Raw genomic sequence first — 144179 nt, 5'->3', positions numbered from 1 at the left:
CCCTTGCAAGATAGGGACCAAACTGTCCTGACTCATTGGCCCTGGCAGTTGAGTTTGCCTGCTAAAACACTCCTAGCTGGTTGACGGCTCAACAGTGTGGTGAATCGCCCACTCGTGCATCTGCTTCACCAAGTGACATGGATTACAGAAGGAAAACTATAACGCCCTTTCTATTGACGTAAGCCACCATAGGTCATGTTATCACTCAGTATCATGAAGGGTCTCACCGCATGATCCAGGGATGCTTACTAAGCTAGCCACCTGTTATTTGAATTTCCAAGGTACTGACATGCAGATAAGGCTCATCCTCTGTCCACAAACCCTTAGTGAACAGACCATTCAGGTGTCCACCCTGCCCCCTCAATGCATCCGATAACAGAAGCATCTCTTAAGGTGGTGAGTTCAAGAGAACTCCCACAAAGAGGTTCCTGTCATCCAACCACCCAGCAAGTTCCTCCTTTACTTCCCTGTTGGAGGGCATGAGCTGGGAAGATCGCTTGAGGCTGACCAATACCAATTCATTTGCCACTGAAGCCAGTGCAGGTGGAGGTGCCTATGTGAAACAAGCTTCTCTGGAGACAACAGCGACTGAGAACTACATGCCAAAATGGAGCTGGTTGTTTCTGTCATAACAGAATTGCGCTGAAACGTTCGAGTTGGCTAATGCAACCCTGAGCTGGCTAATGCAATGGTCATACAGAATTTTGATGCTGCCAAATCTATCAGCAGGTCAAGGTACTTTGCCTGTTGCATGAGTAAGATCTGACTTCTACTAGTTCATCACAATCCCAAGGCTGTGACAAAATGAAAGGAAGCAGTCTCTGTTCAAGAGCGACTGAACTTCCGTGGATACCAGAACAACCAATCATCCAGGTAATGCCTGAGAGACTGTTGCCAATCTGAAACTCAGCTTTGAGTTGGAAGGTGGTCTTGTTGCAGATGAAGCATAGGTACTTCTTGGAGGACTGATGGATGGGCCTGCAATCTAGAATACCCCTATATAAATGGCAGTAGATTGTATTCCTAGAGGGACAAATCATTATTTATCAATGTTAGCCCTCCTACGGTTTAAGAAACATATATCAATCATCCCCTGGCATATTCTGAAAATAGCTTTCACATACACTGGTTCACTGTCAAGACAGTAACTGCTCAAACTGACTAACTGCATGTTTCCACCTCACGGATATTGATTGATAAGTAATCCACTAATATGGATTGCATATGAAATCACAAAATTACCCAGACTGATTAGTTTGGTTAGCAGCCTAAGCTACTTGAAGTGTTCTACAAATGCAGATGTTCCCTTTCTGCATTCCATGCAAATAAAAAATAAACTAGATTTTTGAGCTGATAATGCCAACATAATCTTATCTGTTACATTAAACATTGGTTCTTACTTATCCTATTATCAAAGGCTCCCTAAAACCTAAAGTTAGTAAACACAATGCAATTCCTTTCTCAATAAGTAATAAAGTAGGTCTTAAAAATTAAAGAAAAAAGTTCTCTTTGCCTATACTGTACCATTATCTTTGCAAATTATTACTAAGCAAGACACAGTATTACAAATTAATCAAAATACCATAAAAAGGTTAGTCTAAATGATGTTACCTCGGGTCAGGGGAAGCCTATTTTTGCCTTCTACTTTTAGCTCCACCACCTGCTGAAAGATGACATGGTGAATGGCAAATCATGGCAAGGCATTTCCCCTAATTTGAATTTCATCCAAATATAAGCTATTAGGAATGAAAGGATTTGTGGGATCCATATATAATTGACATCACCAGTTTTTTATAGTCAAAGTAGTCAACTACACAGGTTATGATGCCACTGGAGAATGGGAGGATACTTCTAATTTTGTCAAGAATGACAAGCACCATACTATTTCTAAAAACACACAGTGGCATTCTGCCAACAAAAAATGCCCGAGTGAGGTAATGTCAGTACTTATTTTTGTACAGATCAACATAATTGGTAGTCCACAATGATGGTTAAGATTTTTAGGTGAAAAATGGTATGCCTGTAGGTATCCAGTGAGTGATTACTATGGGACTTTCTACAATAAAACCCACATCAACTCTTGGAGAGTTTATACATTAAAAATGATTAAAAAAATAGGCAATACAGGACATGGAATGGAATGGGATCTAAAATTTAGGGCAAAGGCCAAATGCTAGGACCTATGGGGCCATCCAGCACTGAATGGGAAGTTGAGAGTAAAAAGATTTTTAAAGGTTTGGCAGGAAGTTAGGAGCGGTGGACAGTACGAAGGAAGAAAATGTATGGAGTTTTAGCAAACGGAATGAAAGGGGTTGCAGCCAGGGGCCACAGGGACACTGCAAAGAACCATAAATAATGCCTACAGTGTACTGTACGAGGTGCACTGATGGCACTAAACCCCTACAGGGAATATAGGACTTGGCATGAAAGCCACTGTGAGCTGGTGTGGCTATTACAAGGTGGTAACACTTTCTTTACTATCGGGGCGTGTGGGTCTTTGGGGAGAGGTGTCTCAAGGAAGTTTTTAAAATATTTAATGGTAGACCTACAGTGAGGTGCTGAGATTCTTATTCTCCTCAGTAAAATATGTAACTTCTCTCCATTACTTATTATTAGTGATGAATAAGGTCTACATATCCATTGTCATCAGTAATAACTGGGATATGCACATCTCACTCATTTAATTTGAAAAAGAAATCGTTCCCTTGTATCTAAACTTTTTTCTATAGCAGTATTTGTTTGTATTTTTTCCCACCCTCCAAATCCTTTTTACCACAGAAAATCCCAAACTAGTGGGATAAAAGTAACGAAACAGTTAATGTGAAATATGGCTTGAAAGCAGATCAAACATATTTCAACATGGACACATCCTAACCTAACCTAACCTAACCTACCCTTGTCGGGAGACTTTAGCCCCCTCGAACCACCCAACATGGCATCGTGCAGAGGCTAGCAAAATCAAGTGTGCAGTACAGACTACGAAAACACATTAACTTGCGTTTTGCAACCAAACTAAAGTGACAATCATTTTAAGCACCACTATGTGTAGAGAAAAAATGTTGATCTAAAAACATAGCTGCCATCTATTGTCAAATAAAGCTACCATAAATTTTGGTAATCCTACAGTTTAGGGGTCCGTATTCACTGCTTCCTTGTGTGTTTAACTTTCCTTTCCTATTTTCAATTTCTTCTTTCATCTGATCTGCAGACAGAAGTGTATTTGATGAAAATTGGGCAGTTTATCTGCTTACAGACGCAGAGATTATAAAAAAAATATGGAATAAAGCTCTGCACGTCATGCGAATAACGTAGTGCGCCCACAACTGTTTGTGGAGTGAGCGCTTAGGAACCATGAATCAAGTAAGAACCTGGCACGGGCTCTTGCTCTTCAGCAGCCACTTTTTGAGAAATCAGAAAAAATGAGCAGTTTATCTGCTTACAGAAGCAGACATATAAGATTTCCTCAAAATTCTATGGGTCTGTGACCCCTGTGACTTTTTTTTTTACGTTCCCAGTTCCAATGGATTTTTTTTACAATCTCTGCTTTTGTAAACAGTTAAACTGCTCATTTTTTTCAGTTTTCCACGAGTCAATAAATATTTGATAAACCTGTGTGCTGACCTTGACTTTAGCCTAGGTAATGCAGTGAATTTGGACCCCTAAACTGTATTTGGTCCCAAAAACTGTAAGATTACCCAAATTTAAAACTCACAGAAGATTAAATTTAGAGACCCCTTTGACATAGCTGTTAAGATCAGCCACACCAACGAGCCTAAATTTAACTCTGGCAACGACTAAAGTTTTAAAATAGACTCGACTTCAAGGGAAAGCGAATGCACACGATAACGTCGACCAATTCAACGACGCAACTCACAAATCTCCTCAGCAATAAAAACGTGCGAGCGATAAGTCGCACAGCAATCGCTCAAGGTTAAGGTAGAGCCCGAAGGGAGGACGTCGAGAGCGAAACTCACCCGTTATTTTGCTCGTATTCGGTTTAGGCATGACGGCATCGGTGGCAGTGAACGTCTGGTTACGAACGGCGGCTTGGTGGAGTTGCCTCGCACCACGGGCGGCGGAGCGAGCGACGGCTTGCACGGGGCGTAGCAGATTCGCCGACATTTTCTCGGCCTGGACGAGAACACCGTCACGTAGGCTTCGACCACAACAACAGCAGACAGTCCACTCAAAGGTGCTATTACGTGACCGAGTCTGCGTTCCAGAGTGAGACCCCAGGGAGTTTACTCTTTGGTATTGCTTCGTTCGCGTTGTGGCTCTGATCACTTCCTAACTAAACCTTCGGTTTTATTGTAATTCTAACTTAAAATATACCTCTTTTAAAATATGATCAATGGCATTTCCCCCTTAAAATTTTGTCATGAGCCATTACCTTCGTTGTTTCTTGTGTTCGGTTGTCAATTCTGGTGGGTAGAAATATTGAATTCGTTATCTATTTACGGTCTTTTTTTCTCAACTCGGTTCGATTATTCATCTGATATACATATTCTTTTTTGTTACATTTGCATATCGAAGGGATAGAAACCGGAGCTATCAAGTAAATTATTATATTCCTTTGCAAACCTTTGCTGACTGTCAATAGCCGTTCATTTGCTCATTATTAGTGACGACAATCTTGGTAAGCATTATATAAGAGCAACTTTTAGGCGTTCTTAATTTATATTTTTACTACTTGCGTCCTGCAAAATTAAGAGACGTTCGGAAACTTTCAACATCATCATTTTCGCCCTGTGGAGCCATGCTTGCTATGTTAACCTAAAAGGTGACATTATTATTCGATCAGCTGATCAATGTAAACAAATAAAAGTATGCAAGAAAATATCAAAGGCGTACTTAATAATAATTTTCTGCAATGATACTAAATTGCACGTCATTGTGTTCAGTTGTATCTTTAAAAAGAACCAGTGGTTTGTATTGTATATTCCCTTATTACGGAATTATTTCGGTAGAACTATCTCAACGGTGATGCTCTTGCGGAGGTATACAACAGAGTTTTACGGTCGCGTGACATAACATAAAAGGAGTGAGTCAATTTCTGTACAGCTATGATGATATAAACGTCATGTCAAGTAGTATAATGACACGTTTAAATGATCTTTTTAAGGAATTCATCCCTGTGATATAGAAAGTTTCTCATAACTTGACATAAATTATTTAAGCAAATATCTCTTAACAATGATCATAACTTCATTCTTGATAATTATGTTTCAGTACGCCTAATAACAATACACGGGATATAAATCTTCCTAAGAATTTTAGCCCCGTATATAATAATAATAATAATAATAATAATAATAATAATAATAATAATAATAATAATAGGGTAGCAGAAAATATGCCTGTTACCAAGAGAAAGTGTTGGAATTATTTATTTCTTGTATTCTGAATGGTATACCGAGAAATAGATTACTTTGTCGTTATGACCGACTTTAAAAAAATCTTGATAGAAAACTATTGAAACTAGGACAGAAAACTAATTCAGTTACCAATATATCTTTTTCCTCTGTACGGATGAATAGTCGTCATAGTTCTCGCTGGTCAGGTGGGGTATAAGCGTTCAGGCTGAATCTTAAATCAAGTGAAAGGTAAATTTTACGGTACAAACAGGAACTTGCTATAAGAACTGGTTATAAGCAAATGTGACAGGAACGCGTATGACGCTGATGTTAACAAGTCCCCATTTTCCTCATTTTTTATTAGCTATCAGATGAAACTAATGGTTTTTCCATTGCCTATTATGAATGTCCCTCTTAATTCCAGTGCATTCTTCCGAAGTCTCACACTTTTTTTTTTTTACAAAACTGTTTATGCCTGCCGCACCTTTCTTCTTAAGCTCATTCAGCTGATGACACTTGTGGAATTCCCTTCGGCACATTAATCAGTCAACCTTCGAACAAAACATCTCTCGGGGCATTAGTTGCTTTGCTTCTGGACCGTGAGGGCACCTTTAAGCCATCTCACGTGCAGTAATCACCTCCTAAAATTTTAATCAGTCAAAATGTGGTGGAGGCATATAAGGCATGCGTACAAGAGCTTCAGTCTTGAAGTTATCCCTCCCGATATCTTGGAAGCTTCTCCGTGCTTGTGCAGAAGCAAGGTTTGGAATTGAAACATAAAATTTAGGCCAAGTGAGGGGCCTATGAGGTCACTCAGCGCTGAGAATAATGTTGAGACAATTGTTAGAAGAGGGTGGAAGGTAAGATGGAAAAAAAAGGATATGGAGACATAGTAAAGAGTATTAAAGGGGTTGCAGCTAGGGCAAAAGGGATGCTGCATAGGATCTCAAGAAATGTTTACAGGCGCCGATGTGGTGACTTTACAGTTTCTTCTTTGTCCCAGAACACGCATGGCTTCTCTATATCTATGAAAAGGTAAAAATTGATAAATCAAAAGAAAAAATCAAGAGGGAGATGAGTAAGTTTGAACGTGGAGACGAGGAATGAAGTTTACTGCAGAAACCCATTAACACTGAATGCAGTTCTCGACTATCAAACATATGTACGAGTGTGTTTTATGGAAAAATGGTAGGTGGTGTCACATCACGTAATAAGAAAGGCCGTGGAGGGAGGGCCCTTTGAGCTTTATAACATGTTCCACTTAAAACACCGAATAAAGATAAAATATAAAGTTCATTCACTGTACTCTTCACGATATGTTTTCACTGCAAACTGATAGTGTTCTGGAGTACTTTCTATTTACGCTCTTCTCCATTTGTTGTTGGAAATTTACATTTCAGGTTTTTTTTATAGGACCTCGAATTCTTGAAAAACACAAGAGTGGGGGTTTAATGAAACAGTAAAAAAATTATTTAATACATAATAGTTTAACATTATCTTTACAAAGCTGTCATCAAGTATGATGTCACGGTTCCACATGCAGCCAGAGTAGAGTAGCGCAGCCCTGACAACCCTCCCACCATTTCTCAAGAAAACAAAGTGGAACTTGTAAAGCAGATTCCTTGCTCTTAATAACATAGAACTAGAGATATGACAAATTTTAAAATTTAATAATGCAGCAATCTCTAATTTCCTTTAAACAAATTAACACAGCAATCACCAACGTACTTTAAGCGAAAAATTAGGTTCCCTTAGAAGGATCATTCCTGAAATTTTATACTCTCCAAATATTAATGGGACTAGAGCAGGTTAGACAGCAGTAAAATTTTACTGAAATTCCTTTGAAAGGTCGACTCGTACGAGCACTTCACCACGTTCCTGCAACCCACCTTCTGTAAGGAAATAGTCTGTGCAGCCCACAGTCGATGACAGACAGTAAAATATTCAGTGGTATCCATTGTGGTGAATACCAATGAACCATCCAGGAATTTAGTTGTACAAAAATAGGAGCTAGCAGAGAATGAAATTATTCCATGATGTAGTGTACTCAATACAAATTATAATCTATTAAAATGAGTTCTGCTTGTTTGCATTGTTATTCAGGTGGTATTGCGTACTGATAGATCTGCCGTCTGTAGCAGGGATAGGGAAATGTCAGTTTTCTCGTTTCTTCTTCTGAGAGAAGAACTGTCAGAAGTATCTTTCATCTTGAAAAAATTTAGTTGCAGCGACAAGAGTCTAGTCAGTTCTTTATAAAATACTGAGGGAGACATTACAACCTGATTGGTAGTTACTAAAAAATGATACTAATAATGCATCCTAAAGGGCAGTGTTAAAGCATCAAAGGTAATGAAGCAAACTTTATGCCCCAAAAGTCTAACAGTTGCAACATCCTGTATGTTCAACAAGCTAGAGGTGTAGGATTCCTTCCTCAGCTCTTCCCAACCAGGAAGGGATTCCTGGGTGGGTGGAACCAACCAGTCGGTTCAGAGATTTTCCCAGACTCCCCCTGCCAATGGGTAAGTCTAAAAAGAACAAAGGTTTGTATTTGTGTAGGAACAATTAGACATTGTCGGACGTTAAACAGCCATTCCAGCTCACATCCACAAGCTAAATCCTGTGCAAAGAACTTCAGGTTTGTATGTAAGGAAAAATACAAATCACTTTAAAAATTTGCTATGTTTGGCTGTACTGTACTGTATTGTTAGGGAAATGCATTTAGTATAGACTGTAGAGACTGAACAGGTGCAGTAAGTACCCAAAGGGAGATTAATATAACAAGTAGCAGTATCGTTTATGAAAGATTTACATAAAGTGCCATTTATGCTAATGGACCTCAAAGTGAACCACAAAATATGTGTTTTAACAAGAACTGACTTAGTGATCTTACAAGAGTGTAGTAGGGGGTAATTTTCTCAAGAAAAGTTAAGTATCATATTGAGATCCAAACTTTACTGGTAACGGACAAGATTGCCTTATGGAGTGTACAGTGTTCCAGTGACTGTTAAAGAAAATTGAATGCAATGTTATATACATAGATTGATTACCTATAGGCTTGATTTGAACTACATGTTTAAAAGAAGGGCAGTGTTGATAACATTGCAGATTTACAGAATATTAATTAATTTGATTTTGATATGAATTGTTCATATTGTGACTTATTATTCATATTACTAAAGGAATTGCCAAAAGACTGTTGTAAGAATTATTTATAAAGAAATTATCTTTAGACTAGTTTAAGATGATGATCATCATGAATTAAATGAGAGGGAACTGGCTGATTGTATTCTTAGGTATGCTAGCTACCAGTTAGGATGTTTTGTTAACATTGTCAGCAGGAATTCAGTTAACCTGTGCTGACTGTAGATTTAAAAAAAAAAATCTAGCATTAAATAAATTGTAGGTTAAGTGGTAACTGTTTAATTTACTCCCCAAGGCTGTTGAAATGAACGGGAAAAAACCACAACATTACAAGATGGTAAACAGCTGAGAGAGAGGTGGCAAAGGACACAGACCTCTGCCCTGAGACACGCCTTGGTTCCCCAGCAGTGATGAAAGCCTACTGATGCAGGGCAGTCCAGAGGGCAGGCTACAGAAAAATGAAGGCTCTGACAACTCTTCCAGGGCGGAAACTGAAAAGATCAATTGCTATGGGGGTTACCATGGTATTTACCCCTATCCATACTGACAATAGAAGTAAACTCATATCTTCCTTCTCCTGTAACACATAGGGAGCATTAGAAGACAGAGCAGAAGCAATGAGAGAGGAATAATACTGAAGAAAAATAGAGTAGACTTATGACCAGACCTAAATGATTGTATATGTAAACTAAGTCTCTTGCATCTTCCAGTTTCTCACAAAATTATTCATTCTCATCAGACCACTCCTTACAATCTACACACAGAGAAGAAAAAATCACACTCATCACCTTTACCAGTAATAAGCGTGTGATCACCACGGCCAAGAGACTACACTCAGTTTACACAAAATTCATTCCTACAGAACCTAACTCTCCTTTCTCTGCTTGCTGTAGATGACATAATGAAAAACAGAAAACAAGCATAGTACTGTACAGAAGAAAAACAGCCCGAAATAGTCAAAATTATTACAGTTGATTCACACAATCTGCACAAAGTCGCGGCTGGAAAAATTCTGACAAAAATGTAAACATTCAAACGCCATCTGGTGGGAAACAGGTGATTACAGTGTAGACAGTCCACCTGGGCCAACCAAGCACTATTCTTTTGCTTACTTTGAGTGCTAATCACACTTCACAGACCAAGGGTGTAAGCTTACTTTAACTGTAGGCAAGATTCATCCAAAATAATGCAGTTTTACTAGATGTAAGCCACTTGCCTAGCTGTAACTCCATCCCTGAAGCGTTATCTAGCAGTTGCTAAGTAGCCATGTTAATTTAGATATATAACAATATCCATAACTAAATATCAAGGCTTGTAGAAGGGAAGGGTTTGTATTTATTTTGGAAACAAGCAGTATTTTCAAAGATGCCTAAAACCTTACAATTTCATAGCTTATCAAGGCAATACGAAATAAATATCTCATTAATCAGAATCACTTCATTTAATCTCATGTTAATACAAAACATTACAAAAATTTAATCATTTGCCATAATACATAACTACTTTTTGAAAAGTAGAATTGCCAATGGAATGAAGCATAAAATATAATCTGAGTTGCAGAAATGGAGAATGTTGCTAGTAAATTTCACCGCCTTAACTGGACTGCACCAAAATTAATTGTGACAAGACAGTGAACATAAATCATATATCCTGTTCCTGGATTTCTATTAATGCTAGACGCATTCCATTTATAATAAAAACACAGGGAATAATTGCTAATATCTCAAAGAAAAATGACAGACAGTAATTTCAAATACTGAAAAATTTTGCAAATAAGAAAAATTATAATGCAGAATGCAAGCAAGCAGCTTTCAGAACTTGTTTAGGTCAAACCAAAAAATAAACTTTGATTAAAGATAGGTATTACAAATAACTTGAGAGACTGCATAGTTCACTTTAGACAAAAAACATTTCTTATAACAAAACGGCTTTGTTTTATATTCTGAGGAAATGCATATTTCACTTTAGTCAAAATACATTTTTTCATAACAAGACTACTTGGTTTTGTATTCTGAAGAACATTTTATTTGTGTTAATAATAACATACAAACTAAACTTATAAACTGTTCCAAACAATGTCATCCATTCACTTAAATACGCCTCTTCTGTGTTGAAATATAGAGTACATTATTACCTCTAATAAAGGCGTCGCCATATTTGTTCTTCAGCTGACCATTAAGATATTCCTCACTCTGCTCTAAAGCAATGTTCATGTAACCATCTAAACATGCCAAAACACCTGGAAGCAAACAAAACTGTTTTCAGCTTTTTCATAACCAGTTAATTATAGCATATTCATTATTAATGTCTTACCTGATAATAACACTGAAAAAATTTAAAATTTTTAATAATAACTTGCATTTTTCCTAGGTATTCAAACCCGAGCCTTTTATATAGGAGTAACTTTGAAACTTAGTAACAAGGTATTAACAGGTGCAGATGGGGGTGAACAGGGATTATCCATCATTCACCATCCATCTCACTCACTTTTTCTTCACCTGCAAGGACTGAGGGGGTGGTTGAAGTGATGAGAAATATAAAAGGCTTTGATATTCATACCCAGGAAGAATTCAAATTGTTATTAGAAATTTATTTCTTCCTATGGGATAACAAACCATCACCTTTTATATGGGAGGCTTACTGCTTAGGAAGGAGGTCAGTCCCTTCAACTGACGAGTTGAGAGCCACCACAGTATAACCGTAACCTACCAGACAGGTGAAAAGGTAGCCATGGCCAAAGTAGTAGGGCCCTGGGCTAAGTGGCCCTTCTAAAGCAAGATTGGGTTACTCAAATAAGGAACATTTTGGAGAACCAAGACATCTCAAGAGACCTTGTCAGAAGGCAGTTTAGTTCTGGCTAATATAATTGAAGGATTCAGCACTAAACTATACCTTGTCCCAACTCCCCCTTGTCATAAGAGAAGGGATGAGGGCAACGGTTCCCTATAATAAACAGGAATGGAAGCCCAGAATGTACTCACCTGTATCCCTCCGGCTTCAGTGAGTGCTTTGGCCCAGATGCTGCTAAAGAGGAAGGAAATCCAGTCATTCCACACTCACTTTCAGACTTATTCCAGACCTGGGCACATTGAATGAGATCCTGACCCCTGTATAATTCAGAGTGGGTGACTACACAACCTGCTGGCAACCACCTCAGGTAGAATGAGGTATAAGTAGTCTGTATACATACACCAGATGCCTGCCCTCATTAACTGAAATACACTTCCAAATGCAGGCCTTAGTGCGCCCTGACAAAGGGAGGTCCAACTCTAAATCCAAAAAGAAAAGACATCCTTTTGCTGAAAGGCCATTTACACTCTAGCCAAGAGGAAAAATGGTCTTGATGAACCAGGCAATGGTCTCATCTGGTCTTTGAATGACGAGAAAGGGGCTTGGAATGAAAGAGCAGGAAAGATTCCCACCCTCAAAATTGCCTGACAAATATGGCAGGCCATGCAACTCTCCCACCCTTTTTGCTGAGGCCAAATCCAGGTCAAAACATCTAACTCCTTTGAAGACCGGTCGGACTTCCCAAGAGAAAAAAAGACTTGGACTTCCCAAAACAAGACTTTTCAAACTCTTTTTAGCTTAGAAAACTCACTGAAGAGGAGAGGTCTAGCCCATTCATTGATAGCCTTTTATGCTTGTCTGAGGAACACCTGGGGTATACTGACAACAACTTTGCAGCCCTATGAGATAGCATCACTGTCACAGGAGACGCTGGATAACCTCCAAGTTTGAAGCCACAGGGAGTTCACTGCCTGATGGTACTGGCAAATGTGTGGCTGATACACAGGGGTGGGTCAAAGGGCAGCTCTCTTGGCACCTCAACTAAGAGACACAGCAGATCAGGATACCACTCAGCTTAAGGCCAACTAGGTGGAAATGTGTAAACATCCTGGTTGTCCCAGGGGTGTTCAAAGGCATCCTCCACCACTGCCTACAGATCTGGAACTGATGAACAGAAAAATGGAAATTTTCTGTTCAACTTGGTCATGAATAAATCCAGCATGGGCAACTCCCATAACTCAAACATCTTCACTTGTCAGGGGTGTAGGGAACATTCCTTCCCACCAACTGATTCTGATGACTGAGTTGATCTGCAATTACATTCTGCCTCCCTGGAATATACCATGCAGATAACTTGACAGTTTGGGAAATATCCACCTGCTTGCTGACATATTCCACAAGTTGTCTTGTCTAATCAATAATACACACACACACACACTTTTCCTCAACATTTCACACATCTCATGAGGGTCAGCCGAACATAGGTCCTTATTCTATCATTACCATCCATATCCAAGAGAAAATTCAAGTACATCTACAAACCAAGTCATCAACAGAAAACCAAGCACAGATAACTCTCTAACAATCTTCTACCAAAACCATTGACATACATAGACTGACCTGCTATGTTTGTTTGTACCTATTGTTTCCCTGGTGGGGGGGGGAAGTGGATGGACAGAAACATATATCCACAGAAAACCAAGTGTTTTCATTTTTTGTTTCAATCTGTTGAACTACTACTGGCACGGAAGTAAAAGCTATATAATGGAGAGGTAAGGTTCATTTAAAAAATAAGAAAACTATAAAAAAAATGATAAAAATTTACATAACATCATGCAGCAGTCCCAGCGATGTGTAAAGCAGGCCTAGCATCAAACATGTACATGTATATATATCCAGCATAGTACAGGTATATGATCATACAATTAAACAATTTAAGAATATTTGGCCAGATTGGAAGGATTGACATTCGTCCATCAAGAACATTTACACCAAAGTTCTCTGACACGCACTAACATTTGATTGTACATCAGCTGCAGTCTGCAGCAGTTTACAATCATTCATGTTTGACAGTTTGTGGCCCGCCTAACAAGCACGAACACATCTGCTTTCACTTCTCTCTCTCTCTCTCTCTCTCTCTCTCTCTCTCTCAAGAACTATAGCTGTCACTTGTGCTTCATGTACTGTATAAAAAGTTTTTAATAAGCCGCTTTGTATGTTGACAAAAAGGACACTTTCATTGTCAACAATTCAGTCAACCAAAAAGGCGAGAATGGATATCAACCTGGAATCAAAAATCAATGTGATTAATCAGTATGAAGGAGGAAAAAGAACAAGGGCAACAGCATGTGACCTAGAACCACCACCTTCAACAGTTGACAATTCTTAAGGATCTACACTGCATACATGAAACAGTTAAAAAGGTTTTGCTTCAACGAACTCTACTGTAATTACGAAACAAAGACAACGCCAATCCATGAAATGGAGCAGTTATCAAAGGTGTGGATAGAAGACAAGATTAAAAACCAATGCTATTAAGCCTCATTACCACCCAGGCAAGGGCTAAAAACTGTTTCAGACCCTTAAGGAATGTGCAGGTGATGAATATCAACAAGAATACATCGCAAGTACTGATGGGTTAAAAAATTCAAAAGAAGATTCAGTTTGCTTAATGTTCAGGTAACAGGAGTGCAGATGAAGAGGCAGCAAGAAACAGCAAGAGAGTTCGTCGATAGTTTTGATGAATTAATAAAATAAAAACGATAAAAGATTACACTTACCATGCAAAAACTATGAGTTAATAACCATTCTCAGAATGAGCTTGAAAAAGCACTCGAGTAAATGTGAAGACATAAACATCACCAAAATGCAAGTGCTCCACATAATACGTAAACATCACAAAAGTGTTTTGCAACATCATGACGAAACGGAAATTGGTTTAGATCAAACTAAAGATCACTAATGGCAACTTTCTAATACTGTGCTGAATTAGTGATACTCATCAGAGTCAACTTAAATAAGGTTAAACTGATTTTACTTTGGGCACAGTTATGACTAGCTTACCGTTGAAGCATATGAAATGTGGATGTGCAGTCAATCCCCGCTATATCACAGTTCAGTATTCAAGGTTTCAGTTATTTGCAGATTTTTCTGAGGAAGGTATCTCAAAATATATCACGGAAAATTCACTAATTTGCAGATTTTTCATTTAGCAATATTCACTAATTACTGTATTTTAGTGTTATTTTTGTGACTAAATAAATTTTTTATGATAAAAAATTATTTACTAATTTTCAAATATTAATATTAATGTAAAGGCTGCTGCTGGGGTGGAGAGGCCATCTTGGGAGCAAAGGAAGTTGAATCCTTGGGAAGCTTGGAGGACTGTGCCAACAAATCCTGAGTTGACTTCTTTTGCAAACTGGATGCAATTTCCCTAATCGTGTCTTGAGGAAAGAGGTGGTATTGGTTCAGAGGCAAAAACAACAGGACTGACTTCCGTGTCTGTGTGACTCCTTTAGTGGTAAAGGAACACCAAAGCTCTCTCTTCTTCAAAACACCAAAAGAAAAAAAAGAGAGGCAAGCTCTAGAGACCCATCCCTAATAGCCTTATCCACGCACGACAGGACTCCCAACCAGTCCGAGGCGATGTCTGACGATAATTCGTGAAAATCTTCAATCTTCTTGGCCAGTGCCTTCACTGTCCAGTCAAGGAAACTAAAAACTCCGAAAACCTTGAACAAATCCTTGACAAGGTGGTCTCGCTCTGACGACGAGAATGCAGAGCATCAAGAAGAATCGATGAGGCCAGAGAAGTCCCCTTGGGGGGAGGCAGTGACTCCCAAAGAAGGAACTTCCCAGTGATGTAAGATAAACACCTCCTACAAACTAAGTGCGAGGGAGGAAAGGAGAAAGAAGCTTTTTCTTGCTCCCTTTTAGCTGAAAGCCAATCTCCAATATCCTTAAGAGCCTTTTTGGAGGACTAAGAAAGTACCATCTTGGGGAGCCTCGTCCTGTCGTCTGGTTGAGACCTCATCAAAAAAGTCAAGGCTGGTGCAGCTGGGATGAAAAAGGAGGGAAAATTCGCCAACAGACACTGTATTAGAGCTGCATAGGCTGACGGAGAGGCAGTTTCTTGATCAACCTCCTCCCCTGCTAAGGAGACCAGAGAAAGGGTAGCATCAAGAGAAGTATTGGAAGCAGAGGGAGCTTTCTTCAGCAAGCTCATAATCTCAGCCAACTGTTGCTTAGTGGAAGCGAATGAAGGTCTGACTTGAACTAAAGGTGAAGGCGACTGAGACCGTGGTCCCTGAGCAGACTGAAGAGCAGCAACACGTCTGGGAGCGGGCACTTGGCACTCAGAGGTGGGTGACAGAGTTGATGGCAGGCGTTCAAAAACTGGTGCCAGGCACTTCGGGACTGGCGCTGAGTGCTCGGGTGGCATTGAGCACTCGGAAAGTGGTGCCAAGCGCTTGAGAGGAGCCAGGCATTGGGATGCTGACGTGGATTGCCTGGGAGAGTTCGCTGGGCGCTTGGGGACCAGTTGAGGTTAATCAGCAGTTGGGCGCTCAGGAGAGAAGGCCTCTGGACTCTCCCATGTGGAAGGAAGAGGATACTGGACCGGGGCAGGAACAGAAGGATCCACAGTGTAACTACACGAAGGCTGTGGGCTGAATCTAGCCTTCTTAGACCGCTTACCAGGAAGCAGATCAGAACGGCGACCAACATAATCTGAATGGCGCTTAAGAGGATGTGATGAATCAAGGAATCGTTTGCAGCGCCTCCTGCCCGCACTGGAATCATTGGAACTTGAAGAAAATTAATGGACACCTTTCCAGTGGCTGTCTGCTGATACCTGGGATCATGCAACAGGCTCAACCAAGGAGGCGACTACCTGTGGGCAAGCCCCACTGGCCTCCCTTGGACTTCTGGTATATCTTCTTCCAGGTTCAAGGGAGCAGGACAGTGACCTTTATCTAGGAGAACCAGCAGGATGCATAGCCACCTTCTCCACTTGCACGACACTGTTACTCATCACTTTTGGCAAACACCTTGACCATCACTAATTTCAGTGATGCTCCCAATTCTGCCACTGTGTTCACTACAAGGCTAATCTTCTGATCAAACCTAGATTCTAAACTGGCAATGGCATTAGGATTGGAAGCAAGGGAGTCAGGCATGGGAGCAGATGGATGGATAGTAAGAGGGCCAGTATTAGGAGAAAAATCGGGAGTAGGCATAGAAGGAGTGGTTTCTAGGCTAAGTGATCATTTCTTGGCTCTAGAAGCTGCTTTCCTCTTCCTATCCCTTTCTAATTTATCCGAGTCAGATCTAAGCACTTTCCACTGTTTTTCATCCCAATCAGAACTTTACATACATGTTTTCTCCCTGCTACATTCTCGCCCTCTATATTTACTGCAAATTGCATGCAGATTGTAACAAGATCTTGTCAACCTAGTTTTACAACCTTCGCTGCAATAGCGAAGACTAGAAGAGCTAGAATCTGACGTGACTCTATAAAACAAGGAACCTGATCCAAAAAACTAATAAGCTGACAAACGCTCTAAAAGCCACCAAAATAAAGTAATAATACTTCACCGTAATCCAGCCAATACAACTGAAATCCATGAAAAAAGCTGCTGCTCGAAGCGCTGATGTGTACATCAGAGCCGGCAGAAACAAAGTGAGCTTATTGGCCAGATTGTTTCTTGTGTTCCCCGATAGTGGGCGGGGCTTGTCACCTACACAAAACAATAGAATCGCTACCGCGAATTTTTAAAAGGTTGCCGCACGAGTATAAACATTAGCTATGTAATTACTTGGTAAGTTGCTTATATGAAAATAAGGCTTATGTGCAAACCATGATTTTTGTTTATGGACAAAATACTCCCAAACAAAAAACACCACAAAATTAATATGAACAAAACAAACTGTTAAGCTTAGCAGCTGACTTCAACATGAAAAAATACAATATTCAATCTTAAACTTATCCAACAGTACAACTTATGCATACAATTAATACAGTACAGTTCTTTATGCAATTAAGTATACTGCATACTTTACAAACTACCAAAATAAATGAAATCTTGCATATAAAAATTGAAGTTTACTCCTCAATTCATATGATTATCACTGAGGATGTGATAGATATAACATACATTAGACAGTTCATGTAATATTAATTCATGCAGATTACACGTACCTCTGTAATCAACACCAGAATTCAGTTTCACGACAACAGGTCGACCAATAATTTGCTGTAGAAATTCATTTGGCGTCTGTCTTCTACTCATCTTGTTATCTTCACGTAAACCTGAAAAATTAGGAGATGACAATATTATTAAACAATTTTTCATAATAAGAATTATTATTTGGATAATTGCCTGTTGTTAAAGATAGCTCTATCTCTGCGCTGGCAGGCAAGTTGGAACTCTAATAAATGAAAGATAGCTTAGCTGACCTAGATGACTGTCTAGTTCACCTGTTCTTTACCAGATGTGTTTTGAATATTTTAGCTCTTGTTAGAATTCTTCTTGACAGCTCACAAAGTTGTGGGTAGGCGGGGTGAGGTCTACTTTAACATTAGGTAAATATCCAAATAATAAAATTTTACTATGAAAATTTACATCATTTGGGATGAATCTTACCTATTGTTAAGATGGGTGATTTCTACATCAAGAACAGGATGGTGGGTAGTGCACCTAGACAAAATTCACCCAGCCAAGCAAGCTAAAAGTGTCTTACATGAAACCCAAAACATTCCTACCAGATCTGGAATCCTTTCTGGATATTGCTGCCACAAGACGGTGGAATCCATTCAGAAAAATTAAGGTTCCCATATATGCTTAGCGAAGAGCAGCCTTGCGGAGAAAACCACTTCAGCCTCAGCCAGTACGAATAGAAGTGGCACGAGGGGACCCCTGTGCCTGCGTCCAAAAGCACCAAAACGACAGTCAACTAAAAAGGAGTACCTACTGATATAAGGGTGCGGTCCTATATAACATATGTACCTTCATGCTCCCAATAAAATCAAATACTGTATTGCAAATATTAAAGTAATTTGTATTTTTCCTAACATACAAAGCTGAAGGTCTTCACATAGGATTTTGCTTGCTAACGTGAGCTGGAACGGCCATTTAACTTTCAGACAAGGTTGTTAACTACCGACGGTAGGGGGTAACACCACCCACTTTGCCTTCTGGCCCCAGGTATCAGGATGAGGGATGGCTGAGGCGGGCCATAAATGTAAAGACCGTCAGATTTGTATGTTTGGAAAAATACAAATTACTTTAAAATTTGCTATTTGTTCCTACACAAATACAAACCTTTGGTCTTTACACAGGAGACTTACCCATTGGAGGGTGGAGTACTGTATATGCAAGCCCTTCTATTTTGCGGTTGAGCATGAAAGAACCGTTTGAGTTGATGGTGATAGATTGTTTGTCATTGCTGTGAGTAACAGAGGGAATGTGGGACTGGTTGTTGTGATCGATCATCTGAGCAAGTTTGCTTATGCAGTACCGATAAGGAATAAAAGAAGTAAGACTGATGCAAATGCTGTGAGTAATGTTTCCAATGTGTGTGTAAGCAAGCCCAGGAAATTGTTGAGCGATGATGGACCCGAGTTCACTGGAAGAGCATTTGAAAGTATGTTGAATGATTGGAAGTAGAGCACGTGTACTCGACGATGTATATGCCAAGTGCGAATGGGTTAGCTGGAAAAATAATAAGGACACTAAGTGAGTTGTTGCATATGATGACTGATAGGAAAACGAATGAGACCTGTGTCTGGCAAAAGCCTTGTAGACATACAGTATGTGAGTACCCATAGGAGTATAGGAATATCCCCAAGTATGTATATTACGAACTTCAAAAGATTCATTAAGCCTTCGATGCAGCTGGCTGAGAATGATACAGATGTTTGGGGAAGAAGAGGTCGTAACAATAGGGAGATTGAATGTAGATAAGCTTGAGAAGTATGAGGGACCTTGTGTTGTAACTAAAGTGTGGTTGAGTGGACTGAGTTTTTTGATGGAATTTGTGGATGAAGGTGGATGTGTATATGAAATTAGGGCACATCACAGTCAGTTGCACAAGTGGCATGAACCTCCGGAATATCTGAAAAGTCATCCGGTGAATGAATGGCTGCGAATAAGAGTGAAGGATGATATGAGTAAGAAGAGGAAAATTTCTTAGCAGAGAAACGTAGCAAATTTTCTGAGTAATTTGTATTTTTCCTAACACGCAAACTCAAGGTCTTTACATAGGGATTTTGCTTGTGGATGCAAGCCGTTTAACTTTCAGACAAGGTCGTTAACTGCTGATGATTGGGGGGGAAGCACCACCCATGCGTTGCTCTGCACTCCACTTTGCCTTTCAGCCCCGGTATCAGAATGAGGGGTGGCTGAGGAGGACCATAAATGCAAAGACCTTCAGGATTGTATGCTAGGAAAAATACAAATTACTCTAAAAATTTGCTATTTGTTCCTGCACAAATACAAACCTTCAGTCTCTACATAGGAGACTCCGAGGAGGTGGAAGGGACAGGTGAGAGATCCCTAGCATCTTTGCCCAGCCTGCCTGAGGCCAAAGTCCTGGCAGGTGAGCAAGGCTGTCAGCAGTCATCAACCCGCGGTGACGAAGTCCCCACAGGTAGTGAACAAGAACAGGGGTTATCCTGAGGAAGCTACAGTCTTCTTAGTAGCCGAAGCCGCTAAGGGAGAAGAACGGGCCAGTAGGCTAACATCACCATTCTGGGACCCTTGCACTGCTCTTTTCAGAGAACGGAAAGGGGGTGAGTGAGCACCTGCACGTTCTCCACTCACTTTCTCTCGCTGGAATATGCTGGCAGATGGGTCCAGGTCCATGGACCAGGAACCCTTATCAGTCTGGGAAGGTGAGTTCCTAGGACCAGTACCGGTGCGCCAGGGGTCTGTGGAACCCCAGGCAGTGGTTGCTCCCTCGCACTTGGCAACAGGGGGCGCAGTACTGGGAGTACTGCTTGTGAGAAACCAAGCAGCATGGGGGAAGACTGGCTGCTAGAAGTCCTACAGGACTTCTTGTGGATGGGTGAGGCAACTTTCTTCCTTTGCTTGCCAGCTTTGGAAGTCGAAGGGAAGGAGGTGACAGCACTCGATAAAGATGAAGACAAAGACGAAGACTTCCTATTCCTCCTCTTTGGCTTCTTCTTCCAGCCGAGGCCAGCCTTTGACAGCAAAGTTAAAGTGGAAGTCAACACCTGGGACTACATTACCAGAGGCAAGTGCATTGTTATTACAGTTACAGAAAGGGTTTCGGAAGCCTTCAAGTGACTGGTCAAACCAGAAACACTCGGCTCCCCCTGGAGGCCTAGGGAGAACTCTGTAAGCCCCTCGGGCTCCACAGCACCTGGAATAAAAGTCGGGTTATGAGAGGCAACCCCTTTTGACCTGAGGAGGAGTGCCCTCCCATGGACAACTCCCAATCCAAGTGGAAGAAGACCGCAGGAGAGCAGTCAAGCTGGTCTTCCTCCCCCTTCTGGTGACTACTGACGAAACAGTAGGTGTCTGCAAAGGGAAAACCGCTCCCTTAGGGGTGGTAACAGCAGGTGAAAGTTTGGCAGGGGTAAGGAGGTACCACAGAGAATCTTTGGTGTCACCAGGAGAGCATTGCACCCCGGTAACAGCAGAGAAACTTTCTTCTCTCATTTCTCTTTCCTAGCAAACTTCTCCCACTGTTCGCGAGGCCAGACTCGACACTTGATTGTAATCGATCAAGGACTTGATCGACTACAATCATGCTTGTGGCATGATACACACAGCACGTGTAAGTCAATTTCAAGTGAGGAGAGGAACCGATTACAACGCCTGTCCTTCCCTGGACAGCGCCTAAGATCTAAAAGTTCCTCTCTCCAGGCAGTTGCAAATTAGGGGTTTGCGTAATCATAAAATTAAAAAACAACAACAATCAACCATATATTTCACAGAACAGAAAAAGAAAAAAAAGCAAACGGCAGTCGGGGTAAGAGTGCACAAAAATGTCTGAGCACGACGGCGTCCTATCATCAAATTTACGTAAATCAATCGGATAAGTGGGTTGTCCGATGTATTTTAGCATGTAGAATTAGTTTTCTTCTGCGACGCTTTGCACGCAACTGGTATTTTCTGATCTATCTTAGCCACACCTGGACTGCCTTCAGAGTTTCTTCGTGGCTACTTTACGATTAATATGAATCTTGAAAGCTTCTTGTGCTACGACGGATACTAAGAGATACTATATTAGAAAATAAAGACATTTAATAAGGGTCTTACCAACGTTTTACGTCTATAAACCCAAATGCTGTTAGTTGAACGTTAATGAGTAGTATTAACATTTGATATACCTTTGCACCGGCTCCCTGTCGCGTCCTAATTTTCTTGTGCTGTGTTTGTGGTAATGCTTGCTGCACTTTAGTTTTTACACTCACAAAATTCTTTCACGATTTTATTATTTCGTGATTTTCTTTTTCTAAAGTTTAAAAAGCCCGTTGTATATAAAGAATGTAACCTATTTCGCAAGGCTATCGACTGGGTGGGGCAGCAGGAAGTTTAATAATTCTGTTTTTTTTTACATAGTATCTGTTTTGTGTCTTCCCGAGTATTTTTTCATATCATAATGTCTCTTCACTTAACAGTCATTCTATATCAACCCTGAGTATTTCTTTTTAATATTACTATGTATAAGTATATTTAATCTAACACTAGCAATTAACGCTAACTTTTTTTTAACATTCTCCCTTCATTTTCTATACATTTATAAGGCTGTATAAGTTTCACTATCATTCAATAATGCCACTATTTTATTTACATAGTCACTTTTATCCATTATTACCACTGCATTAGACTTGTCTGCCTTTGTTACTTGCAATGTTTCGTCTTTTTAAAGGTTTTTGTAGGCCTGGAGAAATCTTACGGGAACATTTGGCTAAACTTTCGTATCTGTTGTAGTTAGGCCCATGTTTTAGTTTGTGACTACTTGATCCCGGATTATCCTGGATTATCTTTTTGTTTATTATCCTTTGACAATTGACCATCTGGTATTCTTGTTCTTTTTGTTTACTTTGTAACCTTCCTTTCATCTGCGTCTCATTTGTGCCCAGACGATGCGCTAATAAACGTGATAGCGCTTGGTACTGAACTTCTGCCTGTCATTTTCCTGTGGGATTCGCTTATACACTGTCTGTCTCCCTCAACAGGCAGGTAATGAATGGAGTAAGAGTCACAGAGCAATGGTATTTGCATCAATGAAAGAATATTCCAGAAGTCTGCTGCTACATCACTCCTGTTGACAGCTTCTTAGAAGCTGTCTTCTTAGCTGCTGAATGGAGGAAGATCTGAATCCCAAGCTCCTTTTGAAAGGTTCTTTGCATTTCTTTGTTCAATCAGTGCTGATTCTATCACCTGGCTTTTGAACCGACAATTGCTGCTGTAAATTATATGTGACATATTCCAGTTTATTTTGTGATTATGATTGTTTATGTGGTTAAAAATAGCTGAAATCTGTTGTCCATATCTTACTGAACGTTTGTGTTGTCTTAGTCTCTTGGGGAGTGATTTACCTGTAAAACCGATGTAGGATTGGTCTCAGTCAAGGCAAGGGATTTAGTATACCCCGGTGTCTTTGGGGACTGGCTTTCTTTGGTCGTTAATCAGGGATTGGCTAAGGTATTTGGGTAGGTAAAGACAAAAGGGTTAGAGTTTTCAAGTGTCTTAATCCTTTCCAGGTGTGGGACGTCTTAATCCTTTGAGGGGGGTCAGGTAGAAAATTATGTTTGTCTTATGGATCGCTTTCTCAATTATGTGGTCAGGGTACTTTAAAGGTGACAGCTGCCTATGGATTAGTTCAAATTCCTTTTCCAGGAATTCTGAGGAGCAGATCCGTAAGGCTCCTAAGAACAAATTGCTTTCTATGCCTGTTTTGACAGAAATGTCATGATAACTAAAATGGTGAATATATGAAAGTGAAAATGTTGGTTTCCTGTATACAGTAAATTTGCATTCGGTCAACAACCTCGAACGCTTTAGGGAAAGGGAAGTGAGAACTTAAGTGCTGTATTTAATCTATTAGTGGATTTTTGTAGCGGTAGACATGACTGTGCTGAATCTGTTATTCACCAGGGGTTTATGTGAAAATCTTTCTTGGTCAGCCAAACTACAGTACTATCCATTTCAGGGACTGCGAGTCATCGTTTTTCTCAAATATCTTTCAAACTAATTATTTGATGGAAATGGTACTTTAACACAGTGTACAAGACACCTCCCGCTAATTTTTGGCAATATAGTGCATTGTCAAATGGTGTCAGTTAAGGCGTTTACTCTTGACTTACATGGTGTTGCCAAGCATTGCCAAACTCTGCATTCGAACGTCCTTTATCCCCATCCCGTCCCTCCCTCTCCCTTCCCCTCCTCATCCATCCATCAACCCACTCTCCTGGCTTCCCCACCTCTGCACCCCTCTCCTGTCTATGGGGGGTAGCAGACGTTCGATTGAGTAGATTAGTCCTGCTGATTCATGCGACTTTGCCTTTAAAAGTCAAGAGTAAATGCCTTAACTAACACCATTTGACAATGCAGTATATTACCAAAAATTAGCGGGAGGTGTCTTGTACACTGTGTCAGAGTACCATTTCAATCAAATAATTAGTTTGAAAGATATTTGAGAAAAACAATGACTCGAAGTCCCTGAAATGGATAGTAAAGGAAGACTAGTTTGAGTTCTTGAAGGAGGGTAAAGCCAAAACTTCAGCACCATATCTAATCTGTTAATGGCTTCTTTTCAGGGTATGACCTGGCCGTAATGAGTCTGTCAATCGCCAGGGTGTTTTTCTGAAGACCATGCTGGTTTACCAGCTGCTTCAAGAGGCCACCAGTTCAAGAAAATGGATACACAGGAGTTGGAGATAGACAGACTTCATGCTTTAAAACTAGCCTCTTTTGTCTCAATGTACAGACGGAAAATTAGTGTCAGGTGGTTGACTGGGCACGTAGATGGAAAATTGTTGGCAGGTAAGTCACATGACAGCTGGGGTCGCATCATGATTGGATGCCAAATCTGTCAGCTAAACATGAATTATTATTTGTAAGCTGACTTGATTGCTGTATAAATTAGGATGATAATCACCATTTTGCTAAAATATGATATTCGAGCGCTATCAGAGATCTTATAAAAGAGATTGTGCTCTTCCCCTGCCACCATTTTGGACTGTGGACAGTGGCACCTCATACTGGACGCCAGCTACCACATTTATGGAATGCCAATATATGCGGTGCATACTGCACAGTCTTTGGTTGCTCAAATAAAAGGACATAAGACAATAGCATTCATTTTTATGTTTCCTAAAAAACGCAGGTGAGCGTAGCCTATTGTTTTTGAAAAACTAAACCCATGTGAATGTGTTGGATGTCATTTTAGTTCCAGCGGAGAGTGGAAATGCATGTTGCCTTCTCACGATTTATGTCTAAAGATTTTCAGACTTGACAGTTATTAGTTGTAGTAATAGCAGCACCAGCCAGTACCAGCAGTGTTATAGGGACAAATTTCTTGAGCGATGCTCTCTCAAGTAAATAGTATTGATGATGGCATGCTAGACAATATAATAGGCTCTACTTTGAAAATTGTCATATTGGGCATCACAAAAATATTTCCCAACATTTCCTTTTTACTAACTGGCATTCAACTATATGATAAGCATTATAGACTAAACAGCTTAAAATGTGGAAGTATTTTGGTTTTTGCCCTGGTATATGAACTCGCCTTTCAGATGAAAGCAGTAAGTTTGATTTTATGAAAGTTATGCTGTTAGCACTTTCGGTCATTCAGCACGTAAGTATATCTTAGTTTTACCAGACCACTGAGCTGATTAACAGCTCTCCTAGGGCTGGCCCGAAGGATTAAACTTATTTTACCTGGCTAAGAACCAACTGGTTACTTAGCAACGGGACTTGTGGAATCCGAACCACAGTATAGCGAGAAATGAATTTCTATCACCAGAAATAAATTCCTCTAACTCTTCATCAGCCGGCCGCGGGAATTGAACTCCGGCCCATCGAATGACAGTCTGAAGCTCAACCGACCCAGTAAGAGACAGTGTGATGAGGGAGTGGAGAGCTTGACAGCAAAACAGATACCAGAAAATAAAGATGAAATACTAAAATCTAAAGGTGGCCCCTGGGGAAAACTCCATAATTTTTTATGGAAACGTGAATTTTTATTATATATCCAGTGTTTGTTGTCCAATGACAGGCACTGCTAGTTGCTAACATTTTAAAGGAAGTTTTCAGTTTGTTACTCTATAACCGTTGAAAGCAGCATGAGGTGGTGTCAATAATACAACATTTACAGCATGCAAAATTGGTACAAAACCTAACAACTTTATATAAATTTTATCATCATTCTGAAGATATATGTAACAGAATAGCTGAAGGCTTAATAGAACAAAAATTTCAACAGGAATGGGCACAGGTAGATATGAAGTTACCAGTACGTAGCGTTTTATTCAGCACTTGAATGATATTATTAGGATATTTAATTTAAGTATAAGTAATTTATATACCATGTCATTAACACTTTTAGAACATACGTGAATGCTAGCTCTAACCCACGTCCGCTATGAGGCGTCAATGGTAGCACCAGAGCCTATATAGTAACCTGTATATGCAATCAAAATTGCCGTTCTTGTTATACGGTCCCTGATATGATATCCAAAAAGAAGAAAAACACTGCACTCTACATCGAAAATTGTATTTTTTTATGAAAATGAATAAGGAATCGGGTACTCCAAGTGCCTATTGTTGAATTTAGTACTTAAGGAACCATTAAAAGGGGTCTAAATTTGTTTGATGTCTTCCTGATCAAGTTTTATAAATTCAGATTACATTACGTCACTCAAGATTGGACATTTTGAGCTCTGGCGGTGTAGGTTTTGTTGTGAGCCGTAGTCTCCATCTGTTGGCAAAGAAGAATAATAATTTCAGGCATAATTGTTCAGTTGTATTTGTCTTACAAGCCAGAAAATCATTGTGATATATATACATGTGTAATTTAGTAAAAGAAATTTCTTCAGCTTTGGTTTACTCATTTTTTTGATCGAAAATGTTAAACTACACGATGTTTTAGGTATCCCGACAAAACGTAAACATAAAAGTAAGAAACTATATTTCAGTTATTATTTCCTTCATTTATAAGATATCAGTAATTTTTCGAGCATCTTTTTGAAATAAAAGCGAAACATATTCATAAGAATGAATTTCCGCTAACTAATATTTTTGTGCTCGCAAAACCTGACAGCTTTGTAATGTAGTATGATGTCTCCTTAGAATCCAAGTCCCGTGACGACAAATGAATTCAATGTGCTCTGAATTTTCGTGACCTCATGCAAACAACTCCATATATGTAATCGATGAGATTCTTATATAACAACATTCTGTAGTATATATTCTTTCCCGCACGGGGGTAATGGGAAATGGAAGGCATTCTTTAAGTTTATTACGAGGCTCAATGTTTTTGGCGGAAGTTCACGGCTTGAACAGAGATGGCGGGAGTGGAATTCATTGTGCCAAATGTCAAATAGTATTTTTTCGGAAACGTTATTAAATTGTTAGGTCGCGCTAGATATCCAAATCTGCGTTGTGTGGAATACAACCAGTAAGCAAAATCGAGGATAAAAGTCGGGCAGGAAGTATTTAACCACATCGCAGTCGCTGTCTGGACATCTGGCAACAGCGTATCTACGCAGGCAGGCAGCAGGGCACTATGGGCTAGTAATGGTGGGCGCGTGAGTTTGAACACCTCAAAATGCCTCACAATAATCCAGGTATGTCACTTTTCACCCATGTTTCCTTCCTTCACACTTCTTTTCCACATTTAGCGGGCGCCTTTTGCTTCGTAGTCGCCGCAAAGGGCCACGTATATCTCGGAAAGGGGGCAATATTGTGCCAGGGAAAAGAGCCCCCCACCCTTGTAAACACGACCGAAAATAGCGATAATCAATGAAAACAAACGTCGAAAAAACCGTGTCACTTCCCTCGCGGGGACCTCGGAAGGTGTCAGGGTCGAGGGCAGGGCACGTCGGCGCCCTTCGAACGTGCCCGTCGGCGCCAGGGGCCCGAACGGCGACGGGGGCGCCGTTAAATGACCTCAACATCGGGCGAAGTTGGACTTCTCTCCTCGATCCCGAGGGTTTATGGCCTCATCCTGCACGGAATTAATGGATTAATTTGACGGAATTTGACCTTTTTTTTATATCCTGCCTTAACGATGAGATGCATTTTCATTTTATATAATATAAAGAAGGGAATAGGAGCTCTAGTATGTTTCTAGGCTAGGCTATCATGTGACGATCGCCAGCCAAGCCTCCCTAACTATCCAATACTCGGTTGTAACAACCTATAGCTTATAACCCGTGGGTAGACTGCTGAAGGAAGAGGAGTTGTAGTCTCTGGCTGGTTGTAGTTACCTCAATTCAATGAGATTGACATTGGTTGCGATTCTGGGTAATCCTATATTTTACGGGTTGCCATTCTGGGTAATCCTACATTTTACGGGTTGCCATTCTGGGTAATCCAGGTTGCCATTCTGGGTAATCCTACATTTTACGGGTTGCCATTCTGGGTAATCCTACATTTTACGGGTTGCCATTCTGGTTAACCCTACATTTTACGGGTTGCCATTCTGGGTAATCCTACATTTTACGGGTTGCCATTCTGGTTAATCCTACATTTTACGGGTTGCCATTCTGGGTAATCCTACATTTTACGGGTTGCCATTCTGGGTAATCCTACATTTTACGGGTTGCCATTCTGGGTAACCCTACATTTTATGGGTTGCCATTCTGGGTAATCCTACATTGTACGGGTCCAAATTCATTGCATTATCAACAAGATCAGCCACAGATTTATCAAATATGTATTGACTGATAAAAAACAAGGAAGACATGAGCAGTTTATCTGCTTACAGAAGCAGAGATTAAAAAAAAAAAAAGGGAATTGACTAAAAATGGGACGTAAATAAATAAAAACACATCCTAGGAGATACGGACCCATGGAATTTTGAGTAAATCTTATATCTCTGCTTCTGTAAGCAGATAAACTATTCATTTTTTCAGGTTGATCAAAAAGTGGCTGCTGGAGAGCAAGAGCCCGTGCCAGGTTCCTGCCTGGTTCCTGGTTCCTAATCGCTCGCTCCACAAACGCAGTTGCGGGACGCTACACTATTCGCGTGAGGCGCAGAACTTTATTCCCTTTAATTTTTTTAGAGTCTCTGTGTCTGTGAGCAGATAAACTGCTCTTTTTTTTTTTTTTTTAGTAAATAAACTTCTTTCTGCAGGCCTGTCAAAAAAAGAAATAAAAAATAGGAAAGAAAACTTAAAACACACAAGGGAGCAGCGACTTTGGACCCCTAAACAGTAGGATTACCAGATCCTGCACTGCTGATGAAAATATCTGTGTCAGGCTTGATAGTTCAGGCAGGCTGAGCGGAGGCTTAAAGTTAGCGGTGCTGAACTGCTGCAGCCTATTAGACGTGAGGGGTGAAATGTTGCTAGTGTGTAGGATGTTGGGACGGGATTTTGGGTTGTGAAAAATCTCTGGAAAGTAACAAAAATAGCATATACTTTTTTGCTTTAGTCAATAATAGAAGTGAATTTGAAATGGAAAGTTTAGAGAATGAAGGGAGGGGAGACAGTAGGGTGAGGGGTGGCAACTTGTGGGTATTTTGCAGAACAACGGGATGAGGCCTTTCCGATGTTCAGTGTCATTGACGTCTGGTTAGGACATAATGTGGCATTTTAGGAAAGGCCAGGTTTGTTTTCGCCTGCAAAACCTGTTCCCGTTGCTCTACACTCTCCCCCAACTTCGGGGGGTCCAGGCCCTGCCAGGTTAGGTCATGGTGTCTGAGGTCAGCTTAGGGTAAGGAAAACCCGGTTAGGTCATATTCCCTCAGAAATGCTTACTAGACCTGCAGCGGCCCTGACTCCTGACTGCATGCTTGGTTGAGGGGGCGTGGTCAGAGTTAGGGCACGATGTCCAAGGTTAGGTAAGGTAATTCAGGTTAAGGTCACATTCTCTCAGAAAGTCTACCTACTAAGGAAATGCCTGCTACAGTAGTCCTTACCCCATACTCTATATTTGCTCTGTCAGCTATACATACGTAGTCCCACTGGTCTTTTTTCTTCTGCTATGGTGAGGCCTGTAGAACAACAGGACAACATAATTAAAATAATGATATCTGTAAGGCCATTTGTACAGTTTCATAAATATCTTGACTAAATTAAGAACTTACTTTTTTTGGTTTTCGAGATGTTTTTCAGCTTAACTTGCCCTGTCAATCTGTAAAGGGTAGTTGTTCCTGCATAATTACAAACCTTCATTCTTTACAGTGAACCCCCCGTATTCGCGGGGGATGCATCCCACACACCCCAAATCCAATGCTTAAAACCCCTCTAAAAACACTTAGAACTGCCCATTTTGATAGCTTAAACACAGAAAAACCCTGTAAAAATGCTTATACCTGAATATTTTATTAGTTTTATCACAAAAAGTGCATTTATTCATGAAAATTATATGAAAATACAGTAATTAGTGAATATTTCTCAGTGGAAAATACCGCGAATTGGCGAATTTTCCGCGAATGATGGCTAGATATGTTCCAGAGAAACCCGCGAATGCGTGAGTCCGCGAACGTTGACAATGCGAATACAGGGGGTTCACTGTACATAGGGATTCAGCTTGCGAATACGAGCTGGAACAGCCATTTAAACTAATTGACAATGTAGTAAACTACTGACAGGTAGGGGGAAGCCCCGCCCACCTGTCAGTCTCTAGTCCACTTTGCTTCCGGCTGCTGTTGAGTTCAGACGTCTTTTACGACTATCTGCTTGGCTTTTGCCATTCAACCTTTTTTTGATTGTGCTTTAGTGTTCCTTTTGCTTTCTTGGTTGTGGACTATATGTTTGTTTTACAATTGTTTCTGCACAAATACAAACCTTCGGTCTTTATATAGGAAAGCCCTGCCCACTCATCTGTATGCACTCCACTTTGCTTTCGACCGCTGTCATGTGAAGACGTCTCTGTGCTTCTCTGCATGACTGCCGTTCGCTTTCCTTTTGTTGTTTTTTCTGTGTTTGTATGCGTGTGTCTTTGTTTGCTAATATTTCATTATGCAAACCCCTAACTACAACAGCTTGGGGAGAGGAAACCTTTAATTATTAGGCATTGTTCAGGTAAGAATAAACCTTGCAATCAGTTCCTCTCCTCTGGGGAAATAGATCCATACTCATCGTGTGTATCATGCAGGAGGCATGATTGCAATCAATCTAGCCCCTGTAGTGAGTGTGGAGTCTGGCTTTCCGAACAGTGGATGAATATGTGAGGAATGCCTGGATCTTTGGAGACTGTGGGGAACTCTGACTTTGGATCTCTTCGTGACTTCCGAAAATCGTCATCTACCTCTTTTTTGTTCGCCAGTCCCAGACCCCTTAGCATGGGCGACAGATGCCATGTTGCAGGACTGGTCAAACAAAGATTTGTATGCCTTCCCATCTTTCTGGATGATACGAGAAGTCCTGAAGAAGTTCCGGTCACACCAAAATGTGTCGATGACACTAATAGCCCCATTCTGGCCTCTAAGGGAATGGTTCCCGGATCTTCTGGAGATGTGGGTAGACTTTCCAAGGCTTTTATCACGAAAACACAGTCTGCTCAGACAACCCCACTTTGGACGGTTCCATCTAGGGTTGTCAAATCTAGTACTGACAGGTTGCAGACTGCCAAGAAATTACTCAGAGCTAAGGGATTTTCAAAGGCAGTTGCGGACTCTGTTGCGAGATGCAGATGCCAGTCATCTTTCAACATCTATCAACATAAGTGTTCCATATTCCGCTCTTGGTTTAGAACTAATGGCATCTCGTCTACTAAGATGCCTTTAACAGAAACACTAATTTCCTGTTGTATCTGAGGACCACCAGAGGTTTGTCCCTGTCTACAATTAAAGGTTACAGGTCCATGCTTAGCTCAGTGTTCCGACATATGGGACTGTACCTTTCTACCAGCAGGATATTTCCGATTTTATTAGATCATTTGATACGTGTAAGACAAGACAATATCTTGGAACCTAGATGTGGTTCTAAAATCACTCTCTAGCCCTGCCTTTGAGCCTCTTGATTTCACATCCATTAGGAATCTTACTGAGAAGACCCTCTTCCCGGTAGCCTTAGCCACTGCTAAGAGAGTCAATGAGATACAGGCGATTGACAAAAGAGTCCGATTCACTCAAGGGGATGCAGTTTGCTCCTATACGCTGGGGTTTCTTGCAAAGAACGAGACTCCGTCTGAACCTTGGCATCGTTCTTTTCATTTAAAGAATTTATTGGAAGTGTTTGGTTCAGAGGATGAAGAGAGAGTGCTTTGTCCAGTAAGGGCTTTGAAGTTTTATTTGCATGGGACTGAGAGAATAAGGGGTCCTGCCAGTAACCTATGGTGTTCGGTCAAAGACCCTTCGCGGCCCTTTACGAAGAATGCCCATTCATTCTTTCTAAGGGACCTCATTTGTGAAGCACATTCTCAGATTGAAGAACTGTATGCTTAATGTTAGAGTTCACGATATTAGAGCCATAGCTATGTCTTTAGCTTTAAGTGCAATCCCTCCCTCTCTTCCATTCTCCAAACGACTTAATGGAAGTGCAAGTCAGTGTTTGCTTCCCATTACTTAAAAGAAGTGGAAACCGTTTTTTAATAATTGCAGTACCCTAGGTCTGTTATCGGTGGCTGGCATGGTATGGGGCGGAGGAATGGTAGGAGGTCCCTTCCATCCTAATTCTCTTTGCCTTGACATAAGTCGTTGAGATTTTGGGGAGTCTGGGGATACTGTGTGCTGGGACACCCACCAGTTTTGTGTTTTTTAATGGATGGGTGATGGTGTTTTCAATCTTTGGTGTAGGTAATAAGTGTGGTTTATCTGGCTGTCTTATTTGATGGTACTGCACCCAGGGCAGGGGCAGATTTCATATGCTTTACTAGCGATCAGTATGGTCCCTCGCTTAAAGCTCCCACTTATGTAGCCGGCGACTCTTGGCTATACTGCCGCGCTGTGGATAAGGTGACAGTCAACCAGAGGCAGTACCTTCCTGCAGCAGCTCTCTTAACAGGTAAGGAAACAAGAAGTATTGTCTCAGTACTAGCAAATTTTCTATTCTCAAATTCATTGCATTTACTAATGTTTGTGGTAGAAGATGTCCATGCATCCCACCTCCTGTCAATGTGGGAATCAGTTGTGTAAGTTACTTGTATAAAAATGACATTTTTATGATAAACAAAGTTTTATATACTTCCCAAGTAATTATAGAATGGGAGCTCACACTTCTTCCCCTCGCATGGTCATTTAGGCACAAGCAAATTGAAGTGCTGTGCTGAGTTGTTCCTCTTTTTCCTGAAAGTGGGTGGGACGATCTACACACAGCAAAACAACAGAATCGCTACTATGAATTTTCAGATTTTAGTTGCCAAACTAGTTAGAAACTATAGCTATGTAATTACTGGGTAAGTGTATATAAAACTTAATTTCATTATAAAAATGTCATGTTTACAAGACTTTCCTCAAATCTTTCAAAGAAATACCACTACTTAACAAGGGAGGATATTGTTTAGCCTATATTACTGGGTCTTGGGTCCGTTTTACTCAGATTTTGTTATTTAAGGGGAAGCAAAACCCAGGAACTGTCGTTTGAGTTGTTTTATGTGCTTAAAAATTTATAAATTGCTTTATGATACAAATTTTTTTGTGCACACATACCTGCCCTGTGCTTTATTTTCCTATGTGGGTCATGAAAAATGGAAGGACGTAAAAAATGTTAAAAATAAATTCGCTTGCTTTAAAGAGTATTTTTATATTATACAAAAGTATTATGTGAAAATTTGGAAATATATATATAACACCATAAGCATTCCAGGGGTTGATGTTGATACTAAGCTTTGTGTTACTGAGGATAACATGTAGTATTTTGGGCCTTGCTCCTGTTAGCTCTAGTTACCCCTTGGCTTCCTCAGCTAATAGATTAGCCTACTTGTCGACTGTCTGTTGACCCATATGAAGTGTGATGGCTTGTAGCCACATGCTAAAGGATGGCACAAGTTGCTGATTTGTGTAACTCCAAGTCTATACAATCTATTAAATGGATTTATCTCTTCTCTTTTTTCATGGATGAGTGTAATTGTTGTCTTCAAACCTACTTTATTTTCCTGAAGCAGCAACAGGTGATACTTGCATTCTTTTCACTGACTATCATAAATGTTTTAAATATTGACTGACTTGAGGTGAAGGGATATTCTATAAGTGACTTAAGCTGGTTAGAGAATGAAATGGAGATAAGCGACAGTGCCCTGCCTTGTGAATACCCAGATAGATGCTCAATTTGCACAAATATGTATATAGTGGTTTTGTACAGTACACAAGGTTTAAGCAGGAATGTCAGGTAAGTTACAAATAGAGAACAGTTTGTATTAAATATGTTCTTCTCTTTCCAGTAAGTTTTAATGTTTTTTTTTATATTGCAGATAAGGAGTTGACTGATGGAAGCAATACTGTGTTTATTGATGCTACAGCTCTTGGTGAACTGTCTACCCAGTTAACTCAGCATGACTTGGAAACATTAGTTGGTTTCAACATTCAAGCTGCTGAATTTGAGGCACTACAAGAAGATATCCCAGAGGCTCATGTAAGAATAGTTTATATTTATCATGCCCCATTGACTGTGATGTGTTCCATGTGTATTATACATGATAACAGAAATTGGCCTACTGAATATTTTATTACCTTACGTTTCGCCATGGCACACAAAAACCCCCTCTGAGTATGCAGTTTGTTCCTGCACAGTATACAAACCATCGGTTTGTATACTGTACATAAGTCTGTACATAACGAAGATGCTTCAGCGTAGCTGGAGACGAGTTGTTCAACTTTAAACAAAGTGGTTGTATGTAGTTAACTACCTGTTACGGGTGGGAGTCCTGCCCACCTAGTCGGTAAGCATTCACTTTGCTTTAGCCGTGAACAGAGAGAGACATGGGCACTCTTCCCTCTGTGCCTGCCGTCCAACTGTATCATTTGTTTATGTTGTGATTTATATATATTAGCATTTTGTTGTTTTTGCTTATTTGGATATAATGTGCTTATATGATATTCGCAAATCCAATGCCTTATTTTACCCTTGTGTTTGCACTTTCAGTATTCTGATATAATTGTTCATACTGGTATAACGCAAACCTTGCGACTTTGATTAGCCGTGAATGTGTAAAACTGGTTTTAATGTTGCCGAGGCAGTGAGGTTAAACTGGTTTTTCTCCTCGCTTATGAATTTGTATTGCTCGACGATACTCATGGAGAAATTTATTCTTTCGTAATGCGAAGGAAGGTTTGTATGCTGAAAGTTACTTTGGCATTTGTAATGTTTTAGTTTTTTCAGATGTTTTAGGGCTCCAGGGACTTGGGAAGTCCGGGTTCTCTTGCTTGCAGTACCTGCAGTATTTCACTGTCCGTTGCTGATTGCTCATTCTGATCGTCTACAGGAATGAAGCAACTGCTACTTGGCTCCCACAGAACCCATGGCTCAACTCGGAGAGAGAGAGAAAGTCGAGAGTGTGTTTGCACTTATTCCCACCTTCCCATTCCCAGATGGGAATGGTGCAAAAAATGTACCTTAGTTTAACTAGACCACTGAGCTGATTAACAGCTCTCCTAGGGCTGGCCCGAAGGATTAGATTTATTTTATTTGGCTAAGAACCAGTTGGTTACCTAGCAATGGGACCTACAGCATATTGTGGAATCCGAACCACATACGAGAAATGAATTTCTATCACCAGAAATAAATTTCTCTAATTCTTCATTGGCTGGTCAGAGAATCGAACGTGGGCCTGGCAGAGTGCTAGCCGAGAACAATACCAACCCGTCCAATGAGGAACTTACACAATGTAAGGATGACTCTCGTGGCTCCCTACTGGCCACAGAAGGAGTGGTTCCCGGACCCGATCGATCTCCTTGTAGACTTTCCGAGGCTCCTTTCCGAGATTCCAAGTCTTCTCAGGAAGTTTCATCAAGGCCTATCCTCTCTGGCCCTAACAGGATTTCGACTGTCTACAGACTCATCAGAGCAAAAGGATTTTCTAAATTGGCATCAGAGACTATCGCCAAACGTAGATGCATCTCCTCCAATAATGTCTACCAAGCTAAGAGAGCACGCTTTAGGAGTTGGTATAGAAGAAACAAAGTCTCTTCCGTGAAAACATCTATTGCTCAGATAACTGACTTCCTTCTCTATTTGAAATCTTCTGAAGGGTTGTCTGTCTCGACAGTAAAGGGTTACAGACAAATGCTCACCTCCGTTTTTTGACATAAGGGTCTAGACATCTCGAACAACCAAGACTTGTCCAATCTAATTAAGTCTTTCAATATCCCCAAGTCCAAGAAAGAGGAGTCCTTCTCTTGGAATCATGATGTAGTTCTTAAGTGGCTTTCTGACCCTCGAAAAACTCCTTCTGGTTACCTTAGCAACAGCTGAGAGAGTAAGTGAACTTCAAGCAATAGACAAAAGGATCGGTTTTTCACAAGGGAACTCATTCTGCTCCTTTTTGCTAGGATTTCTAGTGAAAAATGAAAACCCGTCACACCCCTGGCCCTGTTCCTTTTTGATTTCAAGCTTATCGGATATTCTAGGCACGGGAGAGGAAGAAAGAGAGCTGTGCCCAGTACGTGCCCTCAGATATTTACATCAGACAGAGAAGATTAGAGTCCAGTTCAGTAATCTTTGGTGCTGTAGACCCCTATCAAAGAACGCCATTTCGTTTGTCTTGAGGGATCTCATCGTTGAGAACACTCTCAATTAGCGGAAACTGACCTATTGCTATTGAAAATTAAAGCGCATGAGGTAAGAGCAGTTGCTACTTCAGTAGCTTTCAAAGACAATCTTTCTCTATGCGGTCCTGGAGGAAACTCATTGGAAATGCAAGTCGGTGTTTGCAATGCACTATTTGCAAGATGTGGAGACAGTTTATGATGAATGCAGTACCCTGGGACCTGTGTCCGTAGCTGGCGTAGTGATGGGTGAGGAAGTGTAGGAAGTGTCCCTTCCTTTCCTTGTCTCTTCGCGTTGGAAATGGTGTTGAGTCCTTGGGGAGCCTGGGAGGGTATGACGTACCTGGAGTCCCCACCAGTTTAAAGTGTTGAGTAGTGGTCTTGTTTTTATTGTTTAATTATTGTTTAATTATGGTATAGGTGACTTTGTTGTTCTGGTATGTTATTTTTGTGGTACTGTGCCCAGGGCAAAGGCAATTATGTATGCTTTGTCGGCCTTCAATGTACACCTTTGTTGCAAAGCTTAATCTTATACTTCATCAGCCTTTGGAGTACTACCTGCAGCAGCTGTCTCACCAGGTAAGGAACAACAATTATCTCATCAATTATAATGTATATATATTATAATATATATATATTATATATATTTATATATATATATATATATATATATATATATATATATACATACATACATACATATATATACATACGTATATACATACATACATACATATATACATACATACATACATACATACATCACCTTTCATTTACTGGGTAAGTTACATATATAAAAATGACATTTTTATGATAAAATTAAGTTTTGATATATACAGGCAGTCCCCGGTTTACGACGTTCCGAGGTTACGACTCTCTTCAAATATATTCATCAGAAATTATTTCCCGGTTTACGATGCGTTGTGCGATTCGACGGAAGAAATATGGCTCCAAAACGGCAGAATAATTAAAATTTGGAGTTTTTTTGATGAAAAACTCAATAGAAATGCAGTTTACATCGTTTTCAATACAGTGAACCCCCGTAAAGCATCCCACACCCCTGCGAATGGGTGAAATCCATGAATGCTTAAAACCCCTCTAAAAACACTTAGAACTGCCCATTTTGATAGCTTAAACACAGAAAAACCCTGTAAAAATGCTTATACTGTACCTGAATATTTTGGGGGTTTGTACACCCAAAGCATTAAAAGTAAGGTTTTCTTAGGATTTTTGACAATTTTCGATGATTTTTTGTTTTACGACGATTTTCGGTTTACGACGCGGCGGAAAAACGGAACCCCCGTCGTAAACCGGGGACTGCCTGTACCTACCCAGTAATTACTGATGGAGCCTACCCTCCCCCCCACACATGGCCTTTTTTTTTTTTTTTTTTTTTTTTTTTTGCATAAGCAAATTGTCATGTTGGCGATGTTGTTCCTCTTTTGTACCCTGAAAGTGGGCAGGGCATAGTCACCTACACAAAACAAAAGTATCGCTACCGCGGAATTCAGAATTCTAACTGCCATTTGAGTAGAAATTCTTAGCTAAGTAATTACTGGGTAAGTATATATAAAACTTAATTTTATCAGAAAAATGTCATTTTCTTCATATGTAAACTCTCTTCACTGTGGGTGGAGCCTCATGACATAGTTAACATCACTGTATATGCAATTTTGATGGCTCTCTGGAATAGGAAACACACTTTTACTCTGATAAGTACCAGAACTATTGAACTTAGGTACTAAATAATACTTGAAAAAATTAGGTAGGGTTATCAAATATACACTTGCCCCTTTCACATTTATCTGATGCTTTGATAAGAAGGTTTTGCCGAAAAACCGTGTTTCGTCGGCTCTGAATTCCTTAGTAGTTGTCATTTGCTGTTGTCTCCTGGCCTATCATTCCTGGCCAAGATTGAGGACCTTTTAAAGGGAAAATCCCATTCTTTACTGCCAGACCAGAATGTGTATCAAGAATAAAGACAACGGTTGATAACCTGTGACTTTACCTTGAATCAAAAATTCCTGAAACACTATTGCTGTGAGAGTGGTGATCATGTTGAGGTACTGCTGGGAAGGCACAATAATCCAGCAGCCAGACCCAACACAATTAGGCAAGTCACCTTCGAACCACAGAGTAATACATATATTGGTTCGTGTGTTGTCTCGTGTTCTTTATTGCCAAACCGTATGGGTATCTAGAATAAAGAAAATGGTTAATAACCTGTGACTATTCCTTAGACCAAAAATTAATCCAGGTTGTAGGGGTTTATTTATTAGAAGCCATTTTGTCACCTGTCAATTTGTTTTGTAAGCTTTTTTGAGGATGAACGGCGGCTGTGTTATGAAAAAACAGGTTTTGACGTAGGAAAAACTTATTTTTGGTAGCTGTTGTGAGTTCTCAAACTCACCCACTTTACCTGACAAAAAGGCATGGGACTGGGGTGTTTATCTTGCAAGACCTGTGTGTAATGAAGAAGGCCAAAATATGCTGTTGTCACATCTGTGCGAGTGAGATGTAGAGAGCAGAGGTAGTAATTGTAGGATGAGAAATAGAGCCCTCCTCTCTTGAGTCCAGGATGATGACATTTCCAGTCCTCCTCTCTTGAAAAGTGAAGAGGAGGAGTATATGCAGTAAGGTAAAGTCTGAAAGAGAGTTTCCAGCTTGTGCTTGAAGCAACATCCTATGTAAAAACTTCAGCTCTGTCTTTTAGGAAAACGAGAAATTACTTTTAAAATTTTATGTATTCATTCATTCTCAAGCTGAGAGCTGTTTCAGCTGGCAATGTCTGATCTTTTTCAGGGTTACTTAGTTCCACAGTGGAACTGCATTCTAAAATTTCCAAAAACAAGAATCAAAACTAAAACGTAAAAAAATGTGAAAATTTAGTGCAAACTTCAAAGTTGATGAAAATTATTAACTGAATTGAATATTTGTTTTTTTGCAGGTTGTAGACTCGAGTGGTGTATTGATATCAGATGGCGTCACAGTTGGTAACATTGTGGAGGTTGCTGGTGCCGGTGGGGGCATTGTGGATGAAACACAGCATCTGGAGGCTCACACTCATGACCAGCCAATGGAGGTTGACTCCCTTGCAGATCAAGCACAAGTTATTGGTTAGTTTTTAACATTTTATGGATGCTTTTGTGTTTTAAGCTGATTTGGTCGGTATATTTTTATTTTTACAGTAATCCTTCAATTACCCGGAACTCGACGTTATCCAACACACCTGGACCAGGGAGCAAGATCCCAAAGATCTGGTGATTGGCAATACTTCAGAGACTCAGGAAAATGTTGGTAACACTGCTTACGCTCATAAACAGATTGAGAAAGTTTTTTGGGGATTTTGGGGAGGCCCGGAGAAGTTTCCAATGGAGGGGATGAGTTGGGTGGCTGGGAGCCATGGGAGAGGAGGAGTAGTAAGGCTGTGTAGATGAAGTAACTCAGAGAAGGGGTTTTTTTGGAAGATGGGTGGAGCAGTTTCCCTGGCTGGGAGGGGGAGGGGATGCAGTGTTGAATGGTTGAAGAGAGCTTAGGTAGATATCTGACTTGCTAGAGCTTGTGTTGTTTCCTGTTTTTATGTTTATAATAATTCATATTATAGGATATGTACAGTATTGTATTGCAATTTGTAATGAGACACATCACGCACAAAGACGGCATAGTGAGAGAGAGAACAAGAACAGCTAAGATATCACTTACATTGACACATTGACCCCTATAACACACACTCCTTCCTGTTTTATTTATATTTCACGCTATTCTCGTTTACATTTTTACTGTATTTTCACATTTTTTTATTTTTATAACCCAAAAGGTAAACGTAATTGTCTGCCTAAGGTATGTACATACATATTTATAAAATAATTCCACATTTTATTAAATGGTATGTATACTACTGTTCTGTATCTTAATGAAATACATCTAGCACAAAGAAAAATTAAGAGATGTGGTAGAGAGAGGGGGTACATGCATATGCACACACTTTTGCTGGCATTGGTGAACTTGCTAGAGTTTGTTTTGTTTTGTGATTTTATTCTTGATTTGTCCAGAATTTTGCTAAGGAACTAAACCTAACGAATGACAGTTATTATTCATAAGCTTTGTTCTACTTTTGATAACAGCACTCTATACAGTATGTGGAGTGAGTCTATCATCTGGGGTTTTCTGTGGATTAGCGGTGGCCTGGTCCCAAGGGTGCTGGTTTTAAAATGTCGTACAGTATTGACAAGGTTAGGTGAGGAAGGGTATGTAGCTGCCCTCAAACACCCCTAGATTCTTTATTCGCCCTTATTCGGATTTCACTATTATCCAGTGGGCCATTGGCTCTCTTAATCCAGATAATTGAATGATTACTGTATTATGTGTAGATTGTTCACACCTTTGTAAAATTATGGCTTAATTTTGGTATGGGTGTGTGTTTTGTTGCTTATTTTATTCATTATTATTTAAAGGGGACATAGACATGCTACATCCCGGGGGTAACTTGATCGCGATGGGAGGGGAGGAACTAACAACCACTGCAGACACAAGCACAGCAGCACTTCTGGCTTCAGCGTCAACAGGGTCCTCTGAAGGATCAGCGCAACAAATTGTAGCAGACTCACCACAGCTTATCAAGAGTAGCCTCGGGCAATTTGTGGTCCTTCAGCAGAATCAAGTAAGTGAAGGAATTACTGTGAAATAGTGCTGACAGTTATTGCTCAAAATTATATAGAATTCAGCTCGAGAATCGTTCCAGTGACTTTAGATTTTTGTATGAGACTGGGGATTGGGGGTGAACTGGTCATTCCATGTTACTTTTGGTCATGTTACCGTTTAATTGGCCTGTTGTATTTTTCATGATTTTGTGCTTTGTCATTATCCTTGGTTGTTAATAGTTAACAATTAAAGGGAAGTTGTAATATTTTTCAAAATGTGCATAGTATAGGATTTAGTAATAAATTGTTCTGTATTAGATTATTTAAATTCTCTTTATTTTCAGAACTCCATCTCCCTAGGGTCTCTAAGTAATCGTATCATGACCTCCAGCGGCCACATAACAACGATGGCAGGCTTAGGCAACAGTAACAGTGGTAAACAAGTAGTTGTTAACACTACTCAGTTGGGAGGATCATTGAGAGCACAGCCAACCATGGTTATGGCCCAGCCTGTTGTTCAGACACCGCAGGTTCGGACAGTACAACTAAAACAAGCTCAGCAGTCACAGTCACAAAACAGTGGAGTAAGCTGATGCTTTTATCTTGTGAGATAATGGAAAAAATGATTGATGGTTGCTAGATGATTTTCTCTAGTATTTGTTCTCGATCAGAATTTTTAAGAATGAATCGAAGTATGGTAATAAATATTTATAAGTAAATGCATTCTTTTTTAATTTATTTCTCTAATACTAATTTACACATTATATTTGTAGACTGTGACCAAGGTAATAATTACAAGTCAGGCTGGAGGTGTTAGTAGTCTTAGTGGGCAACAACTAAGGCTTGTGACTAGTCAGAATAGTGGAACGACACAAGTATCAGCTTCTCCAACCAAACTGACTCTTCAACAAGCTCAGCAGATGGGTATCATTGGACTTTCACCATCAAAACCTGTAGCTCAGTCACCCAGTAAGGTGAGGTTGAAAATATCTTATGTATTTTCATATGTAAGGAAATGGCAATTTTAAATTCTCAGTGAAGTCTTAGTGTACAGATTGCTCAGACTTCAACATTATATTAATTTTAACAAAAGAATGAAGGTCAGAACAAGAATAGACATAAATGGAACTTACATCCTACTGCAGTATAAATTTTGTGTATTGGCATCATGGATATTAATGTTAAATGGATGGTTTGGTTAACCCTCTCAGGTCTTGGGGCAGATGGGAATGGATATCCATCCCTGTCCCAAAACAACACATATCTTTGAAATTACTTGATTTAACTTTCCAGAAATTTCACCAACCCATATCCTATTTTCTCTGTTTGACCTCTATGAATTAAAGAAAACCTTTCTCCTCCCCCCCTTAACCCATAATTCACCCCTGACAATAATATTCTGAACTACGCCAAAAATCCAGCTTCTCTCTGGCGAGACTAGCTCTTTTCACCCACGTGTTTCCCAGTTGCCCAAATTGTATTCAGAGTTAATTAGTGCTATTTCTCAGATCCGATACCTCATTTTTCTGACTGAAGAACAAAATTTTCACTGCAATCCATATTTGTATATGAAAAAAAGTCAGGTGTGGTATGATAATTTATCTGCGTTAAATCACTTGGGGAAATTGAGAAAGTCTCCATGCCGAGCTGGAATTCACAATGATGCCTATTAGTAAACTGCTAATGAATTATTTCTAATTTTACAAAAATAAAACCTTTATGAAGGCTCATATATATATATATATATATATATATATATATATATATATATATATATATATATATATATACAGTAAACCCCATATTATATTCATATAGTAAACCCCCATATTGGCGGTCACGGTCCGTGGACTCTCGTATCCATGGATTTCTCTTTGGGACGTATCTACCCATTATTTGCGGAAAATTCGCCCATTCGTGGTATTTTTCACCGAGAAATATTCACTAAATACTGGATTTTCATCTCATTTTCATGACTAAATGCACTTTTTGTGATAAAACTATTAAAATACTTAGGTAATGCTCGAGTTACAATAATTCACTTAACAATAATTCGATTTTGGAGTGGGGTAAGCAATTAATACCAGTACGACAATATTATTTATAAAATATTTTTAAATTTCGTGCGGGTGCAGGCAGCAGCGTAATCAGGCGGTAAGAGAGACCAAATTACAAGTACCGTAGGTTAATAGCACAAATGATGTCAAGTAAAAAAGGACTGATATATTTTTACATTATACCCTTATTCGGTATGGATAAAAGATCATCAAGGAAATATACTGCTAAATTTAAGCTGCAAGTTGTAGCTGAAGCTGAGAAAACAATGTTCAAGCTGCTAATGACTATACTGTAAATTATTGTGCATCGGCAACATGGATGAAACTCGATTGTAATTAAAATGGGAGAGAAAGTATTTTAATCAAAACTACTGGGCATGAAAGAACATATTACTGTTATTTTTCGCCGTCAAACAATAAATACGTAAAGCTTGTATTATGATGAAATTAAGTGAAATTGCCTGGAGGAGGCAAAGTTAACCTTTTCCTTTGTGGTTTTAGAAAACCTGGATGCCTTTGTCAAAGGTTAAGCCTGGAAGAGCCAAGTTAACCTTTTGTTTTGTGGTTTTAGAAAACCTAGCTGTATTTGGGAATGGTTAAGCCTGGAGGAGGCAAAGTTAACTTTTGGTTTCGTAGTTTTAGAAACGTAGAATTTCGTTGTCAAAGGAGGTTAACCCTGGAAGAGGTAAAGTTGACCTTTTGTTTTGTGTTTTTAGAAACCTAGAACGTCTTTGTCAAAGAACATGAGGTCCTCTGTGATGCATTTGATTAGGCTAGTGCATGAAAACTAGCTCCATACCTTTTATCTTTATTGAAGGTGGACATTCATAATGTGAGAGCAGTTGCAACTTCAGTTAGTGTTATGACAATTTGTTGCTTGAGGGTGGGATTAATGCGGCGCAGTAGAAGTGCAATTTGGTTTTGCCTGCTCACTAAGTATGCAGAATCGTATTTGAAAACGGTAAAGCCCTTGGTCCTCTACTGGCAGCGGATAGTCTTTTCCTGAACCGAAGAAAGAGCAATCCTTAAGGCTCTTTATTTTAAATCTTAGGTTTTAATATTTTGGGGAGCATGAAGGTACTTATTTTGTATAGGAGCATACCTTCATGTCATAAAGGTATTTATTTTTAGTGACTTTGTTTTATAGGGCTTTTGGACCCAGGCACAGGGGTCTCCTCATGCTGCTTCTGTTTCATTCCTGCTGAATTGAATGGAATCCAGCTTCTGGAGTTAGTAAGATCCAGAAAGGATTCCATATCAGATAAGAATGTTATGTGTTTCATGCAAGAAACGTTCAGCTTGATTGGCTGAGAGGATTTTTGTCTAGCTGCACTACCCACCGTCCTCTTCTCATTGTGGGAATCAGCTAGCTTTAAAAGTAGGTAATATTCATCCCGAATAATATAAATTTTCATAAGATTTATGGTTTGGATACTTAATACTGTTAGAGTAGACCCCACCCAGCCTCCCCACAACTTAGTGGGCTGTCAAGGAGAATTCTGACAAAAGCTAAAACATTTGAAACACACCTGGTAGAGAACAGATGAATAAGACAGTCATCCAGGCAGCCATTCGAATGCTGACTTGCCTGTTGGCTCAGAGATATAAGCTAACTTTAACAGTAGGTAAGTATCCAAATAATAAATTTTATTATGAAAATTTATATTATTCATCAGTACTTGGGAGATGTGGTCTAATTCTTGGTGCATACCCTGCCAAGAACAGAGAATTGAAGCCCTTGTTACAAAGGCTTTGTTGGTGGTGTTCTTGTATCGTTAAGGACACTCACTATCTCCGTTAAAGCAGAGGCTGATTTCAGTCGCCATTGTCATTACTCTGTTACTGATATTGTGTATTCCTCCAAAATAAAACTACCCAAGTTTGAAATCTGCTTCCTTCTCCAATGATGACAAACATTGGCGCATTAATGGCAGAGTGCAGTAACCCAGAAAAATCAGTTATCAAAAAGAATAGAAAACACCATACAAATTGAATGCAGCTGATGCAGGTATCACCTTCAATAATAATAATAATGATAGCTTTAGATATTGGAATTTCAGAACTTTCTCTACCTTTGATTAACTGTTTCTGGTTTTGCAGTAGAAATGCAGTGCAGTTACACTTCTTTAACCACAGATCTTAGAATTTCAGAGCATGTGCTCATACAATAAAACAAAATCACTTTGATTACAGTAGAATTAATGGAAGGAAATGTTTTCATATTTTTTCTTTTTTTATGAACCTTACTGGATGTGCGTGATCACTTGATGCATAACAATAGCTCTAGAGTGCTGAACAGACTGCCTCTGGTGAGAATCAGTATTTTGTGCCTTACAGTTTGAACGAATTTTGTGGGAAAAATTAAATCACTTCCTCTGAAGCCAGAAATGACTTATGGCAACTCTTAGAGCAACACAGTACCTCAGTACAGGATAAAGGGAAGTCAGTGTGACTTGAGATTTCATGGGGGAATGTACTGCTCCTCCCCATGCCAGGATGCCTTTTTATTGCGGTTGGTTTTGGTTCTTATCTTTTATGATAGTATGTCAGCTACAATTGTAATTTTGCAAACTAAAGTACAAAGAAATATTAGAAAAAAACATGCATACCTCGCTAAAAGGTACTGCATCTCCCCATCTCAGTATCTCTCTTTAATGTTTTACCATAATATACTCAGAATTTGTTACTGATTTTAGCTTTTATCTGCTATGATATTTGTGAGCTGTAATTATAATATTACAAAAAAATCAAAAAAATTATTTAGAAAAGACATGTTTAACTTGTAAAATTAGCATATTTTTATGAGCATCTTGGAAAAAGAGGCCCGCATGATTGTAAATATTGTGTTGTTTTAACTTATTTTTCAAATAAAGAAAATATTGTAGAATTTTTTTCCATACCGTGCGGATAGGCATATCTTCCTCTTACCATTGAATTTTTTTTTTTTTTTTGCCAACATTAAAGTCTGCCTGGCCTAGGGGTGTGCTTAATATGTATTTTAGCCCGTCTTGTAAGGGTTAACATTGATTTGCAGTGTGCGATTGCCTATTTTGAAATGTAGGTATAATACATATATGCATGCATTCATGCATGCATATGCATTATAAAAATCTCAGAATGTTGAGCACATGATTGCCAGATTAATAAAAAAAGTTACCTTTTTAGGCACACTGTATTTTGTAACTATGCTGTTCACTGTAGCTAGAGCTTTTAAATGAGAAAAAATAACCATATTTGCAAAGCCACAACACAGAGTTGCTTTTTTTATACTCAGTGATGCTTCTGGTAAAAGGAACAAAATATGATAAGTTGAGGTGATGGCGTAGTGGTGCACTTTCTGTCCTTTCATACAGTAATTGTATCTCTTCTTAAAAATGTAATTTCCTCTTTGGGTCATATTGTTCATCTGTGTGTGTGCAGATTGTTGTCCAACGGGTTGGCATGGGGGGAGCGTCTCCTGTGAAAAGTCCCACGAAAGTTGTGATGCCTGTATCTATGGGCATGAAGTCTCCTACCAAAATTGCACCAGCCCCTCCTTCTGGGCAGTCTCAGGTAAGCCTCTAAGCCATCTTTTAGTAAAGGTAAATGTATATTTCCATTTATTCTTCCCTTTTTACATGTTGATTGTGAGTTACTGAATTTGTTGGTTTCTTCACAACCCCATCATTCACATATATGCCCACATTGAGGGTCTTGAATGATCCCTTGACTCAGGCACCCATCAATCCCCTTCCTCACGCACTGTGAGTCTAAGACCTACATTGTCTGTGTAGCATCTGTCATGGTCAGATGTGTTCAGCAGACCTCACATGTTATTTGTGCTAAGAGGTTGCCTGCAGTTAGCTGGTTTTTCCAGGAATATAATTTTTAAGTCAGGATGGTCCAAAAGTGTTGCTGCCATTATATCTACTCTATCCACCTCTAAGTTGTGCGTCAGTCTTCTGATGATATTCGAGGAGCTTAGTCCAGCTAAACTCTGTTCTTCACCCCTGCCTGCAACTCAGCCTGGCCAATTGACATCTGCCTTACATAATGACAGAGCTGCTTGTTTGACTCCTGCCCCAACTACTGTTCAGGTTGATATGCCCATAACCATTGAAGGCTCATACCTGCCGTGTCTGTCAGTTAAGGCAGATGATTGACATAACCAAGGCCAACTTGCTAATGCATGCTGTGACACTACTTTTATGTAAGACGGTTTTTGGCAGTGACCATATTGGAAGTGGCAACTGCACCTCACCTCAGGTTCCAGGAAGTCCTGCTCCCTCAACCCAGTTGTTGGTTAGCCTTTTGGGAACTCTGCACTAGTTTTATTCTGGGTAGAGGTCCCCAACAAAGTAGAAGTTACATCCTCTTAGTCTTTCCTAGAAGGTGGGACTTAGACTACCAGAAAAACTTCAGTTCTTAGTCTTCCAGCTGTCACTGATCCCATGGTCCAAACCACACCCATAATCATGTCAGTAACTGATAGTCAGTAGGCCAGTAATTGCAACAAGAACAGTGGTTATAACCATCTCCAAAGAAAAGTAATAGTAGTTCTTCTTGCTCTGAGAAGAGTACCAATAGTTTTTCCCACTCAGAGAAGAATATCAATAGTTCCTTCTGTTCTAAGGAGAGTAGCAGCACAAAGCTGACTGAACACAGAGGACTTTAGTGTCAGCATGGCTTTTAATGTCTTAGCCTTTTGAGATTCACCAAAGAGTACCTCTTAAGTAGCAAATGAGATTGTAGCACCTCAAGGGAGGATGATTTGATGCCAGCCAGGGAAAAGCAGATGACCCATTTAAGTAAGATTTAAGTAAGTTTTGAGAAACCGGAGATCTAGATGTGTGATGGATCACCTATATTTGTTACTCTGCAAATCACTTTCAGGATAGAGACAGAATTGATGCAGTGTGGACCTCAACTATGCATACTTGTACATGCCATTTAATTTGTTTTCAAGGGAATACCTTTGCTTTGGTTGGTTAATGTAAGTATTTTAACTGTCAAATTCCTGTGTTTCTGCCTGTCAACATTTCAAAAAGCTTTTACTTCGGTCTTTTGCCCCAATAGCAACATAGGCAGAAAATTTCATGACTTCAGAGGTACCTGGATGACTGGCTGGGGTTGGTGGTAACAACAATGAATACATTGACTGCTGTCCTTGCAATGACAGGTTTGTCAAGAATTGAGGTTGCATCAACTAGTGGATGTCAGAACTTATTTTGTGCTAGAAGAGTTACATTCGTGGGTATATACATCAGCAAATAAGCAATGTTAGTTTGCTTTAAAGGGAGCAGGATCAGGAGATTGCCCCCCCATCCAGCAGTTTGAAAAAGTCTAGGTCTTTTGGTCAAATTGTGGTAATACCTGGTTGGACAGGTATTACCACAACTGGTACAATTGTGGTTACTTCAGATGTAACTTACAGGTTGTGGTCATCAGTGTTTCTATCAGACAGTATCTTGAAGAATTTTCATTGGTATCATGACTTTATTCACTTGTAAGCAGGGAGTCCTGCTGGTTCCTCTTTTAAGAATATTTAATTCCATTACACATTAAATCATTGCTGATTAGATTATTATTATTAACCATTAATTATTAGTATTATTATTATCTTTATCAGGTTTTTCAAAAATGTTTTGCTCAACCTAGGCAGGAAGAGTTGGTGGTTTGGTCACTTAACAACTCAATGGTGCTGTGCCAAGTGATGGTAGACATCGTGTGGGCATGGGCAAATGTTTTCAGCATAGTCCTGAGTGTTATTCCAGGAAGGCACACCACATTACTGGACAATCGTTGCTTGATCTGGAGATTGGCAAGTGTCATTTGCATCTGTGTTGTGCACAGATTGTGGATATATTTGCAACAAGCTTGAGCTACAATATTCTGGTTTACTGTTCACCCCAGCTGAACCAAGCAGCCTGGACAATAGATGCAGTGATACAGCCATGGCATGATCTGGACATGTACCCCATGTATACTCATCAGGTAGGTCCTTATTATGTTCTGAGCATCCATGAATTTGAGCAAGTCTGATCATGCACCTTTGTCAACAGTAGGAGTGGTTTATGGATCTTAATTCCATATTCATTGACAAAGGTGAATTTTCCACAAATAATGTGTATATAAGTTCCACTGAGAAATCTGTGAATAGATAAAGCCGCAAATCCGGAACCGTGGATAGGTGATGGTCTGCTGTATTTGTCACCTTGTGACAGTTGTTCTAATTTGTAATAGCTCTCTTCTTCTGCCTCTTATTTGCCTAGAGTAAGCTAGCCTGGTGATAGAATGGACTGTCTCTCCTTGGCAGTCACCTCTTCAAGTGCAGAGCAGGTGGCTCTGGCTTTTGCCATAGTTCCGTGGCGATGTCATGTGATAACCCTTTTTATTCCCCGCCCAGCAGTCTGCTACTTACCATTGGCATTCAGTGATGTCATTACTGACATTCCCTGCTATGTCATTTTCTCTAGGCATTTTTCGCCTCCCTGTCATCGTCCGTAGATTTGCTGTATGCTTCCATCTCAGTTCTTCCTGTAAACTTGAAGAGTTTCAACCCTACTGTGATTGATTCTCTTTTAGTTTTCAAGCATAGTTCGCATTGTTGTTCTCCCCCCCTTTTTTTGTTCTGATTTTCTTTAACTTTGTCAGCACTTCTTTTTTTGTTGAATTGATTTGGATTGTCAGGAATTACCTACCATATATCACTATTACACATACAGTGATATATTTAGTATACTTCAGCTAAGCCACTGTGTCTAAAATAAAATGAATGCTAGACTTTCCAAGCCAGCTTGTTTTGGTGTACACTCAATGAGTTTGTTCAACTTTGTAAACAAAAGAATTAGTGGTTTTTTTTATCATGAGTAATACTGTGAAATGAAGCATATTACATCAGTCAGTTAATCAGCTTCCAAATGATTATGAGAACAAATTTAAAGTCTGTTCAAGAAATAAAAATTCTAAGTTTAACATAAGTTGTACCTGAGTTCCTCTATGAGTTATCTCAACTTAAGGTATTGTGTCTTTAAATTGAGGTGTTTGGAAAGTCCCAAGTTTCATGTGGTAAATCAGCATTTCTGTAAGGTTACTGTGCTAAATTGAGCTTTTACTGTACTTTGTGTGACCTTAGTTTTACTTGTTTTTAGCCATATTTTATTAGAAATACAGCAATTTATTTTTCTGTTATAGATAATTACTCATCAGATCAGCAGTAGTGGTGCAGTTCGAAACATTCTCTCTAGTCCTCAGAAGATAGTAATTAAGAGCAATGTCCCTCAGCCTGGACAGGTAAGCCATAGAAGTATATTTAGAATTAGAATATGATTATTGGAAACAGTTCTTCCCTATGTTTTTAGATTTTTGTGTGTAAGCAACCACTCCACTCTGACCACTGTATTAATATTATTATTTGGGATGAATCTTACCTACTGTTAAAGATAGCTTATATCTTTGTGCCGATAAGCGAGTCAGCATTCAAACAAAAGATTGGATGGCTGCCCGGATGACTGTCTAGTACACCTGTTCTCTACAGGGTGTTTCAGATGTTTTAGCGCTTGTCAGAATTCTCCTTGCCTTAAATGTGTGTATGCACTTGTTGGTATTTCATGGTTTTGGCTGTTTGCTACTTTCACGGTACTTTACATTTATTTTTCATAGGATGCCTTCCATTGGATTCAAGGATAAGAACGTCAGGTTCTCTAGGAATGATTACTGTATTAGTAGAATGTTGATTTTTGAAGAGATAGATAGTTTGTGCTGGTTACAATGGTATAAAATGTGATCTTGAGCCTAGATGTGAGAAAGTAGGGATTTTTGAAGGACTTTCGTCCTAAGTATGTTAGGATAGGAATTGAAGTTGAAGAGAAGCAGATAGATTGCAAAAGCAACTAGTTAGGTCTGGTCTCCAACCTATTATTCCTCCCCCCCCCCTTCTCCAGGTCCTTCATCTGTAGTTATTCTTACTCAGTCTAGGCCTTTCCTTTGCTAACTAGAAGATGCTCACTATCGCTCCTCTTTGAAGAAGTCTTCACAACTCCAGGATCCTTTGAAGCAGTCTTCAGCCTCTGAAGCATTCTTGGAGGAATGCCAATTGGATTATAACATTATCTTAAATTCTTAAAGACTCCAGGATCCTGTGAAGCTGCCTTCAGCTCTTAAACGGGTCCCTGTTGGATCTGCTTCCCATCGGGGAAGAAATCCAGAATCTTTTCGGAATCATTTCTTCCACCTCCTGGAGAAACTCTCATTGGATTATAATGCTTCAAATCTTACACACAGGACACACACACACACACACACACACACACACACACACACACACACACACACACACACACACGCACACACACACGGAAATTATTATAGCTCTGCATTCCTCTCCCCTTTTGGTTTAGGAAAAGCTCATTAAAAGTTAGAACAGGATGTAAACTCATTTTGGTTAGGGAACCGTTCCGGATCCTCCGATACTGTGTGATAATTTTTGCATTCCCATATAAGAATGGCAGGCAATACTGGAAGTGGATTTGAGGGCAGCCTATCCAGAAAAATTATATACACAACGGTAGAAAAGAGGACACGCAAAAACACTACATGGACAACGCACACCTGGAAGAAGCCACAGGAGAGAAAGGCCAAGGTCATGGGGGTGGGGCTACTCAGGAGGAGGATAATTAAAGGATTGAAGAAAGCCAACACACGAAATTGGAACATATAAATATGGCTGGACCACATGTCCGGACATTCCACAGGTACCAGACGATTAGGACTATTAGTCTTAGAAAGCTTGTAACTTTTCCTAAATAAATATCTCCGCTAGATTATCTAGATACCATCCAGTTAGAATGAGGTCCTGTTATTAAATATACAGGCAGTCCCTGGTTTTCGGCGTCCTTGGTTACTGGTGATCCGGTTTACGGCCCTTGTCTAGTGACGACGATAACTGGATTTTCAGCAACGATATGCGACGATCTCCAGTTATCGGCGCTGTTATCGCTGATTTTCAGTTATCGGCAATTTTCATAAAAAACCCTCCAAATTTTGACCTTTCGGCTAGAGACTGTTAAAATCTAACCTCATTTTTCTTAGTTATTGAAATACAAAAAGTAATTATAGCAAGGCAAAAATGAATGACAAGGTAAGTCACATTTATCTATAAAACTATACAAAACAAACAGAAACATACATGTTACATATGCATAAAAAATCTCTCTCTTATCTCAGTGAGAGAGACTTTTTGCCTCACTGCATATCTACCAGAAAAAGACAGTGCATTAGAAGCGGCAAAAAAAGACTGTATCAAAACGAACCTTACAACACAAAAAATTTGCTTGTACTGTCCAATAATAATATGAAAATATCCCCCATCTCCTTAAGACTTTTGGTGTTAATGTCACATTTAAGAACAATAAAATAATGAAACGTACTTATCAAGAACTCTCCCGATGAGACTAAAGGATGTGTATATAAAATTCCATGTAAGTCTCGTGACAACTTTTATGTTGGTCTAATGGGTAAAGGACTGGAAAAGATAATGAGAACAATCATGCTATCAACTGGGAGGGGGCAAAAAGGATTGTGTATTCTAATAACTCACTGGAAAGGAATATCATTTAATCTAACACTATAAAAGAAATTTACAGCCATAATGTGAATATCAGTCAAGGGATGTATAAACTTGATCTTTTAATATCAAAAGAAATTTGCAAATTGTTTAAATTTTAAGGTAGGCAGTAGAGATGTATGGAAATAAGATTATCATATTTGTAAACACAGTACAGGGCAGCAGTGCTAATGAGATTTACTAAAAACTGTTGAATTACTTTTACCTGTGGTATATCTTGTAAATATTCTAGTGCAGGTGTTTGTTACTTATCAGAAGGCCAGGCCCACAAAGCAGCTGATAAGTTGAGGTGTTACCAGTAACCAACAACAAAGAAGGTAATGGGGTTTTACTTCTTAAAAAATTCTGTTGATCAATAATTAGCAGCAGTTTTGTGATAGAAGTAAAATTTATTGTCAGTTAACAGAAAAAATGAGGCAGCCTTACAGGAAGAGAAGGGTTCCTTGAATGAATTTTTCTAAAAGATTAAAAAAAAGGCAAGATAAATAGCAAAGAATATTCCAGAAACTCTGATTGCTAGATTATGCGCTGGCTCTCAACTACACATAAAAGAATTTGTCTAGCAGTCATGCACAAAATAAGAAAAAAGCATATTAAAAAGAAGATTAATATAAAAAAAAGCATTAGAGAGAGATTGCCCAATGGTAAAATCACCCAATGAAAAGAGGAATAGTGCATCATCAGGGGGCCTGGGCATATATAGTTTAGGCTGTTTTAGTTTTGATCAGAACAGGTTGCTGCAATTAGAATTTTGTTGCATGGAAATATGGCAACATATGGGATATAATGAGAAGCATGTATATATTGACACAGTTTTTCCTCTAAAGTGGAGTTGTGATGTGTAGAGTGGATGTTTATGGTTGCTTTATTGCCAATAGTTTTTTTTTTCTTTCTGGCTTCAGTTTTTCTCTTACTTGCAGGAACAAGTCCAGTGGGTAACTCAGTATTGGTCTAGAAATGTGACTGGAAGGAAAAAGTTTATAGGGGACTATTACTGCTTGAAAATTTACTTTAAAATTTTTATGCTCTAAGTCGTGGAAGCTTTTATTATATGATATTGCTGTTAAAATGTGTTGGATTCATTTGAATATTGCAAACACCAATAGCAAAGTTTAGAAGAAAAATAATTACCGGAAAGGAAGTATGTAGCTGGTGGTTTTAGGTAATGTGTAACCCTGTTCCTCCAAGTTACCCATAGGTTAGGTGAATGGATATTTGCTATGTTTATGTTAATGCGTACATAAAAATAATCCCTTTTAGTTATCAGTTTTAGTTAGAAAATGTCACCTCAGTGGTCTGATTAAACTGTTGCATTTGTAGTTCTAGGGGTGGTGAGTGATTTATTTATGTTTGGGGGGGGGTGATTTTGAAGATTGTTCCTTTATTAAAGCATCTTGACTGTTTTTCAGGGCATGGTGAGTACTGTGCGGGCAGGACAGATTGTAACTTCTGGAGGTCAGCAAGTTATAAAAATACCTGCAAATCAAGTTCATCAAATTACAGGCCAAACTCAAAATGTGCAAGTCCTCTCAAACAAGGTAATTCATATATATTTTAAATAGTTTATTAATTTTCAGTTTATCTTTTTAGAAGTGTGGTGTTGGGAATGTGGATTAGTTTGCCTGTAAACTGACTAAAACAGAAAGCCATTACCATCAATTGTTAACTTTATTGTTTAAAGAAGAAACCCTTCAGACTAGCCCTATACTTCATGATGGTAGCCCTACATTTTGGACACTGTTGGTTTCATGCTTCTAACTTCTAGCTTTTCTGTGGATTCTGTGGGACTCGCATCCACGTCTTCAGAGCCAATGTAGGCTGAGTTGGAAAGGTACTTTGGAGATTATTGGTTAATTTGAGCAGACCCTGGGGTTCTCTTCAGAGATGATATCCTTGTTCCAGCTTCCCTGGTCCTTGCTTGCAAGAAGAAAGCTGGAGGAGGTAAATGATCTGATTTTCAGATCACAGACTTCATTAACCACCAGTTGCTCCTCAGATCTTGTCTCCTTGACTTTTTGTATTTTAGAGTAGTGGTTGCACTTCAAAGGATGCCTAGATTTTCTCTATTACAGGTGGACACCTCAGTCTACTGGCTGAAGCACAGCCTATCTCTAGAGGAACTTCACATTGAAGGTATTTTGTTCTCTGCTAGCAAAACAGGAGCCATGGAGTAGGTCACCATGGCCTTTTTTCAGGAGTCCTGTTGGCTTGACTTTGGTTAAATGTGATGTTGGTTTTTGCCTTTTCTGGGGTGTCTTCTGAAGATAGTGCAAGAGAAATACATATGCACATTGAAAATATTGTAATATTTGTATTATTTATGCACAAAAATAAATAAAATTTTTCATACCGATTTTTACACTTAAAAGCATGAAAACTTATAAATTATTTAAAAAATGAAACAAACACTTCTGCAAGGGTATCACATCTTCTAAAAGTATGTAACTTTGCGAATGGGTATCACATCTTGTACAAAAGTAAACTTTACTGTGAATTGCCTTTGTATCCTTTATGTACAAAAATAAAATAATACAAATTTTTCATACCAATTTTATACTTAAATGCATGAAAACTTATAAATTACTTCAAAATTTAAACATAAATACATCTGCAGGGGTAGGGGTATTATGTCTTTTAAAAGTAAGTAGCTTTGCAAATGGTTATCACATCTTGTACAAAAGTAAACTTTACTGTAAATTACCTTTGTATCATATTTATGTACAAAAATATAAATAATACAGATTTTTCGTACTGATTTTACACTTAAATGCATGAAAACTTATATTAAATGCATGAAAATTAATACAATAAATTACTGTACTTCAAAAATTAAACAAACTTTCTGCAGGGTATCACATCTTTGAAAAGTGCAGTAACTTTGTATCATTTATGCATGCACAAAAATAAAAATAATTAATTTTCTTACAGATTTTACACATGAAAGCATGAAAACTTATAAATTACTTCAAAAATTAAACAAACACTTCTGCAGGGTCTCTCAAGGACTTCACAAATGTCGTGTGTCTGTGAAAAAATCACATATGCCAATTAGGTTCCAATGAAAAGTTTGCATGTCTCTGAATTCACGCAACTCGAATCGAGTAAGTTCAAGGTATTACTATACCTGAAAAGAACAGCCCCCCCTCAGGCTTGGCTGTTAGAGACTGTGTCAATTTGAACAAGATGAAGAAAGATGTTTCAAAGAATACCATCTCCTTCTGGCTGAGAGAGGTCATCATAAGGGCCTACGACTTGGAGGCAGGTGGAGAAGAGACCCCAGGACGAGTGAAGGCACACGACATCAGGGGGATATGATCTTCAGTGGCATACGGGAATAATCATTCCTTCCTACAGGTACTGAAGGTGGGTGTGTGGAAGCAGCACTCCACTTTACCTCCGTCTCCCTAAGGGACCTGGCACACAGGTCCCTGGACACTTTCACTTTGGCCACACAGGAGCACCCCTGTAAGTGGTATAAGGGAGTTGAGCTCCCCTGAAGGAGAAGATCTACACAAGAAGGGACACGAGGATTGGATGTAGTGCTTCAAGTACATAGCAGTAGTCATAACTTTACACTTCATGGCTTAGACCTCTGGCTGTAGTGATCTGAGGGTGGAATTATGGGCAAGTTACCCTGACCATGTGGAGCATGCCCAGCAGGGGGTAGTGGGGACAAATCACCCTCCCTCCGAAGAGTCATTCTCCTGTTTTGGAAGTGTCGGCTTATATTCCTGGCAGATTAAATAAATTTTGAAGCAATTTGTATTTTTCCTAGGATAAAAACCTACACTTTCATAAGGGGATGCTACCCACCTCAACTGCCCTTTGTTTCACCGATCTTTCCCCACCATAGGGCAAAGTAGCAGGCATAACTGGACGATTCTCACAGTGGACAAGCTAGGCCACCTTAGTTTGTGTGTGCACATAGGCCTCCTCAATAGGATTTTGCTTTTGTTAGTCAGTGACAGCAGAAGCGTGCCTTGCATGAGAAGCTCTATATATGAAAGCACAAGTTTGTATCCTGGGAAATACAAACTACTTAAAAATTTGTTATTTTTGTTTAGAATTTAGAACATTGATTTTTGGTGTGTGTCAAAATCTGGAGGATTTCCATGTTACCAGTGTTGGTTTTATTCTGTGTTTTGCAGATGAATTATGTTAGGTTAGTCAACCCTGGCGTAGGGGGTGGAGGGGGTGGTGGCGGGGAGGCACCACCCTGATGAAGCAGTCACCCCAAGTCAACAAACCTATTGCTCCTGCATCAACACAGCCAATTAAGATTAAGGCAATGCCCATTGCACCTAATCAGCAAGTAAGTGTGAAAGAAAATAATCTTATTTAGACTTGAAGAGTAACAAAATTTCTCTAGTTGTAGCACTTCTTTATTAGCCTACCTTTCGCTGTTTGACTATCCCACACACCCATCATGATGACACTGATAATTCCGTAGCACTGTAATGTTATTTAGTTTTTTGTTCTGTAATGCAAATGTTCTTCCTAGGTTATTCTGCAGAAAATTCCAGTCCCCTGCAATAACTGCTTGTTTTCTATGAAAGGAGCCTGATTTCCTTTCATAAACAGTAGAAATTGAAATTTAATGAGTAACTTTATTATCCTGTCCTGATAAAAACCTGTGCAAATGTTTTAAAGGTAGGACAGCTTCAGCTGTCCCACAAAACCCAGTGGTTAAATAATGTACATGAAGCAGTATGTCTGCGTAGGTTATCATTGTAATCTCTGTATTCCTTGAGGCCACTGTCATGCTTTACTGTGAGACTTTATAAAGGCCATGATCTTGGGTTTACCGTCAGAATCCAAAAGGCAACAATAATGACTCTGTTCTAAATTGGTACATAACCACAGTATCCAAGAACCTTTGGTGGCCTGGCTACATCAGTAGATTTCTGCCTTACAGTTGAGTAATTCCACCTCACAAAATAGCAATCAATCACAACATTAGCTTCTGCTATTGTTTTGTAGGACATGGTGAAAAGCCTATATGTTGCTAGTTTTACCTTAGAAAATGGATGGGACATTTTGTGCCTTTTTTTTATTCAAAATTGTGAATATACATAGGTTTTTTTATATAATTCACGGATAGGTTTTTTTTATATAATTCACGGATGTTCTGTGCTTGGGCAGAATAAAAAAACAGATAGAGCACAACAATTACACAGACACTCTTCACTTAATGAGGAGTTCTGTCCCTTCAACTGAGTCAGTAAGCAAATTGATTGATGTGCAAGGAGTTCCCCAACTCCCCTCCATATCCACCTCCAGTGGGTAACTCAGGCAATTATCCAAAAGTGTCTGTATTCTAATAAAATTGAGTAACGTAAATTGTGTGGTACATAAAGGAGAATGTATAATATCTCTCTCTCTCTCTCTCTCTCTCTAATGCCAGATTCTTCATGGCAAAAGTTTTAACAGAAGAATTTTTTGACAGAGAAAGAGAAAGAAAGAAGCATGCAAACACAAAGGAAGTGCATAGTGTTCTGTGTGATGCGTTCATATATGTATACAGTCGACCCCCAGTATTCGCTGTCTCGCAGTTCGCGGGCTCACCTATGCCCGGATTTCTGTATATAACATATACAAATTATTCTTTGAAAATTTGCCTATTCGCAGTATTTTCATAGAGAAATATTCACAAAATAATGTATTTTCATATTTTTGTGACTAAATGCACTTTTGATGATAAAACTATTAAAATATTCAGGTATAAGCATTTTTAGAGTTTTTTTTTTGTTGTTTGAACTATCAAAATAGGCAGTTCTAAGCATTTGTAGAGGGGTTTTAAGTATTCTTGGATTTTAGCTATTCGCAGGGTGGTAGTGGTGTATATGTCCCCCACGAGTACCAGGATCGACTGTACAACACACAAACATACTGAAAAATATATGTGCAGGCAGTTCCCAGGTTGGGAGGGGGGGTTCCATTCCAGCGGCATGCCGGAGGTTGGAAAACGGTGTAACTTGGAACATCGTAAAAAAATTTATAAAAATGAGAGAGAGAGACAGACTTATGTAAGCTTGTGGGCAGAAACAGGTTTTCAAGCTTTGCCCTGCTAATAAACCAGTTTTCTTCCCTCCTTATAGGAGGAGCCATCTCATAGTGAACCCTAAACCAGTTGTCTCCCATCCTTATAGGAGGGATCTCATTGCATAGTGATCCGTAAACTGGTTTTCTCACCTTGTTGAAGCTCTTATGGTACCATAATCCGAGATTACAGCACCATAACTTTAGGGTTACAGTGCTGGAACTTTGGAACATCAGCCAGAACTCAGAACCAATTTTTTTTATTAAATATTTGAAAAAGCGCTGTAAGTTGGAGCCGCCGTAACCCGGGGACTACCTGTACAGTCAACCCCCAGGATTCATAGGGGATAGGGACCATAACCCCTCACGAATAGCTAAAATCCGCGAATACTTGACACCTCTATTTTGACAGTTCAAACACCAAAAACCCCTTCTAATAATGATTATGACCTGCCTTTTTTAATAGTTTTATTATGAAAAATGTATTTAGTCAAAAATATGAAAATACAGTAATTAGTAAATATTTATGAAAAATTCTGCCAATAGGCAAATTTTCTGTGAATAATGTGGCTACAGTAAACCCCCGTATTCGTGGGGGATGCGTACCGCACCCCCCTGTGAATAGCGAAAATCTACAAATACTTAAGCTCCTCTAAAAACACTTATGCCTGCCTATTTTGATAATTTAAACACAAAAAAAACCCTCTAAAAATGCTTATACCTGAGTATTTTAATAGTTTTATCACAAAAAATGCATTTAGTCATGAAAATATGAAAATACAGTAATTAGTTAATATTTCTGAGTGAAAAGTACCATGAATGGGCAAATTTTCTGCAAATAATGGGTAGATACGTTCCACATTGAAATCTGCGAATATTGAGACCGTGAATACAGGGGGTTTACTGTATATGGTCCACAGAAAAATCTGCGAATATTTGTGGGTCAACTGTACATATGGAACATTACTGTATTAATTGGAATACTGTACTGCATTAAATGTAGATAAAGCTGCTGTAAGAGAGAGAGAGAGAGAGAGAGAGAGAGAGAGAGAGAGAGAGAGAGAGAGAGAGAGAGAAAAGCAGGTACTGTAAGTGCATAGTGCACATGTATGCATTCACACGTAGGTTAGCAATAGGCTAAGCTTGTACAGTGATTTTACATAAAAACACAATTATTTACATAACTATGTAATTAAACTTACAGCAAATCTTATACAAATACACAGCCTTTTAAATAATTTCTTATATTTAACCAACAATTTTAGCTTTGCTTTCATTTTTTTGCAAATTTAAGCTCTCATAAATTCAGTCACCACCTGAATTATGCATTGGAGGCGGAGGAGATGGAGGTGACGGGGAGTAGACCCCTGATTAGTAGAGGTAGAAGATTGAGGAAATTTCATTGGCCAAGATGATACTGTCATTGTTAACCTACACACATAAATTGGAACAGTTGTCAAATTAACTGCTTGGCAATTAGAGTCTATATATGCACAGGGGAACATTGGTATTTTTGTACATGTTAGTGAGAACAATCTTGCTATCAACTGGGAAGGGGACAAAAAGGATTGTATATTCTGATAACGCACTAGAAAGGAATATCATTGAATCTAGCTTTATAAAAGCAAGCTACAGCCATAATATGAATATCACTCAAGGGATGTATAAACTTGATCCTTTTAATGTCAAAAGAAATTTGTAAATTGTTTAAATTTTAAGGTAGGCAGTAGAGATGTATGGAAATAGGATTATCATATTTGTAAACACAGAACAGAGGCAGCAGTGCTAATGAGATTTCTAACCCTGCCTCCCTGACACATGTCAGGTGTGGATCTGCAGTCTCCAATGGTCGGTACATTTATTACACAATACTGTAACCCCCCGTATTTGCGTTCTCACGATTCGCAGACTAATGTAGTCACGGATTTCTCTTTGGAACGTATCTACCCATTATTTAAGGAAAATTCGCCCATTCGCAGTATTTTTCACTGAGAAATATTCACTAAATGCTGTATTTTCATCTCATTTTCATGACTAAATGCGCTTTTTGTGATAAAGCTATTAAAATACTCAGGTAATGCTCGAGTTACAATAATTCACCTTACGATAATTCAATTTTGCAATGGGGTAAGCAGTTAATACTGATACGAAAATATTATTTATAAAATAGGCAGTGAGAGAGACCAAATTACAATAGACAACTTTTCCTCCATCTCTTTATCCCATCTTCTAGTTTAAAAAGTAAAAGAGAATGATAAAAGCATTGTTAGTAACATCATACTCGTGTAAATGTGTACAGCCATGAACAGCCGACCAGGAAACTGTTGTTTTGCTTATAACCGAATCGGATAACAAATGCTGTTTACCTGTATTTCAACCATCCTATGGTAATAAACAATTACCGTAGGTTATGGCACAAATGACGTTAAGTAGAATAGGACTGATATATTTTTACATTATACTGTACCCTTATTCGGTATGGGTAAAAGATCGTCAAGGAAATATACTGCTAAATCTAAGCTGCAAGTTGTAGCTGAAGCTGAGAAAACAATGTTCAAGCTGCTAATGACTATACTGTAAGTTATCATGCACCAGCAACATGGATGAAACTCAATCGTAATTAAAATGGGAGAGAAAGTATTTTAATCAAAACTACTTGGCATGAAAGAACACATTACTGTTATTTTTACGCCGATAAACGATAAATATGTAAAGCTTGTATTATGATGAAATCAAGTGGAAATAGCGAATGGAATCTTGAATTTTTTTTCGCAAAACAAACGCCCCCAAACGGCCATCGTCATCTAATAATGAAAATAATAGATACATTAATTTCACAACGAGACGTATTTTAATTATGTTTTGACTCAAAAACACTTTGTATAATGAAAAATAACCCTGCCCCTGATAAATAAAGTTTCTAGACTCTAGAGATTCATTTATGCTAACTAGAAGCAAGAAAAGCCCTCTGAACTGAGTTAAATGCGGCGAAATAAACACAACGTAAACATTTCCAAACCAAAACACTGATTGCTCTGAATGCAATTTTTAATACAAAAGCAGTATAAGAATATATACAATATTGGATACAGTGAATTAAGGTATAACATTTTAAAAGATCCATGGAAAAGATGCATATTCGTTATGTTGACGTTTGTATAGTACGACATGCGAATATAGAGTACAGTATAATGTAGGCTACTCTGCCATGTATGTATACGGTATACCATAGTGTAGGCTAAGCTAATTCTTGTTTGTTATTCATTTTCTCTTTGTACTGAATTATCATAAGTCACTTTGCATGAACCTCCAGAATTAGCTGATATTAATAATTACTATACCGTGTATGTAAGAGAATATTGTATAGTGTAGGGTAAGCTACCATATATGTATACATGGTACTGAATACCCTAGTATAGGCCAGGCTATGTTCGAGATACATTTTGGTATTTCTTACGTTTTTTCCAACAAACGATGGTTTTTTTTTGGAACCCAACCCCATCGTAAGTAGGATAACACCTGTATAAGCATTTTTAGTTAGTTTTGTGTGTGTTTGAACTATCAAAATAGGCAGTTCTAAGTGTTTTTAGGAGGGTTCTGAGTATTCGCTGGTTTCAGCTATTTGCGGGGGGTGTGTGGTACGCATCCCCTGCGAGTGGGGGCGATTTACTGTATACACAGTTGGATGTAGATCAGACCATGGAGTGGGATATGCTGCAGTCCCAAACAAACTATATCAGTTTTCTCTACCTAATAATGGTTCAATATTCACAGCAAAGTTGTGCACAATTGCATCAGCCATAAAAATAATTAAAGAAACCTCATGTAATAATTTTGTGATTTTTATTAAAGAAACCTCATGTAATAATTTTGTGATTTTTATTGACTCGAGAAGTGCCATAGAAGCAATTCAGAGTTAGAAATCAGAAAGTAATATTGTACAACAAATCACATTATATCTCCATAAGTTATATAATACTGTAGTGGGAAAAACTTAGAAATATGTTGGATCCTTGCCCATTTAGGGATCAAAGGAAATGAAGAGGCTGATAGAGCAGCCAAAGAAGCAACCCATATGACAAGATCAAATGTGAGTACAGTATCATAAATAAATGGCAATATACTGTTTATGGAGTGAAGAACCTGAAAATAACACATTAAAACAAATAAACCTAATATTAGAAAGTGGAGTTCATCATACCAGAGAGAGACACATGCACAAGTAATTCTGACACGTCTCCGTGTAGGCCATACTCGTCTGACACATAAACATTTAATGAGCAGCCCACATGGCCCGGCTCCCAAGCATCGAGTGCAAGGTGATAATAATGGTCAGACGTGTTGTGCGAGTGTCCTAAGTATGACCAGCAACGACTGTCAACTTTTGGAAATAAATCAATGAAGGAAATTTTTGTCAAAATCTGCATTTTCAGTTCCCATTTTTATGTTCATGAAGAGATGTAATTTAGTTGATAGAATGCAAATATAAGTAAATTATGGCAATGCAAAAATCCATAGGTCATTCAATGAATTTAAAATAACAAAATTTTTTTTATGTTCATTTACTTATTCCGATTTTATATTTTTTATGCATGTATGATACGCGAGAAAATGTATTTATTGTGTGCATGTGTTCCAGTGTTAGTGTGTGCTTCTGTGCAGTTTTTAGTTTAATTTTCACTCATTCGTCATCACACTGAATGAACTATTCGGTTCCAGAGCTTGGCCTCAGGCCTAGACTTGGTATTTTATTTTATTCTAATCCTTCAGGCCATCCCTATGAGAGCTGAAAGTCAGCTCAGTGGTCTGGTTAAACTACTTTAATGATATTGACCCCTGAGAGTATACTGTATTGTGATTTTTAGCCAAATGAGTTTGGAAGGCCACTCCTATCTTGACACCCACCTGTGGGTGGATCTGTAGTCTCAAATGGTTGTGTATGTTCATTAATACTGTCTCTGTAGTATATATATTTGTGACTTCTAATACTATGTATCAGTCCTTCGTCAATGGCTTGAAAATAAAGTCGAAATCGGTCAGGACCAGCATCTTGTCTCTTATTTTTCACGTGTGGTATATATATGTATATGTATATATGCAGGCGGTCCCTGGTTTACGACAGGTCCGGCTTACGATGTTCCAAGGTTATGATGCGTTTCAAATACATTCATCAAAAATTATTGCCCAGTTTACGACGCATGTTCCAGGCTTACGATGCGTCGTACGCTGATCCGACGGAAGATATGGCTCCAAAACGACAGAATAATAAAATTTGGAGTTTTTTTTATGAGAAACTTAATAAAAATACAGTTTGCATCATTTTCAATACACCCAAAGCATTAAAAGTAAGGTTTTCTTAGTATTTTTGACAATTTTCGACGATTTTTCGGTTTACGACATAGTGTAAAAATGGAACCCCGTTGTAAACCAGGGACTGCCTGTATATATACATATAGATATATATAATATATATATATATATATATATATATATATATATATATATATATATATATATATATATATATATATATATATATATATATATATATATATATATATATATATATATATAAACTTTACAGATACAGAACTTGCAAAAGATAGTTCCAAAATTTAAAATGAGTTCTCAAAACAAAAAGCCCCAGTACCTGGCAGGGTTTGCAAAAAATCTCTTGGGGAAAATTGAAGAGCAAGCCCTGTTGGTATAATATTGGTGGGATAAATTTTGACAAGAAGAACCACTGACATTTTGTGAGTCTAGGAGGTAAGATATAAAGTAGCTGGCATAAAATTCATCTGTAGCAATGGGGGAGAAACATGAATTCTGTTGGAATGGTGATGGGGCAAGACAAAATGACACAGGCATACTGCCCAAAGATTAAGTGTTTTAGAAATGGGCTAAGAAATTGAAGAATAGTGGAGATTAAGAGGATCTTTGGAATGAAGGTACAGTAATGTGTGTGATTTTTGGTTTTTCACTGTATTCAGGAAGACCAGAAGAATTTATGAACAGCATATATAAAAGAAATTGTTTATAGGAACTGCTGAAAAAAGGTGTGGAAGTAGCAGCAGCAGCAGGTGTGCTGGGGCAGGTACTAGGGAAAGGTATACGTACTGACTTGTAGTGGTAGTAGTAGTATGTGGTTTGATTTCAAGGGAGAGAGATTCTGCCTTGTTACATCAAGAAACCCTTTCCACCTGAAGCTACTGAGATTACAGCAAATTGATGGGGTTGTTTTGAAATATTGTTTAGAAAACAAAAATTTCTTTGTTCAATACAAACCCATCAGTCTACTTATAAGTGCCTGGTCTGCATACCTAGCCCTTGTTGGCTGCTCATCTTTGGAGTTGCTAATTGCTTGGAAGCAGAAATAAGTTGATGGGTTTGCATTAGAAAAATTTCTTTAAAGAAAAAATGTTAAAAGTGCAGTTTTTTATATCTTAAACAGTTGATATTAGGTAATAAGAAATCAAATTGCATTTAGATATTTTAATAATTTTTTTGCAAAATAATGTAAAATTATTAATTATGCTTTGGAAAATATTGAGGTTGTATTACTTTACGTATATATATTCCAGACCAACAAGCAGCGTGTTATTATTCCCGTATCAGGAACCATATCAGGTAATAATGTTAGTGGAGGAGTACCCATAAGGTCCCAACCTGGAAGCCTTACCTTACCTGCTTCTGCATTACCCCCAGGTGTGCTGTCTAATACTCAGCCAGGGTCAGTTGTTATGATTCCTGCCCACTATATGTCTCAGGTGAGTTGGGAAAATCAGTTATTCAGGATTTAATTATTTATGTGTTTTTATATATTACAGTACAAGGAAATAGTGTGACCAGTGATTTCAGAAAATGACAGGAATATTCTGTAAATTGATGTACCTACTGTTTCACTCAGGGGCCTCGCCTAAACCCTGGAATTCCTAGAGATTCCACTAAATTTCTGCTTTGAAGACATATGGAATTCAAGTACTGTATTTACTGACATGTTTTTACAGGAAAATGGTGTAGTATTCATTATGTTAATTTATTCAAACATCCAGCCCAAGTTGAAACTGAAGGAAAACTTATTAAAACAGTTTTATTTATTAAGATAATATAGTCACATTAAGTAAAGTAGGCCATATTTAAACCAAGTGTAGTCACAGCATGAGAAAAGCTGACTGGGCAGGGACAGCTGAGTGTAGTGACACTGTTTCAAGTTAAGAACTTACTCTGTCAGAAGTCACTGGGGTCACATATCAAATTGAACTTGCTCTTTGTTTAACGTTTGGAGTGCTAAGAAATTCTGAGGTGCGCTGCTAAATAAAGTGTATCTTGATGCATTATGTACTGTACTTGTATTTCAGAAAAACAGTCACAATCCAAGATCTGTTTTTAAAAGAAATTTTTATGATAACGTAGCTGCTGCTTGTCCTCAAAGGAGTTACTGTTGTGGTCCCACCAGGTCTCCATAAGACAGACCAACCAGTATCAAAGAATTCTTTCATAGTTGGTCTTTGCCAGAATAGTGCTTTTGAGTTGGCATGGTGATCGAGTGCAAAAGGACTTGAGGGAAAATGGCTATTTCCCTGGCCTACAGTGATTACTCAGTTTTCCCTTCATTCTAATCTCACAGATGTGACAACAATGCATGAGTTGGTCAGATACCTAATACTGTACTATTGTGGTCTGTAGTAGTAATTAGATGCAACACAGGTCACTCCAGAAAAATTTAATTATCGTGTTGCAGATTTTTCGAAATTCGTGGATGTCGTTGCAGGAAAGCTACATGCATAGTCTTAACCCCCTGTAAAAAGCTTTAGTTCTTTAATATTGTTGCAGTTAGGCACAGTTGTTAAATCCCAGCAGCCGGTAGTATATCATCGAGGGTTGGGATTTTGGATTAGGCTACTAGGGTACGTCATGTGTTCAGATTTTGCAAAATAATTGGGATTTGCAGTTTCCTTTGTGTTTAACTCGTGGCTTGGTTTTAACCCACAGTGTCATGAGGATGTTGCCAATGCATGTGTGGCTCACCTTTCCTGAGTTTTTGAAAATTTTCTTTGGAAAATTCTATAATATATTGTTTCAACCCAATGCAAATGTTTTATACAGTCCAACCTCTTTAATCCAGCACTCTCTGGTCTGGCAACTTTCATTGTCTAGCACTTTTGAATCAGCACCGTTAGTTCGTTGAGCAGCTATGAGGACAGTGTCAAATGTTTTGGTTTTGTGATTTTTTGGGGTTTTGGAACTGAAGCTTGCTCCTTAAATACATAAGCAGCTTCTTTCTGTATATACTGTATCATGCAATCCATAAAATTTTATCCTGGACCACAATTTCATCATATATGTCCTGTGTAACATGCATTTTCGATTCATCATTTTTTTTTTTTTTTTTTTTTTTTTGGTAGATGACACTAGGCTAAGTTTTCTATGCCTGCCTCAGTTTCTGTAAATACCACTAGTAATGCATATTATATCTAAGTTAGCTTTTAACTAATAAGTAGGCCTAGAAGTAGAAGTTCATCAGGTTAAATGCAAATCGTGCATTCAACCAGACTTGCGGCTCTAAGAATTCATTACTATTCCTTAAATTACCAGTTGCTTACTATTGAGTGCAAGACAATGTCAGGACTGACATAAACAACCGAATCGAGAAAATACTGTTTGCAGATGTTACTCATAGTTTCTAAAACTATTTAAGTTGCATTTTTTAATTCTAGCTTCGATAATTTATGAAAAAATGTATTTCCAAAATGCGCTTCATTCATCAACTAATAGCGGTGATGATGTGAGTAAAATGCACTCAGCTGATGATTTTAAGAATGTAAGCGTTATCAGGGTGCAAGTGGTGCATGATTGCTATGTTCATGAATTATAATGTGATATGATATTAATACATGAAATATATTGCATATTATTTTATATGGTGTTACTGTTCACTAGAAGTAGAAAAAAAGTTGCTCCACGGTACTGCTTTGACTTGGCTGTTTACTAATCACACCCTTTATAGTCCACATGACTGGCAACAACAAAATTTGTTTGTTTTTGTCTTCCAAAGATGTGTTACTTGTACTTCCCTTTTTTTAAAATTATGAACACACTCAGTGTGTGCTTATGTACTAATACCTATTGGTGAAAGTGACTCAAATTATCAGTATCTTTTCCAGAGACAGAGACAGAGAGAGAGAGAAAGAGTTTATCTCTTCAATCTCACAAGTAATGTTAATCCATTTTTGTTTACCTGCTGGTCACAACCTTTATAATAAAGTCGGCTTGATTTTGAATCAGCCGCCATTAGTTTGTTGAGTGGCCATGATGGCGGTGTCACGTATTGTTTACAACTTTCTGGCAGCAAAAATTTGCCATATATCTTTTGTTTTCATAAAAATAATTGTTAGTAATGAAAATGTGTGAAGTCAAATATGTTTTTGATATTAACTTTAAATGAATAAATATATTTTTTTAAAGATTCCAGTTGAGAAGGCTCTACCAAGCCAAAACTTTTAATCGAAACAGTGAGACACTTTGCAACGCACGAATTCCTTACTCTTAGAGGGCTTGAAAGACTTACAGGTGATACGGTTTTGATAATTTCTGTTATATAGCTGTGTGTTTACCTATTAGAGATGCCACCCATGAGATCAGATGATGCTAGAGGTAAGAACGGCAAGCATAAATCTTTATCTATGCTAGAAAATATTTCTCCTGTTAGCAAATGTTTAGTGTTCATTTTCCACAATAGATGGCAGTGTGCTTTGCTTACATTTTGACAGCAAAGTGTCAAAATGCACTCAGTGATCGTTGAAATTTGTTCTTTATTTTTGTCTTTCATTACCCTCTACAAGCAAAATAAATGATGAAGAAACTAATAGCGATAATTATGAAGTTAATAAATTTAAGAGATGAAAGTCACTGATAATATTCAGCAGATTCTGAGAAAATGTAAGTAGTTGACTTACAGTTAAGCTAACCAGGGAATGTAAGCTAAATGTTCTAAGTAAAGTACACTTTTAAAGATAATTATACAGAACGAAGCTATAAAATGATAAAGTGAAAATATATGAGTAATAAGATGATAAAAAGTGGTGTCAGAAATTAGCCAAGTAGTAGGTTAAGTCGGCAGCTAAGCTATTTGTTTGTGGAATTAGCTAGCAAGACTATGTTTACATAGGGCTTCATTTTTTACTGGTGTATTATATATTCCTGGATTTTCTGTGGTCTGGCAGTGGCCTGGTCCCAAGGTTCCCATATTTAAGAGGTTGGACTGTATACTAAATATAATAGAATATGAAGTGTCAGTAGTACAATACTTAACGAAATCAGATATAAAACTTGTGAATGATGTTTTATCAGTGTTCTCAGACAGTGTTACTCAGCCTGTCCCCAAATTTGTTTGCTGCCATACCTACTTTTTCTACGGGTTTGATTTTGTATTATTTTCATACTTATAGCTATGTTAATGAGGATGTTGTGAAACAAAATTATGCATGTTCTTTGAAGGTTACAAATTTCGACATGATCAGAGCTTTATTGATCTAGCAGCTTTTTATTTTTGTTAACATTAAGTTTTATGAGAATTCTTGATCTATTTAAGCATATTCCTTAATAATGAAAATTTTTTAGGAGATTTGCAAGCTGTGAGTACAGTAAAGAATTTATCATAACATGTAGGAATAATAGAGAGAAGGATAAAGAAGTATCATATGCCCTGCACATGAGTTTTTAGTTTTTGTATTTATCTGCTGCTATTATATAGAGCCAGTCATTGCTGTTCTGCACTGGTATTATTGAAGCTCTACATTAAAAGTCAAATGAGCATTTTATGAAAGCTTTTTTATGTGTGCAGGGTTGTATTGATGCCATAACATTATTGTTATTTGTTTGGTATGGCATACAAAAATGTATGAAATCTTTACACCATCTGAAATGCGCTGCTTGAATTTTGGTTGTCGTATAACAGGGATTGAAACATTGGGTAAAAACCAGTGCACTGTACTATATTTAGTGATAATCACAATTATATGAATCACATACTGTTTAGGGATGTTAACTTTATAAAAACTTGTACAATAACAATACACAAGAAAAAGAAAAAGAAAAAAATATTCACATGTAAATCCAGTACTTTTTCACTATAGTATTAATGACAGCATGCATTATACAGTGTGTCTTTAATACTACAGTGAAAGTCATTAAATTATTAAATTTACATACAAATTTAATGAGTTCATTTGTGGATTACATGTAGTAAATATTATTTCATCAAGGCTAGTAGTCATATAAATATTTGTAATTTTTAATAGTTAGAGATTTAATTCTAGTACTTTTGATCAGGAATTCAATACTATCATAAAAGACAAGAAGTGAAACCAACAGCAATCCCTGGGTATATTTATGAGCAAATAAATAAAAAGTTGTCATGGGAGAGAGAGGGGCAGTACATTCCCCCATCAAGTCTCAAGGCACACTGATCCCCCTCTGTCCTGTGCTGAGCTACTACACTTCCCATAAGTCATTTATGGACCATTAAAGTGATATGAACATCTTTCCTGCTAAATTCATCCAAATCTTATGCTGCATAATATTAATACTCACTTGAGTTAGCCAGTCAATCATTCAACCTTTTATGTTCGTATGATGATGCCCATCCATTAAGGGTTAATAATTAACTGCCCAGAATTAAACTTCTTCAACAAAAACATGTTCTCTTCACTGTTATACACAAAAATGCTAACAAACACATGTCCTCTTCAATGTTATACCCAAAAATGCTAACATAAAATAAGTATAAAAAGTCTTTTTCTTCCTAACACTTAAAGCATAACATAGGAGGTAAACAGTCTCTCTGCCCTCATACTACTATAAAATGCATTTGTGTCATAATTTACCTAATTCTTTCAGTCCTTGAGAACTTATTGCATTATAAAATGTTTTTTTTTTTTCAATACCACAGTGAAAGTTGGACCCACTAGTTGCATTTGAAAATAAAAAGGTAAACTATATTTTCATTTATAGCTACAACCTATTAGTGTATTGCCATTACAACCAGTCCAACAGCTGCTGAAGCTTCTTGAATAGGATGAAAGAGACTGACAAGCTTTGGAGAGGACATTTGCAGAGGATGTATAATCCTGAAGTAGCAAAATAGTTAGTAATGAGGAGGACCGTGACAAACAAAGTGAACTTGAGAAAATCTTGTAAAGGGACCCCTGAAGATGTCAGGTAGTCTAATTGAACTAACAGAAAAGGAATCACTGGAGATGTGGTAGACATCACAACAGTTGGGGCACTAGTGCGACACTGACACAGGAGAGAGAAAACCTGAAGGATGAGCAGATCAAGAACATTAATTGAAACTCTCTTCTCAGAAGAATCATATAACATGACAGAGATGGGAATTGAGTGATTTAGCCATGAGAGGAGAGAACAAAATAAAAGCTCAGTCTTATGGCCCAGTAAGTGTCAATAATGATAACATTCCTCCCCGAAGGTTAGCACAAAAGGGATAAAGTGGAACAATAACCAAAAAAAGGTTCATTCACATATTCTAAGTTTAAACAAAAATAGAAGTAAGTAAAAACAAAAGCAGCACAAGACAACTATTACCATAAAAGAATATTTATTTACAAAAATCCATACCTAATAAACATACAATGAATGTAGGGGGGGGACCAACTCCACCCCTGCCCCCCAAAGCTGAAGATATAAGACACATTACTTACTATTAGAGAAGTAATGGAAATCCTGTGGTAAGGGCTAGAGAAAGGAAAAACCTACTCTGTACAATTGAAGACTGATATAAAATGATTAAAAAGTTGATAAATTCAAAAGAGAAATGGTATGTCTATATATATATATATATATTATATATATATATATATATATATATATATATATATATATATATATATATATATATATATATATATATATATATATATATATATATATATATATATATATATATATATATATATATATATATATATATATATATATATTATATATATATATATATATATATATATAATAGAAATTTATATATATATATATATATATATAAAAGGCTTTAGTAATAAAAATTTTGTTTCTATTGATACTGTAACAAATTAAATTCAATATTTTTTGTGCTTTCATGCCATTTAGTTTAAGAGCTGACATTTTTTCTTATGCATTGGTAAGTTACAGTTTTGTTTGCCATTGAAAAGTTTTGTATCAAATTTATTTTGTGGATTTGGAGGTGTCCAAGACATTCTATACATATTTTTCTTTAAGTTTTGATATCATATTGTATAGTAATGGATTCAAAAATTTATTTCACAGCTTCAGCAGTCAACTAACACAAATACCACAACTGTTCAGATGTCAACTCAAGCTCCACCTGGAACAATAATACAGCAGCCTCCAAAGCCACAACCTCCTCGCAGTCTTATCGATGCCAATGGGATAAGACCGAGAAAACCCTGCAATTGTACAAAAAGCCAGTGTCTTAAATTGTAAGTATCTGGTCACCCCTAGGTTGAATTATTCTCTTGGTTTAATTCTGTCAACTTTTGAACAGGAATTTTGGTGTTTCATGATGGCTGTTGACTTATAGAACTGAAGGTTTTATTTAAAAGTGTGTTATGAATCTTATTATTGCCTTGAAATTTTCTAAGAAAATATGCAATAGGCAAGGGATTGGTACGTTACATGCTCATGCAATGTACATTTCTCTTAATCGGTATAACAGGTTAAATGAGAGAGTTGTTCTTGAAAGAATAGCTTGCATCGTTTGTCTAAGTAAGATCCCAGTGCTGGGATCAGCCCCCTGCTCGCTGCATCATTAAACTATTCTTTTCTCAGCTATTCACTTATTTGAATGCATTTGGTAGGCAGTGTTTTAGAGCTTGTGTTTTTGTCAATCTCTTAGTCTATATCCAGTGTTTTCCTGACTAAATACATTTTTTATAATAAAAAAATTATTACTAATTTTCAAATATTACATTACTGTGTAATAATGTAAACAGCAAAATGTTAATAACATTTTTGTAAATTAAAAAATGTTCACCCCAAGTCAAGCCAAATGCAAAGCTCTAGTGAAAGGAAAATGCATCTTGGGATGCTGATACACCTAGGCGCAATGCTACTTGACACGCTGTTGGCTGGCATTTGCAAAGAAGCCAATCCATGAGCTCCATTCAGTTTCCTTGGCGCTCATTGGTTTTACCCTTAGCACTGATCGGCTGTCTACCCACCAAGACTTTCTCCGAGATGTATGTGTGGTGGCTGCATCTCTGCCAGTTCACTGCGTGTGCCTCTACGTTTTTGTACTGTGCTAGTGTTTCTCTGTGTACCTGTGCAATTCTGTGTCCTTGTTTGCAATGTTAAATCTGTGTATTTTTTTAATCGTGCCCTAAGATGCCCCCCAAACGCCCTGCTCCTTCTAAGGTTTCTGGAAGAGCCTAAGTGCCAGAAGAAGGTCATGATGCACCAGGAGAAGGTACAACTTCTGGATATGCTGGAAGAAGGCAAGAGTTACGCAGCCATAGCCCGCCATTTTGACGTGAATGAGAGTACTGTGCCCAACATCAAGAAGAAATAGGTGGAGATAAGAAATTCCATGAGTGTTAGCTTCTTTGGTAGTGCAAAAACAGTTTCTACAGTGTGTGATAAGAGCATCATGAAGATGGAGTTGGCATTGGCGAGAAGGCACAACAACGTTACCAGTAGTTTTCAACTCTTACGGAAGGCGGCGGCGTATAGAAAGTAGACTTCTTAGGCTTTGACGAACTTGCCAAAGAAGAAGAAGAGCCACAAGCAGGACCATTGTCAGCTCCTCAATGTTTTCAGGCCAGCAAGGGGTGTTTCCACCATTTCCAGAAGCAGTTCCAACTGAGGAGTGTTTCCCTGCATGGGGAAGCAGCATCGGCAGACACAGAAGCGGCCATGAAATATCCTGAGACCTTCAAGAAAAACTTCAGGGACAAGGGCTACCATCCGCAACAGGTGTTCAAAATGGACAAGACTGGCTTGTTCTGGAAGAAGATGCCTTCCCTAACATACCTCATGAAGGACGAAGCCAGAGCCTCTGGGTTTAAGGCCCAGAAGGATAGGGTTACCCTCATAATGGTGGGAATGCAGCTGGCTTCATGCTGAAACCAGGCCTCATTTACAAGGCTGCAAACCCCAGGGCCCTCAAGAATAAGAACAGGGGTTGCTGCCTGTATTTTGGATGCATAATCCCAAAAGGGACCACCCTTCTAAGCATCAACATCTCTTCAGCATTTATGATTTATGTGTTCTGGGCTTGTCAACTGGGTTAAATTCTAGTTGAAATGCTTTATCAGTGTGTTTTTTTAGGGTCTGAAACAGATTAATTTAATTTACTCTATTACTTATGGGAAAGTTCATTGAATACTCAAACAATAGAGGTCTTTGCGTGGACAAAAAGGCACATAATTTCTGTTGTGCCCAGTTCTTACCAGGATGCCGCAACATTTGGGAGAATACCCTCAGAAAGGCACTTGTGTAGACATTTGCAGGGTTGTATAGCTGTTGTGGGGAACTTCCTTGCTGGATGTGTTTGCCACACCATTGAACACCATGCTACCACTAGTGTTTCTCACAATGGGACCCAGGAGCTTTGGAGGTAGACACCACACTCTAAACTTGGGATGGGCTTAATGTCAGCATGTGTCTACCATTCAAGCTGCTTGGGGAAGTCAAAGTGAAGTTTTGGATGTTGGGAAACACCCAGAACAGGAATAGTTCCTTGACCATGTGGATCTTGTCATGGACCATAACAGTTCTTTTCCTGCATGGAGATGTCTTCTGGAAATTCCCAGTATCCACTGGTTTGTCACCCATTCACTACATCTTCTCACATGGTAATTATCAAATGTGGATTAGACTTGGGAAATGATATGACCTCTTGTCACTTTGATATATCTGTTCTTTGAACTTCTGTAAAACCTCCAAGATAGGACTTGATTAATGCTGTTCTACCTTACCAGACATTTTACAAACCTCTGATGGATGCTTTTTGTTTAGATTTAACTCCTAAAACAGTTCTTGATTGCCTTGGCCTCCTTTTATGGCTTTCAGTGAGTTGCATGCCCTTTCAGGATGAGTGTCCTGGTCTAGCCATTAGTTCATGGTAGGACTCATCGTTGTCACCTGGGTTCATAGCCAAGATTCAGGTTTAAAGTAAGGATTGCCCACTCTTCAATTCCTTTGCTGTACCTGCTTACCTTCATCTTCTGTGCCCTGTAGGAGCCCTTAAATTTTAACTCCACAGGACAGAATCCTTTCAATTTTCTTGTTTGTTCCTGCACAGAAGTCATCAAAATCATCATCATGTGGGATTACCACTGTGAGTGCACCTCACTCAAGGCAATACTAAAGAGTGTTTGCAGTGTCCCCTTGGTCCCTACCTACATCCAGTTTTTATCCTTTTGCAATAACTCCATTCCTGCATGCTTTCTTCAGTGATGCTGTCCAATCTCTATAACTATTACTACTTGGTGCAATGTGGGGTTTTCTTGCAGTTCCACATCTAGATCTTTGTACTTCATCTCCTTAATATCCTGGATCTCTTTATCTTGCCATCCAACCACTCCAACTCCTTCTTTTCGCATTTGTAATGCTGGATGGCCAAAAGTACCCCAGTGTTTTTTTGACAACCTAAAATTTTATAAGATCAAATCACATCTAAGAATTCTATTTCTTACTGGCTGCAACAAGCCATTTCATGGGCTTAAGGGGATGTATCTCAAGAGGAGCCTTCACCACTCAGAGTCAAGCTCATGAGTTTTGAGACCTCTCATCCTTGATTTCTTCTAATGACTTTGAGCTCTGTGCTGTACTAAAGCAGGCACTTGCTCTTTGCTAAATATACCCGTGTGATGTTGTGCATAATTCACCATATCCCAGTTGTGTTAGTGCTGTCAGTTCACCTCACATGATGCATAGTAGGCATTACTAAAGTAGGTGTTTACATCATTCCTTCAACCCCTAGTTGCACTCCTTTTCAACTCCTTTTCACAGTCTTAACTGCAGTATAGGTGAAAGTGCCCTATTGCTGGGCTTTATAGCCTAAGTAAATATTGTAAATCATCCACTTATAATTCATTTTATGTTTACTTTTAGGGAACTAACATTGCTGCAACCCTTTTAATTTTTTTGATAGAGATCTGGAGTATTCATCTACTTCCCATTCATCCTTCATATCTGGCTCACTAGGCATATGTTCTGGGATTACTAGCTTTTGCATCTTTTATATATGTGTTCCATCCATAGTCTGTTATTTATCTTTAAGGGTGCATCAGCTTGGTTCTCTTTCTTAAATTGGGATTCTGGCTATTTAGGATATTTGCTATATGTAACAAATGATGTTTTTACAATAAAATATTTATATACAAGTATACAGTATTACTCCTAATGCTTAGCGCCCTTCTCCACTTATCCCACTCTACAGAGAAAGGTTGGTGCGAAAGACAGTAGTCTATCCTTGCAGCATAATGAGGTTGGCTGGAACATAAGCAGAGGGTTTCATCTTCATAAAAGATTATTTTTGATTGGTGTGTTTATATTAAAACATGTTTTCCTTCAATTAGTTAGGGGCATTGGGTTTATATATTGAGTATGGTAGTATTATTTTGAAAATTTTATGTTTATTTCAGGTACTGTGATTGTTTTGCAAATGGAGAATTTTGCAATAACTGCAACTGTGCAAATTGTTTCAATAATTTAGGTCATGAAGAAGACAGACAGAAAGCAATCAAAGCCTGTCTAGACAGGAATCCTCAAGCATTCCGGCCAAAAATCGGAAAGGGCGGCAATGACAACGAAAGAAGACATAATAAGGGATGTAACTGCAAACGTTCTGGTTGCCTTAAAAATTACTGTGAATGTTATGAAGTAAGTAACACTTTATTTTCAGTAGTTATGGTATGGAATAATATTTAGGAAATTTGGAGATGTTGATTGTTGGTAATTTTTTCATTAGCCTGGGAAAAATGCACTTGAGCCCAGTGGTACGGGAAGTAATTTTTGTTCTTATATTAGTCAGTATTTTTGGAAGCCACTAGCATTGTAAAATATTCTATGGTGTCTTTTCATTTCATCTCTTGCAAAAGAATAATAGGAATTCTTGCCTGCCAGAAGCAATCTGCCATATCAACATAGGAAACCAAACCTTTTGATAGCTTATCCCTCTGATTATTAGTCAGACCTGAAATTTATTTTACTCCCTTAACTGTAATATATGTTTGTGGTGTAGCATTTTACCAGAGAGCACTCAGGAAAGTAAGTACACCACTTGTCAAGAAAGCTAGGATGACTCAAGTAAAATAATCTCAAGGAGGTATTTCTGGTATATGTAAGATTACTGTTGAAGAGTACCCATGGCTTCACATATTTTGTATCTGAAGTTCATATAAATATACAGTTAAATATGAAGCAAATGATGTAGAAGCTTTATGAGATTACAAAAAATTTGAATGTACAGACTCAAGAGAAGGGCAAAGTCAGCATGTATGTTGTGAAAATGTGAGCGCGTAGACCCAGGCACTGGTTAATATCAGCTAGAAAGAAAGGTCAAATATTTACATTAAAATGATAATACTGTACAGGTCAACCATCGCTAATCTGGTTCCAGGACTAATTTCGGCTAGCGTAATTTTAGATTAACTGGAATACCGCACCAACCTGCCGCTATTGTTTCTTGGAGCCACTTGTGTGTGCATTTATCATAAGGGTTGTAAAAAAAATGAGAAAGTGCAGTAAAAATACAAATGCGAATAGCATAAAATATAAATAAGAAAAGCATAAGCATTAACACAAAATAAAACAAGCTCTAGCAGGTACACTGATGCCAGCGAATGAGTGTGTACGTACGTACCTTTCTCACACGGTTACACTTATCTTTTTGGTTGTAAAACTAAAAATTGAAAAATATAGTAAAAATATAAATGAGAAGAGCGTAAAATGTAAATTAAAAAATCATAAGCGTAACACGAACCAAAACAAGCAGTAGCAAGTTCCCTGACGCCAGCAAATGAGTGTGTACCCTATGCTTTTGGCAGTTTTGGTATTGTAATACAGTCGACCCTCGTTAAGATGAACTAATAGGGGGGGCCAGGGTGTCCGTCTTAGCCGATAGTGCAATTTAACTGGCGATACCTATATACATACCTATAAATACTGTATACTGTACTGTATTTCATTATTTTTATAAAGAGTATAAATAATAAACCAATGTAGAAACGTTTGAATTAAACCTCATAGTAACCTGAAAAATGAAGCATAAAACGTGATAAAAATGATAGAATTCAGCCGCGTATGTAGATGCCTAGGGCGAGACATGAACACATAATTGCTAAGTAAAAAGAAGTTGAGTTTCTAAAATGAAAAGTGTGATAATGAAATTTAGATTATAAAAAATAAAAACACTTGTAGACTACATGGTACTATATCTATAATGAAATATAAAAGATGATAAAAATGATGATAGAATTAAGCTGTATTGAGGGAGCTGGCAATTTTTTTTCTCATGTCATTTGCCACTTAAACACAAGTATTGTTCAGTAAGTCAGCTTTTTTTCTTTGTAAAGTTTAGCTTTGTCATGCCCTTCCTAAAAACATGCAAAGCATTGTACCGTAGCTACCAGTCAGGCAACAGATAAGCAAAACTGTTAATGCTCGGTGATTGGCTATGGTACTTCCTAGCCATCTGGACAATAGCGTGTCACAATGACTGTACATGCTTTGCACAAGTTAAATTAGTTACAAGCAGGGCTACCAGATTTTTCTGACTAAGTTATTGCACTGATACTTCAAAATTATTGTTTCTCTAACAAAATTATTGTAAAAATATGTCTTATTCATGTAAAAAATTATTGTATATTTTACCAATACACTATGCTCTATAGTAATTTGATGGTATGTAATAAATGGCAGAATATTTATCAACATAACACTTCTTGGTATCAGTAGAAAACATTTAATCTTGATGAAAATGCTTTTTAATCAATAGTCTTAAAAAAGCTCAAGTCCCGGAATTATCATATAAAGCGTATGATAGTTTGAGAAGGTATCGTACATTTTACCAGTCGGCTTAATCATACATGTACGATAATTATTGTATGAATGGCAGCCCTGGTTACAAGTTAGAAGCATTTTACTTAAGTACAGTATTCAGTAAACCCCCCGTATTTGGGGGATGCGTACTGCACCCCCACCCCCCCGCACGCGAATAGCGAAAATTCGTGAATACTTAAAACCTCTCTAAAAACACTTAGAACTGCCTACTTTGATGTTTAAACACAAAAAAACTCTAAAAATGATTATACTTGAGTATAAAAATGATTATACCTGAGTATTTTAATAGTTTTATCACAAAAAGTGCTTTTAGTCATGAAAATATGAAAATACAGTAATTAGTGAATATTTCTCAGTGAAAAACACCACGAATAGGCGAATTTTCCGTGAATAACGGGTAGATATGTTCCACAGAGAAATCCGCGAATACGTGAGTCTGCGGATATTGCGACCGTGAATATGGGGGGTTTACTGTAAATACTTTTGGTTTTGGTGGTAGCCGATGCTTGCGGCCTCTACCGTTTATATTTTAAATTGGAAGGCCCTCTATGGTGTCCGTCTTATCCGATATCCTGATTAACAGGGTCTGATTTAATGAGGGTCAACTGTATGATATAAAGTTAAACATTGGAAATATACTGTATGTATAAAGAATTAAGTCTCACTAAAGGAAGCTGGTTCATGATGCTCTAAGAAAAAACGAGCATGGCCAAAAATGATTTGATGTATTGTATAAAAACGAGCTTGGCCAAAAATGATTTGATGTATAAAATTTGGCTAATCATTTTGTCCGGTTAACTCTATATTTATTGCTGCTGTGTTACGTAAATATAGAGCACAGTAGTTTTTACAACTCTTGAGAGCATACGTGATTCAGTGTGTGAGGCCTGTATGAAGAAATTAAAAAGCATATATGAAAGTTAATAAAGTAAGTGCCGAATCACATAAAAACAAATGTTAAAAATGTGTAAAATAATAGACTGTAGTGTAATTACAGTAAAATCATGTAAGAGCTTAAAAACATTAAAGATATTGTCTTTCACATGACATTCGGCTATACACCATACAACACAGCTGTACTTTAGTCCCCCTCGATTTGGGACCACCTTGACGTGGTGAGGGGGCTCTTGAACTCCAGGAATCTGTTCCCGGGTTTGAGTCCAAGAGTCCCATATACCATTCTGTATTTCTTTTGAATTAATTTTTGCGGACTTTTCCACTTTTGCTAAAATTTATTGGACCTGATAAACAGGAAAAGATATCATAACTGAGATTGGGTTTATATCTGAAGCTGAGTAGTGGGAACTGTGGTAGGACCATCAACTGCCTGATAATTTTCGGACCTTAGAGATATCAGGCGGAACTGTTCTTTAGGGCTGGACCACGGATTCCAAGGGGGGTTGTCTGGCTCTGGGGATAGGATTCTCGGCATTCTATCCGGTTTGCCCATAACATGATTAGGGTAGGGATGATTGTATTCCAGTAGTATTGTCAGTCCTAGCAAGTTGGTTTGGCCTACACTTGGGCCACTTTAATCATGTTGTGTCATTCCTTGTGGGGTAGGGTAGGGAGCAGACATTTGGGAGTCAGTTCTCACTTGCACCATCGGTGGAAGAATAAACCCCATGAAAGGCTGATGATCTCTTTTTAAGATTTCCAGGTTTATTTATTTATTTTTTCTTTACCTCAATCTCTATGCTTAGTGGTTTTAAAGATTTAAGTACCCCTGGGCCCTTTGATGGTAGCGACCTGGCGCAGTTGACAACCGCTGGAACCTCCTCTGACAACTTCTCTCTGGAAAAATCAGAAAATAATACTGATGTAATTACACTGGAGCCGTATGCTCCAATAAAAAACAAACCAAAAAAAAACAAAGTTTCTTGGCCCAACCTTGACTCACTTCAACTCCCTCTTTGGAAGTGGAAGTTGGTCACAATTCCTGACCTTAGAAACAGAAGAAAATATCGGCATTGAAATTAGAAAACTTCCTGTTGAATCGACATTCAACTACTGAAATGTCATTCAGGCAAATAAAAGATCAGATGTGGTTGATAGAAACCACAACAAAAAAGTCAATCGGAAAACTACTTAACTATAAAAAATATTGACAATATAAAGGTACATATAAAAAAACATGACGATATGAACAGTGTACAGGGTACCATAGTACTCCCTGATAATGATGAAGAACCAATAGAAAAGAATATATTGCTGGATTCCCTTAAAAAAAGGTGCAGCAATGTACAAGATTGCGAAATATACAACATAGCCAGTAGACAGAGTAATGGAAAAACAGAGAATAGCCAAGATAAAATTCAAAGGCCATGAATTACCCTTTAAAATTAAAACCATGGGCCAGAGCAGAGAACTGAGACTGTATGTCCCAAAACCACCACAGTGCCAAAACTGTAGTATGTATGGACATACAAAGAAAAATTGCCGTAATAAATCTATATGTGCATATTGTGGATCTGACAAACATCCCACACAGTGGAGGTGTGGTGAACCGAAATGTGTTAACTGTGGACAATATCACCATGCAAGATCTGAGGAGTGTATGTATTATATATGCAATACAGAATTAAAATTACTTCAGGAAAGGACAGCGGTGTTGGTACAAATAGAATCTTCAGTATATGAAGCTTTTGCTAACAAACAATTGAAACAAGGTATTTTGTGTTGGTTTTTGATAGCAAGCTGACTAGCATACCATATTTGAAATATAACAAAATGCTCGAAATCTGTGGATGTCCTGAAAGTTCTTCCATACTTCCTGGGTTGCTGACTGAACTCAGATATTGAGACTATACTAAGCTTTAGTTTTTTCAAAAATAATTTGTGTGAAGTCTACACCTCAGCTGAATCTTCCAGTAAAATGTTGTAGATACTTTAATTTGATGAAAAAGGAAATGTCTAATGAAGCAATTTGATCAGCATTTTTAAATCATGCCTCCCAACATGATTATTTTGTTGCAATTGTCATGGATGACTCAAAGTCAGATGCTGGTGTTGGCTTTGGAGTGACCTCTCCTGATGTAGAAAGAAGTGGGAGATGATCATCAGATGCAACAGCAGAATTGTATGCAGTTTTAAAAGCCTTAAAGGAAATTTTAATTTTCACTAGATATAATTTTATGATATATTGTGACTCTCAAGGTGTTCTTCAGTCTTTTGACTCCTAAACCACTGTTTGTAGAGATTATGGAGTGGCTTGAAAAGAAGAGGCAAAGGCATAACTTTTTGCTAGGTGCCATTCCATGTTTGGCATCTTTGGGATGAGTGAGCTGGTCAACTTCCCAAGTTAGCAGTCACCCCTCCAGAACCCAGAATATCCCTACCATCATATAGGGATATATTTCATTATATGACAGAAATAAAAAACCTGTGGCAGTTATGTTGGAAAAACATTGACACAATGCAGAAGATGCACAGTATTATGTCTTCGGTGTGTGTGTGGCCATATCCCTATACTGTATGCCAAGGAGACTGGAAACAGTTGTGCAGACTAAGGGTTGGACATATAAGACTCAGTCATAGTTTTAATGTCAGATGATAATCATCTGTTCTGCAATGACTGCATTGTCCCTTTGACGGAGACATTTGCAGGTTGAATCTGAATCTGAGACATGTCTCTCTCTTGGGGATGTAACTTGGATGGAGATTTTATCCTTACTAAGATTCTCAGAGAATATTTTAATGTAGGGCTATGTATTTTTATTTATAGATTGTATTGTGTTTGTACAGTATACAGTATATATATATATATATATATATATATATATATATATATATATATATATATATATATATATATATATATATATATATATATATATATATATATATATATATATATATATATATATATATATATATATATATATATATATATATATATATATATATATATATATATATATATATATATATATATATATATATATATATATATATATATATATATATATATATATATATATATATATATATATATATATATATATATATATATATATATATATATATATATATATATATATATATATAGATTTTATATTATTGTTATATATCTTATACCTTATATATTCTCCATTTGAAGCAATGCATATCCAGACGTGTTTTCCACTGTTAAAGCAATTCTGGAACTCTTGTGAGATTATGGCTTTTAATGACTCCGTCGTTTTCTTCTATATATTTCCCTTTGAGGCTTTCTTCATTCGGAACAAAGAAGTCACAGGAGCAAGATAATAGGAGGGTGGGTAAGTGTATTCACCGATCTTGCTCCCTGTGACTTCTTTTTGTTCCCCCAAGAAAGCCCTCAAAGGAAAACCGTTTTGCAGACGTATATAAACGATAGTCATAAAAGTATATATATGATAATATTCATATATATATATATATATATAAACATGTATATAAAATTCACACAATTCCGGTTACTTTGGGTATATATATATATATATATATATATATATATATATATATATATATATATATATATATATATATATACACATATATATATATATATATATATATATATATATATATATATATATATATATATATATATATATATATATATATATATATATATATATGAATGTCTTTTACTATAATACAACAGTGTAATATGAAGATAAAAAGGCCCATAAAATACTGTTTGAATGTTGCAACCATATATTTCAAGCACTTCTTTCTGGGCCCCTGCTTACTGGTAAAATATGGACAGATGATATGATACGCGAGTATACTGTATATACAAAGCATATGTAGGTGTGGCAGAAAGTCTCCGTTGGTGCAGTATATATAAATTATAGTATTTTTAAATATTCTTTATGAAACTTGCCATTGAGCTTGATATTATTTTTTGTTATTCAATTTCCTGGCAGCATGATTAACCCAGATTCTGCAACTTCATTTGCAATGACTATAAATCAGTTAATCAGTCCTCCACTTTCTTCCTCCGGCTCATCAAGCACATTGTTGTCAGTCGAGGTGTGCAGTACATGTATATTTTTTCTGTTTTCCTTTTGTCTTTTTTCATTAATAATATGTATAAATCTATTAAAAAGACTGGAAAGTTTTAACTGATGAATGATGTATAGTATATGTATTAGCATCATTGTAGGGGTTCATAGGGTGTCTAGGTTGTTTAAGCTTCCTAGTATATATAGAGTATGCTTTGTTTTTAAGTGCTGGTTTACTAATGTTCGTTCTTTTCTTTTAGGCTAAAATTCCATGTTCCAGTATATGTAAATGCGTTGGATGTAAAAATGTGGATTTGAATCCTGCTGTGGAACGAAAAGGGCTGATGCAGCTCGCAGAGTGTGCTGAAGCAAGAGTGAACCAGCAGAATGCGGTTAAATCCAAACTTCCATCTCTGTCTCACCATTCACCTTCCAAAATGTTTTTGCCTACATCAGCAAAGTAAGAATCTTAAATATTTAGTAACACCTCCACTTACTGGACTTCAGCTTAGCAGACTTTTGTACTTATAAGTTATGTTATTGTCATTTTTTTCTTGCTATGTTAACATTTCAGGTGTGAAACGTTTTTGAATAATTCTTGTAAGTTGAATGTTAACGGTAAAATATTGGTTAGTTTAGGGTAGGGTATTTGGAATTGCAGTTAGCTGTTAGCTGTAAGATATGTAGAAAATATTTGAGTGCAGGGTATAGTAAAGGGTCTTTGTTATTTAATAGGCTTTGTCACTTACCAGAAAGCCAGACACCCAAGGCATCTGTTAAGCTGAGGTGCTACTGTATTTACTAAATCTGAGTAAATATCTTCGTAATTTGTTAGAATGTTTGGCCTTCAGTGCCTCCCGTGGCAGAGTTGTACAGTCTGTTTTCTTTAGTGGGCATATCTAGATCGCCCTTATACTGTTCAGAGGCAAAACTTCCTGATTATTTGCATTCTGGTATTGTTTATATTATTATATAAGGGATTTTAAAATTTTAGATTCTTGTTCAAAATTTTCAGACTGGGCGATTTTAGAATTGATGCATATTCACAAACATAAGCCACAACTCGCCCAAGATCAGCCTTCTTTTTTGTTATCCATAATATATTGATTTTCCAGCTGCTTTTACTGTCCAGCCAATAGGTTATTTTTTCTGTTGTACAGTTTTTCTTTGCTTGGAAAAACTGGAGTTCTCTGATACTTCCTTTCCTTCGGAATGCATTTATATTTAAAAAAAAATGTTTGGAAAATTTAAAAATGGTTGATAAATAAAAAAGTAGATAGAGATTGGTAATTATTCTCACTTATTATATTTTTCTTATTAAATTCATAAAAAAATATAATTATCAATCAAATTCAGTGAAACTTGGCTAGTAATCTCTTCTGATGTATTCACATACGCTGACAAGTTTGGTTGATGTAGGTCTGTATATAAAAAATTTGGTGTCAAGTGTGCTCCTCACCTTAATATGATAAATTGCCCAACAATGTCAGTTTCCATCTCAGAGTGATGCTGTTTAATTACAGTATGGCGACAGTAATATGGTTTGGGAAAGTATAGTATGTTTTGGGAAATGGCTTGTAAAATGTTTAGAAAATAAGAACTTGCCCTTCTTTCTAGGTCTGGTTACTGCCGTATGAACCAGGAAGTTGTCGAAGCCACTTGCCAGTGCCTATTAGCACAGGCCGATAAAGCTCAAAGTGCTCTTGTATCAAATGCCCAAATAGAACTCTCTGTCATTTCTGAATTTTCAAGATGTCTTATGCAGATTATTGGTAGCTATACATCAAGATCTAGAGGTAAGTGGTAAAAAAGTTTTTTTTTATTAAGTAGAAAGAAACCACTGAATTATCGTACAAAAGTAGAGATTGCAATGCAAATATATTGAGAGAATTATGATTTAGTTCAAAATCCATATTATGCATGAAACTACCGAATAGCTCTTTTAAAAGTACTCGTATATTTTGTCAAATAGTACTTGTTTAAGGTATATTTCCAAAAGTGTTAACCCTTTCGCTTGCTGATGACGTATATAAATGTCATCTAAATTTAAGTCCTTCGCTTACTGCTAATGTACGCAAACGTCAAAAAAATAAAATTATTATACAGACCAGCAGACGAGATGAGGATAATTTTCAGCGAATGTTTCTGATGCTTTTTTATACATATTTTCATTAATTTTTTATAGTTTTAGGTTTTATTCTATAATTACGTCATTTATCTTTTTTCTGCGAGAGAGAGAGAGAGAGGGTATTTTGTTATACATATGTGACAGTCATATTTATTTGTTTTGCATAGTTTTATATTTTTATTCTGTAATTACAGGCAGTGTCTCGCTTATCAGCGGCGTCGGTTAACGGCATTCCGGTTTTACGGCGCTTGGCTTATAACGTTGTTAACCAGATTTTTGGCGGGTAAGCGATTTTCAGTGTCAGTAAGCGGTTTATTGGCATTGGTAAGCGGTTTATTGGCACTTTTGATGTAGAAACGTCATTTATTACCAAATTATCGGCGATTTTCGGTTAGCGGCGCTCGGCCGGGAACAGAATCCCTGTGCATAACTTATCTTAGCATGCTGGACACCAGTTATTTTACAGAAAACGTGATGTTACTTTATCATTCAATTTTTCATATATTCCTTTGTGTAATTACAACTTTTGCATTGCAAAAACTAAATAATTTATTTGGGTATATTATGGGTTTACAACGATGACTTATCGCAAATTATTTTTGGGGGGAAGTGCAAAATTTTCACGTATCCGATAATTTCTACTCATTATTTCACCTACATAAGTTATCTTTGGGGTATTTTTTGCTATTATATAGAGCAATCATTCTGCTGCAACATGAACAGTCTACCTTTAAAATTGTCAGAGCTATGCATTTTTGAACAAAAAAAATTTAAAAGTTTTTTGCACAGATCGCTTGGGTGACAGGAACTTTTCTTACAGAAAATGTGACACTACTTTATCATTCATTTTTTCATATTTTCCATTTTATAATTATAGCTGTTTGTATTGTAATATCTAGGTAATTTACCTGGGTGTGCTGTGATAAAAAAACCAAGACTTCATTGCAGTTATTTTGGGGGGGGGAGTGCAACATTTTCTCGTATCTCATACTTTCTACTCATTATTTCACCTGCACGATAGTTATTTTGGGGGGATTTTTTATGCCATTGTATAGAATATTTATTCAGCTGCAAAATTAAACAAAATTCAGCGGTCTACCTTGAAAAGTGTCAGAGGTATGTCTTTGAACAAAAAAAGGTATAAACACTTACCGCTTGAGTCACTGCTGCTACCCTCAGACGTAACTGTGTATAAGAGTCATAAGCGAAAGGGTTAATGCTCACACATTCCGGATAGAGCAAGCCAAGCAGCCACTGTTATTAGCAAACTTCCACAAAATATTTTCTGTCTTAAAAAAGTAATTCTAAGCAAATACAGTGTTTGTATTACAGTTTGGAATACATTAAAGCTGTTTTTACAGTTTTTAATTCAGTGGCACCTCAGCCAGTTGGGAGTCTGCTCCTTCTGATAAGTAATGAATTCTATTAAGTCATGAAGGTGTACTTATTAGGCTTATAATGTACAGAAATTTCTTGTAAAGTTAAAAATAGCCTAACCAAACTATTATTTTTATTTTTACTCAGAAGATTAACCCTATTAAAATGGAACAAGTCCACGGGCCATTGACTTGAAATTCAAGCTTCCAAAAATATTGTTTTAGAAAGTGCTAGAAAGCAATGGGAAATACAGAAAAGGATCACTTATTCAAAAAGAAAAAATGAATTAACAAAATAAATGATTAGATAAAAATGCAAGTAAACTACTAAAATACAGTCCGACCTCTTAAATCCAGCATTCTGTGGGCCAGGAACTCCGATGGACTGGGATCATTTTGAATCGGCCGCCATTAGTTCATGACTGGCGAGGAGGATGATACCACACATCATTTCAGTTTTTGGATATCTTCGGATTTCAGAGCTGAAGCTTGCTCTGTAAATACAAAGCACAATTTATTTCCAACAAAAACGTAATGTGGAACTAAAATATATACAGCATACTAAAGATCTGTAATTTGTTTATATACTCTTGCATCGTCCGATCTCGTGTACAGTGCAAGCTGTATTTTAGTAGATTACACTAGGCTAGACTTTCTGTGCCTGCCCTGGTTTTGGTAGATACCATTGATAATGCACAGTATATCTGACTTAGCTTTTGACTAATCAAATAGGCCTAGAAGCCAAAGTGCATTAGGTTAAATGTAAATCTTCATACATTAAATCAAGCTTACCAGCCTTGTGACTTGTGTAAGAATTCATCACTATTTCTTATAATTAGCGACCACTTACTACAGTGTACAAGACACAGGCATAACAACAGCAAGTACTAACATAAACAGTCAAATCGAAAAACAGCCATTTCCTGATGTCAGTTACTGTGACTAACACTCATTCATTAAGGGTTACGTTACAATTGTCGACTAGTTAAAAATTTGCAAATTTTCAGTGGTGACTTCTATTAATAAAAATAAAATAAATCTTGATTCATCCTTCAAGTAATAGAGAGGAAAGTTTAAGAAAGTATCCCACTAAATTTATGGTTGTAGCTGTGGTATTAGAAAAGAATAATGTACAGGCCACAAAACATTTTGGAAGAGGCAAAAGCAGCATCCGATACTGGCGTAACCACACCTTTACTTCATTTAATTTACTGCATTTGTAAATAAAGTAAGTTGCATTTTAAAACTAAGCTTTGATGATTTACGTAAAAAGCAAATCACAGGAATACGTTTCACTTAGCAGCTAATGGCTGTGATTATATCAGTAAAATGCAGTCAGTTGATGATTTTAAGAATGTAAACATCAGCAGAATGCAAATGGTGCGTGACTGTTTGTGCATTAATTACATTACAACAGTAATATAACATTGATTGCATACAATACATAAAACAACATTAGTATTAAGATTATCATTATTCTTAATAAAACTGTATTATCTGACTTCTGCAGTGGATATCTGTCATTGAAACAACCTAACCAGGGCCAATAGTTTCTCTCTCTCTCTCTCTCTCTCTCTCTCTCTCTCTCTCTCTCTCTCTCTCTCTCTCTCTCTCTCTCTCTCTCTCTCTCTCATACTAATGTTACCCCAAATTCATGGGATGCCATTTTCTTTTTTACTCATAGAGTAAAAGATGTTTTCTTTGCGTTACTAGACAAACTTCATAAGTCACAGTCATACGAAGGTACAATTCAATAAAATAAAGAAATGTGTGATGTTCGTAAAGGTTACGGATAAAATTCAATCAGTTTAAAAATATGGACTGTGCAGGTAAAGACGTACAGAGAAATAATAAGTTGTAAAAATATGTGTAAGTGCTATGAATGCGAGAGAGAGAGAGAGAGAAATACATATGGGCATAATAGAGTAACTGTATTGCCTTTGTATCATATTTATGTACAAAAATATAAATAATAAAAATTTTCCATACCAATTTTACACTTAAAAGCATGAAAACTTATAAATTACTTCAAAAATTAAACAAACTCTTTCTGCAGGGGTAGCATCTTTGAAAAGTGCAGTAACTTTGGGAATGGGCATCACATCTTGTAAAAGTAAACTAACTGTATGTGCTGTAATTACCTTTCTATCATATTTTGCATGTACAGAAATAAAATGATTTCATAAATGTTGTGTCTGTGAAAAAATCATGCATGCCAATTAGTTAGGTTGCGATGAAAAGTTCACGTGTCTGTGAATTCGCACAGCTCGAAGTTAATCACAAGAATACCCAGGATAATCAGGGAAGGGGTTAAAGGAACAGGGTGTTGTTCTGACTCATGTTCTGTTCTTTGCAAAAATACTTACTAGCAGCATAGGCACGCAGAGGAAAATTTGAACTTATGGGTGGCGAAGGGGAGTGCGCCAAACACAATTTTAACTTATGACCTTGTCTGTTCATATCTGAATGTTTGAAACATGAGTGTTTGTAAGTAGAGTGGTGACTGTAATAATGTGTTGCGTCTTTGTTTGAACTTTTGAAGTTCTAATTGTGCAACCTCCTCAGGTAGACTATTCCCTAATTGTGCAACATCCTTAAGGAGACTGTTCCACAGTGCAACAGTATGAGGAATAAAGGATCTCTGGAACTGATAAGTTCCACAGCAACACATATTTACTGCATATTGGTGCTGCTGTTTAGCAAATCTGGTCCCTCTCAGCAGGAAAAGGGATCAGGGATCAATTGTGAATGTGAAAGATTTCTGTTACAATACAACTTATATAAAATTGAGAAACAAGAGAACATATGTTAATGGTCAAAGTCATAACTGCTAATATTAGCACCACAAACCACTCTTATCTAAAAAGATAAAGAGATAAATCACTGGGAGAAGCAGACACCCACACTTGAGAACAGTATTCTGGTAAAGGAAGGACAAATGGCATAAAGACGGCTGTGTTAATTTTATCACTGTTATAAATACACGAGGCCTTTCACATAACACCTAACTTTCATGCAGTATTTGCTGACTTGCTGTAGATGTTTCTTAAAATAAGATGTGAATCAAAAGTTACACCTAGAATAATTGAAGGTTCGGACTCATTCAGCAGAGTCCCTTTCATCTAAAGGGGAGGGATGGGGTGGAAAATCTGTATGAGATCTGCATATCAATAGTGTTTTTTGCTTTACTGGAGTTAAGCCACATACCCCACGGACTACATTATTCACTAATCACGTCCATGTCTCTGTTGAGACATAAGCCAACTTCATTTCTCATTAGTGGAGACTTTACTACTCCCACAAGTGTTGCATCTTCATGTTGAACAATCGTGTTTTCCAGGTCAACAACCATATCACTTGTACTGTTGAAATTACCTGTGATCAGATATTCTCTTGTGTACTGTCTTGTATGATAATCATATTAGAGTCAACAAAAAAAAAAGCTAATTGCTGACATCGACACTGATGAAATGCCACATGTAGATGTAAACACACACACTCACAGGCATACAAATAGAGCTCCCGTGATATTATAAGGTGAAATGAAAAAACATTAACCCTTAAGGGACGGGCTAAATGTATATCAAGCACACCCCCAGACCGGGCAGACTTTAAGATTGGCCAGTTTAAGAAAAAACACGTCAATGAAAAGAGGAAGATATGGAAATGCACATGGTGTAAGAAAAAATTCTAAATATTTTCCATACTTTCCACAGGAGGTTGAAAGTGACTATTTACAACCCTGTGTGGGGCGTCTTGTACAAGACACTTGTAAAAATGTGCTAATTTTACCAAGTTATACATGTTTTTTCTAATAATTTATTTTATTTTGTAAAATTGTAATTACAGCTCACACAATATCATAACAGATAAGAACTAAAATTAGTAACAAATTCTGAGTATATTTGTTGTAAAATATTTATGAGATTTACTGAGATGTGGAGATGCAGTAACTTTTTGTGAGGTATACATGTTTTTTTTTTTTTTCAATATTTCTTTGCACTTTTCTTTGCAAAATTACAATTATAGCTGACATGTTATTATAAAAGATAAGAACTAAAACCAACAGCAATCCCTGAGTATATTTATGGGCAAATAAATAAAAAGACGTCATGAGATGAAGAGGGGCGATACATACCCCCAACAAGTCTCAAGGCACACTGATCCCCCTCGAGGGTTTCCTGTGCTGAGCTACTACAGTTGCCATAAGTCATTTATGGACCATTGAAGTGAAATGAACATCTAACTGCCAAGTTCATCCAGATTGTATGGTGCGTAATATTAATACTCATATCATATGAGTTAGCCCATCCATCACTCAAAGCATATTATAGGTCATCATATGATGATGCCCATCCCTTAAGGGTTAATTCCAATAAAACAGAAAATGGTTAATTAGGCTACATTTTAGTAGAGTTCTAGAAATGAATTTGCTTTGGACAAATCATCATTGAGGAATGCCACAGATGTAAACATACAGTTTCCATGATAAGGCAAAATGAAAGATCAGTGATCACAATAAAATAGAAGATAAATAATAACTTTTTAAATAATATTCTTAAAAATAACATACTGAAAGTTAGAAACACTGAATAAAAAATGAAATATATTGAACTGTAAGTAAAACAAGTGGAATACAGTACAGTAATACCTTGAACTTTTGCGAGGTTGGTTCCAGAACCTGTCACTGATCAGAAGGAATCACGAATGTTTGGTAGGAGTCGCTGAAAATGCTAATAAATTCTTATTTCTAGAGTTTAAATAATAAATATGACCCAATTCATGCTCGCAAAGCTCTTTAATTCCATTTAAAAGTTAGCTTGATGCATGATCCTTAAAAAAAAGAAATGAAAGAGAATGTAAAGAAATAAATTGGTTTCATTAAGTGTATTTACCTTGAAGACCAGATGAAGATGTTGGCAGAGGTGGAGGAGGTTTGAGGAGTTTTTCATTTCATGCTCTATGTCTTAACTTACTCGCTACACACTTAATGCTACAGTATATTGCTAAAATTAACTTACATACTATGCTACACTTTATCTCTTTCTCTTTCTTTGTAAATGAATTTTTTATACATATCTTCATTGTTGTTCATTTATTTCAATTGTCGAATGTATTCGTGGTGGCCTGGCTTCATTGGTCTTTCAGGACCGACTTCAGTGTACTGTATGCATATTTGGCCAAGTTTTATGATAAAATACAGCTTTTTGGGTGGATTACAACATATTTAGAGGTCATTTACTTTTACTATTGTCCTTATAGCATATTTCATGCCGTTTAACTTTATGATTCGTTTTATTTTGATTATTGAACATTATCTTACTGGCCTTTGGTGGCTCTACCGTGATGTCATCGTCCATCTTCGTGCGCTAAATCAAACCTCACATCCTATCCAGGGTGATGAAAATGGTGCCGATTTTCATAGTTTAGGCGAAAGTTAATTAATTAGTGCAAATGGCATTTACAAGTACGTTGTGATGAAGAAGATAATTAAGAAAATATCGGATAATGAATGAAAGTCGATAAAGAAAAGCAAAGGAGAGGTATGTTTTATTATCTTTAGGTATGGCTTATTAAGTATACAAGATGGCTCTCTCTCTCTCTCTCTCTCTCTCTCTCTCTCTCTCTCTCTCTCTCTCTCTCTCTCTCTCTCTCTCTCTCTCTCTCTCTCTCTCTCTCTCTCTCTATTGCAAGGCTGTTGATTGGTAAGTTAAAAGGAAATCATTTGACAAGCTTAGTTCAAATTGCTCTTTCCGAATTTAGCCTGATTGATATTTTTACACTTAATACGATGTATGGGGTGTAATATACCGTATTTATAGTACATATCATTCTTATAGCGGACTTAATTAACTTACATTACATTAATCTTCATTAATATTTGTTGATTTCATTCGGCTTCAGTGGTGTAGTCTTGGTGACGTCATCTATCTCTCTTTCCCTGAGGAGGAGAACTGAACACTCGCTGGGCTACCTAGTGGCGGGTGGCATAAGCTTGCTTGCTTGCTCATAACTCAGATCTCAGCTCACATCATAAAGCAAAAAATCGACTGAGCGACGGCTTGTATCTTGGAAAATTTGTAAGTTGATTCACTCACAAGTCATGGAGAGAGAGAGAGAGAGAGAGAGAGAGAGAGAGAGAGAGAGAGAGAGAGAGAGAGAGAGAGAGAAAGGGGGGGGGCGTTAAACTGAGGTATGTTTATGTCGGTAAAACAAGACGTGAAACGGCTGTTCTGTGATTTTCAGGGATTTTACTTTTAACAGAAGTATGCTAGTTTACCTTTGTATCATGTTTATGTACAAAAATAAAAATAATATAAGTTTTTCTTAACGATTTTACACTTAAAAGCATGAAAACTTATAAATACTTAAAAAATTAAACAAATATGTCTGAGGGGTTTTTCGAGGATTTTGTGAACTTTGCAAATTATTTAGGTTTCAATGAAAACTCATTGAACCTGTAAATTCGCGAAACCTGACACGCGTATGCACGAGGTATCACCGAATACAGTGCTCCCCCACTTTTACACAGGGATAGGTTCCAGAACCCATGGCGGAAATGCAAAATCCCCTCTAAAAATTCTTTTAACTGGCTTACAACTGCCAAATACCCTGTGCTCCATAAAGTAAAACACTTATAAATGCCTATTTTCACACTTCACTACCTAATTTGATAGTTCAAACAAAAATATACCATAAATTATTATACTAAAACAGTTTAATATCATTTCAAACAAAAATATACCCCAAACCATCATCCCAAAACACCCAAAGTCAGCTTACATTACTCCTCTACAACTTGAGTACATTGGCAGTCCCTGGTTATTGGCGGCGTAGGTTTTTGGCAATCTGGTTTTATGGTGCTTGTCTAGCGACGACGATAAATGGATTTTTGACGCCAATAAGCACTGTTATTGCTAATTTTCAGTTATCAGTGATTTTCGGTTATCATCATGCCGTTGGGAACGGAACCCCCCGCCGATGACCAGGGACTGCCTGTATGCACCCCTAAAACACTTATAACTGCCTATTTGAACAGTTCATCACCAAACTTAACAGTTCAAACAAAAATGTACTTCAAACTATCATCCCAGAACACCCAATATCATTTCAAAGTCATCATACAACATTGCATACCTGCCTACAACTTATTACTCTTAAGTATCCCTTGTAATTCAGATGTGCACGTTTTCTTTTGCATAACATAACTTTGTGCATTGTCTGTTGTACTGCACATAATGTATGTACATGTTATTATACTTTTGCTGTGTTGTGAGAGGATTTTGAAATGTTATTTACTGTACAGTGTGTATTTTAGCTTAGTACAGTAAACCCCTGTATTTGCGTTCTCACGATTTGCAGATTTCTCTGTGGAACATATATACACTTTATTCGCGGAAAATTTGCCCATTCGGGGTATTTTTCACTGAGAAATATTCACTAATTACTGTATTTTCATATCATTTTCATGGTTTCATGACTAAATGCACTTTTTGTGATAAAACTATTAAAATACTCAGGTACCCAGGTAGTGCTAGAGTTACAATAATTCATCATATGATCATTCGATTTTGCGATGGGGTAAGCAATTAATACCAATACGACAATATTTATAAAATATTTTTAAATTTTGTGTTGGCGCAGGAAGCATCATACAATCAGGCAGCAAGAGAGACCAAATTACAATAGACCAACTTCTTTTCCTCTGTCTCTTTTTCCCATCTTCTAGTTAAAAAAGTAAACGACAGTGATAAAAGTACTGTTAGTAACGTTATACTCCTGTGTAAATGCATGCAGCCATAAACAACCAAACGAGAAACTGTCGTTTTGCTTACAACTGAATCGGATAGCAACAGCCGTTTTGTCTTTATTTCAACCACCGTATGGTAGTAAACAATTACCGTAGTTGTTACAGATGACGTTAAGCAAAATAGGATTGATATATTTTTACATTATACCCTTATTCACCATGGATAAAAGATTGACAAGGAAATACACTGCTAAATTTAAGCTGCAAGTTGTAGCTGAAGCTGAGAAAACAATATTCAAGCTGCTAATGACTATAAATTATCATGCATCGGCAACATGGATGAAATTTGAATGTAATTAAAATTGGAAAGTAGTTTAATCAAAATTACTTGGTGTGAAAGAACACACTACTGCTGTTTTTACGCTGATAAACGATAAATACGTAAAGCTCATGTCATGATGAAATAAAGTGAAAATAGCAAATGGAATCTTGATTTTTTTTTACACAAACAAACATGCCCCCAAATGGCCAGCGTCATCTATTAACGAAAAAAATAGCTAAATTAATTTTACAACAAGATGTATTTAAGTTATATTTCGGCTTAAAAACACTGTGTAATGAAAAATAACCTTGCCCCATATAAATAAAGTATGTAGAGATTCATTTATGCTAATTAGAAGCAAGAAAAGCGCTCTGAACTCAGTTAAATACAACGAAATAAACTTACTGCATAATCAATTTCCAGGCCAAAACATTGATTGCTATGATTGCAATTTATAATACAAAAGCAGTACAAGAATAAATACAATATTATTGGATACAGTGAATTAAAGCATAACATTTTAAAAGATCCATGGAAAAGATGCATATTTGTTATGTTGATGTTTGTATAATACGATATTAATGTGTCAGTATTGAGTACAGTGTAATGTAGGCTTGGGTACCGTATATGTATACTGTACGATATACCATAGTGTAGGCTAATAATTCTTGTTTGCTATTCAATTTTGCTTTGTATTGAATTACCATAAGTCACTCTGCATGAACCTCCAGAATTAGCTGATATTAATAATTACTGTACAGTATATGTATAGAGTATACTTTATAGTGCAGGCTAGGCTATATTAGAGATATGTTTTTTCCAAGAAACAATGGGTTTTTGGAACATAACCCCATTGGAAGTAGGATAATACTTGTATAAGCATTTTCAGAGTTTTTTTGTGTTTGAACTATCAAAATAGGCAGTTCTAAGTGTTTTTGAAGGATTTTAAGTATTCGCTGGGGGATGTGGTACGCATCCCCCATACATACGAGGGATTTACTGTACTACTGTATAGACCATATCTAAAATATGTGGGTAGTTTAGAATGATGGGACACGTTCATCCAAACAGAGTGCTGGGTTTGTTACGTCATGGTAATAATTTCATGATTATGTACAAATACAGTTGTGATAAAAAAAATTGAGTGCAGTAAGTTCTTGGTTTATGTCGTTTTGTGGTTAGTCATCATCTCCCGTACACTTATTAAAAAATTCTTGTTCCTTCATTCTCTCTCTCTGTATACATATCCTTTAATGAGAAAACACAGCAAAATATCTATAAATGTTTTTGCACTTACATAATCCATTTATACTGTATTACTTTAGTCACCGTAAAATATTTAAAATCTGAATTTCATACGTAGCAACTCAACCCTCCAGTAGCAAGTTGCATGATGTTGGAATCTCTCTCTCTCACTCTCTTGTGTATCAGTACTTTAATGAAATGTCCTTTAATGAAATATTAATTGGTACCATAAACATAAAAAACACGAAAATAAACAAACCCAGCAGTTCACTACTAAATCGCCATAGGTATTGTTGCCATGTTTTTTTGCTTTGTCTTTTTTTATTGTACTGTAATTCATTACAGGTTTAGTTGACTATGATTATCACACATATTATAACAGTACACAAGGGAATATTTTATCGCTGTTGATGTTTCATCTCTAATCACCGTAAAAATATTTAAAATCTGAATATCATACATAGGCACCACTCAGCATTCTTACTCTCCTCCCAACCATAGTTTAATCATGCCTTTGAAGTCTTGTCCCCAGTAAGTTAATGTGCTTCAGTGTATAAACATGTCAGTTCTCTCTCTCTCTCTCTCTCTCTCTCTCTCTCTCTCTCTCTCTCTCTCTCTCTCTTCTCTCTCTCTCTCTCTCCCTCAGTATACATATCTTTTAATAAAAAAAACAGTAAAATATCAAAATGTTATTTCATAGAATCCATTTATACTTTACTTAGCCTTCAGTGCAAAAATCACAGTTTCTCTCTCTCTCTCTCTCTCTCTCTCTCTCTCTCTCTCTCTCTCTCTCTCTCTCTCTCTCTCTCTCTCTCTCTCAGTATACATATCCTTTAATGAGAAAACAGCAAAATATCAATAAAACGTTATTTCTCTCTCTCTCTCTCTCTCAGTATACATAAAATTTAATGAAAAAAATACAGTAATTAGTGAATACACACTGTTGTTCTATGAAAAAAGCTAATTGGTGAAAGTCACTGCGTAAAGTTGAAAGATATGTTCCACAAAATCCGTGACAAAATGAAACGTGAAAAAGTGAAGCGCCTAAAAGTGGGGTAGTACTGTACCATATATACTCATGTATGAGTATATAAGACCATTTAAGCAGAGTAGAGCAAATAGCAGGTACAGAATGGTCCCTGGAACAGGGTATTGCAAACAGATTGCTGAGGCTGTGGGAAGGGCAGACATTAGTCCTCTTTGCCACAGCAGGGAACAACAAACTACCACTGTATTGTCCTCCAGCCCCTGTCCACAGGGCTGCTCTGCAGGATGTTGCACCCCCCGGACAATATGGATGTACAGTATGTCTTCTCCCTGTACAGCCAACTACGAAAGGTCTTCAACAGACTTCGTGTCCCAAGGGCTGAGAATGACACTTGTAACTCCAAGGTGCCCCCGGAGTTGTACATAGACCTACTCCACTTGTGAGTGGACGTTCCAAGGGAACTTCCCCCACTCCCACGTTAGTGAGGTAAGAACACAACAGGCAGTACCACAGGCTTTAACCTCTAACTCCAACCTCATGGTTGGAGAAATCAAGCAGCTCCCTGGAAAGAAAGGTTTTCAGAGAGAGTTACAAGTGCCGTCTCAACAACCTCAGACCATCATCCGTTGGAGTGTACCAGGGAAAACAAAAAGTATTCCATCATTGGTGTTGCGGGAAAGGTCGTGATCCTCTCAAGACAACTGTAAAGGAAGTGGTAGACTTTCTTATTTTACTATGTAAAGAGAAGGCCCTTTCCCTGACCAAGATCAAGAGGTACAGAGCTGCCCTTGCGCAAGTGTTGGGACCTCGGTGCATATACCTTTTGGCTTCTTGGGAATTGTCGGTTTTGGTAAAACATTTTGAAAAGTAGTGTGTCCCATGAGTATTGAAGTTCCCTGAGTGGGATGTGACCAAGGTCCTAGCCAGCTGGAGACTGATGCCCTGTGAGCCCCTCAAGAAGGTATTGGGCTATGACTGGACCCTCAAGATGGTGTTGCTCCTGGCCTTGGCCTCAACTAAGGGATTACGGGACTGGACCCCTCTTATACATCGCCTCACACACCCAGGGAAGGTTGTCCCTCAGGCCAACTTTTGTACCAGACTTTGTGGCAGGGGGCAAGAATCCCTTGACCCTGGCCCAGCAGTTCAAAGGTTTTCTGCCCCCTTCTGGAGGGGAGACAAAGATGGAATGCTTTTGCCCTGTTAGGTCTTTGAGAACCTACCCCAAGCATGCAGCCCCCAGAGGCTAACTTGTAGGAGGCTTTATCAGTATGGGCCATGAAAAAAAGATCTTGGAAAAATACCATCATCTTTTGGCTGAGGGAAGTCATCCTCAGGGCATACCAGATCAATCCAGATAGCGATCCAGGCAGGCTAAAGGCACACAACATAAGGCAATAGGACCCTCAGTAACATTCAAGAACAACAACACAGTCCTCCAAGTTCTGAGAGCAGAGGTCAGGAAGAGACATTCAGCCTTCACTTCCTTCTAACCCAAGGACCTGGCGTACAAGTCCTTGGACTCCTTCACCTAGGGCCTAGTAATCATGGCCCAACAGGTGATATAAGAGCATCAAGCCCTCAGGGAGGAGGAGGACCTCAGGTTGGTCGCTTGGGGATTGGTGAGTACTCAGAGGTCCTTCAATTCTTGCATGATGGTGATCTGAAGTTCAATACAGTACACGGGGGGGGATCCTTGATGGCAACAGGTGAAGCTTCCTTGCAGGTGCCCCATAGGGAACACCTATCTGAGGACCTTATGAGAGATTGGCCCCCACCTATGAGTGAGGCTCCATATATGAAAGCATAAGTTTGTATTCATGTCAGAACAAATACCAAATTCTAAAGTAATTCGTCTTTTTCCTAACATATAAACCTATTCTTTCATATGTATAATTTTACCCTCCTCATACCACCCCGCATGCCCCAATCTCTCCCCATCTCTATGGAGCAGAACTTTGCTGTGAACAGGCTGGTGTGCACATTGGAAGGGTCAGGGCCGACCCAGGTTGCCATGCATTGATTGCCCTAACTGTTAGTATTTTTTTTTTTTTTAAATGATTCAATGATAGCCAAAGTGCACTAAGTACAAGTGTGCCATATATGAAAACATAGGTTTGTATGTTAGGAAAAATGCAAATTAATTTAGAATTTGGTATTTTACACTTAGTATGTAAGTATACAAGCGGGGTTTCCGTTCAACAGCGTGACGATAAGCGAAAATCGCCAATAAATTTTCGGCGCCGATAACCAGAGATCGGCACCTTTGTTAGTATATATCTGTGCTCATACCCAATTATCAGTGCCGATAAGCGGAAATTGGCGATTTTCGGCGCTGAAAATTGCCGATTTTCATCACTAGACAAGCGCCGTAAAACTGGATCACCAATAACCGAGCCCGCTGATAACCAGGGACTACCTGTACCATATAGTGCCGATGTATGCTCTTGTGATGCCATTCTTATGAATAGGTAATGTTTTTACAATTAAACATAACTTTTTAGTGACATCTTCCAAGTCCGTGGAGCATGGTCAGGGCATGAATAGTGGAATCTTATTTCAAGATTAGTCATGTGGTTGGGAGCAATTCAAATGGAATACAGTAAAGCTATTTATGATAATGGTTTGTAGAAAAACATGTTATTTTATTAAAACACTAATACTGCACAGTTTAGTGTTTCAAGATTATTTGTTTGTTGCGCTTTATGAAAGCTTAAAGTTCCATTTTATTATGATAAAATGGTTTGTAGAAAAACATGTTGTATATTAAAACATTAATACTGTATAGTGTTTCAAGATTATTACTGGTTTGTTGCGTAATGAAAACTTATGTTCATTCTGATTTTTTGCAGGTCTTGGGGATACCTAGCATTATGGAAACATATGGGTTTTGCTTTAATGAGAAAAGTCATGTAAATAGAAGGGTGTGTTTGTGATCAGGAATTGTGTATATGTGTGTATATTTGTAAGTATGTGTATATAAATATGAATGCATTATATATACATATACATAGAGGTATACTTTACTTATATATTTGTATATAAAGACATTGATTTTTCATTTAGACATCTTTTATTGATATGCTACTTTAAGCTATTTACCCCTTCATTTTTGCTATTTTTTTTTCTTGAGAGAAAGATTAAAGATAAACCTGAGAAGATTCTTGGTCAGCACTTAATGTTAAACTGTACTGCTATGTATTTCTCTTACATGTATTAACAGTTCTTTGAGGTTCTCATAATCGAGAGATTTTCTTAGTAACTATGATATGTAGTTTGATTTGTAGAAAATAAATACAAACGCAAGAGGTAAATCTTCACACGCCTAGTACGGTACCTAATTCTTTTCATGTAAACAATTAAAATGGAAAAATTAGTCAGTTGAGATGTTCCTTTGGATGCGTATTTCCATATCTGCATTTTATATGTAATGGTATTTTGATATATAATACACTTGAACAGTGTTCATATTTACCAAACTTTTGTGAGCATACACAATACTGTGCTTATAATGTACTTTCTGATGGTTTTTTTTATTCAGAACAAAATTTTGTGTTGTTACACCTTGCCTTGAGTAAATTTAGCAGCCCTGATGTTTGAAGATGCTGCTGAAAAGTTTGATGTTGCCAAAAAGAGAACTTAGGTTGTTAAGCTGAAAAGTAATTGCGGCAGATTTGAAGTCCTATGTAATGTTTTGTCTTTTTTAATTGTTATAGATACCATCTTTGCCATATTTTGTTTATGCTGTTCATTTCATTATAGTTATTTTTAATTTATGATCCATTTACATTTTGCAACTGGTGCAGTTATGTTTGCTCCATATTGATCTTGTGGTTTGGTTAAATGCCACACTTGCACTTATATGCACATTCCCAGCAGTAAGGGATGTAAGTATTTAGTATAAATTGAAATCTTTTGCAGTTTTATACAAAGCCTATTAACTAACTGGTAAAGTTCTAGGTGTGCTACTGAAGTTTCCATGGTAAAAAGACAATGATGAACGAAATGCATGTGTTCCATCCATATAAGTGAATACATAGGGTATTACATCTTGTGGGGGACAGCTAAGTACAGTTAGGCTCTCATGTTAATGTTTCTTAAATTATATATTTATTAATTGTTCCAAATTTTACATGGTGTACACAGTAAATTAGTTGTGAAATGCCCAAGAACTACCTAAATCACTCATTAATCATTGGCATTGGATTGGAGTAATTGAAATTTAAAATCTAGCTTTCTTATAAGTATACACTGTCTGTTAAGGTTTTTATCTCTAAACAATTGATTTCTTATAAGTCTGCCAGAAAACTTCTCTAGTTTCTCGTCCTTAGTTTTTGACAAGAAAAACAGTTTAGTGATGCAAGCTTCTTGTGCAGTTTCATCCTTCATATTTTAATCATATTTGAAGCAATCTGTAATGTATAGTATGTATATTTTGTTTGCTGTATTGAAGCCCTGGTTTGGCTTTAAAACATGTCAGGTTTTTTAAATATGGTATATGCAATTAGTTACGATTATAACTGTGGTTGTAAATATCTTTCTGATTCAAGCTTTTATGACTTTGCAAGTGTGGAATGTAAAACTGTTTTGAATTTGTATTCACTTCTTGCAAGCTACATCTTGATGTTCAGTGATGGGTTTGTAAAGATTTTGAGATTGCAGGTGTTTAATGTACAGCAACGTTGAATTTGTATTCACAAGTTGGGCTACACCATGGAGCTTCACGAAGGGTTTGCAATCTGATTATTTCTTTCATTAAACTTGTTTTAAATATTTCAAGTTCATATTAATATGTGTACATCTTCGAGGAGTTTCTTTGGTGGGCCATTAAAACTTGCACGTAAGAAGTTGACTTTGCTCTCTAAAATCTTTCATCCATCAACCAAAAAATTTTTCCCAAGCTTGATGGCATGATACAGTCAGTGTTTAGCACTAGATAAGTTTTCAGTATACTTTTTAATTATATTTTCTTTCTTATTCTCTGAATTTTTGTTGATGGCTTTAAAGTAAGAAGTGCAATATACCAACTTGAATTCAAGTTTTTGTGCATAACTACATTTATGTATGAACATTTTATTTGCAGTGATTTGGTGGAGGATGAATTTCTGTTTCTTTCCTATCGATAATATTATATCTAATGTCGTGACTCTTATGCACAGTATCAAATACTGGGTTTTTTCCTGCAGTATAATTAGTTTTTTGTTGTTAAGTGTTGTTACTATTATTCCCTCTTGCTGCATTCCTGTTAGTGTTTTTATTTATTTTCACCAAGAAAATGTGCACCTCATTTTTATTGTAAATAATGTGATAATAGAGGCAAAAATGTACAGTTCTTATATAAATATATTTGCATTTCCCAGGAAAGCATAACTGAAAAAGTATATGCACTCATATGCAGAGAATTTAAGAGTATTTTATTATTTATTTATGAAAAAATAGCTTAAATGTTTATTTCCTGCTTCGGCCGGTTTCATTTTTGATTCTTTGTGCCCAGCTGTATATTAAAACTTGACATTTTATTCTAGTTTTTATTTTCACTGATTGAAATGATCTGGGTGTTATTGTGGTAATGAAAAATTCTAGTTTTAAGAAAAGTTAAATGAAACATCATGAATCCAAACTGTCCTTGTCACATTTATTACATCAAGGTTAACAGTTTCATGGTAATGTTTGAGACATGTTTAACAATGCTTGCATATAAACTATCCAGTGTGTGGAGATCTAATTCCCATGGCAGGATACCTGGTAGAAAATCTGTTATACAGGAGCTATATGGACCTTTAAAAAAATCCTTGGTTGAAACCACCATTAAAATGTACAATGTGTAGCATACATTAATACTTTGGAAGATGATTATATAAATACTAAGCCACAATACAGGCAACTTGTCACTAAACAATCAAGTTAGGCTCCTCGAATATAAATTGTCAATCAAGTGGATAACAACTCCTTTATTACCTGGACTTAATGGGTTCATGTTTATTTCTTTGCCACTCCTGAAAGACATATTATAAAAGAACCCCCTACTGGCAATATACAGTTACACTTTAAAATATCTTTATATAAATTAAATAAAAATAGTTTATATAAATTAAATAAAAATAGTTTATATAAATTAAATAAAAATAGGCAAGCAATGGAATGTTTGAAGCAAACAATATATTAATTTCACTGCCCCACCATCTCTTATAATTATTAAAAATTTTAAAAAAAATTTCCAAGATTTTCTAACAGAATCCAGTTTTCTATCTTCACAGATGTGGCCAATTTTGGCACACCTCAGAAAAGGCTTACGACTCCTCCTGTAATATGTTAAGATACAATATGGAGAGCAAAGCAAAATTATTACATAGAGACAAGAAAATAGCTAAGGAGACAAATAGTATGAATTATACAATTAATGATTTTCACTTTAGAGCAGTACATAAGCAAGAATACAAGGAAGAATAAAACAAAACATATATTGAGGACCAGATAGTGGTTAAAAAGGCCTTCCTTGAAATCTTTTTTCACAGCACTGTACATTCACTCCACCTGTCATAATCGTCAATTTACAGACAGTATAGGATACAACTGTCAAAAGCAGACAAAATAAAATGTTTGCTCTAAGTGAAATATTTTATGTTCTCCCTTTTACCTATATCTGTATTAACTACAAAAAAGCAAAATGAGAAATGCACGCAAGTGCTGTTGTATAATGACTAGCTGTGGTCAAGAAAAACAGGTACCCTAGCGTATCACTCACTGATGATGGAATAAACCTTCAACAACTCCTTAATTTGGTCTCCTAGATAATCCAGCGAATGAAGTTCAGGCAGTGTTGGTGATTTTCGGTTCCTGGTCCCAGCACGCTCTCCTGACACAACCTTTTCAATAACACCTCCGACATCTTCATGGCAAAATTCACGAGAAACCTAGAGCAAAACAAGTTCAAATTTAGTCGTAAATACAATATAAAAAAAAGAACACTTACAATTTCATTTTCAATATTTACTTGACACTGACCACACACACAAGTGGGAAAAGATGCAGAGAAAGATGATTTCCAATATTTACTTACAAGCCATCACTGATCAAGCCCAGTAAAGTAAGTCAAGGATTTGGCTAATTGATCTCTTTCAACTTTAACATCATCAAATTGCCTTACCAAGTGAAGTGCGTGAGGAAAGTTTCCGTGTTCTCTTTCAATGGACAGATGCTGATTAAAGTTGTTATGTGGCTGTAAATAATGAGGGCAGTCCTGAATCTGACAGGCATTTCTTAGAAGCTGCAAGTTGTCATTGTACCTGGAGAAGTTATTCAGAGGATTTAGATAGTTTAATATGGTATAACACACTTGTAGAAATGAGAGCAATACCTTGGCATACTTAAAACGTCTTTTTTTATCAAGAAATCCCTAAAAACTAAATATTTTAAAATACATACCTGTAGACTTTATCAAATGTCTCCTTAGTGACTTGAATTCCTCTAGCCTGAGCTGCTTCCACTATCTCCTGCCTTGTTAGAGGCATTACTAACGGACGATGCGCATTCAGATACACCTCACGCCAATGTTTTATGGCTAAATCCCTTGCCTGAAATTGTAAATCGTCTTCAGTTTACAAATATATTCCTCAAGATGACAAACTTTATAGACCAACAACAAAACTAACTATTTACCTCTTTAAAAATAGCTCTTCTCAGTACAAAGGCATTCTCTTGAAGTATTTTAGTTTCAATGCATTTCAAAGCATCATTAACCTCAGGCATCTCCCTCTCAAGTCGCTTTCTTGAACTACGAAACTGCAGGCTTTCACTGACATACACTTGAACCTGCAAAGTATGGTAATGACGTACAGTGCTGTACTTAAGCTTAGTGACAATATTTAAGGGTACAGTATACATACTCACCAAATATTTACAAAAATAAACAGCAACAAAAACCTTGATGAACATTTTGTAAAATAAAAAGAGAGATCTGAACCAAACCCACTAAATTTTGAAATGACAGAACAGGCACTAGGGGCTGGGGGGCTGTAGTCTTTGAATCTGTCCAGGAATTCGTAGCTAAGGCTCAAAATCCCTTGGTTCATGATGACAGGTTCGAGTCTTTCCTGGTCCCCTCACTTGGATATTTTGTTGGTAATGACCCAGATGAATTATTTTTGTGTCCTGTCAGGGTACTGAATAGTAATCTAAAAAGAACTTTACATCTTAAACCTGAGTGTCGAAGACTTTTTGTTAGCACATGCAGAACAAGAAAGAAGTGTTCAAGAACACCATCTCCTTTTTGCTACGTGAGGTGATTAGACAAGCATACAGTACCTCCTCTCACACAGAGGCACATACAGTACATGCCAAAGCGCATGATGTTAGGGGCCTTGGCCCCCCGTTGCTTTCAGAAAGAACTTGTCGGTCCGGTCCATAGTATACTGAAGGCTGGTACTTGGCTTCGCCAAACCACCTTCATCCAGTGCCCCTAGTGGGACAGTTTGTATTTTATTTAAGATGTTGGTTATGAAAGCGAGTGTGAATGGGATGACTGGTCTTCTTCCTTTCTCTTTCTTTTTCTCCTCGGCCGGCAGCCAGCAGAGAGAAATGAGCCATCATTTGCTGGAACTGGTTAGATACAGGTGAGTAGGCATCCATTCTATCTGGCATATTCCTACACAATACAAATTCCTTAGTAGAAGCAAGTCCCTTCATCTCTCTTACAAGGGGAGAGATGAACTGAACAAGTTTTCTATGGTGATGTCCTATTTTCTTTACCTCTATAATTCGTCACGCCTGGCGTGCCGGGTCACGTAAATCCAATCATTTAAACTATGTATACAATTGTTTACCTGTCTTCGATTTGTGTACCATGTATTCTTTTGCAGGCATCAAGATTGTATTCAACTTCAATTCTGTCTACCTGCATATTGTAAAGTGTACTCGTTCGCTGTATTTATTGTTAATTATTATCGACCTCAGGTAACCCTTGCTCCCATTGTATTCCACGGCGCGGCGTCAGTCTGCTGCTAAATAAACTGCCTGGATCATGAATAAAGTAGCAGTGCTCTTACTGCTTTTTTTTTTTTTTTTTTTTTTTTTTTTTTTTTTTTTTGCACCTCTTAAAAGCTCGTAGCAACCCCTTCTCTCCATGACGATATGCTATTGGCTGGCAGGACTGACAGTAGCCAATAACAACTTGTAACAACCCCCTCCTCCCCTTCCCGCCCTCCTTGACAGCATGCTATTGGCAGGAAGGGTGGGATTTTAACCAATCACAAAGCTTGTACCTCACGGGCTTTGCATACACTATAAAGAGGGTGCGTAGTATTTTCTCTCTCTCTCTCTCTCTCTCTCTCTCTCTCTCTCTCCGACGTGAGAGAGAGAGACAAGACTGCGTAAGATTTTTCTAACAAATTTGTGGGAGATGACGACTAGCCGCGTTTGTATGATGTATAAATGACTTACCTAATATTAAGTGCTAATTTTCAAATATTAATAAGATTAAATAATAATAATACAGTATACTGAAATTATAACATTTATGTATTTACAAAGTAGACTTAGGGCAGAAGATCAGTTTCTCCCTTCCTTCTTTCATCTCTCTCTCTCTCTCGCCAAAAGGTAGAATGAGAAATGGATAGATATATTATAAAAAGATACTAATTTCAGCCCTTCACTCTCTCAGGAAAAGATACTGCTAATTTGAGTCTCTTTACCTATGCACAGTGTGAGTGTGTGTGTGTGTATATTCATGGTGCTTTAAAAATGCTTAGTAAAAGTAGTAGTAGCCTACATCTTTGGAAGACAAAGAAAAAAAAAAACAGTTTTTTGTCGTCAGTCGCAGTAATGAGAAATGGATTAACATTCCTCGAGAGATTATTATAAACCCTCTCTCTCTCTCTCTCTCTCTTGCCCGTGCCAGCTCAAGAATGGCTGAATGTAAGTTGTAGTGGTAATTCATTCTCTCTCTCTCTCTCTCTCTCTCTCTCTCTCTCTCTCTCTCTCTCTCTCTCTCTCTCTCTCTCTCTCTCTCTCTGTGTGTTGGAAAAGGGTACTAATGTTTAAGATGACTTTGAAAAGATATTACTAATATAACTTCAAAGATTAATACAGTGGTAATAGGATAATAATTCAAGCTATATTTGATGGAGGATGATACTTAAAGTAAAAATGGGAGAGCAATGAAGTTCTGTGAAATTCCAAGTCTATTTCTGGTAGATGAGTGGTGAGGCAGTCTCTCTCTCTCTCTCTCTCTCTCTCTCTCTCTCTCTCTCTCTCTCTCTCTCTCTCTCTCTCTCTCTCTCTCTCTCTCTCTGGCTTCAAAACAGTAGAATGGTAAAATTTTGGAATGTTTTTTATGAAAGACTCAATAAAAATGCAGGTTATGTCATTTTCAAGATACCCAAAGGATACTCAAAGGATTAAAAGTAAGTTTTCTTAAGATTTTCTACATTTTTCTGGTTTACGACAATTTTCGGCTTACGACGCGTCGTCAGAACGGAACCCCCGTTGTAAACCGGAGACTGCCTGTATGTATGTATAATATATATATATATATATATATATATATATATATATATATATATATATATATATATATATATATATATATATATATATATATATATATATATATATATATATATATATATATATATATATATATAAATAGGCATGAAGACCAGCTTGCAAATAGTTCAACATAAGAACAGCTGTTTGGAACATAACTCGTTCATATGTAGGGTATGTCTGGAGAGAGAGAGAGAGAGAGAGAGAGAGAGAGAGAGAGAGAGAGAGAGAGAGAGAGAGAGAGAGAGAGAGAGAGAGAGAGAGAGATATAAATATATAATTCTCTCTCTATACAGACACTTTACAAACAGTACTGTACTGTGTTTTACATAGTACTTTATTTAAATGAATGATACAGAATTGGTTTAAGGAAGCTTGCATTGTTTTACTTTCCTCTTCATCGTATATGAGATGATAAGACTGCATAGCATCATTGATGGTTGTTGCTAATTTTGAGAATCTCTCAGCATTTGGGTCCTGATTCTCAAGAATGAAAGGTTTTCCTACAAGGGAAAACCCCTAGGGCATCCATTTTGCTTCAAACTCCTTTAAAGGAAGAGGTTCCTCTTCATGTTCTTCTGTTCTTTTCATTTCTTCCAGTTCCATTAAATCTTCATTTGTTAACTTCTCTTCTCTGAATGAGAATCAAACAGCTTTTCGAAGTCCTCTTCGCCAAGTCATGCTGTAGCTTTTCACTTATGTCAACAAGACTTGTTAATGATTCCCTTTTCCTCCTCTTCCTGACTGAATCCTCTGATGTCATTGGCAAGCTGTGGGCATAAGGCCTGACAAGCGCCATTCATGTTGATCCCACTTACTTCATACGATGCAGCATCAATATTCTTGATGCAATTATGAATGTTGTATCCCTTCCAAAAGTCATGTAAGGTCACACCAGGGTCATTCACTTCCTTCAAAGCTTGTCTATAAATGTGACAAGTGTAATATTTCTTGAAACTGACTATTACTCCTTGATCCATTGGTTAAAGGAGTGAAGTTTTGTTAAGGGGTAAATACGCAATTTTCACATCCGGATGGAAATCATCTAAGTGTGGTGGGTGGCCAGGGGCATTATCCAAGATTAAGACAATCTTGAAAGGAATCCCATTCTCGTGGTAGTAAAGCTTGACTCTGGGAACAGGAGATGGAAAAACCAGTCTCCAATTATAGCGAGAGTCACCCAGGCTTTGTTATTGGATATCCAGATTACAGTTAGAGAACTCTGAGATGTTTTTGAGTGACTGTGGATTTGCAGCACGGTACACTAATAGCGGTTTTACCTTGAAGTTTCCCGATGTGTTGCCACACAGGCAGTAAGGTTATCATATCCTTTGCCACCTTGTATCCTGGGATCATCTCTTCAAGGTTGATGTATGTTTTATCTGGCATTTTTTTCCAGAAGTCCTGTCTCATCAATAATAAAAACTTACTGAGGGGTTTAACCTTCCTTATCAATGATTTCCTTGAGCACCTTAGGAAACTTTTCAGCTGATGCTTTGTCAGCACTCACTGCCTCACCACTAACAGACACGTGATGCAGGTTGGCACATTTTTTGAAGTGCTGGAACCATCCATAACTCACAGCAAATGTTTCATCTGCAGCGCTTTCGCTAGTCTTAGCCTTCAAGTCACCAAAAAGGCTTTTAGCCTTTTCCTGAATCAGCATGAGGCTACGCTTTACAGATCTTGTCTCTGGAGTTCCATCCAGATACTCAGAAGTTTTTCCATTTCTTCTACCAGCCTCCCCCTAGTCGTGCTTTTAACTGTTGAAATCATAGACACAGCACTTTTTACGTCCCATAATTTGCTCTTTGTTCGTGAAGATTGTGCCAACAGTTGAACGATTCATATTATACTGGCATGCTACCTCCACTATTATTTCACCATCTAATTTCTTTATAGTCACCACCTTAGTTTCCATTGAGATAGCTTGCTGCTTTTTACCATTGCCACTGTCTTTACTGGCCTTATGCTTGAAATTAGCCATGACAGAAAAAGGATGGGCTCGATATTTCAAGATAAAACTACATGAATAGCTCAGAGGGCAACATTACCACAGGTGAAAAATAAGAGACGTCTCTTATTTTTCACCTGTGGTAATGTGTGATAAATGAATCACGTATGAAAGTGATAATATATCTACAGATATACAGATATATATAATTATATCTATATCTATATTCCTCTGAGAGGAACTATCCCTAAATTCTGAGCCATACTTGGCTGGGAAGTGGTCCTTTACAGATAGCAAGTATTTTCCTCGAAGGTACTTATGTTTCATCTTGCATCTCTGGGCACCGACACGTAAGGAAGTTCCCACAGAGGCTCCAGAGGAAGTGTGCTTTGGTACACGCAGATGATTGATTTGTAGAGGTTTTCACCAAGACTTATAGCTTGAGTCAGTGTTGGCCTTCAGTTACATCACCAGCTGCTTGTTCTTTCAGAGTAACGGTACATTCTCCCTGAACATCTTGTAATTTTAATACAGTATCCAGGATTTTCTTCCTCAAGATGACAAGAGCAGCATCCTTTGGCTGGGAGCACCAGAAATTTAGTCAGAGGAAGGTATTCTTCATGATTAGAGACTAAGGAAGAAAGTATGAGGACTGACTAGGAGAGAAGCATAAGGAAGTAGGACAAGAAAAGGAATAGGAGGTTGAGAAAAAGAAGAGAATGGGGGGGGGTGGACTCAGGATGATGTCCTATCTATTCCAAACTTCTTCGATGGTGCAGGGTGAGCTTTCTCAGTATGAAATTCTGTAGAAGGCCTTTCCTTCTTCCTTGAATGAGTCATGGTTTCTCACGAACACTTTGCAGATAACGCAAGTAAGCCTTAGTACGAGAACTGTACAATACAGCTGAAGACATAACCACTAACAAAGGGGGGGGGGAGCCTTAGTACATATGTGACAGTTATGCAAGGAAAACAAGTTTACTTACAAGGGCACTTACAGAGCTTCCAGCTTGCAAAGGAAAAATATATGCAGTACTTAAGGACTTGGAAATGATCATGCACAAACCACCATCACAGGATAAATACTTAGATCCATTCAGAAATACGAATGAGGCAAAAGAATATGCAAAATCAAGAATTTTTAAAAGTTGAAGTAGCGAACTGTTCTTTGCCAAACCAGCATGCTGGTAATGACTTCGGTAGCACCACTGCCACCAAAGGTACTGGCCAGAGGGATACTAGCCATGTGGAGCTCTTAACCTTTGACCTTTTGTGAGCGTTCAGTGTAATAAATTCAAGTTTCAAGAATGCAAACATGTACAATAATGTAGCTTACAGAGAAAGAACTGCAACATTCTTCAATCGCATTTTCAGGAATATCCATTTCCAGAGCCCAAGCCTGAAGAGATGACCAAAGGATATTGCCACAGCTACTCACATTCCTTAGACCTTTAACCTGTAAACGACACGGTAATTTACTGTAAATATTCTTATCAGTAAAATAACCAACGTTAGAAGTACAGCTACAAACAAAATATTTTATATAAAGTTTTATGTATTCATATTTATTTGGCAACAAAAAATTTAAACTGTGCAGCATCACTTTGTCAATTACTTTTATCTGTTCCTAATTTCCACCTACTACTAATCTCACCTTTTTCATGTTGACTTTGATTGATACATGATCAAGGAGATTGTTAACTACTGTTACCACTTCCTTGGCAACAAATTTCTTGACGCATGGAATTAGTTCATCTAATGTGAAGAATCTTTCGAGGATATTTCCTTGCGTTTCCTGGAATTTTTCTACTATGACCTGGAAATAAAAAATATAAAATTAAAAATAGTGTAATGAAAAAAAAAACATAAGTGATACTTAGCACACAGCAAACTAACCTATACTTACAACGCTGAATAATCAACTCTCAGCCTTTGACGTCAATGAATATCACTATGGTGATGATGATCATGATGACGTAATGCTAAACAAAATACTCTTGTAAAAAATTACTTTACTAACGTAATATCAACACTTCAGGAATGAAGTCATCCTGTTGCTTAGTAAGAAGGGATGGCATATAGCTGTAATTAGTTACTTCCCCAAAAAATAAGGGGAATGCAAAAGATTGCTAATATTAACAAAATGTGCTTCTTCTATCCCAAGTGGTCATAAAATCATTATTTATTATTATTCAGTAGACGAAACCTATTCATATGGAACACCCCCACAGGGGCCACTGACTTGAAATTCAAGCTTCCAAAGAATATGGTGTTCATTAGGAAGAAGTACGAGGAAGTACTGTAAAGGGAAATACAGAAAGAAGAGATCCTACTTATTAAAAAAGAAAAAAAAAATTGATAGATAAAAATGTATTAAAATGGAAGAAAAACTATATCAGGGTAGTAATTCATTGCGTCTTTGCCTGAACTTTACGAAGTTCCAACTGCACGACATCCTCTGGGAGGCTGTTCCACAGTCCAGTGGTGTAAGGAACAAAGGACCTCTGGAACTGAGAAGTTCGACAGCGAGATGCAGTTACTGCATACTGGTGCTGCTGTTCAGCGAATATTGTTGCTCTCGGCAGATAAAATGGATCAAGGATCAATTGTGAGTGTGAAAGATCTCTGTTGAAATACAACTTATGAAAAACAGACAAACAAGAGACCATCCATCGATGGCCCAAGTCATAACCGCTACTATTAGGAAACAGAAACCTACCACCATGAACCATTCTATCTAAAAGAGATAAATCTCTGGCAGAAGCAGACATCCACACCAGAGAACAGTATTCCAGTCAAGGAAGTACAAATGACCTAAAACAGGTTGCATTAATTTTATCAGTTATAAACATATGAAGCCTTGCAAACAATACCTAACTTTTGTGCAGCATTTGCTGAAAGTTTAATTAAATGTTTCTCAAAAGTTAGATAAGAGTCAAAAGTTACACCTAGAATGGTTACAGCTTCAGACTCAATCAGCAAAGTTCCATCCACCTGAAGGGGAGGATGGGGTGGGAAATCTGTACGAGACCTGCTAATCAATAGTGTTTACGTTTTACTGGAGTTCAGCCTCATACCCCACCAACTACACCATTCCCTGATCTGGTCCATGTCCCTACTGAGGCTGAGGGCAGCCTCATTTCTCAAAAGTGGAGACTTTACTACATCCACAAGTGTTACATCATCAGCATACTGAACAATCTTGTTTTCCAAGCCAACAACCAAATCACCTGTATACACTAAAAATAACAGTGGACCAAGAACACTACCCTGTGGAACTCTCAACAAAATACTGTACGTCTTGGTTCGCTGAAGATCCCATCCACAGCAACTTGCTGCTGCCTACCTGTAAGGAAACCTTGAAGAAGCCTAAAACATATCCACCCACTCCAAGATTCTGAGGTTTATAAATGAGAGCTTTGTAATTCACTAAATCAAAAGCAGTGCTAAAATATATTTGAATTGCTCTGGACTCAAAACCCTCATCAAGGTTTGCTCTGGACTCAAAACCCTTATCAAGGTTCTCTTGTAAATGGTGGAAGATGAACTCATTAAGTAGCCAAGTCATTATGGGCACCTTATCAGAGAAGCTTCCAAAAGGTGTTCAGGTAGGAAGGCAGTGACCCGTGTTATGAGAATAATTTATGCCAACAGAAGCTAATCTGAGTATTATTCACTCTCAGATTTATATTATGAAAAAACAAAACATGAGGCTGTACTACTGTATTAAAATGAAGTGAGTAGCATACAATAACTTCATACATTTTGTATAACCTAGGCTTACACAAGCCCAATTTGCATACTTTCTTTTCTATAAGTGACCAGTAAAGCACTAGGAAAGCAAGAACTAGTACTGCAATAGGCAAACCAAGTCTGGAATTCCAGAGCCTAATATCGGCTAGCGTTGAGGTTTAAATGCTGAGTTATGTATGAGAATCAGCTACAAGTGGCAGCAATTTTAATGAAGTCCCATGATCCAGCTTAGAATATGTCTGTCAAAGAGCACCTATGTGGGTAGCAGGTTGGCAGAAAATACTTTACGATGTTGTATCTAACTTAAGCTTCTGAAGGCTGGAAGTCAGTACGTATTTTAACAAGAGTGATTTTAAAAGCAGGGTCAGTGGTGTTGTTTATCAAAGGGTTTTACATGCTAATTTTACAAGCTGACCTAAAATGTCTATGATGATGATGACAATGAAGATGATGATGAATAGGAAACTATGCATCGGAATATTTAATCAAAACTCCCATACACACACAAACACACACACTTAGGTTGCTTTCCTGCAGAAGGAGATTTGTATCTTATAACGTATAGGAAAATTATAGGAAAACATTAACATACAGTTTACACATATTTCTCATTAGAAAAGTTTTTTTAATATGCAATCTCAGCTAATCAAATGAATGAATCTTACCTTGCCATGCTTTTGCAGCCATTCTGCCTTTTCCTCCTTATCAGAAAGTTGTGGACAGAAAAAATCAGTAAAAGGCGTGGCTTCTTTCTTGTTAATACCATAACTTGAAAGACAACGACCAAGGAACTCCAGTAGTAGAAGCTTGTAGAGGCTGATGAGCTGCTGCTGAGAAAACACATCTTTGCTGAGGTAGGCAAAGAAAGCAGGTTTCACCAGGGATTCACATTTCAGGATTTTATCATCATACAGCTCGGTACTTTCTGTCATAAGAGCTTGTTTAGGCTGACTGACCATAACTCTCACGTACTGCTTTATTGAAGGCCTGTCCATGTACAACTTTGCTGTGGCCACGATGTTTTCAAGTCTGTTGCGTGCAAATTCGGGACGACTATTGATGGGAAATTCTGTCACAGTTTTAATCCATGCACAGCCCAAAGCAGCTATGTGGGCACTGTAATCCACTATATGAGGATTTTTAAAGATACAGAAGGTTGCCATCATAGCATAAATATTTGACAGGACAATAGGTTTCAGAATCTGTGCTGCTTCCACTGTCAAAATTGGAATGATAGCGTTAAACTTTGACTGTTCATTGTCTTGCTGGAGGGTAACTTCCTTGTTCTCCTTCCCTAAATTTCCATCATCCACAGCTGCAGATTCTTCTAATACCAACTGACTCAGGAGTGCAAAAGGAGTAACAAGAATGTGTTTGATGACCATTGTCCATGGATTTATTTGAGAGCTATCACGGACTGGGGCGTACACTGGAATACCAGTCATTGTAAAACTCTTCATGAAATCAAATTTACTCTCTTCCATCACTAGATGAAAATCTGGGTCTTGGAGATCACCCACAGTGGAGGTTATTGTTATACAACAGCAATCTTCTGGTAGAGGAGTAGGCAGTTTCATAATATCCATCTTTATTTCTTCAAATACCTCTCTGAATGACTTCATATCTTGTTCGTAGTCATCAAGACTATAGCCTTTAAGCTTAAGATTTCTTAAGTCATACTTCCTGTTTGTCACTGTACTCTTCAAAATAATATCTGCCAGCTCCAACTCATTTCTAAACTTTTGCTCTAAGCTGATCAGTGACTTGCTTTGATTCATAAGAGTCCTGAACTCTAGTTCTATTGCCTTAATATTCTTCCTACCTATTCGTGATTTAATGTCCATCTGATCTGTTATATCATCCTTCAATACATTCCAAAAATATTTGAAACAGGATTCCATTAAATCAAACGTTTCAAGTGGAACATGTTCTTTTTTCCGGTGCTGCTGAATAATAAGGGAATTCCACTGACGAAAAACATCGTCTAACAACAAGCGAACGTTTGCTGGAATGGGTTTTAGAGTAAGTCGTACTGGTGGTTCATCATTTACAGTTAGGAATACGGGTGGCAACCCTTCAGGAGCTGCCTCAAAATAAAGCCACTCGCCGAGATGAATGACTGAGGTCTTCTCGAGTCCTGGAAGTACAGAGCCCTCCAAGTCTACTTTTAGTTTAACCAATGAACAATCAAGTTCTGCTCCAATTGCTGCTAACTGGCCCTCAATATCTACACCCTGTTTATCCCAGTCATCCACTTTGGCCCAGAAGAGGTAAGGAATGTTAGCATTTCCATTGTGCATTCGAGATCGTATATCAATACTATGTTGGACAGGAAACATAGAGCCAAGACCTAAAATATATACACACACAGTTTTTCCAGGATGTGAGTTCATTTGTTCAATTTCTGTTTCTGGATACGGTTCTCCATGGTCATGGTCACCATCAGCTATGATGAATACTCGTACCACACTTTCACTGCAGTTTTCCACCTTCTGCCTTACAGTTCTCAGAGCTCCAGTTAAATCATTTGTTCCATCAGAAGTAAAATCAGCTTCTGTTAATTCAGTTCCTACTCTCTTTAACTTGATTTCATCTCCAAAGGCATAAATTTCTGTGCGACCTGAGGAAACAAATAACTTTAAGGCATTCTAAATATGCATGTTTTTGGAAAATGCACCATACAAGCTTTTTCGTCCAAAGCTTTGAGGGTAAGCATGTTCATATTCAAACATATTTGGAAATATACTTGTGAAAAAGGAATTCCTAGATAGAAATTGAATTTGAATAGCTCTTATAATGGCAACAGGCGAGGAGGAAAACTGAAACAAAGTTGCGATCATGGTCTTTCACGTTGAACACACCTCGGGGTCAAGTGAGGAAAAAATTAAGTTAGAATGCAAAGAAACTTCCGTGGTGACATAAAATAAAAGGAAAACAAACAATCTACTAAAAAGCTGATTGTTTGAGAATGTAATTCACAGCTAGGTCATCCAGCCTGTAGAATGTAGGCTACAAGCTGGATGAACTAATAAATAACATTTTTAAAACGATTAATTTTTAGCATATTTTCTGCATGTTTTCATTTAATCTACATTATCACCAAGTTTTTTTTATTTTCTATCTTAGTTTTCTATCTATTTTCTTCCTAACCCATGTGCCTAATCATTTGAAACCATGCATATCCCAGTGATCCGTGAGAATCTTAAATGATTAAATTTGATAAAGGAAAAGAATTGGATCCAACAACCACAACTATGAAATCACAGAATGGTGATACAGGCAGCTGAAGTGTGTAAATGCTACTGCATGCTTGCCAAATGTAACAAGCTGTGACATTAAGAGAGCATTATTTTCACGATGTCTGAGATCTTTAACATGTTATAACGTACTACTATTTGTGCAAATGACCAGAAAAGTAATAAAATTTAAAAAGTAATAACTTTCTCTATACAAAATGTTTCTTAAATGTTATATAATTCAAGAAACAAGCAAAACACACTAGATTTGCAATAATCATTAAATTATTCTTTTTGTTTTATCTTCCCTTTTTTGTCTACATACACCACCATGCGTAAATTGCCTTCTTTGTTTCCTAGTTACATTTGATTAATGAAATGTCAAGATATTACCCTATACAGTATAAAGGTTGTAAGTTAAAGACTGAATACAAAATAAGTTTACAGTATAAGCCTTGTGGATATGAAAAAATAATCAATGTACGGGTAATATAATGAGAATTCTTTGAATGGACAGCAGGAAAGGCAGGGGTTACTCTCAATAATAAAGATGTGATGGTCTTAAAATGATCCTTACAATATTGCTGATTGTATAAATTGCGCTTCATGAAAGAGACAAGAAATCTAGACTGGTGTATGTCTACTAATTCTCAAACACTGTCGTATGTTATTGTCACTGTCCTTATATTATTACCATTGTTCTTATGTTAACAGAGCTCTGAAGAACCTTATGTTATTATCATTGTCCTTATGTTAACAGAACTCTGAAGAGCTAAGATTTTTGCCCTAAGCCAGTGCCCTGGTCTTTGGAACCTAGCCATGTTGATAAGTGCGAAGTGGATTCAGACTCCATTTTCCGACATCATATGAATTCGTGCCTTGTTCATAATAAACATTACTAATTGCTTCATTTTACTAAGAATTCATCAGTAATAGATGAAACTCTGAGTTCTTTCAGCAGACAACAGAAGACTGCACGGAAAAGGGGAAATACTATCCAAACTATTGTCATAAAATGTATTAAGATGGATATATACATGTCGATGGGTACAACAATTCTGAAAATGAAAAGAAACGCGAGTACATTGTGCTTACCATTTAAGAGGATTCAACGACATTTGGGGGAATGGTAATGATCTAGCTTTGCACTGGAAAACAGGGCATGTCTTCTCAGGGCAAAGTTTATCCATAGGTTGCATTTTGGACTGAGAAGAAAGTCAAAGCCTTTCCTCCTGAAACCAACAATCTCAGAAATGAAGTCCTCGTATCTGTTGATGAGACTACCGTGACAGCAATAAATTATGGCCACCGTAACTGAATCCATAGCTTGTGATTCTACAGCCGAAAATGAATAACCTTGTTGGAGTCTCTCCAAGATACGGTTGATGTCAGTCTGCAGACAGACTAATCAATCTGAAGAAGAGTAGTTTCTGCATACAGTACTGTACTCTGGCATGTAAAACTTCTTGTGGCATGTCATGTACTGGTGGAGAAGGTAGCTTGCTCCTTCTGCTGGACTGATCCAAAACACCATGTGCAAGAAGCACCATGGCAGTTGGAAAGATTGTCTTGTCTTGTCTCCAAAGTGCACCTAGATACATTCTGTTGATGAGGTGGGTTTGATGAAAGAGCAGTGTTTACTTCAAGATCATTAAGCTAAAGAATAATCTGAGTGATATCTTGAAAAAACTTCAAACCTAGCCTGAAGGGGTTCTGAATGAGGAACCCCAGTTTCTGATCGATTTCCAAAAGCATCATGCGTGTTCACATCAGGAGGCTTGGACAAACCAGAAACACCCGTAAGTTACATGATCATGTGCACATGGCTTGCCACTATACCCAGTGGTATCAATGTGAGTTAACTCCCTGTCTACATGCTCATAATCCAGGGATATTGCACATGTACCTTGGCAGAGGTATGGACAGTGGAAGAATCTGTGTGTCTTGGAATGAGCGGGGAGATTCTGATCAATGAGCATTTCAGACAACCCAGTGTCAACCTTACCTACTGCAGACATCCCACCTGCAGGTGAGCGAATGGCACCATCACCCCTCAAAGGACGAAGGTGCTCACTTGAAGTACAACAGAACTTCTTGTTAAGAGGCTTCTGACACTTCCTGGGGGTATCTTCACAGGCAATACAATTGAAGGGTAGCAGCAGGAACACCAGTGAAAGACAGGTCACTCACAATACTGAGGAATGGAAACATCTGCAAGTGCTCCAATGAAGGAGATAACCTGCATACTCTTCATAAGGCATCAGGGATGCAGGACCCCTGTAAAACATCAAGACTTGTGTCACTAATAACAAGGACATAAAGCAGCCATACACTCATTCACATCCTTCTCTCACAAAACTGGAGAAAAAGTGCTCACTTATGACAGGTTAGTTGAAGACACCCACTCACCCAACTGAACACCTGGTCATCAAGATTCACCTATGATTTCCAGCTTGCACTGAAGAATAATCTTCAATAAAGTCAATGCCTTGTATTCTTGCAGGAGAAAATGATTTTCAGATAATTCAACTTTGAAAAGAGTTTTACTACCTGAAGTGAATTTTTCACAATCAGCTACTCTTGTCTTCTTGTTGGGCTGATTCTAGATGAAATGCCCAAAGGTCACTACCATGGAGGTGTTCATTTTCTAACCTTAAATAGTCGATGATATCTCGTGAACAAATACTCACACCAGTAGCAGATGATATATTATGTGCAACATTAAAATAGGCGTGGGAGCCATCACTAAGCAAGGACAGATGCTTAGTGTCAATGAGGCTTTCTCATACTCTGCTGTTTTCAGTTTGTGAAAACTTCATATCGTAGCATGTTACGGGCACTGTAATCCTCTGTCAGGAGGAGGACAAACCAATGTCAAAAAAACTCCTTCACACAGGGTTGTCACAAAGGATTTGTCTTTCTTCCAGAAAACACCATCAAAATAATTAGAGAAGCCCAAAAGTAAGCTAACCCATTTGATAGGACTTAAAGTATTACGAGAATAAAATGATCCTGAATCTAATTAAAATGTTAAAATGGCTGGCAATCTGGAAAGAATGTTGAAAACCCTGCCAAAGAAACAGCCTGCCCTGGAATTTGTCAGTTGAAATCTCTGGAAAGTTTGACCCTGGAAGCAATACTGTGACAGGCATATTGACACCTCTAAGGTCCAAATACTGTACTAACAGATGGTTGAGAAGACCATCACAGAATTCCTGACTGGAATTCCATATGAACTCCAGTGGAGTAAAACTCACAGGTACATAACGAAGTAATAGTTACAGGGGACTGGACACCATGAAGGAAAGAAGGAAGGAATAGGGGCAGGGAGTGAAAAAGTTAAAAAGTAGGTAAAGCTTCGGCTGAAGGGTTACTGCAAAGATCCGTTTGTAATGCATATATGTCACCACATGAGGCAAAATCTTGACACTACCCACCTAAAAGGCTTAAACAATATAATGGCTTTGGTTTTTAAATGCAGAGGTGAAATTCAACAGGTTAGACCCATTCCTCTAATTTAAAAACAGCAAGGTTAATCATTCTTTGAGAATGGCAAGGATTAAGCAATGTGTAATAACTTACAAAGCATCGGCTGGAAAGATCATTTTTAACATCAGTGGGTATTATTTATTGCTAGTTAAAACACCTGTCAATACAATTTGCTGAGATTCAAATTCTCACCAAAGGAAATATGCACACCAGAGTGAGCCTTGTGTGGATCAATTTTGTAGGGTTCTAAATTGGGTTGTGGATATAAACTGATTTTGCTAATGGGGCTAGTAGTAATATCCCCGTCAGGAGCAGAGCCACTAATAGTATGAGAATTACTGAAATTCAAGGTAAATTTCTCTTCAAAATATTTGTTGATTATTCTGTTTAATAATTATTGCTTGTGCTAGTTATTTCATGTTTAGGTTAGCTGCCTCGCTGGACGTAAATCTTTTTTATAGATAATTCTAATTTTTCTCCTTTATATTACTATGCCCAATCTGTCTTGGAGTACATCTTAAATTCTGATCTGTGTACGTATATAGAACGGATATTCTTTTCAGCTTGCACGGTGGCCTTGACGTTTAACATTAAATATGTACAGTGAACCCCCCGTATTCGCGGAGGATGCGTCCCACACCCCCCCGAGAATGGGTCAAATCCGCGAATGCTTAAAACCCCTCTAAAAACACTTAGAACTGCCCATTTTGATAGCTTAAACACAGAAAAACCCTGTAAACATGCTTATACCTGAATATTTTAATAGTTTTATCACAAAAAGTGCATTTATTCATGAAAATGATATGAAAATACGGTAATTAGTGAATATTTCTCAGTGAAAAATACCGCGAATCGGCGAATTTTCCGCGAATGATGGCTAGATATGTTCCACAGAGAAACCGCCAATGTGTGAGTCCGCGAACGTTGACAACGCGAATACGGGGGGTTCACTGTATCAGTGATTTCCTTACCTGTCAACTTATCCTTAATGCTTTCTTGCCAGCCAGTGACAATGTGAGGCCAGAAAGAATACATAGAGCCTGAAATATCTGCCATCAAGATATTGTAGACATCTGAGGTAGCCTTCGCAGCTTCTGAGCCATAATGTGCCGGTAGTGAGCTGGGTACTTTCAGTAAACTATGACGGGTGCCATTGGACTCCCAAAGTTCATATAACTGGAAATCAGCTTCCATTTCCTGTGTAATGAAAACAATATTTTAGTCATTCGAAACAGGTGAATTTTCCGCGAACAAATTGGAGAAATGTTACACAGAAAAATCCACAAATAGGTGAAACTTTGAATCCTTAGCTGCAAATAGTTGGGTTCGACTGTACTGTACTTCATTACAAGTTTAGCTGACTCTTAAATACAATTATCACATACCATGACAGCAAACAAGAGGATACTTTCTCACTGCTATCTATTCTCTAATCACTGTAAAAATAATTAAAAGCCACATTTCATACTTAGGCAAGACAACCAAGCAGGCTGTAGCAAGTTCTACCACACTACAGAACTGGTGCCTACGTACGTGCTGCCATTTTTTCTTTTTTTGCTTTACATGATTTACTTTACCATATTTCATAACAAGTTTAGTTGATTCTAAGCACAATTATCATACATAACACTAAAAAATAGAATATTTTATCACTGTTGATATTTAATCTCAGCTGTTTAATCTCTCTCTCTCTCTCTCTCTCTCTCTCTCTCTCTCTTGTATCCTATTTTTGGTTTGAAAGAATAAAAAATATAGTAAAAATATAAAAAAGAATACTGAGCATAATATATAAATAAAAAGTAAAGGTGTGTGTGTATAACTGTACATAGACTCTGGTGTAAACAAACCAATATACCTTGGTCATTGTTTTTCTATCTGTGTGTGTGTGTGTGTGTGTGTGTGTGTGTGTCTGTATATACCCTTAATTAAATATGAATTACTATAGCATAAACATAAAAACATGAAACTAAACAAGCCCTACCAAGTCAGGTCTACCTAGCCCTCTTCACCCATCCATCACTTCACCCCCACCCCTCCCAGCCAGAGAAGCTGCTCCCCAGCTCCACCCACCTTCCAAAATAACACCTCTGAGCCTTCCTCTACTCAGCCTTAGTGGCCCTCCTCTCTGGTGGCGCCAAGCCATCAAACTGCACCCCCATGCTGTACCTGGAGCAAGTCACTTTGCTTCTAGCGAAGAGCAAATTCCATTTATAAGAATTAACGGTCTTTCCTAGCTGGTATTTTGATATTTTCACTGTCTAATATATTTATTTATTCACTTCACATATTCAATTTTAGGTATATTTGTATATACAGTATACTGTATATATATCTCAAAAATCAACTGCTTCTAAAAAAAAATATACAGTACTGGATGGAGTACCTAGGCTAAAAAAAAAAAATTTAAAAAAATTGTCAATTGCTAGTTCTACCTAATCACTGGGTATCTTAAAAGATATGGATAATACACAAATATCACGGAATACAGAAAAACCACGAACATCTTAGTTTTAACATAGGTTGAAAAAGAACGATGCGCTTACTGTGCGCCCCCTCTTTCTCTCTTGCACAGTATCTTTAACAGTGTATTTACCGTCAATCATTTCAAATAGTAGAGAATTGTGCGTATGAGCGACATGTAATGTAGTGTAAATTGGCCTATATTTTTTTGCCTGTGTGTGTGTGTAAATAAACGTATTCACGACTTTAAGGTTAACTATGCTCTTGCCTCTCTCTCTCTCACGATAAACTATTTGCTTTATAAAGAATAAGGGAGTACAGTAAACTATAAGAAAGAGGCAAATACATGTTAAACGACAGTTTATCATGGTGGTACATAATTATATACAGACACTGACCATGCAGACTGGCTAAATGCGAATCGTCATTCGACCAGGCTTACCAAACTTATTGGCTTATTTTAATAATTCATTACAAGTTCGGTACAATTGCAAGGTAACTCGGCACGGACTGTCACGTTGTTATGGAATGGCTCCGGGTTATTTTTCGGAAGACTCCAGCCACCTCCCACGCTATAATTTATATTTTTCTTGGGTAAAACACGCCATAAAAAATTTCATCTCGATACATGACCTTCGCAAATGCTTAATAAGTGAAAAATAATTAATCAAATTACAACTTACAAGGTAAGACAATACCGGGACCCCCACCCCCTCCATATCTAATACGGCAAAATTGTAACCAGTAAACATCCCTTGGTTACGTTAGGCTGGTATTTTTAGGTTCTTTTTCTAAGTATTAGCTCCGCACCTGTTTTTACCTTGGAAAGTGGTTTTTCTACACTTTCAGGGCTTCCGATACTGGCGGTGCATTTGTTTGTTGTCGGCCAAATGGAATGTCCCTTTGCTGTGTTTAGTACTGGCCCGAGGGGGGGTACCCATACGTTAGCAAGTTATTGCACTTGCTGGAAGGGATATGAACCGTTCCAAACAAGACGTATATACCCGTGATCGTCTCGTGGAGATCGCGTATGGAAACCCCTTGTTGGGTGGACTGCAGGGTTAACTACAGGTTAATTACATTCATGCGACAAAAATTGAGGATAAAGTCCCTAATTAGCAACCAAAAAACTGTAGAAAAAGTCAAGTCAGAAGGAAATCGCCGCCGCGTAGCTACTACTTAGATCCACCAGTTCTTTTAGTGCCCTATCATATCCTAGACGTTTTTGTATGAAAAACCCAAAATGGTTTTTCGTGCAAAGCCTTCCGAAAAATTGCCCGGTTCCCCCGCATGTGGAAGCCATTAGGGAGCCACATGTCCAATGACAGCTTAGTTACAGCCGGCCGACAAAATATTACTTCAAATTCTTGTAAAGCAAGTAAAATAACATAGGAAAACGTCAACTGCCATAGTCTCGCTCACCGCGGACAGCCGGCTTAGAATTACCATGAAACCTATTATACTAACCTAACGTATACCCACCTAACCTGACCTAACATAGCAGGCCATGTTACTTGGTCTGGGGGCATCTGCCCCAGGGTGAACCCTGCCGCGGTGAAGCAGTGGAATACCAAGGAAACTCGACTTTTTACCAAAACCTCCCCTATAACAGCGCGCACGCGCGACAGCATCCAGGATGGCCAGGTATAAAAACATATCAGTTCTGATGTTAATTAAAGGTTAATTACAGTCGATAAGCAAAAAATAAAGGTAAACTGTTAATAAGCACCCAAAATACTACAGGAAAAGTCAATTTCCAAGGTAATACCTGATGTGCGGCAACCCCACAGTTCTTATAATAACAGCCACCAAAGGGTATCAGCAACACCACTAACAACAAGGACTGACAAACAACTGAAAGGAAAGACTGATATTTGCCAATGTTAGAGACCGCACATTTTGCCCACTTTTAATTAAGCATTACAGCAGTCGCAGGCAGTTTTGCCAAACATTTTTCAAAACATCTGAACCTTTTCTTTAAAATCTGTAGAAATCTGTTGATATCTTGACATAAATCTCCAGCATCCCCTTTTTATTCATAAAACAGTTTCTCCGTACATTTGCTCACAACTAGCATAAAATTCTGACAAATTAATTAAAGAACCTTCGGACGTTGTAAAGAACAGCAACCCCAGAGTACCTTTATCTTAACATGCTAATATTTGGGGTGGCTGATGTTAACAAGCTCATTCTGATACTGGCGGTGCATCTGTTTGTTGTCGGCCAAATGGAATGTCCCTTCGCCGTGTTCAGTACTGGGGGGTTGGCTGATGTTAACAAGTTCATTCTGAGGATAGCCAATCTTTACATGGGTACTCTGGGGTTGCGGATCTTTACAACGTCCGAACCTTCATTCAATACTACTTTTATGCTCTAAACACAACCAAAAAAAATAATATAGAGTAGTTCCCCAAGTCACTACAAAAAAAATGGAGTGTACAATTTGTTTTAGTCTACGAAACATATCGAAAAAAAGGTTACCGGAAGACCAGCTACTACAAAATAGGAGAATTTAAGAAATTACAGTACTCACAGTAATATGTACAACTCAAATCAGTGTTTCTCACAAGATAAAATTATAATTCATACATTTCTTGGCTGTCATACTACCTCAAGACTTTCTTAAGAAAGCGTTACGCTTTATTCAACCAAACATCTCCGAATTTCTTAGCGCAAGGTAAAAATTACACAAACTGATAAGTTCGCTTAAAAAAAAATACTTTATAAGCATCAATTTAACAATGTCCCAGTAGGTACATTACAAAATGCCTATACTGCACACACTAGTTAGAACTTTTATCACAAAAGATAATCACAAATATTTTACTTGAAAAGCTGAGGGCTTAAAAGTACTTTTTTTTTCTTAAATTGCCGTTCACAATGACGAGTCTGTCAAGTAACGAAATCCGCTAAGTTGAGGTGCCAGTGAACTCTAATGCCCTCTTTCTGCTGTTCATATATGATATTCAATAGCATATATACACAGTAATAACTGCGTAATCATTGCTATTTATTTCTAAATATATATAACTTTGCTTTACATGAAATGCAATGCATTTAGTTTCTTTTCTTTAAGAATGAATTTTCAACTTATTTTATTACAGTTCTTAATTAAATATAAATAACATGTTCGTGGGATGCAAAGAGTTAACCACTTTCTTCTTATCAGTTGCATACCCGATCGCAGAAGCTCGGAGAGGCAAATGATATATGACCTTACCACATTATTCCGGAATGATTCGATATCATATTTTAAGAGAGGGAAAACAATGCCACAAAATTTCTTATAAAAGTTCCTAGCGAACGTAACTTGAATATAAATAAAGAAAAAGGCAATTCGAGTCTGTAGATGATAACGAGATTTAAGTGTGCTATTTTTCTATTTATCACACAAGGTATCAACATACAGCTACGCACAAGTGCGCGTGGACAAAACGCGTCCGAACTACTACAACGTCCAAGGCACACTGCCACCTGAGTGGCGTGGATCAACAATTGATTACTTCGATAAACTAGACAACCGCTTCAAACCGCCCTTATCTGAGAGTGATACAATGCTTCCATTCCAAAGTAATGCTAATCATAAACCCCGGTACCCCGAAGGAGGCTAGTGCCGTCAATGCACCTCATGCAGTACACTGTAGGCATATTACTTAAGGTGTTCTTTGCAGCGTACCTTCGGTCCCTGGCTGCAACCGCTTTCGTTCCTTATACTGTACCTCCTTTCATTATTCTTTCTTCCATCTTACTTTCCACCCTCTCCTAACAATTGATTCTTAGTGCAACTGCGAGGTTTTCCTCCTGATACCTTTCAAACCTTCTTCTTTCTTCTTCTTTTTCTTTTTAACGTGCTTTTATTCCCATTTTTGTATGGGGTAAGCACGATGCCTTCTTTGAAGGACTTTTTGATTTGGCTTTGGGGTAGACCTGTGGTCTCGATCGGCTGCCCTGCCTGACATCGAGACCCCGGTACGTATGTTTCATGTATCATACCAGACCCAACGCCCTTTCTTCCCAGCAGCGAGACGTATTGTTATGTTTTAGAAGGTGTTTGTTATGTTTTTAGAAGGTGTTGTAGTGGCTTTGTTTTGTGTGTGTATTTAGTCTGTAACATCCATTTGCTTTATACTGTCAATTTCCGTTTCAGCGCTGAATGACCTCATAGGTCCTAGTGCTTGGCCTTTGGCCTAAATTCTATATTCAATTCAATTAATTTCAATAAAACCCAGTAGTTTCTGTAATATTTAAAATTAGTGCAAAATATGTGGATGCCAAGAGGCTACAAATTCAGTAACTAAAAGAAACCGTTCCATATGATATGTAAAGACTACAAAATTCACGCAACATCTGAATGGTGCAGAGTTCTATAGGGTGGGGGCAGGTGAAAAGTAATATCTTAAAGTTTAATGATTGGCACAGTATCGATGTAAAAGACGTTCAACACAATGAAAGTATAAGGACAGTAACTCAAGAACTGCTTTAGAGAGGGCACGAAAAGATCCCATGTATCACGTGTAGAACGGTACCGATAGCACCGTGCTGCGTCACACATATATCCAAGGGATATGAAAAGCGAGCTGCTTTATCTGAAACACTCTCGATAGTACTGTAGGTGGCATAGTCTCTTCTGTGAGGTTACTATCGACCAATATGAAACAACAGATCGCCTTGGATTATGTAGATTAATGGGTATACGAAAGGACTGGACTTAAAATTATGCAACTTATGGGAAAACGGCTAAAAGAAATCACACATAGTTGGAACAAAAAAGTATGGGAAAGACCTACAACATCTATAAACATTGGAACAAAAAAGTATGGGAAAGACCTACAACATCTATAAACATTCAATCCTTAAAAAAAAATGTAAAAGAAACCTGGTGTGACAACACCAAAAAGACAATGTTGATTAACGCAGTTAGACTAAATACGTTAGAAAAGAGTAAAAGGAGTAACAACCTAAAAATTTACATGGAAGAAGTAAATGAAATTTTAGAGCGTCTCACTTTTTCTGTCCAACATAACATAGTATCACGAGCAGATTTTAGTTTCGTGCAGCAGCCATACGTATTAATAGTTATTATTTTGCTTCTCAAAGCTTTGTCCGCAAAGGACACCGAAAATATGGAAGATTTTATCAAAGGCTTATCGTACCGCACAGAAACGAAACAAAACACGCATAAAACAGTATACACAGGTCACACGAACGGGCCGTTTTAACGGCAATCCCTGAATCTGCTACAACAGCTGTCCTTGAGTTTCAAAACATGATGCAATCTTAGATATATATATATATATATATATATATATATATATATATATATATATATATATATATATATATATATATATATATATATATATATATAATGGTTATCCCAACAAAAATAACTTGGTATATTTAAAATATCAATATGCAGCTTTACATCAAGATTTCACTCGTAAGCCAGGTACCGGCAAAATCAGATACGAACGCGCTACCGAAGGATTAGTAGAGTAAATCCAGTGTAATTTCCTTTTTATAATTTATATTGCACGAGTTTATGCATAAAAGTGCACGTCACGGACATTTTATTGCTCTTATTTGATAATGAAAAAAGCTCATTCTGAAACCTCCTATTTTGTAATGCGAGTTCCTATACGATGAAGAACGGAAATTAGAACCAAACTTACCTGACATTCAAGAATCGACACAAGACTCAAAAAACGTATCTCGTCAGCTTTCTAGTGTTAATATCAAGGTTGGAAAAGTTGGGCGACCACCGTCCTACGAAGCTGAATGTTTGGAACTGAAAACTCCACGAATACGTGGCTGGCTCTGTTGTCCCGGTGCTTGGCGACGGTATTTAAGCACAGCGTTACCTAGCGGAGTTGCCAGCTATAAGCGTAAGAATTATTTTGACACTGCTGATAAATTCATGCACCTAACAAAACCTTTATCGTCTTTTGGCTGATTGGTGATCAGATATATATTATGGTAAAATTACTTTTTTTTTTTTTTTGCGGGAAACGAAATGAAAGCACGTTAGCGTGAGGGAGCCCAAAGGTTTGATTGATTTCACAACGTCTTGCCTAAGATGATGAAAGTAAATGCCACGAACAGTTATTAAAATCAAAATTGGAGTTAATTCATGTAGGAGTCATTAACTTATAGTGTGTGATAAAAATGATGATTAAGTCTGATATGGAAATTGATGATCTCTTTCCCGATGGTTAGACCCAACACAAACACACACACACACACACACACATATATATATATATATATATATATATATATATATATATATATATATATATATATATATATATATATATATATATATATATATATATATATATATATATATATATATATATATATATATATATATATATATATATATATATATATATATATATATATATATATATATATATATATATATATATATTGTTACGTGGGTCATTCAAGCGGATGAGGTTAATTATTAATTACCATGATTTATACAGCCTTGCTTTACCTAAGACCCACGCAATCCCATCAGTTCAGGCTAAAAGTTACCCAAAAAGATAGATAATTAACTTAATTAGATTTGGTCGCCAGTTGAAACTAGGTTACTGAATATTTGATTTATTCTGAAACAAAATAATTAAATAAACCACACTGATCAACCATCTAGTCCAACAAAGAAAATTCATGAAAGTAAGGAAATCTACGTGAGCCAACAATAGCTCCAGCTTCATCCCCCTTCGGACACAAAATATTTCCCCTGCGTTATAGTATGACGCAACAGCTGAGTTGCTCTAGTGATGCTCTTATAATCGGTTCTCTAGTATATTATGGCTATTCCTCCTCCAAACAAGGGTATGACCAGGTTCCAAGGCGTGTCCAACTTTTACTTAGACGTATCCTCTCACTTATCCTTAATCAATGCAAGGGGTGTATCTTAAATTGAGAATATTATGTTAACACCATGGCAGATACTTTATGCAATCTCACTAGGCAACACTAATTGTACTTCATATAATCGACTTCATGAATGGGATATGGTTTCACTAGGATTCTTTAGTAAGTGACTGATAAGAGAGAAACTTGTCATCTTCAGACTTACCTTATTACAGAGCAATGCTGTGCACTTGCATCTGACGCCTGGGGTCTGTTGAATCGCTCCTTGTCGGTTCCACTACAGTTAGAAAGACAAGAAAAAGGCTGAGAGAGAGCGACAGACTACGTCTCTTCTCACTGCTCATGGCCGCTGGACTAACTGACCTCGGGTTAAATGCGTGGGTCGTTGCTTGTAAAGAACCCACACCCCCACCTTTGTAGCAGGCAGGTAGCCTGAAAAATTACAAAATTCACCAGTACAAAGTTTTTAGGGAATAGGAAGCTTAAGGGATATCCTAATTAAAGGTGGCCCAAGTGAAACCTTCCCTGTGGGATAGGTCCCTAAACCAAACTTATAATCCTCTGAAGACGGTTGGTGGTTTTGGGGCACAACAACATCTCTCAGCTTCCCTCTGCACTGTTGTACACAGAGGAAGGTTTTTGGTGCTTCCCCTTCTTTGTTTTTCTTTCTTTTTTGGTTATACTTCTACTAGATCAAAGCAGAGAGGTCGAACAGTATATAATATTTGTAATAATATATATACATACAAATACATACATGCATAAATATATATGTTGACCACGGACTGCTGACTCTAGAATGCAGGCTCTAGAATGCAAAATCTGGTCTGCATGCAGTGTCCTCTACTCCTCAGCTATGAGGACGAGGTCAGTTCTCCTTGGCGATGACCACACCCCCTTTTCTTCACACAACATGAAATAAAAAGCAAACAACCTTCCATGGCATAGCACTGCATCAAGGATTCTAAAAAGAGTAACCTTTTGACTTGAGTAGGCAACTACAGAATTTTAAAAATCTACGATTTACGTTAAATAGGGAGGCTTACTGTGGTTTGTGACTATATAATATATATATATATATATATATATATATATATATATATATATATATATATATATATATATATATATATATATATATATATATATATATAAAGGCCAAGGGTGAAGTTAGACCTTCATTTTTCTTGTCTTCCTGGCAAAGACAACATTGGCTCTAGTCGGTCTTCCTTTTGCCCTGAATTGAATTTACACTTGCCATTATGGCCTCTTGGCCAAGGCTAAGGGGCTATCCTTTTACCATCTTAATCTGATATGCACATTGATGCATGGGATACAACTAGGTTCAGTCACCCTACACCTAGCCCGATCATTCATCCAGAGCCATTTAAGTCCTGTCTGATCTGTGCATCATCCAGGTAAGTACATGAACAAGCCATTTAGAGCCCCACTTACCCTTATCTTGGCTCTCTCACGCTGGCACCTCCTGTCAATTCAGACAAGGCTGTCTAACTAGATCTACCAACTATATTATATGCTTTCTACCAGCTAATTGATATGGGGTTATTAGACAGCATTTTGGGACACTAAACTGCACTAACGCAAAGCTAGGTACAGTAAGTAAAGCAAGATTAACTGACACTGAACCCCATACTGAGTTACACAGCAGTGAAGTCACCAATGTGCCCTGGTTGTGTGTTGACATTCACTCTTTTAAACTTACACTAAAGATAAAACCACCACCTAAATTATATATAGACTTGCAAACTACTATATTGAACAGGAAGACATTTTTCCATGCCTGCTGAATCCTGAGAAGTGATTTTTTAAGGTTTTTGGCTGCCATATTGGATGCCATCTATCTTTATATATGCTATATGAAATCTTTGACAGAAATACATTTTACTTTTGTTTGGTGACTCTGCCTAAAATGTGTATAACCAAAAGAAATGGATAAAAACACGACCAGAGGCACATGAATCCCATGTTAAAACCTTGACTAGTGGCCATCTTGAAAAATGGCAACCATTTTCGAATTCTGAGTGGACACCCAGTAACTTTCAAAAAGTGATCTGTGGAGAAGATATGTACCAAATTTCATGCTTGCATCATTAAGTGAAGTATTTTAGTGAAAAAATTATGTTATCTACTGCACCATGTAGGAGAGCTTCCTAGCTCAGTATCAAATGTCCGCTCGCTCTCTCTCTCTCTCTCTCTCTCTTGCAACATGCATAATTATTTTATTACAAGTTACAGTAATATCCTTGAATATAATATGAAAAAAACATTAAACAAAATAAAAGCTCTCAAGAAGTCAAATTCCTGTCTATCTCTCCACACCCATCCCACATAGCATCAACCCCCACAGCCAGGACATGCCATCCCCCCCCCCCCTCCAGCCCTATAACCCTTTCTCTGAATGCTCATCACTGTGAACAGCGTTACTAACACTTCCCTCTCCCTGGGCAGCGTTGTCAACAGGACCCCCTCCCATCCCACCTCACCCCGGTAACACTTTTCACAGTGTTTTCCTTTGTGAGCGACGATGGAGGTTTTTCTGATATTCAGGCTTGCTTTCTGCCTGTCTGGTTGGTCCAATTGCGTCTTCTTCTTTCTTTGGATAGGATTGCCTCCAGCGCTTAGTGGTTCTTGCACATGCGCTGACTCACCATGGTGTGGCTGTTATGTAATCATAGTCAACTTGGCCTTCATGGAAACGTTTTGAAAGACTAGTGTCAAGCATAGATTATGAAATTATTTTTTCTTATGCATAGTTTCCCCTAGTAGGCTACCGTTTCTGCAGCAGTTTTGAGAGCTAGATGAGTTATTTAATTTTTCTTAAGTTTGAGAAACTTGGCTCTTATATAAGATAATTCTATATATATGTTTAGTTTGATGGAACATATTAATTTACAGAGGCATTAATGAAATTTTATCGCTTTTAGTTATACTCAGAAGTACTTTATATACGACTTTCTTAGAGTGATTTTATGACCTCCTGAAGGATGAAATGGAGCGACTTGAAATATCAGATAGACCAGAATGTGTTTGGAACCTAGATGAAACAGGCTTTCCTCTTGACCCTTCAAAACAAAAATCAGATCGACCAGAATGTATTTGGAACCTAGATGAAACAGGCAAAAATCAGATCGACTCCTAGATGAAACAGGCTCCTTCCCTTCAGAAACAAAAATCAGATCGACCAGAATGTATTTGGAACCTAGATGAAACAGGCTTTCCTCTTGACCCTTCAAAAACAAAAAACAGTAGGCACAAAAGGGACAAAGACTGTGCCAGTAACTAGTGGATCAAAACGTGAAAACAATTGTTTTGGCAACATGCTGTGCTGATGGATCAGCATTGGATCCTTTAATCATATTCAAGGGTATATGCAATCATCACGGGTTGGAACTGCAGCATTACCAGAAACTCAGTATGCTGCATATATCAGAGTCAGGCAGGATGACCCGTATGATTTTTGAGGACTTCTTCAAAAGTTTCGTAGGAAAAACAAAAGACACTCGCCCCCTTCTCCCGATTTTGGATGGACATCTTAGCCACACGTCTGTAGAGACAATAGTAATAGCAAAAAGTGAAAATATCGGTATCATCAAGCTTTTTGCACATTGTACAGATCTGTTACAACCATTAGACGTTGCTTGCTTTGCTCCTTTAAAATCCTACTGTTATGCAGCACTGCAACTGTATGTACATCAGACAGGGACACGAGTGCCATTACAAAAATGTGGCTTTGTGAATATGCTGTGCAGTGTCTGGAAGCAGGGACTTTCCACTGACAATGTAAAAGCAGGTTTTCGTGCTACTGGAATATCACCTTTGAATTCAGAAAAGTACAATAAAGATCCCTTTGTCCTGTGAAATTTAAAACTTTCAAAACATGGCTGGACAGAGGGCGCCCAAAAGATGACGAAAATAATCCTGTGGTATTGGATGCTTTGACTGATAAGGAGGCAGGCAGCAACGACTCGCAACTTATTCCATCATCAGCAAATCAGCAGGATGTTTCACAGATGTCTACTTTCACCAGCCAAGAAGTAACCTCCTCGCTAATACCTGGAGCAGATGTAGACAAGCTCAAGAAGGATCACCCGGCTCAGAAGGCTGCAGTCTTTGGCTGGATGTTCAAGGCCCCACTGATAAAGATGAACTTCTTGTAGATATTAAGAAGGATATTCAGCAGCGAGGAACACTTTATGCGAAAAATTTTCAGTTGGACGGATCTCGTCAATGAAATTCAAGCAAGGGCTCCAACAGCAATGAAGTTTAATATCCTGTTGGTAGCAAAGGAAAAGGAAATCTCACTGGAAGAAATTTTGAGTTCCAGACGGCGTAGCGGAACACACCCTCTCACAAGAAGAAAAATCAACACGCACAGCCAAATTATCACTCAGGGAGAACGCAGTAAGGAGCCTACAAGTCATCAGGTTCCGAAAGAAAGAATGAATGTGAAGTTAAGCAAGAGAAAGAAAAACGATCCTGACCGGAACCACTTTCCGACAGCACAACAACAGACGAAGAAATAAACTTGGAAAGTGATTCTGCTGATGACGTTAAGTTTCAGTTTAGATAAAGATGACAGCGACATGGAATGTGAACATGAAGAGGTACCAGCTCCAACAGACACAGGCATTCCTGTAATATCAGAAGATGCTGTTGGAAAGTACTATATGGTATACTACACTGAACCACGCATGATGTATTTTTGGGGAAAAATAATAAAAACCTTTGCAAACGACGAAGGCGGTACAGTAACGAAAGCTCAAGTTGATTTTCTACAAAAGAAGGATATCTCTATAGCAACCCCAAGGAATGGACCTGGATTGAGAGGAACAAGGACAAAAAGGACATTGGTATTGTTGATACAACGTACATTTTCAATGGGCCAGAATAACTTATGGTGAAGAAAGGTTCGTTTAGATTCCCAGATGAAATGGAAGATAGAAAAGGATTTGATAATGGAATTATAGCATGAGCATGCATGGTTTACAATTCATACCAGTGAGATGATTTTCATTTTGTTGAGGGAAATTCTAATGAATGTTTTTTCCAGATTTAAATACAAAAAATACACTTTTCTGTTATCTTTTGGTATGATTTACTGTAACTTTTGTTCATGTTAAACTTCCCATTTTGTATGGAAAAACGCTTTTTAGTTTCTTACACATGTTTCTTTAGCCAAAAATGAACATGATTTGTTCTTGCTGCGATTTTTTTTATCCCATTTCGGGATAAAAAAAAATAATAAAAAAATATTGAAAAAAAAAACCATTAAAGGCCCTCAGCTCAATTCCTCTTGATGATTTACTTAACATTGAAAGTTGATAAAGATGAAGAGGTTTAAGTGGAAATACAAAATCAAATAGAGAGAAAAATAAAATTGTGCAAGAAAATCGATTAATAATAATTATTAAATAATTGTAAACGTTGGCAAACACTCGGCTGTCTTTATTAGCTAAACCCCCACACGTCCTTAGACAGTCCTACCTCTCTCTTCCCGCATCCGATTTCCAATCGTAACAGAACTGTACTTGTATTAGACGAGACATCGTTTGTAATCTCAGAGCAGCAACGCCTTGAATCACTGGGTATGAGCGTCATGTAAAGTTAGTTGGCATAGTATCGTATGCCCGTGACTGTCGTGCTTCAGTGGCTTGGAACAGGCTTCACATTTGAATTGTGCTATGAACACATTGATTATCAAATCAAAGGTTTTCATACAATTATGGAATCACCAAAGAAAAAAAGCAAGTGGTATAACCAGAGTTTTAATGAGGAATGGCTACAAGATCCCGAGTTTAAAGATTGGCTACAGCAGGACAAGAACAATGAAGGTGCAAGTTATCGTAAGTGTTGCAACTTTACACTGAAAAATGCAAATAAGTCATCGCTTATTAAACATATAAACCTCTGCAAAACACAAGACCAATTTTGAAAGTGCAGAATCTAAAATTGACATCAGTCAGTTTCTCAATAAAAGCAATCAGCAGAATCCGAACAAATAGCCAAAAGTGAATTGATTATTGCTAGATTTTTTTCTGAACATAATACCGTTTGCTCGTGCTGAACTCTTTGCAGCTGTTTGTGAAAGAGCATTCCCAGACAGTCAAATTGCTGCAAAGATATCAGTGAAGAAAACTAAAATGTCTTATGTTATTCAGGATGGAATAGCATGTTAGGAAAAATTGGCACTAACTGATATTTGCAAGAAACAAAAATTCTCAATTATCATGGACGAAAGCGCAGACATTTCCGTCAGTCAAGTTTTGGCAATAGTGGTTCGTTATTTCGATGCTGATAAACAGGATGTAGTTGATGCACTGTTGGAAACGGTTTCTGTGGAAAATGGAACTGCCCAAACCCTTTATAATGCTGTCAAAGATCTGCTACGAGAGAGAATATCGTTGGTTTTGGAAGTGATAACTGTTCCTCCATGATGGGAGCAAATGGAGGTTTTCAGAAACTGTTGAAAGATGATGTCCCGTCAATCTTTGAACTCATGGTTTTACCGATTGTGGTTGTCCCATTCATTTCATTCAACCTAAGCCCTCCTGCCCTACCCTTTACAGTGCTGAGGAGTCCTTACTGTACCATGAAGTCAAGAAACATAATTCTTTCAACAAAGTGCAGTTGGTTCTTTTTGGGTGATGCCACACGGGTTCACAAATAAAAAAAAAGTTTAAGTCATAATCATTAAGAAGCCATTAACATATTACTGCAAAATTGACAAAACGTTACCTTCGATAGAGAAAAACATAAATAGCCAAAAAAAGGGGGATTTCAGAAATTCTTATGAAGAAATTACTGCAATCACGACGACAGTTCAGATGGGGCTGGATTTTAAACTTTCTGGAAAACAGGCATATACACCCTGGAGAAAACTTAGGCAGTCATTGTGTTTTAACAAACCATCAACTAAAACACAAACATTAAGTCAATCGTAAAAACATACAAAAAAAAAAAAAAAGGGTTTCCTCCAAGATAAACTCACTTAACTTACTTTTCCACAGGAAGAAGTTTGACAACACTGCAATCAGACGTCATTTAATTTTATAGAGATGGATAAAATTTGCGAAAAAGGTGTTTAAAAATAAAGACTTTTATACAAACTCATTCATAGTTAATATAATAAAAACTTCTTCTGTGGAGCAAAACAATCACATCAACGTATTTTTCATAGAAACTGGGAAATACATCAAAATAAGTATTCAAGAAAACTAGGAAATTTTATTCAAGGGGAATAAATGGCAATTTTTGACAGTCATACTTAGAAAATTTCCTTAAAGATATAACTTCTTACTTTTCCCGAAGCGCTGAAAGGCAAAGAAAGAGAATTTTCACTTATTCAAGAAGCTGTCAACACAACCAAACATAAAATTCCCAAACTTGCTCAGACCAGATGGTTGTCAAGAGAAAATGTAATATCGGTTATCTTAGAGCAGCATGATGCTTCAGTGTTGTACTTTCAGAGCGAGTCAAAAACAGACGAGATTGATAATGTCTACATAATCTATGAAACTCTAATCAATTGTGGAACCAAGCACTTGCTTCTTTTCCTCCAATACATCCTACTTAACTTAGAATTTCAATGTGAACATTTCAGATTGCATCAATTGTATTTAACAGTATCATCCGAATACAAAAACATACATCGTTTCTTTATTAAAGAAGACATTTTGCAAGCAGAGAAATGATCAACCATTGATCCCTGCGGCAAAAGCAACCATAAAAACGTAGATGGTGTTTATGTTGGTGGCAGAGCCATGTCTCCTTTGATCAAAGAACCACTTAAAGATGGTGCCTTGACGTTGAGATTTAGGAATGATTGCTTGAAAGTTCTTGTAGAACTTGCTTTTCAGATGAGGAAAAGATTTCCATTCAGTGAAGATGGCATCATTTCAAAATTGAGAGTACTGGGTCCAAAAGTAGCAAGCGACACTCACCAGTCGCCATCAGCTATCATACCTTTGGCCGTGCACTTTCCTTCACTGGTACCAGAGGCCAGTCTAAATGATCTAGATGACCAGTGGAGGTGCTTTCGACTTTCTGCAGGTAAACTAACTATTCCTACCGAGATTATCCCTTAGTATTGGCAGTCATTAGGTAATGTCAAGGATGCCTTAAATGATACTAAATTTTCTCTCTTATCATGTTTTATGACAAACTTGACCATTTTGCCACATTCATCCGCATGTGTTGAGAGAATTTTCTCGAAGGTGAACTGTGTAAAAACAAAAATAACAAATGCCTTAAAAACAGAAACTGTAAAAGATAGACCGTTGGCAAAACAGTCTATAGCTAGAAATGAAGCAACCTGTGCTACTTGGCACCCCTTGGAAACATTAAAAAGACATCTTGAAAGTGGCACAATACATAAAAGGTATGAAAATAGACTTAAAGAGCTAAAAAAAAATCGTTGGGCTCACCATCTTTCTGCAGGTGACGAAGATGATGAAGTTGACGACGAAATGTAATTGAAATAGAGTAAGTAAAGTAAAGTCAGTTCTTGGGGTTTCCTGAAAATCTGAGTGGCAGCCCTGCACAGTGCAGGCACAATATCTTCACAGAGAGGTCTTCTGCAGAATGCAGCTTTCCCTCACTTCATTCGTCCACTTAGGAAATGAAGTTATGTGGTGCCTACACATCAAAACAAAGGTCGTCCTCAGTAAACATCAGCTCCAAGATCTCAACTGTAAAGGAATCCAAGGCCATGGTAAAAAAAAAAAAATTACCCCTGTTGGAGCCTCTCTTGCCCTGCTGGAATATTCGAGCTTGAAAGTACATCATCTTATTGTCCTACAATCACATGAAACGTTGCTAAAGCATATTTCAACATGTATCTGGTAGGTGCAATAAAGTATCCACAGAAATTCGCGAATTCAAAAATGCTATGAGGGAATAGGAGGAACTTGCAGTTCATTTGCTGGCTCTTAAAGCACTTGCAGCACTAATGCAGTTGAGTCTGACTGGTTACCATCATATAATCCCGTGATCTGCTCAAAAGGAGAAGAAGAAAAAAAAAAAGGTTTTTACAACATGTTCTGCAACCACCATATATACCCGAGTTAAAACATTAAGGAAAATTTACTAACTTCTGTAAAAAAAAATTAAGGAAAATTCACTGACTTCTGTCAAGAAAGGGGAATGAAGAATTACCTCACTAATATAGGTGACTTTTCCGAAGAAGGAGATATAAGACAAATATACGGCGTCAGCACCAGGGATTATTTTTCTGGCGTATACCTAACCGCCAGTAACATATAAAAATTAAACTTCAACATAATGAAATGTGAGAAAATGAAAGATGAGACATAACAAATACCAGTTTTATTAAATTATTGCCTGTGGTGAGAAATGAAAAACGAACAGAGACTATAGCTAATGCATTCTTTAGTAAAATGAAAATTTACATGCTAGACTAATGAGCAATTCGAATAAATACTTTGTATCATGAAAAACAAAACGGGAAATGAGCAGCCTGTTTAAATAACATGCAGTTAAATGGTGCATCTGTCAGTGTGAGGGACCTTCATCCATATCAGTGAATACGACTGTTAAAACGTGTTTGTCTTTTGTTACCAAATCATAGTCAAATTTACACTGAAATCCTAGCAAAGGCAGAGAACTTTTTCCCAACCGACGAAGCGACAGAAAGATATATTGCCAACAAATGTTTATGAAGCAGTTATGATTTATTTTGTTCAAATACCTTTTTTCAGGTTCCAGTCCAAGGAAAGCTTGCCCTATACACAATATTGCACAGATTTAATGGTCAACTGTCGTAACACTCAAAGAATAAGAAAGTCATCAGTCTTTTCTTGAAGGATTTAATATTTCTAGTCCTCTTGATTTCAAGTGGGAGCCCATTATAAAGTCTTGCAGCTGAAAATTGAAAGGTTCTAAAACCAACGTTGGAATTGTATCTTGGCTCACATAACTTGCAGCAATTTGTAACGAATCCTGTGTTGATACCGTTTTGGTTTGGTTTCAAATATTTTGGACAGCCTGGTTTTGATAGCTTGATTCGTCACTGCACATATTTTAAACATTTTCCTAGCTTTAATGAGGAGGCAATGCGATTCAGCCAATACAGTGGTAACCTGACCCTAGGTGCCACACGTCATATTAAGTTTACCGCTTTAATCAATTCATTTTCAGCTTCATAAGATACATCTTGCAATAGTCAGCTCTGTTTATGACATAATCAGCCTCAAGTTTTTTTAATCGAGCACTCATCAGTATATTTCTAAGATGTTGGCCAGAAACCTTTACATTTTTGTTGATTTGACTACTGAAAGTCGTCTCAGAAAGTACAAGTAAGTTACATGCTATATAAGTAATCAGAGGTGGATTATTATTTATGTTTATGCAAATATCAGCAAGGGTTCTTGGGTTAATTTTCATCCATACCAACATGTACTCGGTTTTATTTCTTGTAATTTCCTTAATCTCATATTCCCTAACTTGTTGACGGCTTATCTAGGTCCCGCACCACGTCCAAAGTGCTCGCAGGAACATCAAGCAACAACATCATTTAGTGTCTTCGACGGAGTTTATGGAGAAATAAGTTCTAAAAGTACAGTTGCATTATTAGTGCTATTGAAAAATATGAAAGTTTATATTGTCAAGGATGCGAACATTTCCCGCCAATGTCTACCGAAAGGAGAAAACGTGACCCTGCAACATGCAGTGCGTAATACCAAGAGTGACGGCGCCTTTAATACTCATGCATTATTTGAGAGAGGGGTATAAATGAGTTAATATTTATCATATGGAATATTACGATTTATATTTGAGACTGATATTCGAGATTAGAAGGCTCCTGTTAATAAACTCGTACAATTACGCTCATTCCCAGGTACTAAAGACGTAGTCTGCTGCCATCTGGTGGGAGATGGTGGAAGTGGTATTCCCGGAGTGAGAATCGCACGTGAGGAAAGGACGTATAACAGAACACCGCTCTAATTAAGTAAGTTTGTGTCTTCTGTGTTCTTGTAACTGAGAAGACGATTGGCGGTTACTTGAACTCCATTTCCGAGAAATTTGGAACGCCACGTCGACCTAATTTGACGCCAGGCGACCGATAGATGACCATGCCTTGGTTGATGGTGGTCTCTCTCGCCAGGCGAATTGGTTAACCTTTTGTGGCTTTTGTGTCGGAATGAGGAATTTGGATGTAGGAGGCTGAATGGAACCGCGTGGGAATTAATTTGACGGGGACATTTTCTTTAGGAGCGGAAAATTTCAGTTTAGGGGACGTAGTCGATCATTGACCTACAAACAGGCTTTGGTTTGCGTCACCTTCGGTTTTGTCGTGCACAGCGGGGGAAGAAGAAAAGATAAATGGAGACAGAAGTTTCCCTGATCTTTCTCTTAAGGTCGCGGTTTGCTATCGGGCAGTCATTTCTCTGATTTAAAAACTATTATGGCGTTGCCGGTAAAGCAACGTCGGCTCGTCACATCCTATGGTTACTTAATTGAGCTGCACCCGTGTGTGTGTGTGTGTGTGTGTGTTGTATGGCACATCATCGTAGGTCGCAGTAAAGATGACTGTCAGACCAGGGGTCTTTGCAGCCTCCCTTCTACCCATAGCTTTAGCCCCTTTCATTCCTTTTACTGCACCTCCATTCGTGTTCTCTTTCCTCCATCTTCCTTTCCACCCTCTCTGATTCACAGCGCACCTGCCAGGTTTTCTTCCTGCTACCCCTTCGAAACTTTTTTACTGTCAATTTCCGTTTAAGCTCTGAATAACCTTGTAGGTCCCAGCGCTGGGCCTTTTGTCTAAATTCTATATTCGGTTCTATTAGTAATATGAAGCTCGAGTTTTGACATTTTCTGACCATTGTGTAACGTTACCAACCACGTTTTTTTTTCCCAAAGTCCCCCTATGCCATGGCGTACTTATTACAGTTGAGAGTGAACCCCATTGAGGAAATTGGAAGTTTTAATGGTTAATTCAAAGCTGCGTATGAAATTTTGCAATTGCATGGCCGTTGCCAAACATTAGAGACCATATCAACAGTTGTCATGAAGTTAATGACAGGCCAGTTTTGCATCTGAAGCTCAGGTGTCCAAAGCGGGGAAATTTGGTTAATTCTACAGTTTAGGGGTCCAGATTCACTGCTCCCTTGTGTGTGTTTAAATTTTCATTCCTGTTTTCAATTTTTTTTATTTGACAGGTCTACAAACAGGAGTATATTTGCTAAAAAATAATGAGCAGTTTATTTGCTTACAGATGTAAAAAAAACAAAGGGTATAAAGGTCTGCACCTCACGCAAATAGTTTAGTTTGTGGAGTGAGCACTTAGGAACCTGGCACGGGCTCTTGCTCTTCAGGGGCCACTTTTTGATAAATCTGAAAAAATTAGCAGTTTATCTGCTTACAGGAGCAGAGTTTTGCGATTTTCTCAAAATTCTATGGGTCCGTATCTCTTAAGACATGATTTTGTTTATTTACGTTCACCCCTCTATTCCCCCACTTTTTTTTTTTTTCAATCTTTGTATCTGTAAATTGATAAGCTGCTCATTTTTCATTGTTCTCCATGATTCAATAAATATTTGATAAATCTGTGTGCTGATTGGACCCATTAACTGTGGGGTTACCTTAATCATATTGAGTTGCAAAAAGGTTTTCCTTTATGTAGAAACATAGGTTATTCCATTTTGGTAGCAAGTTAAGTGGTAAACTTCAACTTTAAATGGTAGCCTAATTCCATTTTGGAGTTGAAAATATGATGTTTCTATGTTCCGATGTTTCCATGGGGTTTGAATGCTTGTGAGGTTGATTTTGTTAGCAAATAAGTTGTTTAGAGATACTTGACCCCCTAATATCCTACAATTCTTGTGACTACAGCATGAAAGTAGGTGTTTGGGTGAAGTAAAACACAAGATAAATGAAGTACAAGAATGGGTGTACCTTAACCTTGCATAGGGTTCTTACCTGGCTGGAGGGTTTTGTCCTCCAGGTCCCCCAACCCCATCTAACCTGGGGGCTACACCCGTTCTTAGTGTGGGGAAGGGGGGTTGTTTGCCCCCTGGACTCCCACCTAATCTAACCTAGGGTGTTAGGGTTTTGCATAGCTGAGGGGGAATTGTTTGCAGAACGATGGGATCAGGTTCTAACACTGTCGCTGAAGAGAAGCTTAGTCCATTGTTTACAATGTTTAGTATTACTGGGGTTGTCCAGTTGGGTGAAGACCCCCTGGCCAGGTCAAGACATGGCATTCTAGGGAAGGTTAGGTTTGTTTCTGTCCGTGGAACCTGTTCCCATGGTTTCATACTCCTCCCCAGATTGCTTCTTACCACCTGGATCCCCCCCCCCATTAACCTAACTTAGGGCATTATAAAATAAGATAATAGGGTTATGACCTAGCCGAGTATGAGGCAGTGATTAACAAGTATCAAAATACTCATGAACATCTCAGTGATATATGACCATTTCCTGTATACATGGGTTTATACTGAAAAAATCTATGCATGGCACTTGCTATCCCTACGACAGTGTTTCCCAACCTTTTTTGGTTGTGGCCCTAAATAGTCTTAACCTGGATCAGTGACCACATATGTGTGAACATGTAGTAATAAATCCAACCCTTTTCGTGTTACAGTTATACTTGCAAATGTGTGAGTTAACGTTATTCTATATGTATAAGTTTATATTTACTAACAATGAATTTTGATAAATTGGAAACACAAGACAAGTGTTAAAAAACATGAACTTTTACTATCCAGTCACAAAAAAAAATAAAGTTTTTTTAAGTGGATAGCAATCACAGCTTATACTTTGCTGATAAATTTCAGTTATTCATAAAGGGAATTATATATAAAAAATGGCTAGTGTAAGAACCAAGTACTGTAATATACCATATAAACAAAAGCTAATCGTATGTCCAGGAGAATCTTCACACTGTCCTACTGAAGTAAATCAGCTATATTACTCAGAATCAAAATGTGACCAGTTGTGAATTATTATTACTTTTTAAGACCATCTGGCGACCCTCAGAAAAAGCCTCGCAACCGTGCGTTTGGAACCACTGCTCTGCGAAATCATCATGGTTTTCAATGCTCATTACTCGAGAGACTCTTGGATGAGATGGATCCCACCATCCACTCCACACAGCACAAAGACCCCTCCGTCACGCACACAACCGCCTTGCAGGTGTCTCAAATGCCTTCTGCCCGCACTCACTTTAAAAATGGCTATGAAGCCTGCCAATAACCACCAAACGTAGTATTAAGTGTTAAGTTGTTTATGGTCACTTCATTATTGTTTCCTATACTTTATGAAATTGCACAGTTTCTTACACTAGATGAAGAAACCATCACGAAATTACAATATAAAAGGAAACTACGCCGTTAATACAAAAATACACAATAAAAAGGAAATTACACCTCTTAAAAACAGTACAAAGCGAGTTATACTTTTTATACAAAAACACACATAAAATTGTACAATATACTCATAAAACAATGTAGCAATACAAAAAAATATGTATACCATAC

General features: G+C 37.7%; 4 protein-coding genes across 10 annotated transcripts in view; 2 read left to right on the top strand and 2 right to left on the bottom strand.

The window, feature by feature from the left end:
• Nucleotides 1-9917: 9917 nt before the first annotated feature.
• LOC136855645 (U6 snRNA-associated Sm-like protein LSm6) lies at nucleotides 9918-21679 on the bottom strand. Its single transcript, XM_067132839.1, has 3 exons — nucleotides 21575-21679; nucleotides 17488-17598; nucleotides 9918-10734 (listed from the first exon to the last, which is right to left on the bottom strand). Exons 2-3 carry the CDS (start codon nucleotides 17576-17578, stop codon nucleotides 10586-10588), a joined length of 240 nt encoding a protein of 79 aa, XP_066988940.1. The 5' UTR covers nucleotides 17579-17598; nucleotides 21575-21679; the 3' UTR covers nucleotides 9918-10585.
• Nucleotides 21680-26956: 5277 nt separating this feature from the next.
• On the top strand, nucleotides 26957-102857 carry LOC136855644 (protein lin-54 homolog). The gene is given in 17 exon segments (XM_067132838.1): nucleotides 26957-27114; nucleotides 33848-34008; nucleotides 39088-39256; nucleotides 40595-40800; nucleotides 41125-41364; nucleotides 41554-41754; nucleotides 46258-46389; nucleotides 50011-50109; nucleotides 53851-53979; nucleotides 56590-56647; nucleotides 56650-56753; nucleotides 65062-65247; nucleotides 71801-71973; nucleotides 76141-76378; nucleotides 83790-83989; nucleotides 85147-85325; nucleotides 100191-102857. Coding segments are annotated over 17 exon segments (2511 nt in total). The 5' UTR covers nucleotides 26957-27095; the 3' UTR covers nucleotides 100208-102857.
• A 95-nt stretch (nucleotides 102858-102952) lies between these two features.
• On the bottom strand, nucleotides 102953-128591 carry LOC136855643 (uncharacterized). Of its 6 annotated transcripts, none has more exons than XM_067132831.1 (9): nucleotides 128445-128591; nucleotides 121284-121509; nucleotides 114253-116207; nucleotides 111489-111650; nucleotides 111171-111290; nucleotides 104998-105150; nucleotides 104764-104912; nucleotides 104486-104624; nucleotides 102953-104252 (listed from the first exon to the last, which is right to left on the bottom strand). In XM_067132831.1, the coding sequence occupies exons 2-9, from the start codon at nucleotides 121504-121506 to the stop codon at nucleotides 104076-104078; spliced, it is 3078 nt and encodes a 1025-aa protein (XP_066988932.1). In that variant the 5' UTR covers nucleotides 121507-121509; nucleotides 128445-128591; the 3' UTR covers nucleotides 102953-104075. The 6 variants fall into 6 exon arrangements, with proteins under 6 accessions (XP_066988932.1, XP_066988936.1, XP_066988933.1 ...); XM_067132835.1 differs by lacking the exon at nucleotides 128445-128591 and adding an exon at nucleotides 125993-126249; XM_067132832.1 differs by lacking the exon at nucleotides 128445-128591 and adding an exon at nucleotides 126180-126235.
• A 6629-nt stretch (nucleotides 128592-135220) lies between these two features.
• The window catches only part of LOC136855641 (ATP-binding cassette sub-family F member 2), a 26431-nt gene continuing 17472 nt past the window's right edge, over nucleotides 135221-144179 (top strand). Inside the window, exons 1-2 of one of the 2 annotated variants that reach the window (XM_067132830.1) lie at nucleotides 135221-135266; nucleotides 140537-140647. The gene's annotated coding sequence lies outside the window, so the exon portion shown is untranslated. Of the gene's footprint in view, nucleotides 135267-140161; nucleotides 140368-140536; nucleotides 140648-144179 lie in introns of those variants that run through there. The other variant, XM_067132829.1, reaches the window with a different exon arrangement.

This window comes from Macrobrachium rosenbergii, chromosome 32 (assembly GCF_040412425.1).
Source record: "Macrobrachium rosenbergii isolate ZJJX-2024 chromosome 32, ASM4041242v1, whole genome shotgun sequence".
NCBI classification, from domain to species: domain Eukaryota; kingdom Metazoa; phylum Arthropoda; class Malacostraca; order Decapoda; family Palaemonidae; genus Macrobrachium; species Macrobrachium rosenbergii.
This window is presented reverse-complemented; position numbering and strand designations above follow the sequence as displayed.

Excerpts from the sequence above, each read along its gene's own strand:
- LOC136855645 (XM_067132839.1), bottom strand. The coding sequence starts at position 17,578 with ATGAGTAGAAGACAGACGCCAAATGAATTTCTACAGCAAATTATTGGT. Across the intron at positions 10,735-17,487 it reads TTCTGGTGTTGATTACAGAG|GTGTTTTGGCATGTTTAGAT; the intron begins GTACGTGTAATC and ends GTTTGCTTCCAG.
- LOC136855643 (XM_067132831.1), bottom strand. The coding sequence starts at position 121,506 with ATGGAAGCTGATTTCCAGTTATATGAACTTTGGGAGTCCAATGGCACC. Across the intron at positions 111,651-114,252 it reads GGCTGCAAAAGCATGGCAAG|GTCATAGTAGAAAAATTCCA; the intron begins GTAAGATTCATT and ends TTTTATTTCCAG. Across the intron at positions 104,625-104,763 it reads ACATTTGATAAAGTCTACAG|GTACAATGACAACTTGCAGC; the intron begins GTATGTATTTTA and ends TAACTTCTCCAG.